Source organism: Pelobates fuscus, chromosome 10 (assembly GCF_036172605.1).
Source record: "Pelobates fuscus isolate aPelFus1 chromosome 10, aPelFus1.pri, whole genome shotgun sequence".
Taxonomy (NCBI): Eukaryota; Metazoa; Chordata; class Amphibia; order Anura; family Pelobatidae; genus Pelobates; species Pelobates fuscus.
In genome coordinates, this window is record NC_086326.1 from 65,940,720 (window position 1) to 66,084,898 (window position 144,179).

The 144,179-nt window shown below is 41.0% G+C and overlaps 3 protein-coding genes across 8 annotated transcripts in view; 2 read left to right on the forward strand and 1 right to left on the reverse strand.

Annotated features, from left to right (window-relative positions):
- Positions 1-329: 329 nt before the first annotated feature.
- On the forward strand, positions 330-33,408 carry LOC134574976 (lysosomal acid lipase/cholesteryl ester hydrolase-like). Of its 3 annotated transcripts, none has more exons than XM_063434085.1 (10): positions 330-419; positions 661-796; positions 9,956-10,070; positions 20,372-20,570; positions 20,995-21,104; positions 21,400-21,536; positions 25,027-25,173; positions 26,332-26,403; positions 28,768-28,836; positions 32,167-33,408. In XM_063434085.1, exons 2-10 carry the CDS (start codon positions 668-670, stop codon positions 32,398-32,400), a joined length of 1,212 nt encoding a protein of 403 aa, XP_063290155.1. In that variant the 5' UTR covers positions 330-419; positions 661-667; the 3' UTR covers positions 32,401-33,408. The 3 variants fall into 3 exon arrangements, with proteins under 3 accessions (XP_063290155.1, XP_063290157.1, XP_063290156.1); XM_063434087.1 differs by having other exon boundaries at positions 389-407; XM_063434086.1 differs by having other exon boundaries at positions 406-426.
- Positions 33,409-37,346: 3,938 nt separating this feature from the next.
- Positions 37,347-67,245, reverse strand: ANKRD22 (ankyrin repeat domain 22). Its single transcript, XM_063434986.1, has 7 exons — positions 67,209-67,245; positions 63,148-63,202; positions 52,932-53,123; positions 51,813-51,920; positions 48,092-48,169; positions 41,869-41,967; positions 37,347-37,636 (listed from the first exon to the last, which is right to left on the reverse strand). The coding sequence occupies exons 2-7, from the start codon at positions 63,166-63,168 to the stop codon at positions 37,559-37,561; spliced, it is 576 nt and encodes a 191-aa protein (XP_063291056.1). The 5' UTR covers positions 63,169-63,202; positions 67,209-67,245; the 3' UTR covers positions 37,347-37,558.
- A 26,483-nt stretch (positions 67,246-93,728) lies between these two features.
- Positions 93,729-144,179, forward strand: part of STAMBPL1 (STAM binding protein like 1) — a 58,186-nt gene continuing 7,735 nt past the window's right edge. Inside the window, exons 1-7 of one of the 4 annotated variants that reach the window (XM_063434093.1) lie at positions 93,729-94,241; positions 96,623-96,663; positions 136,833-136,915; positions 139,888-140,105; positions 140,187-140,262; positions 140,853-140,948; positions 141,343-141,709. In XM_063434093.1, the coding sequence (XP_063290163.1) occupies positions 136,868-136,915; positions 139,888-140,105; positions 140,187-140,262; positions 140,853-140,948; positions 141,343-141,709 (805 nt within the window). In that variant the 5' untranslated portion in view covers positions 93,729-94,241; positions 96,623-96,663; positions 136,833-136,867. Of the gene's footprint in view, positions 94,242-94,368; positions 94,436-96,622; positions 96,664-119,370; positions 119,429-136,832; positions 136,916-139,887; positions 140,106-140,186; positions 140,263-140,852; positions 140,949-141,342; positions 141,710-144,179 lie in introns of those variants that run through there. The other 3 variants (XM_063434094.1, XM_063434096.1, XM_063434095.1) reach the window with 3 other exon arrangements.

The following is a 144,179-nucleotide window of genomic DNA, read 5'->3' on the forward strand; positions in this document are numbered from 1 at the left end:
AGCCATGTACATCTCATTGTTGTGATCATTGAACAGTCTGTGGAGGAGAAAAACCACGTGACAAGAGCATCGTTAGCTTTCTCTGTCAAAGTTGATCACATGACCTGCTGCGCACTCCTGATTGGTTCTTGGCTGTGGTTGAACTCACGCTGCTCCATTAGGTAAAGCGTGCACGTCATGGCGTATCCTGCGCAAGGAAGATTCAGATTGGTTGAAGGACACGCCGCTGTCAGAGATGCCAGTCCTTCCCTTTTGAGTGAGGTATGCGTGGTGTGACAGCTGGCCGTGGGCGCTGATTGGCCAGTCATTTCCTGGAATGTGACAGTGGGCGTGTCTCAACCAACCTTAGTTTACTCTCACTGTGGGTGATGGGCAATTCTGGATTCTGTCACTGAAACTAACAGCAAGTGTGTATCCAGGTAACTGGTAACTATGGGAGCTGATTATCAGAACCTTATTATTATTATTATAATACACATACTGTCTGCAGGCAGTTAGTGTTATCTCCTATAGGTTCAGTATTATGTTTTACTGCCATGTTTACCCTGTCAGTTCTGCATTTGATTGTTTATATTTCCATGCAGAGAATGTTTCATATTGTAATTATTTAGTATTTTGTGTATTAACCATTTTCCTTCTTTCTTTATTATTTCCTGCTAGTTCCAGGATGTGGCTGCTGGTTGCTGTACTTTGTGTGACACAGGGGGTCCTTGCCCACTCAGAGAATGTGGAAAGGTCAATTAGAAGCGCAGCAAGCTTTAATTATAAAGCAGATCCTGAGTCATCAATGAATATTGTAAGTTAATATTTATGTTAAGGTCTACATTACTTTTATTTTTAAGTAGATTGGATAGATTTAAAAAAAAAAATAAGATTACAAATACATATGTATTTCTTTCTCCAACACGTTGGACACTAAGATGAAAAGATTAATGCTGTGTTATAATTATACAACACAATAATAATGGTACAGTTTAAATCATGTAAAGCCTTTTAAATATACGCTAATGCATTACAGTACGTTATATTACAGCCCCAACTTTATTTATTTATTTTTTTAAATCATCATCCATATGCGATGGTGTGTAAGTAGTATTGTTTATTAGTACATATATCTTATGTTACTTAAACATGTTCTCTATTGTATTAAGGAACAGAATGACAATCTGCATTTTGCATTTTAAAATTGCATTTTACTATTGCCGGTTATATGACTTTAAAATACAAAATTACCAACACCTGTTGTTTTTATCATGCCTTGAGGACTGCTCGAAGGTTGTGTAAATGATGTGTCAATGGCTAAAATAGACAGAATGCATAGCAGTACATTCTGGTTATCTGGTTTAAGTTTTTATTTCATTATTTTGCTGATTTTTGAAAACTAAATTTATCATCATCTATCCCTTTCTGCTATACATGTGTAAGAAAAAGTGTTGGTTTTAACTACTGAAGAAAGTTAATATTTTGACTTGGTAGCGCCGCTGTACTATAGCTGCGCAATATTTTTTTTATAGTCAGATGTTTCATAGAAGGAAAAGTTTTAATCTTACCATCCGAGCCGTGTGAAACCGAAAAGGACCTTGCACTGATCATACACCCACATCTCATCAGACTAGATAACTGCATTAACTCTGGGTATTCCATGCAATGTTGTATGTCCGCACCCGTACGGCCAACTCATGCTTGCAGGACTTCTCGCGGGCGGCTCCCTTCCTATGGAATAGCCTGCCTACCTCCATCAGACTCTCACCTAGTCTTGCATCTTTTAAGAAGTGCCTTAAAACCCATCTCTTTAGGAAAGCTTATGGCCTCTAAGACTAACCCTTACCTCACATCACATACCTGTCTCTCGCTCTCTCCTAAAGGGCAACCCACCTTATTTGACTGCAAATTCCTGTCCTAATGTGTTTTACACCCCACCACCTATAGAATGTAAGCTCGATTGAGCAGGGTCCTCTTCAACCTATTGTTCCCGTAAGTTCTTTGTAATTGTCCTATTCATAGTTAAATCCCCCTCTCATAATATTGTAAAGCGCTACGGAATCTGTTGGCACTATATAAATGGCAATATTAATAATAATTATTATTTAATAAAAGGCAGATGTGGAGCAATGCAATTATCTCTCTGAGAAAACTCCTATATTTATTTACAATCAGTAAAAAGGAACTTGTCATGTTTTCCACTATTGATACTACCAGTGTGTATATATATATATATATATATAACAAGTCTCCATCTGTATACAGCACTGAGTGACTGTCATGTGGTCTGCAATCTTTACTTTGAATGTCCTGCAGGGGTAAAATGGCCCATGTGAAAAATATCTGATATCACCGTGCTAAATTAGCGATCTCGAAAATGATGCTTGCATTGTGCATTTTGTAACTGAACATTGATAGTATCTATTCTTTGCAATGTTTCCATTATTCACTACCCTTGCAATGTAGTCAATTTCCTTTTTGCAACAAAGTTCAGCTGGCTGAACATAATCAGCAGCTCTTCCTATGTACGTATTTTGCCAAAGGGTCGCTTAAGGCATCACTGGGCCCAAAAGACCATCTTGACATACTTACTCTATAGCTGGTGCCCTAACTTAAAACTTTTCTGTGTTAGCATATTGTAATGTTACAATAGTACATTTTAATTTAACTTTGCTGCTTCCTTACATGGAGACCTGCCAGGTAATGCGGAAGCTAGCTTCAAGCAATGTTTTGTCTGAGACCAGCGCTGATCCCGAGTGAGTAATGAGTAACTACAGGCAGGAAATATTAATATGGTCTTACTGTGTTTCTCCCCTCCTCGCATTAAACCAGCCTATCCTGAGCACTATTCCTTATAAATATATTGGTGAATCAAAATTGAAGAATCCCTATAAGTCACCAGTGTTCTATTGCTTTCTAGTAGTGGTGAGAACAATCTAACGTTAGATGTCTTCCAGGTATTTTGGTGGTTTATGAATTTTGATTTAGCCAATATTTGTTTGTTATTTTAAAGGAACACTCCAAGATCCGTAACCACTACAGTGAACTGTAGTGGTTATATTGTCACAAGTACCCTGGCAAACCCAACGTAAGTAGTCAGATCATTTTAGCATAATTTGACTTTTTACTGGGTGTCCACTGGGCATGTGTTTCTACCTCCACTTTAGACTTCTCTAGCTAGAAGCTCATTATCTCAGCTAAGACTAGAAGTGCAGGGCTTAGCGTATTGCCTGACAGCTATCAGCTGATACTCTCAGCCAATGAACTAGCCCTGCACTGCAGGGCCTAACTCAGAAAAGCTAATGTGAGCTCCTAAGGAAGAGTGTCTGACTCTTCTAGAGGCTTACAGGCGGCATGGAGCAGCATATGCTAAACCCCAGGTAAGAAGTCAAACTGTTCAAAAACGGTTTAACAACTTACACTGATGGGGCACAGGGCACTCCTTCCACCATAACCACTACAGCATGCTGTAAGTTATGTTATTTGGAGTGTTCCTTTAATTTGCTCACCTTTTCTCATTTATTTTCTATATTATAGTGATACACAAAACACAATTATTTTTTTTATTTGCCTTATAGTTGAATAGTATCCCTGGGCTTTTAGCACGTGCAGCAGTGAATTGTCATATATTGTGAACTATTTACCGTTAATATAAAGTTTAGTTTTCTAGTTTAGGAATATTTTCAAGCTTCTAGTAAAATCTTTATTTTTCTTCTTCTTCAAGACACACTACTTTAAGGACCATTTTTAGTTCAGAAATTACTTTTGGTAATAAATGACCTTAGCCTGCACTTTGATGCCTAGAGAGTAAATACTTTAGTCATCTTTGCCTCTGTTTTCGTAGCTATATCAAATGTAAGTTCACTATATGCCTCAGTGGTGTACTGTTTGTTAGTGAAGTTAGTTTTAAAGCTTGAAATGAAAGGAATGTGGTTTACTTGTGGGAAACATGTGATGCTGTCTTGTGACTGGAACTATTGTTTTTTAAACTTATTTAATAAGGAAGTTCATCTAAAATGTCTAAAGTACAATTCAACCTTTTCATTACATCCCTAATTATGTTTTAGTTAGTGTCTCACATGCCTCTGACTTGAAAAAGCGGAAGAGAATTGTACACAAACACAAATTATTTTAAATTCTGGGTTCTTAGTTCCCGTTGTACAAAAGCAGATTTTGAAGAAATCTGTAGAGCTTCACTTTCCCACAGTGATGCTTTACCACATTATCTAGAAGCTGTGTTAACCTCTTTGTGACAGGATTTTTCTTTTATATAATGTCTGTCCTGACCAGTCATCTGTCATGAAGGGATTTAAAATGTACATTAACAGTAAAACACTTAAGATTGAAGCAGCTCTGTCACTTTGCTCCACTGTGTCCCCCTGAGTAGCCTAGTTTTTTTTCCCCCCTGAAATGAGGTTGTTTGTTTTATATTGTTATGCATAAGGAAAAGTAGGAACAAGACTTCTAGAAGAAAAAGCTTAGCCTTAGCTAAATACCCAAAACGATTCTGGTCTTTACCCTTGGAGCTAAGAGATGGTGGGCAAGATTGTGGTGGGAAAAATTAAAAGCATACCTACATAACTCTATGCTCTATATTAATATTTTGTCGTCATTGATTACAGGCCCAACTATGCAATAACCACATTGTCTAGAACAAGTATCCTGGATTTTTGTTGGCAAAAATAAATGAATCAAATCTATTGGCGTGGTTAGGGCAAATGATAAGTGTGATAGAAAAAAAACTTGTGCCTGTCATAAATATATCTATAGTTTCCATCTCCAACTTTACTTATGACTAGAGGCTGAGCAATTAATCATGTCAAAAGATTTGTGTGAGAAAAAAAACAAAACACGGCCATTATCAGGATTTCTGATGTCAGCCATTTCCTTTGCATGGGGGTCATCTTCTGGATGTCCTAAAATACAGACCTGCTTATTGTTCTGTGTTCTAGAATGGTCATTGAATAACCGCATTAGTATGTGGAGTTGAACCTTTTTTAGCTAGTGGCTGTATCCCACATATGTGTATATGGTTTCAGGTTTTGAGCAGAAAACAATGTCATTCGGTCAGTGGTTAATTAGGACCACAATTAGGAATGCAAAGCTGCGCCTGTCACTTTGGTTAGCTCTGGAGTTAATAGAAGCAGAAAGGAGTTTCTACCCCTTTCTATAAAAGTGCAGATTTCTATTGAGCCATTCTAAAACGGTTTGACTCCTAACAATGTGTGATCGTGCCCCCTGACACCATAACCACTACAGCACGCTGTAGTGTTTATGGTGCTTTCGGTGTTATTTTAACAATGTAAACTATATGAAGTAGATGCTTCCTTATGCATCCCATAAACCCATAAAATTGACATATCCTTCAGTGGAGTGATTAGATAAGACTCCCAGTTACTAAAAGGCGTACTTCCACATTAGCAATCCATTTTAACCTTTTGTTTTTGCTCAAAAAGGCAATGGTTAAAACCTATGTGTAATTGTAGCTCGGCATAATTAAAAAAAAATAAAATAAAAATAAATAAATATCTAACATTATCTTGATTGTTATATAATCAAACAGGTATTATATTATTATATCAGAATGGATACTATCGGCATGCACTTTTGTTTATAATTAAGGGGGAAAATGCTTTATATAAATTAGAAAGCGGCATTGTTGGAATTGATGGGTGTACCCTACAGATCTCATGATGAGAAAGAGGGTACTTTTCATATATAGTTAGTACCATGCTTCCCAACTATTCCCATTCCTCCTACGGTAAAAAAATAACTTCTCCTACTGTGGAACCAGTTCATGTGCCCAGGAGCTAAAATCTTGCAGAGGCCTGTTAATTATGTAACTCATATGTGTTGCCACACTGTGTGTGTGTGTGTGTGTGTGTGTACACCTATCTCGTACAAGAAAGACCTACTTTTTCCTTTACAATACCGTGAGAACATTCGACAAGATTTCATTTGGCGGTGCTATTCAATAAGCTTCCAATTTTAGCAAAGGAAGGTCTCGATTTAGCAAGATTTCAAAATAATTCAAAAACTTTTCAAAAAGATTTATCAAAAAACAAAAAAAAGTACAGACTTTAATGGTGATTTCTCTAGAGAAATTATTTGTAAAGGTTTTTTTTTTGTTTTTTTAACAGATTGTGATCAGTTTGAAAGCACATTAAATCAATGTCTACATTTGATTTGCTGAACTGAGGTTTAATTAGTGTTTGTGAGTTTTCCAAAGCAGCTATTTTTGTCTAAGTTTTGCAAGTTGGATTTGATTCGCTAAAATTCAAACCTTAGTTAATAACCCTGAAGGGATTTCACTGCATGCAGACTTATTATCACCACATCAGTTGTAGCAACACTTTCATAATATATTCTCTATTATATAGAGATCTGAAGACTACGCAGACTATTGGACTAAACTTGGCTTGAAATTTGAGGCTGCTACATATGTTTAGTGATCGTTCTTGGATATTGTGGCATCCATAATACTTATGTGGTATTAAGAGGCCTAGTGTTATGTTACGACCACAACTTGAACATTTGACACAAGATACATTCATGTGGTTTATGCCTTGTTAAAGTTGTCCTTTCTACATGTTGTAGCAGGAGTTATGATTTTAAAAATTCAATTTTTTTTTTTTTTTTTTTTTTAAATCTGGATGATAATTGATTGTGTCCACTTTTTCTTCATCTTTCCGTTCTTGACCCATCCGCTTCTTAGTTTGATACCAACTACGAACTATATGGGAGGGCTTGTCTGTAAAGAATGGTTGTCAAATACTTTTCATTCAACTTGGAGAATTCGTCCTCCTCTGACGTATTCATTAACAAAGTCCTGCAGAGCAAAGGATATTAATGCTAATTGCTTCACTCTCTGCAAACTGTAGGACTACTTTGTGTTGTTGAGATACTGAGCCCTACAATAATATCAAACGTAAAGTAATTTTTTAATTTTATTTTTTATATAGCATGCATTTCACATTTTAAACTTGCACTCTAACCTCCATAACCACTACAGTTCATTGTAGTTCTCATGAGTTAAAGGGACACTATAGTCACCAGAACCGCTGCGGCGTGGGAGAAAAGGTGAGTTCAAGCACCTTTTCACTGCTGTGACAGGTGGGCCGGGGACCTAAACTACCACAAGAGCACTATAGTGTCAGGAATACTTGTTTATATTCCTGACACTATAGTGTTCCTTTCATCATGTGTACCATCCCACTTTTTTTTTTTCTCTTCAAGTCATTTTGGAGCAGTCTGATTAAAACTGGGGCTCACCCTGGCACCCTATAAATAATGTGCTGAGTACACTATTGCAGTATCCAACCTGGCATTATCAGGCTGAGAGTACTCGGGGCAAAGGTGGATTCTACGTTGTATTAGAACAGTGTACCTAAGTGGCCATTGACTTGTAGATTTATACTTGATCTTAGTTAATACTTTCCTGGATTAAGTAAGGTATCATTACGTAATTGAAAGTCCATAAACTTTATTTCGTTGTGTCATCCAAAAAGCTCTGATTTTTAGATTCAAAGGTCAAAACGTCATCACATGGTCACCTGTAACTAGTTAACTTAGAGAAAGGGTTGTTATGAGAGCTGATTTGTGTTATGTGGCTTGTGTACTTTGAGCCACCTGTCATAGAATGATCTCATTTTGATTCTGGGGAAAATTAATATGAAGTTTAATCTTTTTTTTTTTTTTTTTTTTTAGCCATGTCATAAGGTCTCATGTATTTCCACTCCTTTATAAAAATGTAGTCATCCAGTAGCTTTCTGTTGGTTTCGTTCTGATTCTTCCACAATCATAACCTTGCCCCCCAATTGCTTTTCAGAAGTAAACACCCATATACGAGGGATCTTTTTCTTATTACACAACAGGATGAGATAGCTGAAATGGTTATAAACTATATTAGTCATGTGTACATTGCTATCTTTTCATCTGTTAGTGGTCCTTGAACAGCAATGCCTTTGAAAGTTTATGGGACTTACGTAATTTCTCAAGTGTTGTTGGGCCTTGAGGACTTGTTTGTGAACGGCTTTATAAGACACTCCAGTGCTAGGGACAGATAAGAAATTCACATAAATAGCAAACAGAGGAAGCACAAAATCCTATGCATTTCCCTTGGATGTTTAGTCATAGTTTTTTTTTTTTTTATAGTAAATGTTATATGGTTTATTCATTAAATGAGGAACTGCTTTTTTTTTTTCAAAAGATTAACTGGAAAACAACCTTAAACTTATTTTTTTATGTTATGTTTTATTTCCACATTTTGACATTGCATACATGACCTAACATTACAATATTACAAATATAAGCATTTGATTAGTATGCTTACATATACAACACATTTAAAAGCATAAATATACAAACATAAATACATATATGCATCCCTGAGAGATAGAGGTCACAACACTATATTTTCCACAACATATATCCTGTTTCTTAGAACAATGTATGCGCGTTTAGGGGGTCTAGCTTTTTTTTATCCAGTATAACCACATTTTAACCATCTTAGACCTCCAGTTCTCTGTTCTTGCACATCCCAACTCCATTTTGCATTGCCATATAATTTGTTCTTATAGTCCGTCACATCGTAGCAGGTTAGATGTTCTCCATTTCCTAGCGATCAATAGTTTAGCTGCTGTACGGATGTGGAGGACTATAGGAAGAATATCTGTGTATTAAGATTAAAATGTAGCAACGCTAATTCTGGAGTTCTATCTATATCTGTGTCACATAGAATTTTTATAAATTAAAAAAAACAAACTCTTTCCAAAAGGGAATTATAAGTTGGCAACTCCACCACATATGAAAAAAAGTTCCTAGACTCGATCCACATCTCCAACAATTTGTATCTGGATTTGGACAATTCCTTAATTTAGCTACTGTACTTGGTACCCAATACCATCTGTTATGGACTTTATATTGTACCTCTCTCAAGTTCAAAGAGTGTGTATATTTTATAGGTTAATACGGAAGAGGCCATCCAATCTTGATATTGAAATTCTATACCCAAGTCTCGCTCCCATTTTGTTTTTGCATTACAGTTCGTTTTTGCACTCGCTTTTGATAGTATTTGCACACACATTATGTAATGATTCTAGATCTTCCACTGCCTCTGAATTACTACTTGAGAGACACTTGGATAAAATACCACTTATTCTTAATTAATTAAACAGTTCACTCCTGGGTAGAGTTTTTTTTTTTTTCTTCCAATTACTAAAGTGGAAAATGATTTAACTTTGTTTATGTGATATCCTTTATTTTATGTGCCACTGTTGTACCAATTACATAAATTGATATTATCCATATTTCCTTCAAGGATTTTTAGTGATCGAGAACCTAGCAGTTTATTTGTTAAATTTAAGTTTTCTCTTTATAGATTTGCATTCATCCAATATATATCTTAATGATTTTATTTCTGAATGACTATATTGTTGATCTCTATGCAATCCTAATGTCCAGAATAGAGATGGTAAATTCCTAATTGCGGATAGATCTTGTTCTATTAAGAACCATTTCCCCTTTTCTGAGCAGCTTTTCTGTGTGATCATGGTATGCACGTGTCTACTTGCTGTATAATATTTAAAATATATCTGGCATTCCCATGCCGCCTTGTTTAGTATTTGAAGCTGTTAGCCTCCACTTTATCCGATGTTTCTTCCCTGACTATATAGATTTTAAAAAGAGGCAATGTATTATTTTAAACCAATTTTCCGAGCATTTTAAGGGATTAATCTAAAGAAATAATTCCAGCTTGGTAATATCTATGCGCGTACTAGATTTATCCTTCCCCACTACGAAAAGTTTAACTTTTTCCATCTGATAATTTTTTTTTATTAGATTGTTGTAATAGATGAAGAAAATTATTATCTACTAGAGAATTTAAAGAAGTAATGTTGATTCCTAAATATCATTATGAGGTCTATGATAACTTAAGCAGATTGACTGATAATCTATATGTTACTCTTTTTAGAGTGAAATAATAACATATTGGGGGTATCCAAATGAAGAGTATGAAGTTCTTACTGCAGACAACTATATCCTGACTATCAACAGAATACCATGTGGGATCAAATGTGCATCTACAGGTATGGCTCATCGAAAAATTTAGGATTTTTTTTAATTTTCTTTACAAAACAACTACCCAACTTATTTTTCCTTTAGTACTCTTTCTCTGTAACAACGTTTTTGTTGAAATGGCTGATTAGTTTTCAGGGAAAATGGTGCAAATCTTTCTTGTAACGTAAAATTTAACCTGGGTAAAGCTGGAGGCTTCTGTTGGAATAAAACAAACAATTACAACTCAAAGGGCAAGAGCGTATTTAATCCGATTGCAGAATTAACAATCTTTTCATCCCAGACAGGTGCCACCATCTAACATAGCTATACAGTAATTTTTATACTCCGAAAATGCTGACCGTTTTTTCACTAAAGTGTGAATTTGGTCTTGGAATTTAAAATCAAATGGCCAAATTTATCAAACATAGCTGATATGGTGAAATTTTCCAATTTAATATAGTAGGCTAAAATTTAAGTTTTAAGAAAAACGTGTCAGTCAACATTGTTGCTGCTGTTGATCCTGGGGCTAACTTGCATGACATGAGCAAATAACATTTAGTAAGAGGGGAGGGTTGGAATTTTTGTGCTGCTGAAAGTATAGAAATATCTAGGCACTTTTAAGGTACGTTTGCTAGGGCAGCATCCTAGCACCATTACCGATACAATACACTGACCGTTCCTATAAGGAGGGCATGTTAAATCCCTGTTTTTATAAAGTTAAATTTCAAATACACAATGAATAAGGCAGCAAAGCTTAAAGGGATACTCCAGGCACCAAAACAACTTTAATTTAAGTTGCTATGGTGCCAAGAGGCCCCTTGAGGCACTCTCACCTTAACCCCTGAGTTGCCTCCATCTGACGCTCTCAGCCAATCAGTGACTTCCCATTTACTAAACTGGCTTGGAAAGAAACGTACCTTTCTCAAACTTTTCATTGTATCGAAATACGGTATTGCATAAGGGAAGAGATACTACATTCATAGTAATATAGGTGCAAAAGCAAAACATGGATTTCCAAACTTTCTATTTACCCTTTGAATTGTAAATCCTGCTTTAGTTATAATGTCCACACTTAACCCCTTAAGGACCAAACTTCTGGAATAAAATGGAATCATGACGTGTCAGACATGTCATGTGTCCTTAAGGGGTTAAAAAAACATTAGGTCTGTTATCCTACCAGTTATTTTACTTTTATTTATATTTTATATTCCTTGAAATGCTTGATGTCTGTATAAACAAAGATACGTAGACCCGAGATATTTTCAGGTATGACATGGTCATGGTGATTGGAGTAACCCTGGGAGTAAGGACCAGAATTAGAGTTATGTCAGTTCAAACATAATGTACCTCTTTCACATGCACCCACACTTACTATATATCATTTTGTGAAGATATATAGGGCTTTCATTTGACATCAAATATGTATTTATATGATCCATAATTTAATATAAATAAAAGAGAAAAACAATGTTCCCATGTACAATTCTTCCCAGGTTTCCCCCATGTACACGTATACTGAGATTTTTTGGTTAGAGTTACAGAGCCAGATGTGAGTCTTAAGTCTTCATAAATGGAGATTTTTAGTATGATTCCAATGACCATTTAGGTGCAAAAGCAAACTCGAATATCCAAAAATATGGCCTGTGCTCAAACTCCCACTACTCCTGGACTTTTTTGCATATTTGTATTTGCTTTTGTATAACACAGCCGTGTTACAGTGTTGCCACCCATCCCATGTTTTCACGGATAAGGGTTAATTAGTCTGCAGGAGTTTAAAAAAAAAAAAAAAATTCCCTCTCTGTCAAACCTAACAGGTTTGCCTTGATATGGCAGGCAAGCTTACATTGAAATGGCCATTGGAGTGATACTAAAAATCTCCAGTTATTTAAATGTGCATGGAGATTTTGGATAGTGCACAAGTAAATCTTTTCTTTGTTTTTTATTGTACGCAATAGTCATTGCTGCCACACAGGTGTAGAGGGAGTTTGAGTGCAGAACTTATTTTTGTATAGTTTTAGTGTTCATACCTGTGTATTTGAGAAATTGATTTTCTGGGACTATATTGCATTTGAGGCAGTATGCAGCCCATTTGCAAAAAAATAGACAATCCAGGGTACAAAACCTGGCCAAATGTAGTGTTCATGATTTTATTTTTGGCATGTTTAACACACACACTGCACTTTCACTGCTTATTGCATCATCCTTATTTTTTTCATTATGATAAAACACCCATATTTCTATTCAGTAATGTCCAACTAGTGCAACAATATCCCCAAAGATCAGGTTTCACCCGGAGGCAATTTGTCTAGGTTCTACGTGGTTGTTCCACCATAATCTTATAAGGTCCATGGAGTGTGTTTTTTTTTTTTTTTTTGATCCGGTTTATTGGAGTCAAAGTTCAGTCCCCACGAGACAGGACTTTCAGGTTAGAACATATACGATCTACAGGGAAGGACATATAAGAAGTGCACTTTCATTTGGTTTTATTGGACACAGTGAATGCCCTCTGGGTCTGCTCGACCGTGCCCAACCAGCCCCTTCCTCCCCCGCCTCAACCCATGCCAACTCCTAATATAGACTTGTCTTGAATTTTCGTCTCGCTGCAGAAATATTGGTCCTCAACCTTGCCTGTCCCTTTGCTCACTGTCATTGAAAGCTGCAAACCTGCTCCCACTGCCTCCCCCGCCTCTTCCTCATCTTTTCCCCTCTCTCTCACGTCCCTCCTGCTTTTAGACTCTGTCTCTTTTCGATTTTGGTAATTCTTGACCTTCCATGTTCTGCTTAATTGACAGGCAGCCTGGCAGGCATTCATGCCAGGCTGAGCTAGCAGTAATTTAGGTGGACCAACCATCATTCTGGGTGAGTCTCCCACCTTGTGTGTCAGTAAAGCAATTTGTGTCACTGCCCACGCCACCTTTGATTTCTCCCAGTTCAAAAGACTCCAATGTTGGGACCTATGTAAATAGTTCCTTGGATATGCTGTTTATGACCCTTCCCTCATCCCATTTTGCCACCAAAATCACCATGGGAGGGATATATTGTTGAATATTGTTGGCAGCAATAATAAGCAGAGGTGGGCTAAACTAGTTTTCCCTGTGTATCAGGGCCTCCCCAATGTTGGACAGGTTAATGGGGACGTTCACTTAGCAGAATGGCAGAAGAGGGCTGTGTTGTTGCCAGATAGCAAGAACCGAGCACTCATAGACTCTTAGTAGTGATTATTTTTACGTGTATCATATTTGTTTACTGAAGAAGGTAACAAAGTTGACATGACACAGTTTGCAGAGGAACATCACAGATATGAAGTCGAGTACATTGAACATACAGCTTATATGGTCAGGCAGTATATCAAGCTGATAAATACTGGTCGCAACCACAGAAAATTGGATAAAAAGGAAAAGCAGAGCGGCAGAGAAACATCTGAAGTCACCCAGTAAAATTATCACACATCACCATGTATAGAGATCAATCAGAGAACTAGTTACCCCCATACATCTGAAAAACGTTAAAGGTTACACGTGAGCTTATAAGACATTTCGTCATATTTCAGGGTTACCTGGAGTCTATATAGGACAGCCTGAGTAGATTTTTAGGCTGGATGTGAAAGCAGCTGTTACAATATGCAGATTCAGAACCTTTCCTGGGCTTTGTATATTGTTGTAGCAGAGCTCTAATGCCTAGCATAGGTATCTCCACTGCTTAGTCCTTGTAGCTGAAATAAGCAGTAAAATATCCCAAGACACTTTCCCCCCCAGTAACTGGACGACACACAGTCAACTGATTTTAATTTGGCCACACACGGCTTTTATGTACTGAAACCTACATGGGGTCTCTCACACAAAAATACAGGGCTTTTCCTCCTACGTTCCTCTGTGCCTGAGAGAAAAATCTATAACTCTATTATCTCTCAGGTACAGAAAAATCTACAATAATTTAAAACACCCCAAAAATGCATTTTAATATTTCAGAACCCCACAAAAGTCACATCACCGAATAGCTTGGATCTGAGCGCACACTTTGACGAAATATCACTCAGATCCCTTCGGTGGTTCGGGAACGCCATTCGAATAAAGTTTTGACTGGTTGGCCACAAGGTGATGCCCCAAAACAGTTCCAGAGAAAACAAGGCAACGACCGGTCATCTTTCGGGGGTTCTCACATGAACACCTACGAATGCTCCCCCTGGCTGTTAGTATACAAATGGACAGCCGAACAAAGGGAATAAAAGGGCCCTTCCGCTACAATTGCCATCAAACATTTTGGAAATAAAAACAATTGGCTTTTAAAGGGAGAAAATTATTGGTAATCTCTCTTACCTTTGATTGAATTGATTAAGTTGTTGAGAATTTCCAGATTACGTGGAGCACCGTGCTGGGGGCCATTAGCATCCACATCTCCAGCAATTCAGAGTTACCAATGGTTAGATGCGGGATATAGTGCATAGAGCTTTCCTTCAAACCTTTACCAATTCAAGCAGTTTCTCCCTGTTCCTGTGATAATCAAGGGGTGAAAAAACATTCTACTAAAAAAAATCAAAAAAATCATACATATAAAAATTATTAGTGGGTACAAATTTGAGTATATTCGTGATTGAATACTTTTGTTTTTCTTTTCACTCCAGACATGTATCTTAACATTGTGCTGATATTAAACAATATCTGCCCTAAGAATTAAACCAGAGCTGAACCATATGACGGAACACAAAGTTAGGAAACAGCTGTCTTTTTTTACAAGCATATCTTGGCTCATGTTCCTAAACACAGTAGCCTTTCCGAGCGAGTCTGTAGCAGACATTTATTTTTGTTGAAATTCTCCTTTCCGCATGGTATGACACAATTTTCTTCAATACATACGCTCTGCTCTTTGTTGTAATTAAGTGTGAAATGTTCTGTATAGGTTTGATGGAGTGACACCATCTGCTTCAAGAAACTGAAAGCTCGAGACCCACACAGATGTTTGGGTTGGGCTGTAATAATACGACACCAGAACTTCAGCTGTGCCGTTTCCTTACTCCCTTGGCCCATCGTTGTCTACTGGAAAAACATCTCCAGTCACCTTGCCAAGTTCTAACATGAGGTTTCCTTGCGGCTGGGACAATGTGTACATGTCCGTGTGAGACTGAATGTTTTCTTGGAACCAACAGAATAAAGGAGAAGCATTTTCTTTTGGAAATGTGAGGATCTGAAATCTGATACACGCCTCATTCAGGAATGATGACAGAACATTACTTGAACGCATAATGTTGGTTGCCAAATTCTTCTTGATGGAATTGTGTAGCCCTGCTAATCCTCTTCTTTTGGAAACTACACTGTTTTAAAACAAAAGCCAATCTGGCACTATGAAAGCAGTGACTGCTCAAACTCCTGTGTTTTTAACGCATTGTTAATTTCTAAGATTTTGTTTTCATTGTTAATATGATTAATTGCCTTATTCTTTGAGTTCTCTCCAGACATGCATTACATATTATAATGCACATGTTGGCCTTATGTAGATCGTAAATAGGGATTGGTGTAATAAAACTCGGCTTTTAATTCTTACTGAGATAAATTAAGTGTTTGGAAGGACAGATTTTTTTATTATTTATGTTTCTCTCCAGATTGGTGAGCTCAAGCCATCTTTTATTTTTAGTTAGGAAAGTGAGTGTAATAAGGTGCAGTAAAGCAGTCTCAAAAACCATGATCGCTTCTTACCCGGTAGAGGAAAAGTTATCTCTTACAGCACAGGCTGGTAAGATATTTGAGCCAATTTGATTTCTTTCTTTTTTTTTTTTTTAATTCTTTTTTTTTTGGTGCAGTTTCAGCGAGTACATAGAAAAGTAGTCATGCCACAACATTAGATGCACAATAAAACATTCACAATACAGTCGACTTATGTGTTGGGCCGAGTCGAGTTATGCACATTTTGTGTTGGTGTGGGCTATGTGGTTGTAGCGAGGATCCGGACATGCCAGTGGTGTGTGTTTCTATGTGGCTGTTGTTGTCCCGAGGGGACTATACGACTATGTTAGAACACTGGCACAGGTTATGGCCTTGGTAATCATTTAGTTCCTTGTGTGGTTTGACGTGTGTCCTGGTGGGTAACAGGTAGGATCTAAGCCTTTATGTCTTGTCTAAGTGTGAGTGCGGGATGAGATGGAGTTCAGTTTATGTGATGTACTGTGGGGGCTCCTTAGAGGGCTGTGCCCTGTAACCCTGGGCATTCGGGGGGGGGGGATGAAGCACACTAGTTGAACCTAGGCCGTCGTTTCATCGTCACAGGGCCGTATGGTCGGTGTCACCCAGTGAGGGTGGGTCAGCGGACCAGGTTATGTGTGGTTTAGGTCGTCTTCAAAAGAGATATCAAAACAGGGTGCGATATACATTGAATATAGATAGCATAAAAGCATAATAACAGTAAATGAAAATAAGAGTAATAGTCTGGTGTGACCAATGCAGGTTTCAGGTTGCCGGTCCCGGCAGAGTTGTGGCTGGTGCCCTGGTGTTAGTGGACAGTCCCAGAGTAGTCAATAGAGCCGGTCCTTCTCCTACATTGGAGATCTTGTAATGTAGGTCATCTTTAGTCACCCATAGTGTCCTGGGAGTAGCCCATTTGTACTTGAGGCCCGCTGCTTGCAGGGTGGTCGTGATGGGTTGCATGCTTTTGCGCCAAAGGAGAGTGTCTCTACTCAAGTCCTGAAAGAAGGTAATTCTGTGTGTTTCAAAGTCTTTCATTGTTTTCTCTTTGATGGCCATCATCAGGGCTATCTTGTCTGTCAGGGATTGACATCGTAGGATGATGTCGCGCGGGGCTGCTTTCGGTGCCTGCTGCGGTTTTGCAATGCGATATACTCCGTCAAACATGAAGTGTTTCGCTTGTCTGTTGGGGAGGAGTGCAGCTACCAGGCGTCTGATAAGTGGGGCAGTTCGTCCAGTAATACCACCTCTGATACCCCCCTGATTTTAATGTTCTTTCTCCTGCCCCTATCATCCAGTATAGCCAATTGCTTGATGGTGTTTGCTTGTGTGGATTGTATTTGGGAGACTGTGTCTTTAAGGGTAATGATGTCTTGGCGTATTTCTCTCACCTCTTGTTCTGCGGCCTGGGTTCTTGCCGTTACTGCCTGTACCTCTGCCGCCAGCCCTTTTAAGTCAGCTTGCCACATGTGCTGAAGGTTCTTTTGGAGACCGGCCAGCATGTCCTGGATGTCTCGTTTCGATGCCGGTGCCGTGTCATCCTGGGTGTGCATACTTGCGCTTCCCGCGCCTGCCTTAATCACACTGTGAGTGGAGTCTTCGTCCTCTGACCCCTCGGGCGATGTCGCCTCCATGTCTTGGGTCCGTGCAGGCGGAGGGGATTGCAGCATGCTGCATATGTCCCTTTGTGGCTTGGGGGTGCTCGGGATCGCATTGTGGGTTTTCCGCCCCATTTCTTCCGTGGTGTGGAAGTCGGCGTCGTAGAGTAGTGAGTTCCCGCCGAGCCACGAAGTCAGCTCCCTGGTTAGGTGGCGTTCACTCGTGCGGTAGGCCCCGGATCCCTTGGTTCGGCGTTTGGTGCCCGATTTTTTTAAAAAAAGGCATCTGCGAGATCCGCCGGGAGTCCTGAGAGTGACCCTGCGGTTCTTTTCAGTCGATGGGCTGTTGGTGCCGTGTTTGGGCCGGTTTTGCACGCTGGCTTGTCGGAGCTGTGGTAAATGGCGACCCAATTTGATTTCTTTTAAAGCACTAAATGCAAACTGCCTTCTGGCCCTGTTTACGGTCTTTCGATGAGCACACGCACCTGTAGGTCTCTTTAGAAGAAGATGCCAGAACATGTATGAGTGCTGCTCTTGCATTATGTATTGACTCTGGTGCATGAACCTGCATTGCTGTTGAGGTAAATGTGTTTTATACTTGGCTCCACTCTATTTGAATAGTGTTAATTGGGGTGTCGGAAAACAATCGGGTCCCATTTAAGAAAAAGAGTGAACTTTATGAGTTGGACCATTTTGACAAGTGCATATTCTGTCAGGAAGAGAGTGGCTGTAGGATGCATATTAATTCAGAAGGAATTATAGTTGTCTAAGTGGCAGGTCCAACTTATGTAATATATAAGAGCAGTGATTTGGAAACCGAATCATTTAGTGAGTTTAGGGCCAGCAGTTGTAAGCCTCACTTAGGTAATGTCAAGTCTAGTTCAACTTTAAATAGTGCAAGTTTAGTAAGAATTTTGGTGTGCACTGAGTTACTTGCACATAGACTATGTTGGTACTCCATTCTCATCGCCACTTTGCTAAAACCTGGACTCCTATCACTATAGTGCACTAATCCCTAATTATATTAGCCATCCCCCACCCCTCCCTGTGAGCAATACAAATTGTCACAAATAAAACAAGTTTTACTTTTCCAGTGCCGAGACTTCCTTGGTGCTCTTCATAGAGGAGCCGTGGGACATGAGATGCATGTGTGCATCCAATGAAATGCATTTTTGTGAACTGCATTTGGTCACATGACGACTGAGTTTCTCTAATTTGTTGCAATGGAAGCTCCTCTAGTGGTTTCTGGAAGACAGCCACTAGAGGTGTATTTGACACTGCAATGTAACCATTACAGTGTCTACAAAACTGCAATGTTTCACATTGAAGGATTAAAACTTCAGGGCCGCTACCCCTAGACCTCGTCATTGAGAGGAAGTGGTCTGGGTGCATTTAGTGGCCTTTTAATAGTGACGAATGGATAGAGCTGATAGCTAGAATTTAGGAGCTAGGATAGTGCCTATAAAGAAGCTCAAACGTGTCTGACTGCTGGAGTGGGGGGACAAAATAGGCTCAAGACAAAGCCGGAGACAATTTGTGAACACATTTTGATTTAGGTTGATCCTGGTGTTTACGTTTTTACCTTATTTCCCTTTTTCTGCTCTCACAGAATTGCTGATTGTAATCAGAAAGACTATGCTACTATTACTGCTATGCCTACATTTTGGCATAAATTTGATATAGTAGTATGGATGAACCTGATCCCTGGAGCAATATTATACATTTGTCAGTGGTTTACGAATATCTGAAAGTCCTTTGGAAGGCAAGGAATCATATTTGATTTTTTTTTTTTAATAATCTTTTGAGAAAGGAACACTGTGAATTCACTTTTAAACTTAATACAATTTGTTCCTATGTGGGCTGTGAATGCTGAATTTTATTCTATAAGCATTTGGGTGCCATTACATAACATAAGCGCCCCCTGGTGTTAAAACTAGTTCATTACATGTGGATTTTTTTTTTATATATTTTATTTATTTAACAGTTCTTATATAGAGCTGTCATCTTGAGCTATTTATGCGAAAAGAACATTGGTAATTATACAAATAGAGGGTTATATAATTAGACACATTGATACAAAAGGATAATCTGTCACGTGGGCTTCAACCTCCCACAAAGCTTTATTTTACTTACCGGTAATCTACACAAGAGTAGAATTTTAACATTTTCAAAATAAGAATATATTTAATTCAGAACACTGACGTCAGATGTAATATATGTTACGGTAGTAAGATATAGACCAGATAATATCTCAGGCACTGTTAAGAAGAAAGATTACAGAGGCATCAACACAGTAAATTATGTAAATATTTGAATTGAGGGCTTGGTGAGTGGGTTGTGGAAGAAATGGTCCAGGCACGTCAATGTTCTAAAGACACTTTTATATTGGAACAAGGTGGACACCACAACGTTTCGACCCACACACGGATCTTTGTCGAGTTACCTCACACCACAAGTTACACACAAGTTATAGGCAGTAAAACGTATGCAATAATACAATCAAACAATTAGTGAATCATTTAATTGAATAATACATGATTAAGAATATTCAGTACTTACTATGTCCTGATCTAATTCATATGCGAATAGTCCATGTAGTTGAATGGCAGTGGTAAAACAATAAAAAGTTATAGAAAATAATAAAACTTACAGAATATGAAATAATAGTAATAGGCAAAGAATTGCCAAATAATAGAGCGTGATGACGTCACATGTCGGACAGCCAGAGGACGTGACTGGGACGTCCCCCTTGTTGTGGGACATTGCCAGTAGCCAGAATGTGATTTTCAGCGTTCTATCTTCATTTACTAGACCGGAGAATGGGCACCGCTACCAGTATACCACACTTCTTTACCTCTTCGTGTTCATATACTGACCTTAGCATGCCAAATGAGAAACCAGTCATGTGTAAACATCTAGAACAATATATTGAGAATTATGATAATAAAAAGAGAAAGTGACCTAATTATATGTCTGTGTTGATTGTGACTGCAGCTAACGTAACTTTATTGGTGACAATGTATAGTGTATTTCCAGTGTTAACTATTTGCTTTGTTTTAGGTCCTAAGCCTGTGGTGTATTTGCAGCATGGCTTGCTTGCTGATGGTAGCAATTGGGTTACCAATCTTGCAAACAATAGCCTGGGATTCATCCTGGCCGATGCTGGCTATGATGTTTGGATGGGAAACAGTCGCGGGAACACTTGGTCTAGGAAACACAAGACTCTGTCTCCCGCGAAGGACGAATTTTGGGCTTTTAGGTAATCCAGTATCTTTGAAATGTTATGCATTGGTAGGAAGGATTAACAAACTGATTAGTGGTTAATGGTCTCTCAACATTAACATTAGTCCTTTAGTCAAAGAGCAATCCTTGCTACATAACTACTACTTATTGAGAAGGAAAAGGTCCGGGCACTCTAAAGCTCAATGAGACACATTTATTTGGAACAAAATTAACCCAAAAAGTTTCGACTCTACAATGGTCGAAACCCTATGATTATAGTCTGTCTTTGTACTACAAAAATAATTAATCTCAAACACACGTTTCCTAGATTAATATTAACCCCTTAAGGACCCCTTAAGTACAGTCTGAAATACCACAAGGATCAGATACAATAATATAATTGTTTCTTGCTTTTTTTCTCTTTTTTGATGGTACTAACAATTTGTTTTGCCCTTTTTAAGTTACGATGAAATGGCCAAGCAAGATCTCCCAGCAGTAATCAACTTTATTCTAAAGAAAACAGGCCAAGAACAAATCTACTATGTTGGGCATTCGCAAGGAACTACAATAGGTATGTAAGCAGTTCATCAATGTTGTTTTATGTTTTATTTTGTTTGTGTTTGTAGTTTTCAGTGGTTCTTAATAAGGACTAGAAAATTTCAAAATGACTTAATTTAAAAAAAAAAAATCTATGCTAGATAGCTAGCAACTTCTGTGATATTGCAGGAAGCTTGTGTGTTAATCTGATGTAAATTTACACCGTGCTGGTAAATACTGTTAAATTCTGTGAAAATATAACTGTAATGTTAAAATATATCTTATTGCTGTATATGTTATAGTCTTTTTTTTTTATTTTTATTTTTTAGCTTTTATAGCTTTCTCGAGCATGCCTGAACTAGCCAAAAAAATAAAAATGTTTTTTGGTTTGGCACCTGTGGCTACCATCAAGTTTTCCAACAGTCCCCTTGCGAAGATAGGTTATTTCCCAGAATTCATTGTCAAGGTAAGTTGTGGTGTTTTTGTTTATGGCTTTTTTCCCCCCCTCAATATGTGGAATATTGGAATTAACTAAACATTAATTTACATTATCACCAAAAACTCTATCTATCTGCAATATACATGACTGTGATGGACCTTCTGTTGCATTGTTAGGGCTGTGGCCCTGGGTAGAACGTGGGTGCACCCACTCCTAATATGCTTCGTCTATAGCAAAATCTGTTCACCACTTCTCTTCCTGCATCAAACCTATATTTTTTGAATCTCTACACCCTTTTTGTATCTCTTCACGCCTTTTCCTGTGCCTGGATTTTATCTTTAAAAGTGAATTCACATAAATGTAATAAAAAATATACCAACAGATGAAATAGCATTCCAACTTCATTGTATGTGATAATATGTAATTTTACAAAAACCCTATCTCTCTGGCAACATGTTGTCTTTCAAAAACTATAGCAACCAAGCAGCAGGGGCTCTCTCCAACTGGCATCAAAACACCTCTCACTGCAGTTTAATGACTGTGACTTGTGGCTCTCCTGGTTGAGAATTATGGGAAATGTAGTTCTCACACATTGTGGTGCAAATGGCAAAGGTTATTAGACAGAAGCCATGAGTATACTTGGTAAAGCTCGGCAGGGCTGCCATCAGAACACTTAGAGCCACTCTAAATCTGCAGACATACATTTTCACACACTACCAATACATACAGACAGGGACAGATTAAGAGCCCAGTGGGCCTGGTGCTGACAATTATGATGGGGCCTAATTACATAATCTTATCGACCAAAAACACTAAAACAGTCATACCTCTCAAGCGTCATGTATCTGATGGAGTTGGTGTTGGAGGGAAACTCAAAGGATGCAGCTTTAAGAATGCACATACTCTATGCTAATCTCTTTATCTAATTTATGCTTTCATCTTTCAAGTAAACCCATACCCCCTAACAGCAGTGTCCAGTGAAGCAGGAAGTCAATGGGCGGGGTAAAAGGGTGGGTCACTGACGCGAATCATGTGACCAGAACTGCCAAAAGGGGTGAACATGCCCAAAAAGGGGGCATGGCTGTCCAAAGATTTGGAAGGCCAGCCTGGCATCAGTGTCCCTATCTATCACAGTGTCAGTGTCCCCATGTCGCCCAGTCCTCTAGTCTCCCAGTGTCTGTGTTCCCATTTCTCTCAGTGTGTCCTGTGTCACTAGGATACTAGGGGACACTGAGAGACATGGGGACACTGAGAGATCCGGAGACACTTGGGGACACTGGGAGACATAGTGGCACTGAGACACTTGGGGAGACATGGGGGCACTTGTGGATACAGACATGGGAACACTGGGAGACATGGAGATACTGGGAGGCATGGGGACACAGACATTTGGGGACACTGGGAGAAATGGGGTCAGACACTAGGGACACAGAGACATGGGGACACAGACACTGGGAGACATGGGGACACAGACATTTGGGGAAACTAAGACACTAGGGACACTGAGAGACATGGGAACACAGACACTGGGAGACTAGGGGACACTGTCATAGGGAGACACATTGGGACACTGAGACACTAGGGACACTGGCTGGGCGGCATGGGGACACAGGGAGACATGGGGGCACTTGTGGACATAGACATTTGGGGACACTGTGAGACATGGGGATATTAGGGACACAGACATGGGGACACAGACACTGGGAGACATGGGGACACTGAGACACTAGGGACACTGGCTGGGAGACATAGGGACACTGGAAGACATGGGGACACTAAGAGACAATGGGACGTAGACACTGGGAGACTAGGGGACACTGGGAGGCATGGGGACACTGAAACACTAGGGACACTGGCTGGGAGACATGGGGACACTGGGAGACATGGAGACACTGTGTATCTAGTGTCTCCGTGTCCCAATGTGTCTCCCTATGACTCACAGCGTCCCTATGTGTCTCAGCGTTCCCATGTCTCACAGTGTCGCCATGTTTCCCAGTGTCCTATGTTTCCCAGTGTCCCCACATCTCCCAGTGTCCCCTAGTGTCTTAGTGTCCTCCATGTGTTCCCTCATGTTTCAGTGTCCTCATGACTCCCTGCTGCCTTTCCCCCCTTCCTTCGCATACCTGAGCTGTAGTCTGTCGCTGCTGTCTGGACTCTCTGTGCTGTATAGCTGCTCCCCCGCGGGTCAGTGAGTAGAGAGAGGCAAGGAGATGCTGTAACTTACTATCCCTGTCTCTCTCCACCGGCGCTGGTATTGCAGAGTAATCTCTATTTATACTGAGGAAAATATTTGCATTTGTATTGCGGGTATTACTGCAATACCATCACGGCCAGGCAGCCTCAAATACCGGCTGTGCCTTAAAATACCAGTCAGGTGGCAAACCTAAGAGTAGTGTGTTAAAAAAAAAAAAAAAAAAAAGCCAATTTTTTTTTTTTTTTTTTTTTTAATGGGCCTATTCCATGGGCCTGGGCCTGGAGCTGCAGCTCCATCAGCCCCTATGTTAATCCGGCCCTGCATACAGATACATACTTCCTGACTTACACTCAGATATGCATTCCCAGACACAATTTCTGATACTCACATAACAGATAAACATTGCCACACACACTCATAGATGTGCATTTACAGACACATTGGCAGATACACACTTGCACAAAGATACACATTGCACAAACAAATACACAGATACACAGGGACTTACAGACACACACACTGTCACATACATACAATAAATAGTGTTCATATATAGATCTAATACACATATATACACTGTTTCACCTGCGCGCACACACACAAATGCAACTACATATACAGACTGCCAAACAAAGATATCCATGCTGACACACTGACTGCCATACACATATAAAGACTTCCACATACACAGCTTTTAGGTTCTGTTTTAGTCACTCTCTCCTCAGGACTGCAGACTACTCTGAGTCTGCTTTCCTTATCTTACTGTGCTGCTTTTTTTTTTTTTTCACACCGGAAAGATCTGGCATTGCTTCCTCCAAGTGCTGCTGCAAGGCAGAGAAATGGGGCATGACAATACATTATAGCACTAGCGGGTCTCTGGGGCACAGCCAAGACTCGAAATGGAGTTCCAGCTGTCACCAACCTGATGGGGGGCCCTGAACCCTTTTTCATATAACTATACCAAAATATAAAGGGGGCCCAAACTGATAACCTGTTTAGGGCACTGTGGGATCTTATGTAAATGTGACAATTCCACCTGACACTAGTTAAATATACAAAAAAAGGTTTATTATAAAATTCAACTTATACACAACCTCCCAGGGTCACCTCCCATATGGTAACCAACTATAGCAGACATGTGTATATAAACACAAAGATTTTTCACACCACTTTTGAACACTATTGTGTAAATTATTTTAATTTGTTCAATTTGTCCTTTTTTTTTTTTTTTTTTTTTTTGTCCATCAGAATGGGATTTATGACATTCAAACAGATTAAAGTCTCTACTACTTAAGTTCTCATTCAAGACTATTTTATTTTCAGGATCTGTTTGGCAAGAAGGAATTTCTTCCACAAACATATTTGATCCGATGGCTTGCCACCCACTTTTGTACGCATGAAGTAACTGAAGAGTTGTGTGGCAATATTTTTTTCGTTCTTTGCGGCTTTAACGAGAAGAACCTTAATATGGTATGTGTGACCTGTTTTCTGTGATCATTGTCTGTTTATTATAACCTGTCACTAGAAATGAACTTGCATTCAAACAGACCTGTCACTTAAAAAATAAAAATTATGAAATGTGGAATTTCACTTCTGGTAGCTTATAAAATATCTATACAATTTATAGAAAAACCTGTAAACATTTAATGTTATAATTACCTGCCCAACATTATCTCTTAATGTTTACACCTGTGTCATCACTCCATGCACGGTGTACATGCCACATGCTAGGTATTGTGGGTAGCTTTACTTAGCTTTGTGGGAGTGGACTGGTGCTTGCACAACCAAGGAATAAGCTTTATTTGTAGTTTTATACCAATATGTTACAGCATCTATGTATGAGCTCAAATCTTAATCAAGAGTTTAACCAGTATGATGTTAGATGCTTTGTGTCACCTTATCATTTTGCATAATCGTTACATTTAAAACAGAAAATGATTTCTCGTTATCCGAAAGTAGTATCATAATAAAATACTTTTTATTAGAATATTTACAGTTTTAATTAACTTTTATAATGTATTAAATGTGAACAAAAACAGAGCCTCCCTCAAAAAACTCTCCCATGATTCATGTCTGCAACAAGCAAAAGCTCACTGGCTTATTAGCACCAGTTGATAGTCAGTATAGCACACACTTGTGGGGAATTGTTGCTAAAATAATGAAGAAAGCAAATTGTTCATCCCTGGCTATTGTAGCTCTCAAGACTTCTTAGTTCTTTTTATAGCAAACATGGCTCTGGAACTTGGTGAAATAGATTATTATTATGATATTTATAGAGCGCCGTCAAATTCCGCAGCGCTTTACATAGATGGTTCCATATTGGCATTAGCACCTTTAGGGTCCTTTTGTATTATTAATCATTTAAAGTCCACATTCTATGCCATTCAATAAATTAATACACACTTTTTAGTTAATACAGAGCCCTGGCCATAAATGCAATGGATATATAAAGTACTCGATAGGCAGCAGATATATGTAGTAAATCTTATCTGTAGGTTCAGTATAAGAGTCTGGCTATTCATTTCTGTTACGTAGTGAAATGTATTTTGTGAATTATTGCAACTGATGTTTTGTTTAAGATGTTTTTTTAATATATTGTTGTTAATTGTTTTCTACATTATCTTGTAGACTCGAGTAAATGTATATTCTTCACATTGCCCTGCTGGGACATCTGTGCAGAACATGATCCATTGGGGTCAGGTAATGAGTTTTCTTGATTGTTGGATAAGTGCAAAATATATGAAACACATAATATACATATTATTTTCCGTCCCACATATATTTGTCCCTCAGAGTTATTTATATTCTTCTGAATATTAATATTCATAGATATGAATATATACAACTATCTAATATCTAACAAGAATGCTGTGACCTTTTGTTAGTATTGCACAGCAAATCCACTGTATCCTGTTGTTTACAAGACATCACATTAACAATTCCATTAAAAATATTTTCCATTTTAAAGTTCACAGGATTCAACAATGCTAGGGGGAAAATATGAAACACTTTGAGCTAGGTAGATCTTCATCGTGTGGGTATCAATTTCTCTAGAATGAAGTGGAGATGGAAATTCTTCATTAGAAGAGCATGATGCATCGTATACATTTTTATATGGGTGTGGGATCAACTATAGTTATCCTTATGATACCAGTATCTGAAAATTCAAGCATGCAGTAAATGTTATAATATATTGAACATGCTCAATCTGTTTAAAAGAAACAGGTTACTGAATAATTATTGTATCGATCAGCACAATTTTATGCTGCAAAATTTTAAAATGAAGGTTTTTCCTACGAGGATTAACTTGCCTAAGATGGATTTTAAATGGCCATTGATTCCTGGTTCATTGAGTGTGTGGGTGATCAGATTCAACATGTTGGTACGGAGTAGGCGGTCATCTTTCTGTAGGTGCAATGTTTTTGTTCCCAGAGCAACTAAGATTGGAAAGACTAAATATAAACCCTGAAGCACATTCTTTTATGCAGTTCATGAAAAAGAAGGGAAAAAAACCAAATGTAGCCATTTCCAATTATGCTACAAAAAGGGGGAAAATGTTCTTGACTCCCTTATGGCAATCATATTTTCCTTGGATTAACAACCTATTTACAAACATCAATTATATCCTTAAATATTCTGCTCATGCAAAAAAAAAACAATCAAGCTTTTTTTTTTTTTTTAATTATCTATAGACTCTGATAAAAACAACCTCTTTAGGTAGAGAATTCCACATTTGTATTGTTCTTACAGTAAAGAACCCTTTCCTTTGCGGTTAGCGAAAACGCCTTTCTTCCAGTTCCAATGGGTGACCTCTAGTCTCTCGTATAGTCTTGTTAATTAACCGGTTAGCACATAGTGGTTTGTACTGACCCTGTATATTTGTATAGTGCTATCATATCCCCTCTGAGGTGCCTTTTTACTAAAGAAACCAATTCCAATTTTTCTAGCCTTTCCTCATAATTAATGCTTTCCACCCCCCTTACCAGTTTTGTAGCTCACTACACTTTACTCTAGTTCTGCAATATCCTTCTTTAAAAGGGGTGCCCAAAACTGCACTGCATATTCAAGGTGGGGTCTTAACCATAGATTTGTAAAGCTGCTAAATTATATTTGGATTACATGGAAGCACCTTACTAGCTTATGCAACAGTAGACAGGCATTGCATAATGACTGTTGTCTAGTTTGTGATTTATAATTGTTCCCGAATCCTTTTCATTTATTGTTATCCCTAACACAACCCCATATAATGTATAAGTGACTTGTGGTTTCCTTATTCCAAAATGCAGGACTTTACATTTATCAGTATTGTATCTCATTTGCAACTTGCCTGCACAGTCCCCCAATTTATCCAAATCCCTCTTTAGAGACGTTATGTCATGTTTTCTTACCTAGTTTTGTGTCATCTGCAAATAATGACAAATGACTTTCAATGCCCTTGGTAGGATATTTATCTTAATTATCTTCATTTCCTTCCTCGTGGAAATGTTATATATCTGTCCGTATATTTTCTATTACATGTGTCTGCTGAGATTCATTTAAGACATTACAGGCACTTAGACCATTTTATCTCAGTAAAGTGGTCTGGGTCCCATGTCCCCCGTTTTAACCCTGCAAGTGAAAACTTTGATGTTCTGCAGAACGGCAATGTTTTCATTGCAGGGTTTAAATGCCTCTAGTGACTGCGCATGCACACTAGCCTCTCAGTGCTACCCTGGGAGATCATCAATCTCTGTGAGCTTCCCTGCGGAGACCAGCATTGTGAGGGAGAAAAGGTAAACAACAATTTTTACTCCCTACAGCCAACAGGACGCTGTGTCATTAGGAATACACATTTATATTCCTAACTCTATACTGTTCCTTTAAACGTAGACTAGTGCACAGAATATTTTGGTATACGTATTTCACTTAGATATTCCATAAGGAATAATGCTCTAAAGTATATTCTCTCCAATATCTTTATTAATCACTCTGTAGTTGCAGGATTTCATTTGTTAGATATATTTCATGTTTTAATGCCTTGCTAGCAATTTCTTTTTACATTCTCGTTTGTTCTTTATTGTTTAGGCTGTCAAATCTGGAGAATTGAAGGGTTTTGATTGGGGCTACAGGGGAAATATGGCTCACTATAACCAGGTAACAAAATGCTTATTTCTTCTTTACGTCCCTCAGGGGTATTTGACAGAAAGATGTATAACTGGTCCTTGGTATGATAGGCCACAGCCATAGAAAAAGTCATATTTTACTTAACACCTAATTGGTAGACTGCATTAAGGTAACCAGGAAACATCTTGAAAACAGAATAACAGACATGCGGAAGGTGAGAGATTAGCTAATGTTCTGTGCAGGCAGCTGACTGTAAAACCAGTTAAATAACCCGAGGGCAACATTATGAACAATTACAGAATGTACGAAATCTTTAAATATGGATTCCATCATAGAACATCAATGCTTTAACAAGTAGAAGATTGAAGTGCATTATTTTTTTTTATAACCGTTTATGAGAAGGGATTAACCACACCGAACATGGTGCATGTCAAAGGATAGTGTATGGGCTAAATAGTGGACCAGGAAACTAATAACCTATGATAGAATAATGAGCATACCAGGTTTAGATCCACCCGAGCATGTAACAAATCTATACAGGACCTGCCCTCATGAGCAGTATGGAAGACTGTTAATGTTCGCAACCAGAGACACACCATTTTTCTATTGGGATTACTTTTTTCTAGAATTCACAATTCCTGGTTAAGAGAATAACCCTGTCAGGGTGGCGGTCCAGAGCCTGGAACCCAGACACAGTGTCCAGGTGGCGGGGCGTGGACCAGGACCCATTATGCCAGATGTTAAGAGGGAGTCTTCAGCGTGGAGGTGGATTAGCAGGGTCTGGTGCAGGGTAACCGCACGCCCCCTGGTGTTGAGCACCAGCGTTTGTGCAGCCACATACCAAGACCCTGAATCAGCTTTAGCGGATACCAGGAACTAGGAGCATGGAAATTAGCAGACCTCCCAAGGGCTAAATAGGGAGGCTCTGCAGCAAGATTGTATCCAGTACTAGAAACAAGGCAAGACTAGAGATAGACACCAAACATGAAAACAAGACAGAACTAATAGAACCCAGAACCAGAGAAGGATAGTAAGCTAAACCCAGAACATATACACAAGACATGAGGAAAACATGAACATACCATGGGTATACAAACTAAAACAAGACAGGATAACATAGGCAAAACAAGAGGAGATATAACCAAGCATTACATATGAAAATCATGGGGATTTAGTCACACTATATGATCATACATTGCATAAGCCTGCCAACAACGCCAATGTACCCCATATCTGGCAGGTCCTACACTGCCTAATGTATGCTAAAATAACCACAGATTCAGAACACATATATAGCACTTACCTGCAAGAAAGGACAGAAGCAGTGAGCAGCTGCCTGCAGGAACACTGAAACATAATGAAAGATGGAAACAAACGGGTGTGGCAACATAAAACAAATATTTAAATGAATCCAAGAGACTGGGAAATCCAGGGACGAACTATAGGAATGAACCCAGAAATCCCATAAATCCCCATAAAGAAAACCAGACATAGACTAGAAAACCAAGAAATACTAAACAAGAATAGTAAAAGGAGTACTGGATACTAGAAGCCAAAGCCAGACATCAGAACAGAGCAGAGCAGATCATGACAAACCCTGAGTACCATAAGCTGAAAGTAATAGATATAAATAAAAAAAACAAGTGCCTTATCGTTCCCATTTGTATTGCCACGGTGTTCTATTTTATTTGTTTGACTTGAAAGATAATGACCTGATTTAGAAAGAATGTGTATATCTACAAGTTTGAAATAGTTTGTACATTTGGTAAAACTCTCCTGCTACAATTGCCTTATATGGTAATTGTGTATGGAACAAATTCCTGCACAGCTGTCTTTCCAATAGAATCAGATACACTGGTCAGCCACAACAGTAAAATCACTGACAGGTAAAGTAATGATATTGTTATAATGGCACCTGTCATGGGCTGGGATATGTTAGGCAGCAAGTGAACAGTCCGTTCTTGAGTTTCATGTGTTGGAAGCACGAAAAATTGGCAAGCGAAAAGATGAGTGATTTTGACAAATATGATGAGTAGATGACTGGATCAGAGCATCTCCAAAACACAGTGGTTAATGCCTTCACGAAGTGTTGCAAGGAAGGCCTGGCGTCAGGGTCATGGGCGCCCAAGTCTCATTATTACAAGTGGGGAGCGAAGGTCCGATTACACAGAAATGCTACTGTAGCTCAAATTGCTGAAAAACGTAACGCTGCCCATGATAGAAAGGTGTCAGAACACTATGGGCATCACAGTTTGATGTGTAAACGCAAACCGCTAAAAGTGCCCATGATGACCTCTATCCACCGCCGAAAGCGCCTCTAATGGGCACATGAGCATCAGAACTGGACCATCGAGCAATGGAAGAAGGTTGCCAGGTCTGATAAATCACATTTTCTTTTAGATCAGGTGGATGACCTGTTGAAGAGATGGGAGCAGGATGCACTCTGGGAAAAAGGCAGGCTCGTGGAGGCAGTGTTATGCTCTGGGCAATGTTCTTGTAGGAAATCTTTGGTCCTGGCATTCATGTGGATGTTACTTTGACAAACATCACCTACCTAGATATTGTTGCAAACCACATACACCCCTTCATGGCAATGGTGTTCCATGATGGCAGTGGACTCTTCCAGAAGTATAATGCACCATGCCACACTGTAAAATTGATCAGGAATGGTTTGAGGAACATAAGGAGGCCTACAAATTTCCCAGACCTCAATACAAATGAGCATGTACGATGTGCTAGAAAAACAAATATGATCCATAGATACCCCACCTTGCATCTGGCAGGACTTAAAGGATCTGCTGCTAATGTCTTGACACATCAGAGCTGTTTTGGCAGCACGAGGGGGACCTACACAATATTAGGCAGGTAGTTTTAAAGGTTGTAACTGATCAATGTAGGTTTATTAGACATACACATATAAAACTAGAGACTTGCATAACTAGTCTTAGCACTTTAAGCACCATAACCACTCCAGCTTGTTGTAGTCATTCTGGCGCAAGGCTCTGGGTGCTGCCATTTTGTTTTGTTCTTATTTTAACATTGTTGTTTCCACTTACCCTTTTCTCTTATTTCCTTTTTTTATCATAGCAGTTTAATAGATTTCTATAAAATGCTTGGAACCATTTTAATGTTCGAATTGCCCGTATAGTCTTTTTATAGAGTATGTCTGATGTGCATATGAAATATGTCGTCATGGGCCTACGTCAGCTGATTTCCATCACATGTTTTCTTTAGGTTCTGTATTAAAATCACCTTATTGTGTGCGTCCATATTTGTGCCCTGAAAAATAACTTGTGTGAAGAGAATGATTGTAATGGAAACCTAAGCACCATAATATTCTGACCGTGCTTTTTCTTTCAGAGCACTCCCCCTATGTACAATGTGAGAAATATGAAGGTCCCAACTGCCCTGTGGACTGGAGGCAATGACTGGCTAGCAGACCGCAAGGATATTGCCATGTTGCTTACACAAGTCAGTAATTTGGTTTATCACAAGGAGATTCCAGAATGGGAACATCTAGATTTCATCTGGGGACTAGATGCACCTTATCGCATGTACAACGAAATCATCGATTTGATGAAAAAATATCCGTGAATATTTCTACAGTCAGGTGCTAGAACACTCCTCTAGTATCGGCATTTGAAACTGGAAATCTTAACCAATGACGGTCTTCCAACTATTGCAGACTTAACTCAGGTGCTTTTGCTAAATGTTGATTTTAAAGGTATGGCTACAGAATGAATGAGTATGTCCAGGGCCAATCAGAAAGTAATGTTTGACCCTATGTTGCTAGAGGATCACATTGTCAAGCCATACTTATACCAAGTGCGCTGCTGCTACATATATTATAGGTGACCAATAGTAATCTGCAGTAACCGAGCAAAAGGCATATATCAAAATTTTTCACTCAGGACTCCATGCCCTACGTTACTGTACTTTTAACGGTGTACTATAATGCAAACAGTATTTAATTTTCAAGGAGCCGAATATCACTGAACCAAAATGCCATTACTCCTTTCTGACGCTACGGAGCCAGAACCACTATTGCATCACTCTAGCTAAGAGTATTTTGTGTCTTGATAAAACATATTTTGAGATTTTTCTTCCCATGAATATAATTTTGATTTGATGTAGGAATATTTTGTTTTGTATTAACTTTGCAATTGATGTGATGCTTGCAACGGACTATCAGTCATCTCATTGATAGTCTAAGATCCAATTATTTTCTAGTAGTCGGCAGGACAGGTGATCTGCCAAATGATACTGATAAACTACTGGATCAACTGATAATCCATCTGAAAGCATGAATCATCTGCAAGATTAGGTACTGCTCGTATTCCAAACCAAATCTTCTATTTCTTCCTCAAAGCATAGCTGCTGCAAGTGAAAGAATGGTTTGCGCAGTGTGAATGTTCTCAGGCAGTTCAGGTGTTCAAGTCGAAATATAAAAAGCTATTTCTGCCGTTTTTATTATTTTTTTTAATTTAGATCATTACTGGACCCCTATTTGCCTTATAGAAGGAATTGTGATATGGTTGTTTGAGACTGGATTATATGGAGCCACATAAAGAATAGCATACACTGGCCTGGCCAGAGACCATCAGAAATTAGTCATTAGAAATAGGAAATGTACTTCTGTCTTTTTTTTTTTTAAGCACTGGAAGGTAAAGTAAATCAATATCTTGGATTGTAAAAAAATAATAAATGGATATCACATGAAATTCTGTCATTTAAAGGAGCACTATAGGGTCAGGAACAGACATGTATTCCTGACCCTATAGGGTTAAAACCACCATCTAGCCACCCCGGTCCCCTCATGCCTCCATAAATATAGCAAAATCTTACTTGTATTCAAGTCTGCAGCTGCTTATTTAGTCCCAGTTTCCTTTAAACCTGCCCAGCGCCTGCTGACATAATCAGAAGTGGTAGCCTGATCCAATCACAATGCTTCCCCATAGGATTGGCTGTGACTGACAAATAGGCCGAGGCAGCACAATTCAAACACAGCCCTGGCCAATCAGCATCTCCTCATAAAGATGAATTGAATCAATGACTTTCTATGAGGAAAGTTCAGTGTCTGCATGCAGAGGGAGGAGATACCGAATGTTTGGATGCATTTTAGGCAGCCATGACCCAGGAAGGATCTCTAACAGACATCTGAGGAGAGGCCAGTGAAGTTATCACTAGGCTGTAATGTAAACACTGCATTTTCTATGAAAAGACAGTGTTTACAGCAAAAAGCCTGAAGGTAATGATTCTACTCACCAGAACAAATTAAATAAGCTGTAGGTGCATGACATGTGTGACATGTCATGATTCCCTTTTATTCCAGAAGTTTGGTCCTTAAGGGGTTAATGTGCTTTGCACTGGCTACATTTGTTTGTAAAAATACAGAATGCAAAATATGTAAAATATATTCCCACTTTTTTTTAAAAATAGTTTTTATACCATGCATTGTGGTAATGTATGCGTTGGAACAATTGCACGTGTATAGCTGTAGTGTACATCTGTGTGAAAAGGGGGCGAATCTATAGGATGCGTATGAGACCTTCAGTTTTGGTTAAATCACTTAAACAGTTTTCCCAAGAAACTGGGCTTGACAGAAAGCTTAACTCCATAATCACTACACCTCGTGCCTAGACCTTTAAAGCAGTACTCAAAACAGATTAATATAGTTTATCTACGTAAGCTATGCAACATGTATCTGTCATTCCTGCTCTTAGGTCTGACAGTTTTTGAGGAGGTGGACATTTTTGAATTCTATCATAATTCTTAAACCCATCGGTAAATGTTAATTAAAAAAAAAAAAAAAAAAAAATTATATATATAATATAAACAGTCTGCGTGAGAGCATGTGATGCCAGCACAAAATGAGAACCTGGTAGCTGAGCGGATTTAACAGTGCATGGAAGAGAAAATCATGTGAATGATAGAAATTAGCTGATCTGCTGTTAAATAGATCACACAGAATCGGGATCTAATTATTATTATTGTTCCATAAACAGATTGAAAAGGGCACACTCCACTGCAAAAATATCACAAACCACTCTTTAATTATGCTTTTTATTTTCATTTGGCCGTATTTAAAAACCGCTTGCAGTTCTCTTGTCTGCAGCCTTTGAAAGTCATCCCCATCTAACCCGCCCAGACTTTCTGTATCTGTCCAATCACATACTTCCCAATACAGCTAAATCAGAAGTCTTTGCAAGACTCTGGGCAATTGCTGTCTCTCTACCAAACATCCTGGAAGTAATAGGACCAGTTGCCTCATTGACAGACAGGTGGATGTAACATTTCTAGAAGTGTCAAATTTCTAATCTATTTCTGAAATGATTTGTATTAAAACATTTAAATATATTGATATTTTAATGTTTGTCAAATCACCAGTTTTATAGTAGATGTCCAAAAAAAATTTAGTTTTTCATTTGATGGTATAAACCACTGTCAGACTTTAATGTATTTCTTAATTTTCTCGTTTAATTCGGTAAAATCATTTCGCCAAACAAGTGCCATTGTTTTACACACCTCCTTTGACTTGGTAACCAGTGAATGTTTACAGTAGCGCAGGAATGTTAAGAAACACTGTTCCGTTAATTTACAGTCTAATAGTAATTATTATGGCAGAAACATTGAAGTTCAAGGTGTAGTGTCTGTTAAAGCAAACAATCTTTCATGCAGGCTGTGTTTACAGTTGGCAAATATTCAAGAGTGGAGAACATCAACCATATTTGCCCTCTGTGTCATGGGAGATGCAAATGTAAGAGATGAAATGATAAAACAATTGCTAGCTTTTACTCTTAATCTTTTGGCAGTTACCTGTTATCACATTATATATTTTTATTATGTTACCCTTCAGTATGTAGAACAACTGTGTTTAAAAACAGGTTTTCCAGAAGACCTAAGTAGCTACCTTGCGGAAAACTGGCATGGTAACATAAGTTCATACGCGGAGCCCTAAAACATTCTCTACTAGTTACCTGGAATCAAAAGGTGGGGTATGCTCCAATCATTATTTCAAAGGGCATATTTGGGAAGACTATGGTGTCCGCCTTATGTTCTAAGAATAACAAAGCATGCTCATGTGAATGAGGTTATCCAAAAGCAGCCCATGCGAAATAGAACCACACTTGCCAGTTCATGAACGTGTAAAAGAACCATGGACACAACTCATGCAGGTAAATGGAATTATTCAGGTTTAATACTTTTAGACTACAAGGTTCTGCTTGTGTCTTAAAGTGAGCGATGGGAGTGGTTGACTAGGCTGCATTCCCCCCCCCCCCCCCCCCCCAGGAACCTTAAACCGCTCCCTATACAAAAGAAAAGCCAAATGTATATTACACTGTAGTAGGAGATTTAATTATTTCCTCTGATATTGTATATAATGTTGTTTATATACTCTAACACATTTTTACTGAATCGTGTATGTATATTTATATGTAAAATAAATAAAAAAAAACTATCTGAATTGCATGAGAAAGTGAATTCGTAGGTTCTGTGTTTTTGGATTAACCATTCTGTAATGCAATTTTTGCGCTTTCATCGCTATACAAATCTGTTTTGGAATACAGTTTTTAATTTAATCATTGTTCCACTTTTTAAAATATCCATGAACTTTGTTTTGATTAACCAAGCAATAAATCATTTTTTAAAATATTTATTACAAAACTGTGTGAGTGTAGTGTGTTTTACAAACGTAATTAAAAAAATGCATTTGTGTTCATTAGAGAAAACATTTGTATAGATTGCAAAACTTGGCAGGTCTCTAGGCAGGGTCAGCATTTTGAAAAATGTACTTCATAAACCTGGAATTCCAGGGAAAATGATCAAACATTTATAGCAAGGAAAACCTATTATAACAAACATCCAATACAAAACAATGCTATTTCTGTCATAGTTTGTACAGTGCATATCCCTTAAACATTCTAATAAGAATATGTGCTTCAGAAATGTTGGATTGTGTGTAATGTGTGGGGACTATTCTCAAAATGGGTTGTAGATTACTTTATACATGCAGCAAATCAGGACAGAATAGTGACTTGATCGAAAACCAAGTAGGGCCAGTGGCTTGTACGTTCTACCTTTTGATTATTAATTATGTGAGATTTGAAGTAAGTGAAGCAAACCTATGATGCACCAATATTTGCACAACAGCAGATAACCCAAAATGAAAGGCAACACACTATCAGAATTATTTGAGAATAATTCAAAGTGAATTTCACATTTTAAGATCAAAATAGCTTAACAGGAAAAATTGTCTAAATCAGTTCGGCTACTTTTGGTCTTACATTTGAAATTCACTTTAGTAAATACCCCAGTTTGTCTACTCCTTTCTTTTATCATCCATCCTTCTCACAATTTATTAGAGTAGGGCCTTCCTCTATTTCAGTTTAGGCTAGTATTTATTTATTTTTTTAAATTGCTTGCAGCCTTTCAGAAGGTTTGGCTAGCCCAAAAGGTCTGTAATAAGCAATTTTATAATTTATTATCAATGCAGAAATCCAAATATATATGCCATTAAGAACAGTGAGTACACCGGAGAAAAATATGTGCTTAAACAGTTTTTCGTGAACTAAACCATTTGCACAGTAAAACCCTCTAAAAAGAGACCATTTTCAAAGAAACACGCAATATTAAATAGACATCCAACATTAACTTCTGTCTCAAAGAGACATTACAGCATAAGTATGTACATTTTTAAATGTGACCAGTGCACAGAGAGAGATGCATAGCTACAGACCATTCAACTTCCATTTCAGGATGACTTCTTTAGGGAGCTCGTGATTTTGGTGAATTTTAACCTCGTTGCAATATCCATTGGGCTCTCTCCATCCTTTACAAAAAATAAAATAAATATTTACAAAGTATTCCAATACTTTCTTTCAATGTGTCCAGCTTTTCATGTTCACTTATAGGTTTGTTAGTACCCCTATTGTAGAGAACTGTGTAATATGCTTTTTTTCAAATTACAAAACACACACACACACCTGATAAGAATGAACCAAAGCTAACCTTTTTATTAACCCCTTAATGACCAGACGTTTTTCAATTTTCTTACCGTTAAGGACCAGGGCTCTTTTTACATTTCTGCGGTGTTTGTGTTTAGCTGTAATTTTCCTCTTACTCATTTACTATACCCACACATTATATACCTTTTCTCGCCATTAAATGGTATTTCTAAAGATATTTTCATCATATACTATAAATTTTTTTAAATAAAAATGATAGTTAGAAAAAGTGTTTATTTTAATTGACACCCAAAATCTGTTACGCATCTACAACCGCCCCCCCAAAAAAACCTGTGCTAAATAGTTTCTACATTTTGCCCTGAGTTTAGAAATACCCAAATGTTAACGTGTTCTTAGCTTTTTTTTCTTGCAAGTCATAGGGCAATAAGTACAAGTAGCACGTTGCTATTTCCAAACCATTTATTTTTTTCAAAATTAACAAAAGTTACATTGTAACACTGATATCTTTCAGGAATCCCCGAATAACCCTTCACATGTTTATATTTTTTTTTTTAAATGAAGACAACCTAAGGTATTAAACTTGGGGTATTTTGACTTTTAATGCAACCATTTTTCCACCAATCTATGCCAAATTTAACAAATATAAAATCAGTGATTTTTTTGACACACATAGCAATTTAAGAATACATTTACTGAGAACTTTAAGGGTTACTGCCAAAGACCACCACAATCTGTGTTCAGCAACATCTCCTGAGTAAAGTGATACCACCTATGCATCATAGGTTTGTTGGGTTGTTTGGGGGGTGCAATGCCAAACTTCTGACATGTGTTTTTTCAAATTTGACATATCTTATTTGCCCATTTTCTTTTTGGGGACCTTTTTTACATATCCCAATTTATTTTCTTGCCGTGAACATGCATATATTTGAAAAGTTGACACCCCAAGGTATTGTATATGGAGTGTTTTGATGCATCTGTTTTAGCCACAAAAAAAAAAAGTGTGGTGGTAAATTTTCAATTTTACACACATACACTTGTGTGTGATTTAGGGGAGCCTGTTGTTGGTTATCGCAAGAAAAACACCCCAGGTTGTTTTCTGCAAGGCCTCCTGAGTACACTCATGCCCCCATGCATAGGTTGAACTTGATCATAAAAATAGTCTGGGGCAGTAAAAGTAAAAAACAAACTCCGGAACAGTAAACGTAACCAAAAACTAAACAGCAAATTCAAAATAAAAAAATGACTAATTTAACGGACCAGTGTGTGAAATTGCTTGAAGCAGTCCCCAGTGCAGAGTCCAGGCCAATCAGGACAGTAAAAGACTGTCCTTTCTCTACTCCCTCTTGAAACCGATCCGCATCTTTTATTTGATTTTTTTAATTTTGGGGTTTTTATTTCATATTTGATTTTTATTTTAAGTCTTCACTGAGTGCCTCGACCCCTGGAGGCACACAGGCAAAGCATCGGAAGCCTACCCGATTTTAACTAAAATTGGTTAGTAGTGTAAAATAGATTTAAGGGGGAAAAAAAATAAATAACTCAGCAGGGTGTAAAGTAAACTTTTCTCTTTTTAATTTATTATTCAAGTTCGGTTTGTTTATTGTAATGCAATTGTATAGCAATATGCTGAGCAAGTTAAAGGGACAATAGGCACACAGACCACTTCTTAATTAAGCTGAAAACAACAACAATTTTTTCATTGCAGGGTTTTAATGCCTCTAGTGGCTGACACTCAGTCACTTGTGGCGCTTTTGATGGAACAGAGTAAAAAAAACTCTGCTATTTTTATCACATGGTCTCAGAGAGATGGATTGGCTCAGTGTGGTGTTTTGCTCTGCATACGCACTGGGCTCCCAATGCTTGCCTATAGGAAAGCATTGAATTGACTGAGACCATTAATCTCGGTGATCTCAGGTTAGGGTGCCAGTAGTGTCTTGGTTCTCAGCCCATTGTATGTCAAATTGCCTTACCTAAATGGTAACTCCTTATTTTGGTTCACGGTAATTATTTATGGAGGACTTTGCTTTTTTTTTTTTTTTTTTTAATGGCACCTTAGACTCCATATACGGCGGCACATTCAAGTAGCTTATAATAATCTGAATAACTGATCACTGTCACACGATTGTGATAATTATATTTAGGCTCTAAATAGCCCTGTTATTACACTAAATCTTATTTGTGTATAAATCGCCTTACCTGGAGCCTGCCAGGCACCATGCCTCACCTACACTACTAACAACATAGACTAGAGCTTTAAGCTCTGAGCCAAGCTGCTAAACTCAGTGGTGCAGCTTATTGGTTTAGAGCTCTCAACCAGTAAGCAAGAACTGCTCTGAATAGACACTTAAAGGGACACTATAGTCACCTGAACAACTTTAGCTTAATAAAGCAGTTTTGGTGTATAGAACATGCCCCTGCAGCCTCACTGCTCAATCATCTGCCATTTATGAGTTAAATCCCTTTGTTTATGAACCCTAGTCACACCTCCCTGCATGTGACTTGCACAGCCTTCCATAAACACTTCCTGTAAAGAGAGCCCTATTTAGGCTTTCTTTATTGCAAGTTCTGTTTAATTAAGATTTTCTTATCCCCTGCTATGTTAATAGCTTGCTAGACCCTGCAAGAGCCTCCTGTATGTGATTAAAGTTCAATTTAGAGATTGAGATACAATTATTTAAGGTAAATTGCATCTGTTTGAAAGTGAAACCAGTTTTTTCTTTCATGCAGGCTCTGTCAATCATAGCCAGGGGAGGTGTGGCTAGGGCTGCATAAACAGAAACAAAGTGATTTAACTCCTAAATGACAGTGAATTGAGCAGTGAAATTGCAGGGGAATGATCTATACACTAAAACTGCTTTATTTAGCTAAAGTCATTTAGGGGACTATAGTGTTCCTTTAAGGAAGAAATCAAGCCACTCTAAAACTGTGTGACTATTTACACACAGCAAGCTGTAGTGGTGGATTTTATTATTCTCTCTCAAAATAATTAGTTATACATATTGGAAATATATGCACGTGAGCTCAATCCACCACCAATCCTTTCCACTTTGACTGTGATACACAAGGTAACAAACAAATGCATAAGAGATGTAAATAATGTAAAATATAAAGTTCCTGTTGGAGCCATTAATTTTAAAACCTTTCTATAAATACATTTTTGAGAGAATGGGTAGAGGTCAGATTAAAGCATTCAAATTTAATTAGTATTTTGTTGCTATTATTCTATAGCTTCTTTGGATTCTAATTTAGTGCAGAAGTAGAACTTGCTAGCCCATTCTGTGCACCTCTTGGCTTGCCCTCTCTTTGGGAAACTGGCAATCTTATCCACTTTGGTCAGAAGCACAATTTATAATCCAACACAATACAAACATTCAAGGTGTGAAACCATCTCATGGCCATGTTTTGATATTCACAGCACTATCATGTAATGCAAGGATTCATAAATGTTCACTAGCTCTCAATTACCTACCTATTCAAGACGGGGTAAATTGTGATCAAACAAATCAAACATGACTGCACCCATACACAGTAAGTCACAATATGTACTTTACAAATTATAAGGCTATAATAACACAGTTTAGTTTTACGTTGAAAGCATGGAGAGGGTTAGTTAAGCTAGCAGAGCTATTTTCAGTGTATTTCACTTAGATAGAGCACATTGTTTATACAGCCCTAGTCACACCTCCCTACAGGTGACTCACGCAGCCTTCCTAAACACTTCCTGTAAAGAGATATCTAATGTTTAAACTGCCTTTGTTGCACATTCTGTTTAATTAAGAATTTCTTATCTCATGCACTGTTAATAACCTGTTACAGGAGCATCCAGTGTGTGATTAAATGTCAACTTACAGAGCAGGAGATAAGAGCTTCTAGAGCAAACATCTGATTGAAAAAGAAAGGTTTTTTTCCATGCAGGCTGTGTGAGCCAGGGCTGCATAAACAAAGACGGAAGTGATTTTACTCCTAAATGGCAGAGAAATGAGCAGTGAGACTTCAGAGGCATGACCTGTACACCCACACTGCTTCATCAGGCTAAAGTGGTATTGATGCTTAGTGTCACTTTAAGTACACCTCACAATCTGTATTTTATACTTGCCTTGTTCTTTATATACGGATCTGCTTGTGCGTCAAAAAGAATTGGTACAATAGTTTGACTTTTCATCTTGCATGCATAATGAAGAGCAGTGTTTCCTAGCTGAAACAAAAAAAGATATTTACGTTAATTTTTCAAATTAAGCTTTCAGTACTTTAGTGAACATACAACCCAATGTTCAGTTCCTATAGAAATGGGTTTTAGCATGTTCTAGATCAAAGTCCAAATAAAGTTATGGCTTTAATGTACAATTGAGAAGCTTTGACAACTATTAAACATATGTATCAGACAGACATATATTTGATAATAAACTAACAGGAAAACCAGCAACACTTATCATTTTGCAATTACCTAATTAATTCTTCAAGATTACACATCATCACATACATATTCTGGTGTTCCAGCTTCCTGCCTAGAAACATTTTGCTTGAATGAAGGTCCAGAGGTAGTAACTAGAAAGGGTATTCTCTAACCCTGTAAATGTCTAAAATTTACTATATATATATATATATATATATATATATATATAAACTGTATTCTCTCCCCCGCGCCCCCCCCCCCCCCCATTTTAACTATTGTAAGTAATTTTAGCAATTCCCTTGCTAAAAGGGTTACTCAATTTTTTTTTTTATTTTTTTTTTTAAACCTAATTTTGTTTTTAAACAAATATTGCTCCATTGGGCATTATTCATTAGGTCCACTATCCAATTGCTAACAAAAGTATTAAAAAAACAGTGCCGGGGGCGGGGCCGGACCGCCGAGCTGGCTGGTCGCATGCAAGACCAGCTCCTGCAACCTAACATGAAACCATACACTGACCTTAAGATTATCGTCTCGAAACAGACCGGCAACGGCGGCCCCCACCGGGCGGAGTATCCTGGACCCAGGGTGAGGCTGGCCTGATAGGCTTCAGTCCCCTGGGAGAGAAAGCCGATCTGACTCCATTGCGGCCTACCCCGGAGGCAGGCGGGGCGGACGGCCGCCGCCCTGCAGCACGCCGTCCAGCACTCAGAGTCAGACCCATGGGGACACCGGCCCCGTACCCCCCCCCTATGGACCAGGGGGGTGATCCCGGTCTACACATCCTCGAGACCCGATCGTTACAACCGATCAGCAGGGAGCCCAGCATGAGACCGCATGGGACGCAAAATGGCCGCCGCGCCTAACACACACCGGAGAAACAGGGGGCATGACAGGCACGAATGGCGAAACCGGCAATCCGGCCACAGATACCAAGCTGGCGGAGGCCAAGTGGTAAGGAGTCCTGGTCAGAGCCCTCTTGGGCTGCTCACCCACAACGGCAGCGCATAATGGTCCAGGCCGTAATCCCACACCTGCTAGCACCCCTGAAACCAAGCATGCCGCCTGCCCCAGACTTCACCAACCTGCCGGACCCATGTGGCTGCCACATAAATCAAGGACATTGTCCTGAGCTTACCAGCTCTAAGCGCTGCAGAATATGTTTGCGCTACCCTACCTCACCACTCGACCGGAATACAGACCTCGGAGCACAAGTTCAGCACAGTCCTCAATGCGACAGGGCTGCTGCCCGGCGAACTACACCGGCATAGAGCCCATCCACAACCAACGAGGGAAGATACCCTGCAGTGCTCTGGACCCAGCAGCATATCCTCCAGAGCTGGTGTGGGCTGACCGAGGCGGACTGACCCGGAGACCATCTGCGGCCCTGCAGGCCCTACAACAGAGACACTGCAAAATCTCACTGCACAGTATGTCTTACAGTATGGCCCTGGCAATGCGCAGCAGAGACTTTTCGTTCCAAGTAGCAGCAGTGGAGCAAACCATACCATATACTTACCGCAGGCAACTAGCTCGTTAACCACAGATCACATAGCAGTTATTTACCCAATGCAATCGTACTCTCATGCATATCAGCACTGTATTTAACAATGTGTGGACTCTGCTAACTGCTCTCAAATGTTATACCTACTGACCCAATCGAGTTTCTCTAAGCGTCCCACCCTAGATTTTATGCAGGGCATCTTTATGCTTAGAGAGTATAGAACATGACCACACATCTTAGGCTGCCTCTAGCATTGATTACTGCCGTCTGGCGCTCCTTACCTCAGCTTTTTGGTTTAACTTTATATGTATTCTATTTAGTTACTGCTAACTCAACTGCATAGGCTTCGTTAGGCTGTATACATTTTTGCATAGTCATAGACATATCCATGTCAGAGAAGCGCCGCCAGCCATAATACTAAATGCATGTTTCGTTACCTGTTGTACCGTTTTCTGCTGTCATACTGCATTTAAGTTTAAAGGTGTTCAAACCTAGACTCCTAATGAAAATGTGCATCGGTATAACCCATAGGCCACCACTGACCAGCTGACAGTTAGACGACAAGTCGTGGCTGGGGCTCCCTGCTCCAACACCTATGTCACGACGTGATAGGGCTGGAGTGATGTTAAAACTATGTTTTAAACATGTTTGTTCAACCGTTCCAAAACCAAACGTGAACATAAACTCGTTAACCAACATAAAAAATAAAAAATTAGGCATTGTTTAGCAGGAAATGTAATTAACGCTGTATTAACCCTTATCTGTATATCACTATTGCATTTCCCCTCTTTTTGTTCTGTACCCTATTGCACGTGCCTTAATAAAAGAAAGATTGACAAAAAAAAACAAAAAAAAAAAAAAAAAAAACAGTGCCGGGCAAACATTCCGGAGCTGTTCAGCACACCCCCATCTAATGTCATTGCAGCTGCTGCGGGGACTAATCAAATGTTTCTCATAGGGAAGCTCTGAGCTAGAGGGATGGAGGGAGCAGGGATCTTAAAAAAATAAATACATTTAAATGGAGCTTATAAGGACACAGGGGGGCTGCAGTGAAGAAAGGAAGACACAAGCTTCCCCCTTGCAGAAGTAGAGCACTGAAGTGTGCGTTGACGGCTGACGTAAATTTTGTACAGAATCAACACTTGGCAGTCTGCACCAAAGTTCTGGGCAGCCAAAGTCACATGTACCGGGGGGTGTAATTAGCCCACAGCACAAAAGTGCAAATATACCCATATATAAGACTGGCTTGAAAAAGGTAAGTTTCTTTTCAAGCAAGTTTTAAAGGATTGGCCAATAGAGTCAACGGACCGCTGCCCAATTCTGCTAGAACCTTCTGTTTTAGAGAATTTTGGAAAACGGAAGGGCAAAGAGGCAGGGAGATTCAGCGTTGGAACATAGACTTTTGGGTTAAACCATTCTCGAATGGGACCTTCTGGCACCATAACTTAATTTTGATAAAGTAGTTATTGTGCCTAAACGGTCCCTTTAACTTTGTGTTATTTCAATGAAAAACACAAAACCGTACTGCAAATTACTTGTGCACTCCCTTATTTTGGGTCACCGGATTACATAATCCATGCTGGATTGTATAGAGACTCTTCAATTTAAAGCAACATTGAATGCTTCTGTAACATCCACTTATTCACGTGTACACAAATTTTAGATTTTGCCATCTTGGTGCAGGTTTGCAACAGGCAGGGTTATTCAGTAACATGAGAATTCAAAGTGAATTTTAAATTTAAGACCAGAGAAGCCAAATGGAAAGTATAGTGGAGGTTTTCCAGTTGGTTATTTTGAACTTAAATTTACCCTGAATTCTGACTTTCGTGAATATCCCTAAATTAGATAAATACTATATGCTTCTGGTGGAGTTACTAAACATATTTTTTCATTTACCCTTTTGTGAGGTTAATGGTATGCATAAAAGACGTTGGTTGCCCTTTGGCTAATAATGTTCTAGCAGTGTGTTTGGAGAACTCCTACGCAAATAGGATGAACCAAAAATGTCAACACTAACAAGCAAGCAAATCATTTCAGCTAGGAAAACAAGCACATTATATTCTCTTGACTGGCAAAACAGAATGTCATGGTTAAAGACTAAGATACCATGTGATACGGTTTGTAAATGCACTTTCCAGATGGAATGCTTTCTGACTTCGGAGCTTTCAATGCTACTTCTTATCTGTTCCCCAAGGAAACCCATTGTGTTGCTTCTGGAACATTCTGATCAATTATCAGATCAAATACAGGCCATTTGATGCACTCAACGCACGATGAAACCGATATACACAGTTACTAATGTGTTCATTTAAGCATATGAGATCACCAGCACCAGTCAATCATTATTAGGTTGATGACGCGGTCAGCAAGGGAAATATGAGGTTAAGAGACTCATCTGTGGATTTACAGTAAGAGAGACAACAAGAAATGATCAATGGGCCTATTAACAAAACTAGATATGGACAGCATCAGAAAAAATTCATTCATTTAAAAAAAATTGGCATAAACCTAGACTCTCACAGGCAAGCGGAGTTTTCCAGAGATGTATCCCACCAATTATTGGCATATTGGTATAATGCAGTTTTAACTTATGGCATAGCGCTGGCTAAATCAACATATTATAAAAAGCGTGATATGGATTTTTGAAAAGGAAAACAAGAAGCAGTGGGGGCTAAACAGCTGGTGAATCAAACACCCTTGAGATAGCTCCAAAGTGAGAAGCTGAAGGTCATATCGCGGATCGAAATGTGTGTCGTTTATTGTCAGATTCTATTTTATCATTAGAGCTGTATAAATGTAAGGTGTTTATAAATCTCTGTCTTAAGATGTTATCCAGCTGTAATTCCCACTATTGGCAGTCAGACATTTGCTTTTCTCTGAAAGTGCTGAGGGAAGAATATATTTAAAAAAAAAAAAAAAAAAATTTCAATGTAAACACACAATGGGATCATATCCTTTTGTGACTTGAGACAGAATTTGAGGGGATACCCACTCCTCAGAGTTATTCAATACTGTCACGGACCAGTCTGGTGTGGCGCATTCCCGCGCGGTGCATCCTCTTGCCTGTAGTGCCTTTCCAGTCTCCGCACTCTAATGCAGTCTTTTTCCCGATGCTGGCTGACGCAAATCGGAGCTCTTAGATGGCTACACCTTCCCTGACCCAATTAGTGGCGTAAATGTGCACACACCACACATTCTGGGGTCACATGACGGCTAATAACCAATTACTGCCTCCTAGGGCTACAGAAGCTCATTTGGCCATTATGTTGAGCCCTGTCGTGGTTTTTCCTTAGTGGTTATCCAAAAGTGTGTTTACTATAGTTGTACCCAAGTTATCTGACCCCGGCTTGTATCTTGACCATTCTCCATTCTAATATCCTTAAACTTTGGCTTCTCTACTCGTTTATGTATTCTCTGTCTCCCTGACCAGTCTTTCTTGTACTAGTCTATATAGCGTTAAGTTCAGCTACTCTAAGGCTCGGTAATACGCTTTTGCATTCTGGTTTATTTTTGTTTACTTAAGTTCTGTGTGTTGGATCATAGTCCATGCGAGAGAAGAAAAAAAAAATCAATCAGTTACAGGTCTTTAATGTTCTCTGACAATTTGGGAACAGGTTGGTATATTTGCCACTGCAAACAAAGGAACAAAATAACTTGTGAGTCCAAAATATAAGGGGATACCATCACTGGGATAAATTAGATGCACCAATCCTTATTTTAATTGTCTCCTAAACATCTAGTTGGAGAGGGTTGCTCTTACCTTGATCTCTTCTCCTGGGTTATCATTCCTTCTGCATGTATATGTCTACTTATAATTTAATACCATAACTACATCCCATGTTTATTTGTTCTTGTATCACTATTAAATATAAATATATTTGTAAAAACACGAAAACCCCATGTCTGTTTAGTGTATTAGTACAGTCCATGGACATTACTGCCGTTCCAAAAAAAGCTGACGAAACAGTGCAAAAAGGTAAACTCTGGGCCAGTTTTAAACCAGTGTTTTTGTGGTTAAATAAAATCATGGACTTAGAAATAATAACCATGTGATTTTTTTTTATCCATCTCAATTAATAAGCAATTAACGACGTAGGATTGATATGTGATTAATATTAATGTGGAGTCCGGTTTTAGGGTAATTGGTGGGGGGAACCTTATTGTATCCTCAAGGCTCCGTGCTGTCTACCACTGGCTCCAGTGGCCCAGTATGAAATGCAAACAACTATTTAAGAGCATTTATTCTAATATGACCTTGCTAAATGAGCCATCCGTACATTTATTGTCCATCAGTGAAAGTCAGGAAAGTCTGATTATTGTGTATAAATCATATGGCAGAAATTTATGGTTTACTGTAATTTGGTGTATGATATTGGAATGGGAATCTGTAAGACATTTGTACAGAATTCTAAAAATACTTACGTAATCTTGCACATTAACATCCACTCCATACTCTATTAACAGCCGTATTAATTTCTCATTCTGCTTGGTCTTTGAAATCTGTTTTACGAAAAAAATTAAGCTTTGATCAGAACCCACATGTGGAAACTATACACAATGAAAAAAATAAAGGAATGTGTTAAGAAATACTAAGAAACAAGATATAACTCCGTCATTTAATCCAAAAGTAATCTGTGGTGAAATTAAAATTACTTTGTAAAATCAATAGCAAAATGGATACTTTTCCCACGTTGGCTAAATTTGTTTAAACTTTACAATTGGGTTTTGAAATCACTGTAATTTGCCGTTTATTAAACAATCAAATTATTCCTCTTTTTGTAAAAGAACAAACACCCAAAATAAACATTTACTCATCTTGGCAAAACCATTTCTAAACAAAAAGGAAACATTGCAAGGGGTGGAGACAAATAGTTACATTCTGATCAATGAAGACATATTTTTGCATCGCTAGTCATTGGTATATTGGGGGAAGCAAGCAGGAGATTTTAGTTTGCATGCAGGGTTCTCCAAACATTCTGTGTCTGTTTCGGTCTAAAATATACAATATATGCAGAGCTGTGAGATTGTCAGGTTTACACGGTTGAATAATATTAAAGGAAAATAAATCTGTTTTACTAACCCTATAGTGCTCTCCTCCTATTAAATTTAGCCTACCCCCACCTAAATCTAAATTAAAAAAAATAAAAAAATAAAGAAGCATATCAGACTGGTCCCACCCATACTGGCAGTCCAGATCCGAAATGCCAGCATGGGTGGGACCAGTCTGATATGCTTCAGAGATGTTCTCTCTGTAATGGCACAAGTTGAACTAAAACCTGCATGAGATCTGAGCGGGGACCAACCGAAGGGCAGGCTAATTGAGCAGTTGTCCGTTCTCGCCTCTCTTGCTACCTATTTTTCTCTCATGTATTAAATCATGTTTGATATTCTAAGACAGCGATGGCGAACCTATGGCACGCCTGAGCAAGCTCTGTGGGCTGACAGCAATGCAGAGTAGGCACCTGCCTGCCCAAAACGTCAGGCGACTACTCTGCTTTCGTATCGTTGGTAGGTGTAATGGATGGAGGGCTGCGAGAGAGCATTGACTTATGTGCTGTTCCAGCACTGCTCCCTCCGCTGATGCCACCGGGAGACAGGAAATGATGTCTATCAGGCAACGCGGAGGGAGCAGTGCTGGAACAGCAAGTAAGTCAGTGCTCCCTTGCGCCCACACAGGTGTTGTATTTTGGATTTGTGCTGACCTAGGCACAACTAAATTTGTGCACCCCACCCCCCAAATCTTAATTTGCCCCCCCAATTCGTGTCAAGGCCACTTCTTTGACTGACAGACACAGGCCCTCATTGATACATGCACCGACATACACTCAATTGCAGATACACAGTCATTGGCACACACATACAGTCATTGGCGCGCACACACACACACACACACTGTTCAATCAACACACACTTTCACTGACAGACACACACTGACACACCCACTCACTGACAGACACACACAAAATGACAGACACACACTCACAGACATACCCATCCTCACTGATTTGACACACTGACAGACACACACACTGACAGCTACACTCACTCACAGAGCGTGAGAGAGCAAGAAGAGTGGAGGACAGTGCTTCCTTGCCGCCTGGCTAGAATATTAGTAGTTTAACACCTCGGAGGAGGGGGGCCCGAAGAAAGACAGCCCCAGGACATGAGGCAAACAAGACATGTGTTTGGGAGCTTGGGGTGGCGTTTTTTGGCGCGCCCCCTGAAAGTGCCACTCTAGGCAAATGGCTTGTTTGCTTTGTGGTAAATACATCACTGGCCCACACCCCCTCACAGCAGCGGAATGGAATCTGATGCTGGGGCAGAGGAGGAGAAGATGCTGTGGGTAGAGAAGGGAAGATGCAGGGGAGGGGAGGAGGAGGAGGAGGAGGAGAATGAGAAGATGCTGAGGGGAGAAGAGGAGGAGATGCTCCTCATACAATTTCAGTCTGGCATGTAATCACATTACAAGTGGAGTATCCCCTTGTACACATCTTTTGTACAGTTTACATGCAGTTTTGGTGCAGCTGGACAGACAGAAACCTGATGAAAAATGCATATCCATTGACATACATACAAAGCTGCACCAAAACCGGATGCAAGACAGGTGTAATTCTGATGTAAACTGCGCCAAAGCAGCATGTAAGATGTTTGCAAACTGCAAGTGGATAAGTGGGAATAGGTCCTTAGTTAGATGATGCACCACCAAACACCAGTGTGTTTTCATTTACTAGAATTGAGGTTTTTCAATTAAAAAAAAAATTTGTTTGTATCATTGAACTCGGTTGGGGTGTTCTTCTTTTAAAACAAAATATGTTAATTAGTTGGACAACTGTAGGAGTTGTTTTTTCTAAACCTAAACCTCAGTATTCAGGTTTAATTTGAGGAAAAAAAGTTGGTTTGTATTGTGGTTTGGGCACTCGGGCTCAAGAATGTTCGCAATCACTGTCCTAATGCAATAACTTTTTCACAACTTCATAGCTCACCACATGTCCTTCAAAGGCAAACAGAAGTTATTCTTTAATGTTGCACCTGTTCCTGGTTTTAGACATTGATCTATGCACCACTGTAGCAAGACCCATATTTTTAGCGGTCAACTTTAAAACTTCATACCTGGGACTATTAATTATTTGGTTATTCAGAGTTCTCCTTTAGGTCTTCTTTTTAGGTGAAGAAAAAAATTGCCCTGACTAAAATGAATAGGGAAGGCCATAAAGTATGTAAAGCATCGTCAACACAAAACACACCATCTATACAAAATGTTCCTCCAAGAGTCACTACCCAATTCCTCCCCCAGATCTACTCCCTCTGACTGAAGTAGCGCAAAGATGGTAGAATGGGAACAGATGTCATAATAAATCAATGAAATAAGACCCTTCTGATACTGTCCCCATAAACATAGGCCTAAAACCAATTTAAAAACAGAATACCCAAGTGGCATCTGAAGGAGTTCCTTGGTATGAACACATGATCGGGTCCCTCTTAAAAGAAGAAAATAAATAATGAAATGTGGTCCTCAGAACCACCAAGTAACTAGGAAAGGCTACCATGTGGTCTACACCTTTCCGCTCTTTGTAAGCAGTGTGCAAAGGGTTAATTTACCAGGCGAGAGCAGTACATTTGTTAAAAAAAAAAAAAAAAGGAAAAGTTTACCACCGGTTTACGATATATATTTCAGAGCCAGGGGTGCAAAATCTACCTGGACCACATACATACACACACACACACACACACACAGTGGTTAATCCTCTTGACCAAAAGTGCCTTTTTCTGTCCCAGACCACGTGGCCAGGTATTCAAGTGTTGGAAACCTACTAGAAAAAAATACTTACTTGTTTTCACCTCACCAGCGATCATCCTACCTTAAAACAAACAAATATATAAACCTACACTACATTTATTCTTAAAGTTATTAGAAGTACATGATTTTTCCTAGTTTTAAACAAATCAGTAAATCTGTAAAATAAATATTTTTTACACTTTTAGTAAACATCACATCTTCCGACCATTGAATAAATCTTGTACATTGTAAAAAAAAAAATCCTACAACCTAGGAGTTACCATGGAATAAATTGGCATGCTAGGAAAAAAAAAAAAAAAAAAAAACATAAAAAAATAAAAAATAAACTTATCAGTGTGCACTTACCATGATAAGATATCCAACAAGCAAAACCGGCATTAAAATAATTATTAGCAGGTAGTCCAGGAATGTAAATCTTCGTCTTACAGCATAGTGCAAACATGTCCTTTCTTTCTGTAGCCATAGTAATGGGATAAAACAAACAGTAGGTCACCTTCACCTGCCATTTAACTTGAAATAAATATTCTTAAATAACTGAAATGTGGTTTACTCTTTTTGCAAATCATAAAAAGACTGTAGTTCTACAAAAGTGGATTATATAAAACCTGATTTTGATTTATAGGTCTGGTTTCCAAAAGTAATATTAATAGGAGTGTTTTTAATTTTAAACAAAACCAAACAAACAAAAAACAAAACTAACAAACAGCCTGCTGTAAAAGTGGATTCCAATCTGTGCACTTGAACAGAACGTAGTAAACTTTCCTCAATAAAGAGGACAATGGTAATCAATCTTGGACACTTTGAACTTATTTACTAAACCAGGTGATTGGCAACGGGATAGTCATTTCTGGACAATAGAGCAGAGCTAAAGAATGGATCTATTTTTAGTTTTTGCCAAGTCTCTACAATTCCTGGCGAGTACTACTCTTTCTCATCACATCAAGGTGTGCAGCCAAAAAATCTCTGTAGATGAATTGCAATAATTTTGTTCATGTTATCCACTGATCAATGTACACGACACTACGTGCCAATATCCTAAAACATTTACATCATTAATACAGTAGAATGTCACCTAGCTAGAAGGCGTGCCTAACAATGCATTCTAACCAAAATGTATACCAAGTTTAACCCCTTAAGGACCAAACTTCTGTAATAAAAGGGAATCATGACATGTCACACATGTCATGTGTCCTTAAGGGGTTAAACATTTATTTCATACTTTGCAAAGTTTTTCTTGCTTTATTTCGGTTTGTATATTTGTTTAAAGTGTTTGCTTGGTGGTTTAAAAAAAAAAACCAAAAAAAACAGCAAAGGTCAAGTGATGAATGTTCATGTCCATTTAAGCCCAAGAGTATTTGTTCTTCATGATTTGATTGAGAACTAAAGTAACATGTAAGAATGTACAAGCAGTGTATTGAATTATGAAAATCACATTGTGAGAACATTGATAGATTTTGTACTTACATTATTTGTGAGGTTTACATCTGCTTTCATGGACAGTAAATAACTTGCCACTCGAACGTGTCCTTTTCTACAGGCACAGATCAGAGGAGTATCTCCACCACAGCTATCACGTACATTTAAGACTTTGATGTCTTCATCTAGCAAGAGCTTGACTTCATCTACGTTATTCTGATATGAAGCTTGGCAGATTGGCTAAAAACAAAAAACAAACAAAAAAAGCAAACAACATTAGCATGGCACAGAACTAGAATTACATTGTACATCAAAGAGGAGCGATCCCCAAAGAGAACATGACAGAATGTAAGAGGTTCATTTCCTAAAAACAGAGTTGGGCCAAACCAAACTTAGAAATATTATCAACATATTGTGAGCAAGTTACAGTTGTATCCCTTTAATTAGGAATTCAGTGCGGTTTTAATAAGTGGTGTAATATCTGTTTATATAAATATAAATTTGCAATGGTCTTTCTCATACAAAGTAATGGAACATAATCCAGAGGATTTGTTTTAGACATTCAATTTTATTAAAGCAGATGTCACTTTCGAGGATCTTGTATATTTCATAAATTTCCAGAAACCGACAGATCCAGTGTAGGTCTGGTGGCCGCGGGGGGCAGGTGAAGTAAGCTTTATTTATCTTGAGCTGTCCCTTGCAGTTGCGGTCACCTCATGGTGCTACCCTTTTCTGCTCCTGGTGCTTCTTTTGGTAGGTGATGGATCAGCACAGAAGGATGAAGGATACAAGTCCATGGTAGCCTCCCTAGATCAATGTCTGAATTCCACAGCCATTAAATGTGAATGGACGGAAGTTGATGGTGGAGCTCTGCCTTTTGTTAAACCTTCTTTGTCTTCTATCGTCTTTGGATTGCGTTGGAATTGCAGTGATATTCCAACAAAATCTCGATCAGTATTTCAAAATGAATTTATCTGTATAAAAATACTGAAAAGTGACAGAGCCACTTCAATATTTAATATTTTATTTTTTTTAAATTGTTCAACATAAAGCACAGGTTCACCATTACCATTTGCAGGGCCCTATGTGAGAACATTTTGCAGGGTCCAGGCCCTGTTCACATATATAATCAGCTACATATACATAACTAGTCCCTTCAATCCAACAGGGCATACATAAATATTTATCCAATCACATACATGCAATAAGCCAGAAACACATACATAACTTGCTACTCCGCAACTATTTGGCAACACACTAAAATGCATGCATAGATACATGCATACAGAGATATACAAAGCCACACAAACCCCATCATAGGCCTCCCTACCATACCGATTGTGAACGTGACAGTCCCAATTTGCAGCTCCTGTCCCACCATTTTGACTTTGGGGACACTAGGGAAGTGTTCCCAACAAGCATAGCGTAAGCGCATCATTAATCCACTAGCTCATAAGCTCATTGAGCAGGGCCCTCAACCCCTCTGTTCCTGTGCATCCAACCAGTCTGGTCACATATACTTGTTTGTTAGTCCACCCATTGTACAGCGCTGCGGAATTTGTTGGCGCTTTATAATAATAATAATAATAATAATAATAATAATCACGATTGTACTAGGTTTAAGGCACTAGGACTATACTATAACAGTACTCCCTGCAGAGTACACAAACAAAATTAACAATAATACATAAACACGCGGATATGAAATAGATAAACTAGCAAGGAAAGAAAAAAATTATAATAAATGACCTCATTCGAGTGCATGTGAATTAGTATGTATGCATGTCAGTGTTTGTGTCTGACACGCATACACTAGCACAGGGATAGGCAACCTTCGGCACTCCAGATGTTGTGGACTACATCCCCCATAATGCTCTTACCCTCATACTGCTGTCAAAGCATCATGGGAGGTGTAGTCCAAAACATCTGGAGTGCCGAAGGTTGCTTATGCCTGCACTAGCAAATACAAAATTCTAATATCCTTCCCTCTACTCCTGCTTTGGAAAGAAGTGGGAAAGCTCCAGACTACTGTCCCTGGAGTCCAGAAAAAGGCTAAGACTGACCAACACATGCTTTCCTCTTACTTTCCCTGCATGCTCTGCTAGGACAGATTGTGTGTGCCAGGATATGAGGTCACATCTAATACCTGCTTGCACAGAGGTGGAAGCCCGTGTGAGTGCAGCTCCCACACCAGCAGGGTCCCTTAAAATAGGAGTCCCAGATCCAGAACAAAGGTCTCAATGCTTTCTATATGCTGAACATAGAGCAGAGTCTGCTGATTCTTGTAAGTGCTTGGCAACTTGGCATTACTTTTTGCCCTGGAAGCTGTATTTCAATCTTCTCTCTGAATTTACCACCTTAGTTGGTTCTAGTTTAGCAGAATTCCAACATAACCATACGTTACTTCTGTTTATTTAAATTTCTTGCACTATTGTACATTACAACTTAAAGAGAGATACCCAGCATTAAAATAACACCTGCCTAATATCGTATAGGTGCCCCTCATGCAGGCTAAAACAGCTCTGATTCATCAAAATATAGACTCCACAAGACTTCTGAAAGTGTCCTATGGTATGTGTCACCAAGACATTAGCAGCAGATCCTTTAAGTCTTGCAAGTTGCAAGGTGGGGCATCTATGGATGGGATTTGCTGTTCCAGCACATTCTACATATTCTCAAAATCGGATTGAGATCTGGGGAATTTGTAGGCCAAGGCAAGACCTTGATTCTTTGTCATGCTCCTTAAACCATTTCCGAACAATTTTTTGCATCAGAGAACATCATTGCCATGAAGGGGTGCAACAATACTCAAGTAGGTGGTATGTGTCAAATTAATATCCACATGAATGCCAAGACCCAAGATTTCCCAGCAGTACATTGCCCAGAGCATAATACTGATTCGCCTGCGTCCTGCTGCCATCTCTTCACAGGTAAATGACACACATCTGGCCATCCACCTGATTTAAAAGAAAACTAGATTCATCAGACCAGGCAACCTTCTTCCACTTCTCCATGGTCTAGTTCTGACGTACACATTCCTATTGAAGATGCTTTCGGTGGTGGGCAGAGGTCCCCATGAGCACTCTGGCCGGTTCGAGGGTACTCGGCCCCATATATGATGCACTGTGTGTTCTGACACCTTTTGATCGTGGCCAGCATTAATTTTGCTTAAGCAATTTGAGCTACAGTAACTCTTTCATGTGATCTGACCAAATGGCTTTTCTCACGTTCATCAATGATCCTTGGACGTCCATGACACGGAGGCCGGTTCAGCGGTTGTTCTTCCTTGCACCAACCACTGCATACTGGGAACACTCCACAAGACTTGCTATTTTGGAGATGCTTTGACTCTTATTTAGTCATCACTTTTTGGCTCTTGTCAAAGTCACTACGATCTTTTCGCTTGCCCATTCTTCTGGCTTCCAACACATGAAAAGAACTGACTATTCACTTGCTTCCCAATACTTGGCTGATCAGTGTATACTACAATGTGTTGTAATTATTAGCACCATTATTTATGTGATGTGTGTACCTAGTATTTAATTATTTGCACCATCTTTTTATGTATTTTCTCTTACATGCTCATCACAGTTTTTATAATATTGGACAGATGATATGTATTTTAGAGCAGACCCCTACTTTGGTGTATTTTTTTATCTTTGTCAACTGTTCTGAGGAGGTGCAGTTTTTGCTGCTCATGTTTTTACAGCACGTAGAGTGCCTTTATTTTTTCCTCATAGGTTTGAGTTAAATAAAAACTTGTTTTACATTTTTTATTTTCTTAGTGGGATCACCAATTTCCAAAATGTACACCAAAATTAAAGGAAAAATGTCAATTTATTATTACTGAAGACAATATTTTGCATGTATCATCACCTTTTATTTTTTTAAATATAATTTTGTAATGAATACATACAACTTTAGTAACTCTTTAGTCCAGCTATCTCATTCTTGTGCCAGCAGTTACAACCTTATTTGACTCCCTTTGGTCAGAAGTACTTATCTGCTATGACCATACACAATTTGAACTAAAACTGTCCTAGAGTAGACATTTGCAAAGCTGAACAAACCCAGATGCCTTAAAACCCATCTATAGCAAGAGTGGTCAAAATTCTGCTGATCAGATCAAAAGATCTCCCAGAATGTTGGCCCTCCCCTGCCCCTTACTATAACTGCAAGGCAGTTTGTGGTCTGCACTACTGTGAGCATTGCTGTGGAGCTCTGGTATATACTCAGCCACACCAACAATATGGAGCTCCAAAACAGAAGAACATTGGGATAGAAAAGAGGGACAGGGTGATTTGGGGCCAAATATGGACAGTCTCTCCTAAAAAGAGGCACTTGGAATGTTTGCAAAAGTAAGCAGTTGCCATTGAGAAGTAAAGTGACAGTTAAGTCTCCTTGTCTAAAAAAAAATGTGCTCCCGGTACTCTACATTATTATTTTATGAGAAGCTACAACTGGTATTACCACATTTTCCTAAACAGAGAATAGGCGTACTGACCAAACAGCAGCACACCTAGATCAAAACAGTCATGTTGGTGATTAGTCACATCTGACTAATCTTCCCAGTGACAAGATAATGGAGTGGATTCTTCTTGCACACACAGAGGAACCAGGGACACTCATTAAATATTTATCAACAATTCCTTTAACCATTTCAGGAACAGCCATGTTAAAAGTGTTTGAATTTTAAGTCACTAATGCAGTCCCCCTCATGCCTTTCAACAAAAGACAAAACAGAAAGCAAATTACATTTTTAGTTTTTGCACAAAGCAATAGCCAACTAAAATTTACTTGGGTTGTGCTATTGTTTTATTTATTAATCACAAACGTTTATTTTGCTTTATTTTGTGGAACTGTTGCGTAGCGGATTATATGGCCGAATGGTGTAACCTAATCCCCATGTTTGTTTGCCAAGATAGTAGATGTTAAGTAAAACACTGTTCCTCAAATCTTTAAACATATGTTGTGTCTTTACAACATCACCACTGCATGTTCTGCATGTTCCCTCTCTACTCCCCCCAGCCCCCCCCCCCCCCCCCCCCACTTTTTATTTTTTTTTACATTTTGTTTGCCAGGCTGGAATTGCCAGAGGACATACTGCCATATTGCACTTTGGAAGTAATGCCCAAGCACGTATACACTCCTGTGGCATTTTATAACCAGATGCCTGAGCACACGTAAGTGACCTCAGAACATAGACAAATTCGTGTTGCCCAGGGCCCGAGGCAGGATGCCAGGTTGGGGTGTAGCGGTACTTACCCTTTCCAGGGGCCGGCCGAGGTCCTCTGTTCGAGCCGCGCGCGGTCCTGCTGCTGCACGAGCCGCGCGCAGCTCATCCGAAGGCAGGAACAGGAAGGCGGGCAGTGACCGCGAGAAGCAGTCACTTGTCCCGCCTGACTCTAAGAGCGCGCCACGGGTCTCGGGCGCGCTCTTAAAGGGACAGTGGGAGCCTAAATTGGAAAAGGCCTCCCATTGGTCCCTGTCATGCCACACTCCCCATACACTTACCTTTTGGGGGCGTGGAGATGACAGGGACCAATCAAAATAGTTGTTTAGTTATTTATACTCACCTTTTTCCCCTTGGTTCCTTGCCCTATTGTGGTTTCTGTTTCAGTTCCCTTTAGCGCTTGTTGTATTCAGTTGTGTTCCTTCGTACTTGACCTTGGCTTTGTTTTCTGACTACGTTATTTCTTTATCCTTATCTGTTCTGTTTGCCGGCTTGCGGTTTACGGTGTACCAGACCCCGGCTAGTCCTAGTTTATGCTGTCTCTTTGTGCCCTTGACCTCGGATCGTTCCTGACTCTGTACTTCTCCTATATACGTTGAGTCCGGCCACTCTAAGGTCCGGTAGACGTATCTCCCCTCTGTGTTGTCTTCTGTTTAGCTGAATCCTGCGTGTTGGGGTATATTTTCGTTACATGGGACCCCTCCTAGAGTCCGGGGCTCTGTTCTATTAGTGTTGTGTGTAAGATTGCGTGTACGAGAGTGTGTGTACTGGCTGAGTTTTGTGTGAGGAGGCAGAGAACCCCTTTGTGTGCTGGTTGAGTGTTATGTCTGCAGTGGCTTGTGTGTGGAGGAGTTGTGTGTATATGTTGTGTGTGTGTGTGTGTTTGCCCCTCTCCTGCTTATCTTTTCATGATGGTCCAGTGGATGCACACTGAAAAAAGGATCCCAGATGAGGGAGTGTTGTAATCTGCACCGGTATTAGGTGCAGGTCACTTTAAGAGCTTCCACAGGGTCTCATCATTCAGTCAATGTCGATGGAGGACAGTGAAGGAGCTCTTAAAGTGATCTGCACCCAAGAGGTGCAGAACACAAAGCTTCCTTGAGCAAAAGAGGAGGCTCAGGCCTAAGCAGGGACATTTTTTTTTTTTAATCTGCCCGTCGACTCACAGAGGACCCCCTTACATCTAGAGCGCCTATGCCGCCTTATGTGTAATCTGGCTTTTCCCCAGGAGTGCTGTAGCAGTAAGGGTGTTTTATATTTATCTGCACTCCTTTCCTAACCCCAATACCATTCATTTGGTCGAGGGAATGAGGAACTGTCACTATTGCAGAAGTGGCTGTTATGTTTTGAACATACAACCAAGCAGCAACGACAGTCTTCATTTTAATGTATAGTATTTTATATAGAATAGGGTCTTTCTACACCTCTGTAACTTTGGTGATCCAGAGATCATAGCAATAAATAAAATACTAGAACGAGAATGTATGGATGTTCCTGGAGGTCACTATTTGCAAGTAACCGAAGGAGGATAGGAGACCGTAGTGGCAACGGAGTTATTGGAAAGAACCTGTGTCTCATAGTTATGCACAGATCTCTAAAAAAGGCTCAATGATGGGGGGCGGGGCCGGACCGCCGAGCTGGCTGGTCGCACGCAAAACCAGCTCCTGCAACCTAAAATGGAACTACACACTAACCTTAAGATTATCGTCTTAAAACAGACCGCCAACGGCGGCCCCCACCGGGCGGAGTATCCTGGAACCAGGGTGAGGCTGGCCTGATAGGCTTCAGTCCCCTGGGAGAGAAAGCCGATCTGACTCCATTGCGGCCTACCCCGGAGGCAAGCGGGGCGGACGGCCGCCGCCCTGCAACACACCGTCCAGCACTCAGAGTCAGACCCACGGGGACACCGGCCCCGTACCTCCCCCCCCTATGGACCAGGGGGTGATCCCGGTCTACACATCCTCGAGACCCGACCGCTACAGCCGATCGGCAGGGAGCCCAGCCTGAGACCGCATGGGACACAACAAAATGGCCGCCGCGCCTAATACACACCGGAGAAACAGGGGGCATGACAGGCACAACTGGCGAAACCTGCAATCCAGCCACAGACACCAAGATGGCGGAGGCCAAGCGGTAAGGAGTCCCGGTCAGTGCCCTCTTAAGCTGCTCACCCACAACGGCAGCTCATAATAGGCACAGGTCCAGGCCGTAATCCCACACCTGCTAGTACCCCTGCAACCTAGCATGCCGCCTACCCCTCGAAGAGTCAACACCCTCAGAGGCCGACTACGAGCACCCTGCAGAGCACATCAACCCCCACTCTGCGCCACATCTCCTTATGGACACTCCGAGACCCAGGCCCAGAGAATCGGACGGAGCACAACGCCCCACGCAGTACCGGCTAACCAGCCCACAGCCGCCACAACACGAGCAGACCACCAGACAACAATGGGAACAAGCAGACTCCATGGAAGGCAGACCTTTCCAGCCACAAAGGGACTTTTTAAGCATGACCTAAATAGTCTTCACTCTCGCTAGCGTAAATATGGCGAAATATTACCTGACTTAATGTGCTAAAGGCATCCATGTATAGTTATAAGAGGCAAGGGGTTGATATAGTATCTCTCAGGCCTTACCTACGGCGTCCAAGTGTAGTTAAGGGGCGTAAGGGGTGATGTGGTAACGTTCATATCTAAGCATGTACCTAACTAATCTAAGCAAATTACCTGCATGTAACCGATACTCACTACTTGATATTATGCAACGCCTAGCAATTACTAAGTGTTATAAGACTCATCTACTAAAACAAAAATGTGCCAGTTAATCGTATGCCACTAATATGTTCACGACTTTACGAATAATTTGCTTGTCAGAGCTGCTGTGGCCATGCAAGCAATGCTGTATGTAACCTTCTATGCACAAAAAAAAAAAAAAAAAAAAAAAAGGCTCAATAATGTTGTGCAGGTCAACTCCAGCAACATCCATCTGTCAAACCCATACATTGCTTGCTCCCTGTGACTAGCACCATGCACACCATTCAGACATCTATCAATCTTTTCAGGAAAGAACAGGCCATTCACTTGTACTAGCCCTCAGGACAAACTATGCTAGCCTCTCTCTGCAGGTGACCCTCCCACCAAGACAACAGGACAGCTTAACATCACAGTTCAGGGACAGAAGGTCAGATCATAAGAAATGTCTGGTATGTTCTGTAGCAGGGGTGCACAAAAGGTAGATCCCCGGATGTTGTACAACTACAACTCCCATGCTGCCTAGAATGACTAAGCATCATGGAAGTTGTAGTTTTAGAACATCTGGGGATCTACCTTTTGGGCATCCTTGTTCTATAGCTACTCACATTCGGTTTACAAAAAAAACTCTTAACCCCGTAAGGGCAATGACGGAAATGTTGTGTCATGCTGGCCTTTTATTTCTGAGGGGTTACTTACGTCTGTGTCCTAAGGGGTCAATTATGGTGTTTTGTTTTTAAAGGGACACTATAGTCACCTGAACAACTTTAGCTTAATGAAGCAGTTTTGGTGTATAGAACATGCCCCTGCAGCCTCACTGCTCAATCATCTGCCATTTATGAGTGAAATCCCTTTGTTTATGAACGCTAGTCACACCTCCCTGCATGTGACTTGCACAGCCTTCCATAAACACTACCTGTAAAGAGAGCCCTATTTAGGCTTTCTTTATTGCAAGTTGTTTAATTAAGATTTTCCTATCCCCTACTATGTTAATAGCTTGCTAGACCCTGCAAGAGCCTCCTGTATGTGATTAAAGTTCAATTTAGAGATTGAGATACAATAATTTAAGGCAAATTACATCTGTTTGAAAGTGAAACCAGTTTTATTTTTCATGCAGGCTCTGTCAATCATAGCCAGAGGAGGTGTGGCTAGGGCTGCATAAACAGAAACAAAGTGATTTAACTCCTAAATGACAGTGAATTGAGCAGTGAAATTGCAGGGGAATGATCTATACACTAAAACTTCTTTATTTAGCTAAAGTAATTTAGGGGACTATAGTGTTCCTTTAATTTAATGACAGGGCACATTCACAAAACTCAAACTTGTGATATCATCAACTTGTTTATTATCAGAAACAGTAAACCACAATGTAGTGCACTGCAAAATCTAGGCTATAATAAATAAGCTGCACTATTATTATTGAATGTTATCTATGGTTTTCCCACTTGACTAGTTTGGCCTGAAGTTTGCAATTCAATCTCCTTTCACACAATTCAGGTTCGCTGAATAAACCAACCGTACTGTTGTAGGTGTAATGCAGCAGTGTGAGAACTGAATATTTCTTTGCATTGTAAAAAAGAGCTAAAAAGTAAACACACGGGGACTAAACAAAACCAAACATTCAATTACATGCACATTTCCATGTAATACTGCAAATAAGACATCATATTTAACCATTTAGCCCTTTAATAATTATAGTATACAGGTTTACTTCCAATAAGTATTTTATCAAATTTCATATGTCTTGACTATATACTAGGCATATTTTGCCATTAGACCACCATTTCCATCATTAAAATCAATATATGCTCATCAATACACACATGTATGCATTACTATACCCTAATACTATAAATCAGTGTAGACATTTCGAATCGATGTTCAAAAGGGAGATACCCAACTGTTGCGCAACTACAATTCCCATGATGCTTTGCCTGACTAGCCTAATTTCCATACCCAAAAGATTAACTTATCCAGACACTTTTTTTTTTGTTTTGTTTTTTTACACATTAACCTTTGACATTGTTTCAGACCTCTTTGCTCTACTTGGTTAAAAAAAAAATAACAGAAGTTAAATTACAAGTTCAGAAACGTACTTTTTACATTTTTTGCAATTTTAATGCAACTACAATCTACTAGTTACCTTTATCCCCCAGCACATCCATGTTCTTACATACAAGGTGACACCTTTGTCTAGAGAGGTAGAACTGATAAAATCTGGTATTTTGTTACTTGCCGCTAGACTTGTTTCTGGCTCATAAATAATTAATGTTTAACATACCTCAGAGTAAAGGATCCCCATGTCCTCAGTGGACAGATTGTGTCTTCACCGTTTGCTGCTTAGAAATAAGAGATGGTAGAAAAAAAAAATTAAACAAAAAATGAAGAAAGATTCCTTTACACAAAAGGCAACACACAAGTGGAAGTGTGAAACATTCTGAAGTGCAAGAATTACAGTTAAAGACGCCCAACCCATACGTGTCAGGTTTCCCAATACAATGCTGGGCTGGTACGTGTTGAAACACAGGCCTTCCCATTCATTCCTTCTTCACATGTAACCACTTAGAACATGCAGAGAAGTAAAACACAGGGAGAATCTTGTAATGTCCCAACGTGAATCATATCCTGAATGTAGAAAGATTAAATTAATATGTTGTATTGCAGATGAGTTTGTCTGCTTGTACCAACACATACACCAGTATGTTTTACCCAGTGCCAAAATGGGCACCCGCAAACACCATTAATGTTGAGGTATAAGAAGCTTGCCTAAACAAAATTAAAACAAAAATCAAAATGGGATCGTGGAAACCATTTTTATAAGCCTTGGCGTAATAACCATACATGCAGCAAATGTATGACATTCGAAAGGAGCAGAGTGCAGTCAGCACGTTAGTTCATTTTATCTAGTTTATGGTTCTCAATGAGAAAGTCTGAAAGTCTCTTGTGTGGCAGGCTGTGGTGTTGCTAGGGTCAAAAGACACCCTGGGCTTGAGCCCAAAAACTATTTGGTGATCCCTTTGTAAATGCCCCACCCCAATTCCACCACTTAACATGCCTCTTGGTATACACACTGTTGCTTACACAGTTACATACACACACACACACACACACAGGCAAACAGACACAAACAAAATCCTACGGTAATAATAACAGAATCTATAAAACTGAACTCCCTAGTAAGAAAATAATAAACAGGACGTTTAGGTAATATACAGTATTATATATGGGCATAGGTAGCGAATCACAGCGCTACACAGCTATAAAATCAGAGAGCAACGTGCATTTTGTATGTATCACAGATTTCCACTGTAATAAACCTCACAATTGCAGGTGACTGTCCTCTGCTACACCAATTATGGTGATACCAGAAACTGTTTTGTTAATGTGTTTCAAAGGTGTGATTGTGTGTGTGTTAAAGGGGCCGTTTGTCTCTCTACAGCCCCTACAGCACAAACATACTACACCACAGAGCGTGTGTTTATAAGGGATTTAGTGTGTATGTAGAGAATGCAGTGTGCTATTGCTGGTAATTCAGTCTGTGTGTGCGTAAGGAATATATTGTGTGCCCTGGTGATGCAGTCAGGTTGTTAATACAGTGTTGCATTTTGATCTGATATTCCTTTAAATGATCGCTCGCATATATATATATATATATATATATATATATATATATATATATATATAACAAGCCACTTGCTTATGAGCTTAATATAAGTTTGGGCTAGTTTTGAATAATAATGGGCGTCTTATGTGCGGTTTTGGATGGACATCATTTGTGTTTCTACAGGTTTATTGAGAGTAGTTCTGCGTTTCTGTAGTGTGAATTTTTGTGCGGAACAGATTCCAACATTGTGTTTATAGGGAACATTGTGTGTGTATGGGATGCAGAGTGTATGAGTGTGTGCGCTGGGATTTGGCTTCCTATGTACAGCATGCTCTGTGTGCGCTGCATCCCATCAAGACGCTTGTACTTGTTGTCATGGCTACCCTACCCAACTTACAAGGGAGCTGCTGGTCTGTCTCCTCTGCTCCCTCGCGCGCTGTCTACGGAAGCCGGAATATGACGTCATATTCCGGCTCCCGGCATTAATAGACAGCCCGCGAGGGAGCAGAGGAGACAGGCCAGCAGCTCCCTCGCCGCGTGTATCAGGCACCACAGCCGCCCGCCACGCTTTAGCCCCACTGGACCCCAGGGACAAGTCCACGCCAGCTCTCCAGGTAGGGAGGCTGGGTGGACATTTGTTAAGCATTTTGTAAAAATGTATGTTTGTGAGTGTATATGTGTGTATATATATATATATATATATATATATATATATATATATCTTTGTTTGTGAGTGTGTGTCTGTGAGTGTGTGTCTGTGAGTGTGAGCTTATGTATGTGTGGCTGTTCGTGTGTGCCTGGAAATGTGTGTGGGTTTATCTGAGTTTCTGGAAGTGTGTGTGTGTGTGTGTGTGTATGTGTCTGTCTGTGAGTGTGTGTTTGTCTGTGAGTGTATTTGTGTGTGAGCCTGTCAGAGTGTGTGCGCGCATGAATGTCATCAGTATGTGTGTGCGTGCATGCGTCTATGCATACTAGTGTATTTTTCGGGGGGGGGGGGGGGGGGGGGGGTATCTTGGGTGAGTTCCCACACTTTTTACCCCAGGACTTGACCCAGGATTGGGGGCATATCTACAAAAAGTGATTTTTGTTTAGTTTTTTGGTATTTTTAATTTGGAAAGTTCGTTTAACTGAAAACCCAAAGCTGCCATTCTAGTAAAATTAATTTGCCCTAGTGATATTACAGATAGGAGATGCTCAGGCTGTTATGTGAACAGCACAAGTGCAATTGGATGGAATTGCTTTCTTCACTTGGGTTAATTAATAAGTAGACTTGTTCAAGTTATCGCCTCCTGGGGTCTCTTTTACATTCACATTCCGAGGACAAAAGTAGATTAATTGGGGCTTCACCATTTACATTTTTTTTTTTTTAAACATTTACACCTTAAAAAAAACAAAAAAAAACAAAAACCCCTCAAACTAGCCATCTACTGGTTTTCCAACCGAGAATGAATGTACGCTACTTGGATACTCCACCTAGCTGAGAAGGCTTGGGCATATCATTTAATGTCATATCATAAAATGTTGGGAACTGCCTAAAATTTGTGTTATAACCTTTTTATTCATGTGATGGGTTTCTAAAAGTGTATATTAAACATTTAGCAATTAACATCGTAATCTAGTTCAGTCTTGGCACAGGCAGGGCATACGATTGAACCGACGATGATTATACGGGTTTACTTACTAAAGTGGGAATTGAAACAGACTTTAAAAATTCAATCAAGATCAATATAGCTAAACTGGAAAAATTATTTAAGTTCAGCTACACTGGCCTTAAATTCACTGTGAATTCTCACTTTATTAAAATAAACCCTTATGTTTCCTCTGGGCTATTGGTCATTTTTACTTCCATGAAGATATTTGATACAAGTTGGTGGAGTGAAAGTGGGGGCTCTATGCTGACGGACTGGTACAAATGCTGGAGTGTGGAACAACGATTGGCAGGGATCCAAGATGGAGGTGCTCAGTTCCAAGATTGAGTAGACACAGCGGTATTGATTTTTTAATACTACTTTTCTGCCCTCACAAAGCACATATTGGTTAAAGGACCACTCTAGTGCCAGGAAAACCTACTCGTTTTCCTGGCACTAGAGTGCCCTGAGGGTGCCCCCACCCTCAGGGTCCCCCTCCCGCCCGGCTCTGGAAAGGGGAAAGGGGTTAAATCTTACCTTTTTCCAGCGCTGGGCGGAGAGATCTCCTCCTGCTCTCCTCCTCCGATCCGCCTCTTCTCCTCCCCGTCGGCTGAATGCGCACGCGCGGCAAGAGCTGCGCGCGCATTCAGCCGGTCACATAGGAAAGCATTCATAATGCTTTCCTATGGACGCTGGCGTGCTCTCACTGTGAAAATCACAGTGAGAAGCACGCAAGCGCCTCTAGCGGCTGTCAATGAGACAGCCACTAGAGGACATAGGGGGAAGGCTTAACCCATTCATAAACATAGCAGTTTCTCTGAAACTGCTAGGTTTATGAAAAAATGGGTTAACCCTAGAAGGACCTGGCACCCAGACCACCTCATTAAGCTGAAGTGTTCTGGGTGCCTAGAGTGGTCCTTTAAATATGCTGGAATATTAACATATTATTAGAACGTGTTAGAAGCCCTGGGAAGGGACAGTTCCCTTTAAGCAAAGAAAATAAATTAGACTGGTGGTTTGAGAGGAGCTGCGATGACTAATGAAATGTTGGATTCTAATTTATACATTACATTAGAGATTTAAGATTTCTTTATGTTGAATAATACGTACCGTCAGCTGGGATGTTTGTGCACAAAGCCTCTAGTTTCTACATGAAGTGTTAAAATGGCTACAGCTGCCACATAGCAGGGGTGTAAAGCAGGCAGTCAGGGGAGGAGGCTGGCTCACTTGCAGACTGCAGCTCTGAGTCTGTATTTTATTTTATTATTGTTGTTTTTTGGAGGGAGAGTACATTTCAGTAGTACAGTTCACTGCATTGTAAACCAAAAAAAAAAAAGTGAATACATTTAATGATCTGAAATTGTGATTTAAGAGGAACTAAAAAAAAAAGATCTTAAAAGAAAGCATACCTCCGAACATTTGAAATGGACACATTTTAGGTGGTGACTTTAGAAATTGCTTAAAGGCCATTCCAAACATTATGACCACTTAACTGATTTGAAGTGGTTGTGGTTCCTGGAGTCTGCAGGTGCAGCGTTTTGTTTGGAAACACTGCTCATACAGAGATTAATCCATCTGCTGGTGACATTGGGGCATTGTTATGTATGTTAGGTTTACATGCAAGCATCATCAGCCAGCCCGGAACAAGAGTTCAAGTCTTCGAATGTTAATTCTGTACAAAATTGGAATCTGACCCCAGCACGCACTGACAGTCATCAAACAACACAGAGCAGCATGGGTCCCCTCTCCGTGTCGCCCCGTCCTTAACTCAGTTGCCTTCCCTCATTTCCCTCCATTCCAGTGGAGGAAGATCGGCTAAGGGAGATCCTGGCCTTGGTGAAAGAATAAAAGGTTTTTTTTTTTTTTTGTTTTTTTTTTAAAACCAGTGTTTACTTCATGTGGCTCTGTCACCTTAAATTTGCCCCTCTCAATATCTGAACCATTTATTTTAAAACAGAACACAAAGTAGGGACTACATCCGTTTGGCAATCCTGACAGATGGTGGAGCTTAAGGCTCCAAAACAGCTTTAGCTTAATGAAGCAGTTTTGGTGTATAGATTGTGCTCCTGTAGTTTCATCGCTCAATTCTCTGCTATTTAGGAGTTAAATCACTTTTTTTATGCAGACCTAGCCACTAGGGCGAGGTCTGCCTACAGTGTCGCCACTTTTTCACCATTTGCAGGCACTTAGAGCTTGCAAAGCAGAAAACAGAGGTTGTGAGAAATCTGCAGTACCACAAAAATATTAAAAAAATTACAATTTGTCAACGAACGCGGCCAAAAGTAGATAATTGCAGTTTGCTACCAAAAACATACAGAAGAGATAAATATGGTGGTTCAATGCAAAAGGTGCACGAGCGGCACACAAAGTTTTACAGCATATAGCAGTAGGCATAGAAACAAGCAGATGTTTCAGGCCCACAGCCCTTTATCAAATGTTCCCACAAGAACATACAAAAAAATAAATAAAAATAATTTAACCCATAAATAAAGTCTCAACATGCGCCACCTGACAAAACTCCCAAAAACACAAATACCTTGTCCACCAGCAGATCAATTGGCTCCTCCCACATAAGGGGATGTTTAATGCGCTTAGAGCTGTAGTAGGTAATGTAGTGTGTGTTTGTAATTTGTGAGTTTAGAAAATTGCGCGCGCGTGTGTGTGTCTATTTATTAGGGTGCAGTGTAAAAGAACACTCCTAGAACCATAAGCACTATAACACGCTGTAATCGTTAATACCGAATACACTAATTGAAGGATTAGGTTCCACTTGATAACCAGAAGAAACGTACCACTTTAAGGTAAATCATTCAAGACAAGCTCTAGATAATGCCTCCATTAAAGGGACACTATAGTCACCTGAAGAACTTCAGCTTAATGAAGCAGTTTTGGTGTAAAGAACATGCCCCTGCAGCCTCACTGCTCAATCCTCTGCCATTTAGGAGTTAAATCCCTTTGTTTATGAACCCTAGTCACACCTCCCTGCATGTGACTTGCACAGCCTTCCATAAACACTTCCTGTATAGAGAGCCCTATTTAGGCTTTTATTGCAAGTTCTGTTTAATTGAGATGTTCTTATCCCCTGCTATGTTAATAGCTTGCTAGACCCTACAAGAGCCTCCTGTATGTGATTAAAGTTCAATTTAGAGATTGAGATACAATTATTTAAGGTAAATTACATCTGTTTGAAAGTGAAACCAGTTTTTTTTTCATGCAGGCTCTGTCAATCATAGCCAGGGGAGGTGTGGCTAGGGCTGCATAAACAGAAACAACGTGATTTAACTCCTAAATGGCAGTGAATTGAGCAGTGAAATTGCAGGGGAATGATCTATACACTAAAACTGCTTTATTTAGCTAAAGTAATTTAGGTGACTATAGTGTTCCTTTAAATACTTACATCAATGTATTAACACCTGATTTAAAATCAGAGCAACCAAACCACCTCACTAGACCTGGGACATGAAGAACATAGCAAAACGGGTGGAACATATAAAAACAAGCACAAGAAAAAAAAATATATTTTTTTTAATGTATTTTTTTTAAATGGAAGAAAACAGACATGGACTAGAAAGAACAAAAACAAAGTTGGATGCAATATTGTGGCAACATCTGATATCTTGAATTTCCATATAGAAACAATCAGTAGGAACCCCCTTTTCTGCCAAAGCAATTAAAAGGAAACACTCCAAACACCACCACCAGCTGTGGTTGTTATGGTGCCAATGATACCGGAGAAACTGACGGAAGCCAGGCACAGAGAGATGGACACAGGTTTCTTCAGGAAGGAAGAGATTCTTTATTCGGTTCACCGATCGGGACTCAGGAGGGACTAATGTCACCAAAATACAAGTTCTGAGCCCCGGACAATAGTGTAGGCTCCTTATATAAGCATGTAACTCCACCCATAAGTAGCTCCACCCACACATTCTCTTAACCAATCAATCGAAGAAGAAGTAACTTCCGGTTTGACCGCATGGCTTGCCCAGCACAATGGAGGAGGGGAATACTACATCCGGTATTCTCGCACATGCTCCGTACACTACTGATTGTATCTTTGCCACGTGCAACCAACCGACCTATACACCAGTATATGCACGTACACATGCCACGTGGTAATCTCGGCCTACTAAATTTATTTTTACCGAGATTCCACCACATTCCCCCCTTTGATGCCTCTGATATTTTCACAATTACGGAGGCATCACTTAACCTTAGTTTGCATATACCTCAGGTTGCCATGAACCAGACCAGACTCTGCGACTAATGACGCGAGTCCCTCAACATTCTTCTTCCTGCACTAGTTCTCCCTGATTTAGAGCCTCATATCTATATATGGCCATTATCTGTGCAGCAGCCTTTCTCTCTGCTATATTTTCTATAATGCCCTGCACAGACCTAACTACCAAAGGAACAAGACATGGTAGGAGAAGACACAGCATTAAGATAAGCATGACTCCACCTACCAATGCCTTAAGTCCTCCAAACTGCTCATACCAATTACCAAACCAACTACTTGGATTATACCCTTTCCATACCTGAGTAGGCACATGCGCTAGTTTAACCATATGGCTAGTAAGCTCAGCTATTGCTTGCCCTTCATCATCTATTTGAAGACAGCAATTGCTTAGGTTAAACTTCCCACATACACCTCCCTCTACTGCCAATAGGTAATCCAAAGCTAATCTATTTTGGTAAACGGCTGTCCTCATCCTAGTATTATGCTTCGCTAGGAGATTGAGCGCTTGTGATGTCTCATTGGTAATTATCTCAACCACTGCCTGTAACCTTATAATACGGTTGAGCATATATATTGGGGTTCTATATCCGAAAGTACCATCCTCTGCCCAAGTGGCTGGCCCATAATAATCTATAATACGCTGGGGAGGCCATTCATTATCTTCCCAGGTACCTATCTCTAGGGGTCCCCTTTTCTTCCTATGATTCACATCATACACTTTAACACCTAAAGTCTCACCTGTTTCAATAGGCAACAAGAAGAAGGATGGTTTGAGCATACCTAACACACATGCCCCTTCCCAGTCCTGTGGTAACTCCTGTGGTAACTCCGAATAGGCCTTCTTACCACAGATCCAGTAGATCAAACCATACGTCCTTTAAATTGGCATAACTTGCAAAAGGGTTAGGTGGTTCTGAGACATTTGAAGCCAACCACCAGGTTGTATTCTTTGTAATATCATCATAAGCTTTTTGCCCTAGACAAGTTAGTTCTCCTACAGATGTGTTAAACATTATTCCTTTCCTTGCTATGCAAATATAACCTATGATGGAGGTCTTTAATCGCCACTCAGATTTACCTCTAACACTCATTTGATAATCGGCTTGTGAAGATATGAAGATATTATTTGTTCAATTGTCTCAGAACCGGACATTACCTCCTTTGCTTCCCAGGGCCAGGGCCGCCATCAGGGGGTGACAACCATGACGGTTGTCACGGGCCCGGCGGCCCTGGGGGGCCCGGACTGCTCTGGCAGTCCTGGGCCCCACTTTCCCTCCCTGCACACATAGATAGCGAATATCGCTATCTATGTGTGCAGCCGCGGGCCCCCCAGCTCCCTGTTACCGCAGAGGGGGCCCAGGCAGCACACAGCCTCTTCTCTTCGCTCTCCTCTAATAACTCTCGCGAGACCCGGTTGCCATGGCAACGCTCCGCGGGTCTCGCGAGAGTTATTAGAGGAGAGCGAAGAGAAGAGGCTGTGTGCTGCCTGGGCCCCCTCTGCGGTATCAGGGAACCCGGGGGGCCCCACCATGCCACCGGACCACCAGCGATGGAATCTCCCCCCTCCCTAGACACAGGTAAGCAGGGAGGGGGGAGAAACAATTTAATTAAATGTAATTTTTTTTTTATTATGTTAAAATGCCCCCCCTCCCCCTCACCCCAGATTGCACATTTACACACATACACTGACACAACACACTACATACACTGACACAACACACTACATACACTGACACAACACACACACACACTACATACACTGACACAACACACACACACACTACATACACTGGCACAACACACACACACACTGCATACACTGACACAACACATACACACTATATACACTAACACAACACACACTATATACACTAACACAACACACACACTACATACACTAACACAACACACACACACTACATACACTGACACAACACACACACTGCATACCCTGGCACAACACACACACTATATACACTAACACAACACACACACACACACACACTACATACACTAACACAACACACACACTACATACACTGATACAACACACACATTACATACACTGACACAACACACACACTGCATACACTAACACAACACACACTCTGCATACACCAACACAACACACACCCAGCATACACTAACACAACACACACTCTGCATACACCAACACAACACACACTACCACCACACACACACTGCATACACTAACACAACACACACACTCTGCATACACTGACAACGCACACTCTGCATACACTGACACAACACACACTCTGCATACACTGACACAACACACACTCTGCATACACTGACACAACACACACTCTGCATACACTGACACAACACACACTCTGCATACACTGACACAACACACACTCTGCATACACTGACACAACACACACTGCATACACTAATACAACACACACACTGCATACACTAACACAACACACACACACACACTGCATACACTAATACAACACACACACTGCATACACTAACACACACACTGCATACACTAATACACTAATACAATACACACACTGCATTCACTAATACAACATGCACTCTGCATACACTACACACTAACCCACTCACTGCATCCACTATACTGACACACACTCTACATTCGCTACATATGCACACTCTGCATTCACTACACTAGCACACACTCTGCATCCGCTACACACTAACGCACTCTCTGCATTCACTACACATTAACACTCTGCATTCACTACACTAACACACACTCTGCATCCGCTACACACTAACACACTCTCTGCATTCACTACACATTAACACACTCTCTGCGTTCACTACACTAACACACTTTCTGCATTCACTACACTAACACACTTTCTGCATTCACTACACTAACACACTCTCTGCATTCACTACAAATTTACACACACACTACATTCATTACACTGACACACTCAGCATTCACTACACCCTAACACACACTCTGCATTTATTACACACTAACACACACTCTGCATTCACTAAACTATGCACACACTCTGCATTCACTATACTAACATACACTCTGCATCAACTGTACACACAGCATCCACTACACAAACATCTTGTATTCACAGTACACACACTACATCCACCACAAATTAAAACACTCTGCATTCACTATACACAGACACTGCGTCTAATACACACACTACATCCACTACAGACACTGCATCCACTAAACACATTTCATCTAGTACATACAAACACTGCATCCACTACACAAACACACACTACATCACTGTACACACACTACATCCACTACTCAAACACTCTCTGCATTCAGTACACATTAACACACTGCATCCGCTACAAACTAACACACACTCTGCATCCGCTACACACTAACACACTCTCTGCATTCACTACACATTAACACACACTCTGCATTCACTACACATTAACACACACTCTGCATTCACTACACATTAACACACACTCTGCATTCACTACACATTTTCACACACTCTGCATTCACTGCACCAACACACACACACTACATTCATTACATTGACACACTCTGCATTCACTACACACTAACACACACTCTGCATTCATTACACACTAACACACACTCTGCATTCATTACACACTAACACACACTCTGGATTCACTATACTGACACACACTCTGCATTAACTGTACACACAGCATCCACTACACAAACAGCCTGTATTCACAGTACACACACTACATCCATCACAAATTGAAACACTCTGCATTCACTATACACAGACACTGTGTCTAATACACACACTGCATCCACTACAGACACTGCATCCACTAAACACATTTCATATAGTACATACAAACACTACATCCACTACACAAACACACACTACATCACTGTACACACACTACATGCACTACTGAAACACACTTTGCGTTCACTATACACACTGCATCCGCTACACAAACACACACTCTGCATTCACTGCACAAACAGTATCTAATACACACAAACACTACATCCATTACACACATTCTAATTCACTTCCACTATACACACCACATTCAGTCCTGCATCATTGTCAGCGGACTAGGTAGGGCGTGGGCGGGCCCGGGAGGGAGGGGGCGGGGGGGCCCAGACCTTGTGCTTTGTCAGGGGCCCCACAATTTCTGATGGCAGCCCTGCCCAGGGCCATTGGTCTCCCATGTTAGTACCTCCACACACATAGCAGTTGGTCACATTAAGACTACCAGCAATACTTTCAGCTAAATCTATAAACAGGTTTTTAGCATTATGGGGGATCTTATTGTCTACACTCATCTCTTCATAAAAAGAATGGAAAACCTGATGAGTTTGGGATGCTACGGTATCGGTCTCTATCCCTATAAACAATATTGTCCCAGGATCCAAACCCGTCCCATATATCTGGAACCCAAACAAGTTACCGAACCTATCTAAAAATTGTTCAGGATTATTAATAAGTATATGGACTGGGTTACACTCCATAGACTTACAATACGGTTTGGTAGGCAACTTAGTAACAATCATATCCTTATCTACTGTCTGTCCCCAAGTTGCCCACCCCACACAAGACCAATATGGGCAATAATTATAATCCCTATCTGGGCATTTTGGACTTACGTACTTATTTTTACTACTGGGACAAATATACTTATCGTTAGACCCATACTTTCTCTCCCATTTAAGATCCCCGCATACATTCCACGGCTTTCTACCACTTGATATCGCTTTACATGCATCAAATAGCAGAACACCCGAAGAATGTACGGTTTCTAATACGGTTTTATTTATTAGGGTCCCCTGTGGATCTCCATTCCGGAGGGTCAACCAAATTGTACAGGGTTGATACTCTGGATTGAAGCACTTTGGTTCTCCTACTCCTAAATGGCATACACTATATTCTATACCTAAGTATCTACACCTAGACACATATCCTTTACACTCATATTGTGAATGCCAAATTAGGATCTGGGAAATATGATTACCTTGTCAGGATCGGGACAGGGATCCAACACGCAGAATACAAACAGGAGCTAGGTACGTATACCGGACCTTAGAATGGCCGGACTAACGTAAGGAGAAGGCAAAGAATGTTTAGAGACAAGCCGAGGTCGAGGGAACGAGAGAACAGGTAAGCGAGAGCCGAGCCGAGGTCAAAGGACACAAGAGTTAAGCAGGAACGAAAATACAAGCCGAGTCAGAACCAAAAACACAAACAGTAATAAGAGCACGGAGTGACCAGACAAGCTAGAACCACGACAGGGCAATAAACCATTACACACATCCCTATTTTATACCTTGGCTCTTTAATTGATGACTCCGCCCCTGCCGAGCCCTGATTCGTTGTTCCGAACTTGATTGACAGGTCGGGACGTGATTGCCGTCATGACGTCGGCTCCTGAGCGCCGCGTCATAAAAGGAAGTGGGGCCATCGCGGCCGGCGTGTAAACGGCTATGAGAGCGGTGAGGATTGAATGAATCAGCCCCCCTGAGAGGACGGTCGTTTGGAAGTCTAACCTCCTCCGAGGTAGAGACTTCAGGTACCCTGACATACCTGTTATAGTAGTCTTAATGCAAACCTCACAGCTAGGTGTGTCGGTACCTCTACCTCCCTGAATATTTAAAATCACAAAAATACACATTATCAAAAGCACTTCTTTCGACATCTTTATCCTCAGTCTTCGTCCGTGCGATGGCACCTCAGCTTCCAGGGTGTAAGGGCTGCAAGGAATGGAGTTCTGCAGGTCCTCTCTTCCCTTCACAGGGGTCCCTTCAAGACACCCTGGCTATGTCACGTGGGTGAGTGGTCAGGCTTTATTATGGCCGTCAAAACACTCACTTACTGATCTCTTTAAACACACTTGTAATCCCAATATCTCCTCGTCACTCCGACTGAGTCGTGCGTTTTAACCGGATCTTGCAGGGATTCTCTGGATCTGGTGTAGCTTGCCAAGAATCTACTGCTGCTGGTTTAACCCTGGAGTGATGAATCCACGGAGTCACTTCAGCCACCTTTATTGCTGTAGGGGTAGACAAAAGAACAACATAAGGACCCCTCCACTTAGGCCCCAACGGTACACTGTTCCACTCTTTTATCCATACTTGATCTCCTGGATGATAACTATGAACAGGGGGATAAATATTCACAGGTAATCTATCTTGTACCCATTTCTGTACCTCCCCCATAGTTTTACCCAACTCTACAACCTGCTGCCGGGTAATTCCTTCTCCCAACTGACTCAAATCCCCCCTTAAGTTACCAAGTACGGGAGGTGGACGCCCATACATGATCTCAAAAGGAGAGAGACCCATCCTTCTGGTAGGTGTACTACGAATACGCAACAGAGCTATAGGCAAAAGAACATTCCTCTTAAGCGGAGTCTCTTGACACATCTTTGCCAACTGGTTCTTAATAGTTCTATTCATTCTTTCTACTTTCCCAGAGCTCTGAGGTCTATATGCCGTATGAAGCTTCCACTTAATACCAAGCATATGAGTCGGTTGTTGTAGGCACTGGTGACCAAAGGCTGGACCATTATCCGATCCTATAGAGCATGGTAGTCCATATCGGGGTAATATTTCTCGCAACAGGAATCGTACAACTTCTCCTGCTTTCTCTGTACGAGTAGGACATGCTTATACCCAGCCTGAATAGGTACACACAACTACTAGTAGGTAGCGATGTCCACCGGATTTAGGCATTACTGTATAGTCTATTTGAAGATCGGACATAGTGAGTCCCCCCATATACTGGACTCCCAGTGGTTTCACTGGTCCTTGCCTTGCATTATTCTTGGCACATATCACACATCTTCGTACAATGGCTTGAGTCAAGTTGGACAATCTTGGTATGTAGAAATGTTTTCTGAGAGATTCTTCCATACTATCTCTTCCAGAATGTGTCCCGTTGTGATAGTTCTGGACAATTTCTACAGCTAGTGATGCTGGAATGACTATTCTTCCATCTTCTAACTGATACCATTTGTTCTCCAGGTATTTCCCAGCTTCTGTCTTTAACCACTCTTCTTCTTGAGCTGTATAAACTGGAGTCCATTGAGACAGTGGAGTCGGTATAAGAGCAGCTATATGTTCCACATATTCCTGTCTTCCTAATTCAGCGGCACGCTTAGCTGCATTATCTGCCATCCGATTTCCTTTGGTTACATCACCATCTCCTTTCAGATGCGCCCGACAATGTATAATACCAACTTCTTTCGGTTCCCACACGGCTTCCAGTAGTTGTAATATTTCAGCTGCGTACTTAATTTCTTTATCCTCTGAATTCAATAGTCCTCTTTCTTTATACAAAGCTCCGTGGGCATGAGTGGTTAAAAACGCATACTTGCGACGAGTCTCCTCTCTGACTTATTTCTTCAGGTCAACCTTACCACAGATGTTATAATAGCCCCTATCCGCTTCAAAGATACTCCTCGGCTGTACACGGCCATTATGATGACTGGCGTATCTTGTCCATACACTACACAGTCACTATCTGGCTCACACAGAATTGATAAACCTACCCTTTTGCAACCGATTATAGGATACAGATGTTTGCATATTTACTACATGTACCGTAACGAAGCTAACAATGTTGCTACTGTACTACCTTCTACTTGTTAATATTGTTTTGGTGTTCATCACTTTATATTTATATGGCTGCTCCCACTGTTGCGAGACCTGCGTGTCTCCTATTATACTATCTTATCGCATTGTTATACATATCCGATGACACGAATAAAAGCCGTTTAAATTAAAAACGCATACTTGGAGTCCGTGTAGATGTTCACTCTTAAACCTTCAGCCAATTGTAACGCTCGTGTTAGTGCAATTAGTTCTGCCTTCTGTGCCGATGTTCCTTTTGACAATGGTCGAGCTTCTATCACCTTGTCTATGGTTGTTACTGCATATCCTGCATAGCGAATCCCTTCTTTCACATAACTACTGCCGTCCGTATAATACTGGACATCAGGGTTCTGGATGGGAAAGTCACGAAGATCTGGTCTACTTGAGAATACTTCATCCATCACCTCCAGGCAATCATGTTAACTCCCAGTAGGTTGTGGCAAAAGGGTAGCTGGATTTAAGGTATTAACAGTCTCTAGATGCACTCTTGGGTTTTCACACAACATTGCTTGATACTTGGTCATACGGCTGTTACTAAACCAATGATTGCCTTTATAGTCTAGCAACGTCTGTACTGCGTGCGGGACTCGCACATAAAGTTCTTGACCCAGAGTGAGTTTATCAGCTTCGGCTACCAGCAGGGCAGCGGCAGCTACGGCTCTTAGACAAGGTGGAAGACCACTGGCCACTGCATCCAGTTGCTTAGACATGTAGGCAACAGGTCTTTGCCATGATCCCAAGTACTGTGTCAATACTCCCACAGCCATTCTTCTTTGCTCGTGTACATATAAGTAGAATGGACGTGTACGATCAGGTAGACCTAATGCTGGGGCACTCATCAAAGCCTTCTTCACATCTTCAAATGCCTTTTGCTGTTCAGGGGTCCATAGGAAGGGATCGTGTTCTGTACCTTTTATAGCTGCATAAAGAGGTTTCGCCAATATCGCATAACTGGGAATCCATATCCTATAGAAGCCTGCTGCCCCCAAGAATTCCCGTACTTGTCTTCTATTCTTGGGTATTGGTATTTGGCATACAGCTTCTTTTCTCTCTGGCCCCATTATTCTTTGACCTTCAGAGATATGGAATCCCAGATACTTGACAGTTGGCTGACACAACTGAGCTTTCTTCCTGGACACCTTGTATCCTGCCTTCCAGAGAATGTGTAGTAGATCATGTGTTGCTTGCTGACATATTTCTCTTGTAACTGCCGCTATCAACAAATCATCTACATATTGTAATAGTACACACTCTCCTGGGATGGACTTGAAATCCAGTAAGTCTTGGCTTAAAGCTGATCCAAATAGGGTAGGTGAATTTTTAAACCCTTGGGGCAGTCTTGTCCAAGTCATCTGGCGTTTCGAGCCAGTTACGGCATTTTCCCATTGGAATGCGAAGATACACTGGCTTTCCGCAGCAATTCGAAGGCAAAAGAAGGCATCTTTGAGATCTAAGACAGTGAAATAGGTAGCCCCGCCCGGAATTAAAGCAAGCAGGTTATATGGATTGGGCACAACTGGATGTATACTTACGACCGCATCAATGACTGCTCTCAAGTCCTGCACAGGGCGATACTCATCTGTACCGGGCTTTTGAACAGGCAGCAATGGGGTGTTCCAGGGGGAAGTACAGAATTTTAGGATACCATACCGTATGAACTTATCCAGATAAGATTGTATGTTCTTCTTGGCCTTTTGTGGGATATGATATTGCCTTAAGCTCACTGGATAGACCCCAAGTTTCAGTTCGATTCGAATTGGTGGGATATTGCGAGCAAGTCCTGGTGGGTTGTTCTCTGCCCAAACTCCTGGTATATTGAACAAGGATTCATCACTCTTAGGGTTTTGGCTAGTCAACGCTGTATAAAGTCGCCACTCTTCTTCCTTTGGTACAGATATTGTCATTATACCTGAAGGTCCATTGAATTTTAAAGATGTTGTTCCATTAGGTAGAAACGTTATCTGCGCTTGTAGTTTTGACAACAAATCACGTCCTAGCAGTTGGACTGGACATTCAGGCATATAAAGGAATTGATGTTTTACTACGTGGCCTCCCAATGTACAGAGTCGACTTTTAAGAACCGGTTTAGCAGCACTCCTTCCAGTTGCTCCTATTACAGTGATGGTTCTTCCAGATGGAGGAGCAACTAGGTCAGTCACCACCGAATGTTCAGCACCAGTATCGATCATGAACGCACTCCTTTTTCCCCCTATTGATACATCGACCATAGGCTCCGCTCGGCCAAGGGGGATGGAGCCCGGTCGGTATCAATAGTCCTCCATGACCGTGTCAGCCAATCCTACAAAGTCCCTATCTTCTCTATCGCGGGATCTCTGCGCTGCTGGATAATACCTGTCTTCTCTAACATTTCCTCTATTGCTACCATTATTCCCTCCAGGACCTCCTCTACCGCTCGCTCTGCCTCTATAATTACCATATCCTGCCCTAGGTCTGTCTCTCTCATACTGTTCCCTTTGTGGACACTCACTTCTCCAATGCCCTTCTTCCCTACAGTACACTGATTCCTACTCAGGGGTTCCCTATTCCACTTACCATCGCCTTTATCCGTTCCCCTATATACTTCCTTTTCCCTTCTAACTACGCCTGCGATCGCTACCGCTAGCATATCTGCCTTTCTACGCATCTTGCGCTCTTCCTCCTTCTTTGTCTCTGTTTCCCTTTCATGTACACTTTATTCGCTACCTCCATTAGTTGGGTTATGGACATCCCTACGAACCCTTCTAACTTTTGTAGCTTGCGCTTTATATCTCCGTAGGCTTGGCTGACAAAGGCAGAGTTAACCATTTGGGAATTCTCAGGGGCCTCCGGATTAAAGGGGGTATACAAGCGGTATGCCTCCAATAATCGGTCATAAAAGACACTGGGCGATTCATCACATTTCTGTAATACCTCAGCTGTCTTAGACATGTTAATCGCCTTCTTTCCTCCAGCTTTCATGCCAGCAATAATAGCGTCCCTATAAGCTTTTAAATGGACCATGTCTGCGCCATTGACATTCCAATTTGGATCGGTGTTTGGATAATGGGCTGTGGCCCATGCTGCTGGGTTGGCCTGATTTTGTGTACGGGCCTCTTCTTCCATCGCTTTAATTGCCACTTGATTTATCCTAGTCCTTTCCTCGTTATTAAACAATGTCATTAATAATTGCTGGCAATCAGCCCAAGTGGGATTATGTGTCTGGACTATTGAAGTAAACCGATCCGTCATGGCTTGAGGCTTTTCGGTGTAAGAGGAGTTATGGGTTTTCCAATTAAAGAGATCGGTGGTTGTGAAAGGGACATAGACGTAGACTGGATCAGCATATTGTATCTGGCCGTCATCGTTAATGTGTGTCGGGCCAGGAGTCAATCGAAGAGGCATTTGATAATGTCGGGGTTGGAGGGTACCGGTCAGTTGTCGGGTTAGTATGGGGCTTCGTAGAGATGGGTTCCGGTCGAGGGGTAGTAAGGCAAGGGGATGGGGAAGCTTTACTAAGGGGAAGGTTGGTGAGTAAAATATTCCGGGCTGGGCTAGGGGGAGCCTGACCGGAAGCTAGATATGGCGCCAAATCTGGGTATGTGGAGTTAACGGAAGCAGAGGGTTTGAAACAAGAGGGCTGGGCTCTGAGCTAGAGGAGGAAGTAGGTGGGGACAACGGGAGGAGCGTTTCCAGCAGCACCTCCTCTTCCGGTGGAGGAGGAGTAAGGGGGCGGCATAGGGATCTCAGACTCAGGGGGCGTGTCCAAAATGGGCGTAATTACGGCCTTAGTGGACAAGCGAGTCCTGGCCACCATGAGGCGACATTGTTCCTTGTGGCATACTCGGATCCATTTTGGCGAGTCTTTTACAGCCTGCCTCCAACAATCAATATATGAAACTGGCCATAAAGTTCAGGCCTACCTGATACAGCCACGTGTACACGCTGTACCAGATTAGGATCCAAACTGCCGCGTGGCGGCCATGCGGCAACCAAAGTAGGCCATTCCCTACTACACAACGTAATCAAGCGTGCTGGAGACATCTTTACCCCAAAATCACATACTGTATATCCCTTTTTAAAATTCTTTATCATACATCCTAAGGGATCCAAAATCGTCGAATCTGACGCGCCCATACTTAACAATGGAGCGTCGTTTCCAACAGAAACTATACAAACACTCAACCAACGGTCACACCCGTTCCCTCGGCAACAGCACCACGTGGTACAGTTACTAAGTGAAACGCACACAACAAAACACTCTGGGAATTCCCGTACACACACAGCTGTTACACCAGTCACTAAGTAACTAATACTGTGCCCTTTGGCGAACCTATACGGTCACCCACGCTATAATTCCCTATATTTGAATTACCCGTCTATAACATACCCCAGTAACATCGTCTTTACAAACAGTAGTTACAGTACGGTTAGCATAGGTTAAAGTACAATTTAAAGTCACAGTACAATTAGTAGTGGTTATGGTGTTAAAACATGCAACATAGACGACAATTATTAGTACTTATTTACAGTATCAGTAATTATACATGGTTATGGTACCGTGCGCTATAATACAGTTACACACTATTCACATTCTCGCTAGACGGCAGAGCTCACGGTATCTAGCAAGATATACACGCTACTACAACAATCTTTAGCACATTTACAATTCCCAACTAATCTATTGGCCAGTACCTTGATGGACTACCTAAAACTATCTACATCCGTTTTGGTTAGCCACACTGCCCAAGCACCACATATAGCGAACTAGAGGGCGGAATTTACAACAGTACCCTCTTAGTCTATCTACTCTATCAAAAGTCTAGTGGGTTCCAAATTTACACGCCTTCCCACTTAGCCAAGATAGGTTGAGAGCTAGCGAACCGAATTTAGTCTCCCGGTCCCTCCGACCTAGCGAACGTAATATACACCCTAGAACGCTAGTCTAGACAAGACACCGGTGTCCGGCTAGGGCTATTTACACCAGAACTTAAACGGGCTGACTACAGGGCGTTTAATTGAGCGGTGCGCCTTCGCTCCTTCCCTCCACTGGAGGGGGCAGATTCCAAATAACCCCTTATGGGCCTACCGCACAATCGGTATCCAATACCCCTAGTGGGTCCGCCGTCTAAAACAGCGGTCGTCTTACCTCCTCGTTCCTGAACCTGAGTTCACACTCATCGACGGGGACACCCCAGCACTTACTATATAGAGGCAAATGATCTCCTGGACAACAGACCAGTGGCGCCGAGACGAAGGGAGGTCCACGCAGAAGTTCAAGGGTGCAGCCGTAGAGAACGTGGGCAAAGATAGACCGTCTCACGCCTCTGCTTCTCAGCTACCGTTGAACGATGAGCTTCCCGGCCAATGCACCAAATGATACCGGAGAAACTGACGGAAGCCAAGCACAGAGAGATGGACACAGGTTTCTTCAGGAAGGAAGAGATTCTTTATTCGGTTCACCGATCGGGACTCAGGAGGGACTAATGTCACCAAAATACAACACGTTCTGAGCCCCGGACAATAGTTTAGGCTCCTTATATAAGCATGTAACTCCACCCATAAGTAGCTCCACCCACACATTCTCTTAACCAATCAATCGAATAAGAACTAACTTCCAGTTTGACCGCATGGCTTGCCCAGCACAATGGAGGAGGGGAATAATACATCCGGTATTCTCGCACATGCTCCGTACACTACTGATTGTATCTTTGCCACGTGCAACCAACCGACCGATACACCAGTATATGCACGTACACATGCCACGTGGTAATCTCGGCCTACTAAATTTATTTTTACTGAGATTCCACCACACCATGACTAGTAAAATAACCAGAATAGTTTGACTTCCTACCTGGGGTCTACCAGGCACTGCCTCCCGACTCGACTACTAATGCCGGAAAGCCTTTAGTTCCTAAGCAGGAACTGCAGTTAGATCCTCTGAGCTAAATACTCTGCAACTGTACTGCCTACAGTGGGGCTGCCAGTGCTATGACGAGTCAACGTGGCATGAATGCCCTTTTTTCAGATGTTCTGCCCCAACTGGGTGTCACCAGAGATGCAGCTGTGCCCGCACCCAAGGTTAAAATAATTGCCACATGAAGAAAAAAAAATAACAGCAAATAAAATGAAATTAATACTGAATTTAAAAAAATTACTAAAAACAAACAAGTATAATAGAGAGCTATGCAGACTTCCTCGTGCCTTGTGTAGTTCAGCCATTTTAAAGAGAATTTGTGGTCCCTGGTCAATTCTAGCCAATACTTGGTTTAATGAGTAAGATGGATTAAGACTTCCTTAATGCCATGTTAACATCAACAACTGCCCTGGCCATGAATAGTGATCTGGTGATGCCATCAAGGCTGTGATGAACAAAAGGATGACTGCCAATGTGGAACATGGACAAGAAGAACATTGCTTTAAAGCTTGATTAAACTTTTTGGAATTTGAGTTTCAATTCACCATAATTTAATGTTTACTGCATAAATAATTAAAACAATTAACAGATATTAATTCAAAACTGAATAGCAACATTTGGGACATTGGAAAACAGCTGGTGTTTATGAAAGTGAATTAAAATTTTTCTGTGAGTAAACCCCGCCGGAATGTGAGAATTTTTCTATCCATCTATTTTTGCCTAAAATGTGCTACTCAGTCTCACATTTACTACAAACTACAGTTTAGTGAAGAAACTCTTATAAGTTAATGGCTGAAACGTTGTCAAATTAATCACTGTTATTCAGTGAAGAGTGAATTCTCAGATTTCACTAAGGAATTAAAATTATACATGTAAAATAAACAAACACTCTCTGGGTTCCGGTTCGGTTATTTTGTTTTTAAATGTGCAATTCCCCGGTGATTTCCCAATAATTATTAGCAGTTTTAGAGAAAACCTTGAAAATAAAAACTTTTTTTGTGCAGCTGTGGTTTTACAGATCTTTTTTATAAAGATAGAACTGTATATTTTATAGACATTAATATAAATGAATTTATAAAAGGGATTTTTTAAAGAAGCAGCCTCACCCCTTGAAAACATTTGATGACTAAATTAGCAAGGACTGGTTTTTCCGGTCTATATGCTGGTTTCAAACAATAATAGATGTGCCAGCTACTCAGCACTACAAGATTAATAGTGTACACTCAGGGGAGTTAAAACAAAATTAGTCTTCTGTAGGATCCACTGATCAGAAAAATGCTTAGAGGCAAGAGACAAATTATTATTTATATTCAATGGGTAAAATCCTAATAACATTCTCAAAATACTTTTTGAAAGGCGGGGTTTGTTTAAGGCAGATTGCCAGTAGGTTACATCTTTCATTCTTAAAAAAAAATAAAAAAAATTCAGCCATGGTTAAAGGGAAACTATAGTGCCAGGAAAACAAACTTTTTTTCCTGGCACTATAACTTCCCCCTTTGTCAAGCCCCCCTCCCCCGGTGCAGAAGGGTGTTAATAACCCCTTTTGACACACACCTGGGTCCAGGGCTGCTCAGCGCTGGCTCGGCTCTGCCCACATTCCTTCCCTGCCATCAGCCATGGGGAGGGGAGCAGACCTAATGCGCATTCAATGCTTTTCCTATAAGGATTCAGGTGACGCTGGAAGTCCTCATGCATAGCGCGAGAACGTCCCGCGTCATTTAGGCGACCAAAAGTGCCATCGAGCCCGGAAGTCCCTCTAGTGACTGTCTGGTAGTATGTAGTACACTACATTCCCTGGTGGTTCGGTGGCACAGGATAGATGGCCAGTGAAGAGGGGCCCAGGACTAACTTTGATCCACTTCAATCAGCAGCAGGTCCTCTGTTCTCGCGATCCGCGACAATGCAACCCATGGCAACGCTTTCGCGGATCACGAGAACAGAGGACCTGCTGCTTGGAGACTCCTGTAAGTGGCCTCTTTAAATAAGACACGGGCAGCAAAATGCCACCCCCTGAAAGTGCACCCCCGCACCCCCCTAGTGAGTAGCACCCGGTGCAGACCGCCCACTCCGCCCCCCCTTAGTACGCCACTGGGCCGGTGACCTAAAAATAGTTAAAAACACTATAGTAGTGTTTGGAATACATCTATAGTGTTCCTTTAACCTGGGTGAGAGTGCAAGGCCACAAAGGATTGCAAATTATTGTCCCTCATCACAGCTGCCCCCACTGCGACTATGGTAATTATGTTACTGATTTACAGGATGGTAACACCTTAAATAGCAGCTGCAAGGGTTTGTATGAACAGCATTTTTAGTGTGTGTGTTTAAGAACTCTGAACAAAGGTTCATTAGAAGTGCATTGCAGATATGGAGTAGATGTTCCTGTGGGATATTCTCTATTACTCCTGAGGGGGGCACTGTTGTACATTTATTTAGTGTAAATTAGACCAATTTAAAGTGCAGTAAGTGTCCTCCTGTGTGAACTTGGTGTGTTGTGAGCAGTTGGAACCCGATTGCAGAGAACAGAACATACATAAATTGACATTTGGGGTGGAACAAAACTAAGTTTCAGGCTGGTAATTAGAACACAGAATTATCATGAAAACTGCACATTTTTTTTGAGAAGTAAAATAATATGCAATATAACAGTAGAGTAGTGTCATACGTGTAATATAGATAGGTCAAGCTTGGGTAGTTAGAAATAAACATAATCTGAGTGCTATAAAATCAAGCAAAACACAGGAATCCACTGTAGAGATGAAGGCCAAACCTGTGGGGTTGCCACAGTGTTCCAGAAGGCCAATAGTGTCCATTTAATTAAGTGCTCTCTCTGGTTGGCCGCCATTTGTAAAGGACACGTGTGCTGGAAAACGGTGGCCATCTTGTCTCCCAAAGGCAGGCAGCGGTACTTGGTCGTTGAGTGTTTGGAACGCCAAGCCAGAAACTGACTCGTGAACACCGGTAACTTTGTATCCCGCCCGCTTCTGTTCCAGACAAGACAGAAAAGGTACTGTTCAGTAAAGGTACCCACGAACAAGATGAACAATCGCTACCTACGGGCTGGAGGAACTGTTCGGTATTTTGTTCGTTTAGGAACTCCTGAAAGTAAAACGACCGCTACCACTTTTCTTATGGAACTAATTTGGGCAGACGCCACCTGTGCAGTCGGTCAAAAACAAACCCCATAACCTTTACCCCGGTGGTGATTCGGCTGTATTCGAGGGATCTGAGCACTATTTGGACACTTTGGGAGCTTAGATCTGAGGATATAGGGTTCCTATTAATATTGTGTTAGTTTGGGGGGGTGTTTTATTCACTGTACCCCTAGTGCAGGGTAGGCAACCTTTTAGCAGCACTGTGCCGAAATAAGCGTGCTGGACCTATTTTTTTTTTTTTTTTTTTAAATTGAGGTGTGCACGTTGCCATATTCTGCTTGTGTTTTTTTATACTGCAGTTGCTTTGTATTGTATTTGTGTGTATATGAGCTATTATATTGTATATGTTCAGGAGTAGTTTGTGGTATCGTGTATGATACCTCGAGTGCAGGTACTGCAACAGCAGCTGTGGGCTGCTCTACTACAGTGTGGATTCCCATTTACAAGTGATCTGAGGTCACTTCCTCTACGTGCTGCAATACATACATTTAAGATTGTCCCTCACAACCGTTTCGTATTAGCAGATATCTGAAGTTTCACTGAGACTCCTGATAGGCCAGATCCTGTTTGGCTCTAGCAGCCTTGAATGCCGTGCTAAAGACACCTCAAGTGCCGTGCATGGCACACGTGCCATAGGTTTCCTACACCTGCTCTAGTGCCTGAGAGATAGTTTAAGCAAAGAAAACTCACTTATCTCCCAGACACAGAGAGCAATGTTTCTGACCCCATGCAGGGGGTCTGTGTATACAAGTGGGCCATCATAATTAATCATTCCTGTTGTACCCTTCATCAAGTACATGAAGTTCGTTACACCCGCCTTGTGAGAAGACCGCTGGGCTCTTGGGAGAGAGTCCCCTGTGGATGGGTGACCGTAGCTTGGGGTAATGTAGCTTAGGCCTGTACAGGAATGCTATTTAAACTCCTGGGGGCAATCACCTCCATCTTGAGGGGCTATGGAAATAAAAGTTGCGGTAACCCAGGCCTTAGCCCTTCTACTCTGTACCGCATGCTTTGCCTCTCTGGGACTCGAATGCTGAGCAGCTCCAGGCCTCACCGGCAGCTGCCAAATAGGGAGAATGGCTCGCTGAGCAGGTTTGCTTGGAGGGCTTGAAGACAGTGCGGGCAGGTAAGGTGCTCCTGCGATTTAGAGGTATACTGACCTGGTGTCTGTACTTCCTACTGCCTTGCCTCTATGCTGGCCAAAAATCTCGCAAAGAGGAGGTCCAGCTTAGCCAGAGTAGCTTCAACCTGGGTCTCTGGCTGTGATTGCCACCATCTTGGGAGCCACGTGGCACCTCCGAACACAGCAATGGTGTGGTTGGGGAGTTGCATTATGTAGACTTCAGGGACCGGGATAACCACCGCCAGTCCAGGGCCTTGATTCAATGTCTGGAGAGGAGCCGCCTCTCTTAAGCCAATCATGATGGAAAGTCGCAAAAGGTAATCAATGCAGACCAAGAAGGTGCCAAGTTTGAGATTAGTCGATTTGTCACGGTCTCCAATATGTGGTGAATATATAATTTTGCGGTGTTATTTGCAGATTGACTGGATTCATTTGCTCAGGAACTCGCTCAGCACACCTCTGCTTGCCAGTCAGACTCCTCCCCCCCCCCCCTCTCCCAAAGTTTTTAAAATTTACATCCCTTATCATTCAGATTATTGAGGACGTAGTAAAACATAATAGATAATACAGATTGGAAAAGTGCAATTTTATATAGCTCGGTCGTAAATTTTTTTTTTTTTTTTTTAAATCACAGGATAGTAAGAAACTTAACCCTTCACCTAAGGGAATAAAATAAAGAAAATATACAACATTAAATATGCAGTAGCTGTGTATTTTTACTATGCTTCACAAAAGATGGCGCTTCCTTTTGTCAAACACTCAGATTTAACTAGATAGATAAGGGGGGAAATGCTTTTTCTATGGAGGATTCAGTGGTATTGCCGGGTCCTCCATAGACATCAGTGTTGCAATCTTGCGCATGTGCGAGAGTACAGCACTCAAGTTTTTCGGCCCCCCCCCCCCCCCCCCCCGCGGAAAGTAAACAGAGCAGTCACCATCTGGGGTCTTCACAAAATATGTTTTTTTAAATGTGTTTTATTACTTTTGTTTAATGCCCTCATATACAAAAGTCATGTATTGTCAGTTAACACGCGTTTCAAAAAATAGCTTGTTTCTGGTATTTAGATTTTATATAAAAATAAATTACTTCCCCCATTTTCCTTACTAACAAGAACTAAAACTCTGCATGTGCTCTTTCAATATCTTAAAGGAAATGTATGTTACATAATATGTAGTCGTATCTGCATTTAAAGGGACACTATAGTCAGTGTCACCAAAACAACTACAGCTTAATGCAGTTGTTCTGGTGCCTATAGCATGTCTTTGCAGGCTTTTTAACATAAACATGACCTTTTCAGAGAGTGGAAGGAGCCAGCCGTGAGGAGACCCGTGCAGTGCTGGGAAAAAAAACAAAAGTGAGTAAAATCACCTTTTACTTTACGGATAGGGGGCTGAGGGGCTAACCTGTGCTTCCACAGCTATAGTGACGGGAATACGTGTGTGTTCCTTTAAGCAATAAAAATAATTGCAGCGCTAATACACATAATTTCATAACTACTTACACTAATGTATTTTTAGTTTTATAGTACTGCAATTAACCTTTACTATATAATCTATTCATTCTTATATTGACAGCCTAACAGAAACCTTATTCATATCAAAGTGCCAGTTGATTTTGCTAGTTCACAAGAGGTTCATGGTGTACATTTTATTTTCTGTGATCAACTTATTCTCAACTTTCTATTTTGTTAAAAAGGCGACTATGCGCTATTGAAACTGTATAATTTAGATGCATATGATGCAAAGCAGTGTGGGCTTACTCTCAGCTCTGAGTCCAAATTTGATATGCAACTCTTTTTAAAAATCCCCCCTGCCTTAATCCTATGTTCAATCATGCGGCCTGGAATGAGAGTTCCGAGTTGCCTGTATTAAAGGCTAAACAAATACAAAAGATACACCACATTCACCACAAATGAAAACATGCATGCATTTGTTTGGTTCATTGTGGGTAGGTCTAAAAACCATCTTGCAAAAGCTTTGCAAGCTCTCCTTTTTCTAACCTCTCCAAGACTTTCTGTGGTTGTCCAATTATAGACTTTCCAATGATTAAACTCAACTTGACCAAAACTGAAATTCTAGTCTTTCCTCCCTCAAGTGTTGCTACTCCTGTGTCTGTCTGTCTCGAAGTCAACGGTGCTACCATCAGCTCCACCACGCAGGCTCGCTGCCTAGGTGTTCGCTTTGACTCCAACCTCTCCTTCATGTCTCATGTTCAGTCTATCGCCAAATCCTGTCGTTTCCATCTCAAAAACATTGCGTGCATCCGACCCTACTTGACGCCAGATGCGACTAAGGAGCTGGTCCATTCCATTGTCCTTTCTCGCCATTGAAATCCGCTTCTGAGTGGTCTTACGTGCTCCCAACTTGCGCCGTTACAGTCCATAATGAATGCGGCGGCGAGGCTCATCTTCCTGTCTGCCCATGCCTCACCTTTCTGTCAGTCCCTACATTGGCTTCCTGTAAGATATAGGGCTCAATTTAAAATTATGGTTCTTGCTTTCAAATCTCTACATAATGCTGCTCCCAACTATCTATCCTCACTAATACACAAGTATGTCCCGTCTAGGCCCTTACGATCTGCTGAAGACTTAAGTCCATCTTCTGTCCGTACTCCAAACTCTGACGCTCGCCTTCAAGACTTCTCCAGGGCTGCACCATTCCTGTGGAACTTACTTCCCTCCTCCGCTAGATGCTCACCCAGTCTCCACTCCTTAAAAAAAAAAATCGTTAAAACCCCCCCTTCTTCATAAAAGCGTATCAATTAAACTGTTAATAGCTCCTGACTGATTCCTCTTCTGCAACTGTCATTAGACTAATACTATCCTTACCTTTTTGTGTCATTTTACCCCACTCCCTCTAGCATGTAAGCTCATTGAACAGGGCCCTCAACCCCTCTGTTCCTGTGTGTCCAACCTGTCTGGTTACAACTACATGTCTGTTCGTCCACCCATTGTAAAGCGCTACGGAATTTGCTGGCGCTATATAAATAAATAATAACTATTCTTTGCAAGGCAGGTGCTCTGGGCAACTGCCTGCCTCTTGGAGTTTAACTCCATTGAGCAAGACAACCAGGAAGCAAAAAGGACCAATTGCCTGAAAGGCAGGGGGTGTAACAAGGTTCATTTATAAAAGTTCCAATATGTATTTAAATCTGCACTTCTTGTCAAAGAGGACAAATTCTTCACAGGTGAAGCCCCTCAGCAAGCTAAAATGTTTTAAGGGTCTGGAGTCTCTTTAATTTTGCTTTAGTTTGAGGAACACAACTTGAACTGAGATCTGTATAGCAGCACACAGTCCAGTAAGCCGAGCTATGGGTAAACTGATAGCAACTGATAGATAGATATTGCCCATTTAAACCCATAGTTTCAATTTAATCAATGGGGTAGTGTGACGTAGTGGTTGGCTTAACACGATATGGCCATATGGTGCATCATTTGTTTGCTAGATGATTTTAAGTAGCCTTGTAAAATTAAAACTGAATAGAATATTTCCACAGATAACATTAGCCCACGGACTACATAAGCTGCCAGTGGGAAAGTTAACCCCTTAAGGACCAAACTTCTGGAATAAAAGGGAATCATGACATGTCACACATGTCATGTGTCCTTAAGGGGTTAATAAGTCCACAAACTTAAACACTGGTGAGCGACATTTGATAATAGGGGACAGAGGTCTTTTATAATTATTTTCTTGCTGTAACATGTGCAACTATTGTACGTTTCTATAGTTTGAGCCTCCTAACGTAACATATTGAAGCAAATTTGGGATATGATAAACATTTTATCCTATGCCTTTATTGGATTCTGACCAAAAATAAATAAATAATAAAATCCTATTATAAACAGTTTTATCAGGTTGTCTGAAGAACCATCAATGGGTTTTACCCACTAAACTCAGAATTGTAGAGAATTGATCAGGAAATTGCGAATTCGATGGCAAAACACACACATATCTAACTCAGCAGGACTTTCTTCATGTAATCAAAAAAATAAATAAAACCCAGCAACACACACACACATTATTATTAGTCAAACTCTGCAGTGCTATATAGGGATAATAATTCACATAAACTAATTATATCAGAAGTCTTTAGTTACAGGGACACTCCAGGCTCAAATTAAACCGTTTAATACAATATGCATTAAAAGAACATGCAAAACCAATCCAACATAATAAAAAGATAGACGTTAAAGTTCCTTCAATTTCTGCAAATCCCTAAACTTTACCAAAATCATCTTTGGACTCAGACGTCTCCAGAAATTAACCTGGTTAGCTAGGACCCTGAATTGTTGGGCATATTTCACTAGTCACTGCAAGGGTTGAAGGTACGGGAGGAGCTGAATCAAATACAAGTCTCAGAGGTCTGCTCAGAGAAGGGTTTTTGGGTAGTTCAGTTATCAACCTCTACTTAAAGGGGAACTCACAGCACCAAATTCCCTGGCACTCCCTCACAGTAAGTTGCTTACCTGGACCCTCTTCACTTACTGTGCCTGTATGTCATTAGTGTTTTGTTCGAATTAAATGTTTGTGTTGTTTCCTGTGGTACAGTGCTGCAGAATGTTGGCGCTATATAAATAATTGAAATTGGGTCTGCCAGGGTGCCATTACCAACTCCTCTTAAAAGGATACTATAAGTGCCAGGAGTACACAGCTGTATTCCTGGCACTGTTGCTCCCGCTTCCCGGTAAATAAAGGGTTAAAAAAAATTTATATATATATATATATATATATATATATATATATATATATATATATATATATATATATAAACACACAACCAAAAAAAACACTTTACTTTTCTATGGAACTGCAATGTTTAATATTGCTGCACGAAATGCAAACGGGACAGTGCACCCAAACCACTTCAATTAGCTAAAGTGGTCTGGGTGCCTACAGTGCCCCTTCAAGCCAGAAGCTCCTGCAAGGATGGTCTGTTAACTAAGACAAGCCCTGCAAAGTATTGGCATTATTTACTGAGCAGCAAGTAATGTTTCAAAAACAGAATTTTACCTTTGACACATAGTATGGACTTGAAGAAGAAGAGAAAAAAAAAAAAAGACTTTAAATGGTGAAATACAAAACAGTGACCACAACAGTTTGAGAAATTCTTCCAGATCAGCTATTTTTGCCTCATTTCAGTACTTAATTCACCATTTAGTAAATAAACAGCAGAGCTCTGCTATTTCATCCTACATGCTGCAATTACCTTTCCAATTTACCACAATTCACTGTTTATTGAATAAGGATCTGCATTGGTCCTATAACGTCAGAATGATCTTTTCAGACAACTCGCATTACCTCCAATAATAGCCCCCCAGGGCTCTCTGGGATCAGCACATGACCCTTTTCTCTACAGTTCTAAAACGAGAGAGACGCCTGATCGGCGCTTACCACTTCCTACACCCACAGGAAGACAATATGGATTGATTTTAATAGAGGGCAGGCTGGCTAGTTTATAATAAAAAAAAAATTCAAATCATTGCAGAGGAAACCGTGAGAGTGAATTACAACACACACACACACACACACAGCTAATTAGTAATGCCATGTGAGGTCACTAATGGGCAGCTTATAGACTGTTTCAGGCGTTCTGCTTCCTGGAGGGGAGGGATCCACATCCTTGGATTGCAGACATCATTCTCCCAAGGTTGTCTGATCCTTAGACCTGTGTGTTCTATACACACCCAGCTCTCAATCTGCTATTCTATAGAACCTTCATGTTGCTGGATAGTGTGTGGAACTCTCCAGCTGCTACATATGTCTTTTTCTCTATCAACGCAATCCTCTTGTATTTAAAGGACCAGTAACCTGCACACCATCATCCTTCAGCCCAACAGATTTTTTGTTGTTCTTTCTATTTTAGGTAAACTACCCAATACATAAATATTGTATATTATTTAAAAATAGTACCCAGGGAAGAGGAGGGGTTGGTAACCCCCAGCTGTTGCAGTCATTTGCTATTGGGCTTTTTTTTTTTTTTGTCCTGGTTTTTCTTTCTCGAACAGTAAACAAAAAGCAGGAGCTGCAGTTGTTTCCAGCAAAGCCCCGTTCGTATCAGAGTCACTGATGAGAAGCCAAAGGATCTGGGAGCCGAGCCTGCACCAGATACTGCGCTGCCCAGTAAGTGCTCACTTTGTGGCGATCAGACCGCTTTGATTTGGAGTTTTGCTTTAATTGCATATTCGCTGCATTATTGTAGTATCGTTAATGTGGATTGAAGGACGCGCAGCAATGTATGGACAGCGGGCTCAGCAATTCTTAGAGGAAGCCCAGCCTACTCTGTGCCATGCATTATTAACCCACTGGGTGCCAGGGTTTGTAAACAATGCATTGCAATAATCTATTTGGTACTTGAGCTGTATGGCCTTATATAGTAGCTGATGTAACATCTCACCGACTCATTGGTTGTAATGTAGAGAGTGTGTGTGTGTGTGTGTGTGTGTGTGTGTGTGTGTGTGTGTCTCTGTTTGAAACCTAAAACACCCACTAAATAACCTTGAATTTCCATTAAGGTTATTCATTGAACTGAGAAATTATCAGGAAGTTCAAATCTGCTATTTTTCCATTCTATAATTTGATCTAAAAATTTCAACTCCCAGTTAGAAAAATAACTTGGGTTTGTTTTCTTAACCTTGTGATTTGCTGGTGGTGGTGTCTGTGTGTGGATTGATAAACTCCTAGCTATGTGTTTTAAACTATAACATGGTTTGTTTCTAAGTTAATGTAAACAGAACGCTCTTTTTTTGGATTCATTCCAAATGACTGTTTGTCAGTTGCATACATGGCAGGTCATGAAGTCACATAACATATTATTGAATAGCTCCACCTCAGATGACATTTCCAGCAACACTGCTGTATCAAAAGTGCCCCAAAACCGGTTTATGAGATCCTCTTTAGCCATTTAAATAGGAACTGCCACTAAAGAAATGTATGCGCAAACTGGAAACTTATTCATTTATTTTTGCTGTAGTGGTTATGGTGCCAGAAGTATCACAGTGATGTGCCAGAATAACCTGTCCAAAAATCTCCGCTTAGAGGTGGAGATGCTTGTCTCATCATTGGCTGAGTTTGCTCGGATGACAATCAGTCTATGAATTAAATGCTTCAAATAGTGTTTACTTGGATGAGAGAATGAGGACAATTAATTTTTAAAATAAGCGTGCACAAATTAATAAGTAACCCCGTATGGGATATGCCTGCTATGATCTTTCCAGTAATGGCTACTAGTGTTAATGATCTTCGTTGATGGCTTTCGCTTCCTTGTGACTTTAAGCATAGTAAGGGTGTGGGGGGTTAATAAGGAAAATAAAGAATAGTAAATTAGTGTCTTAAGGGTTATTACTAGGTTATCGTTTTTGTCTTAACAACTTCCTCAATCTCTTGTGAAATGCTCTCCTTCAAGTTCAGACTTGAGGGTAGCGGGCCTATTGTTTAGAAGATAATGATAGTTATTTTAGGTTGAAGGAGGTAGACCTCTCTATTCTGCTTTACGATGATCCCCCATGAAGGCTCTGTGACATTAGTTTATGGCGATCAAGGAAAACATGGAAGGGATTTGACTTCATCCCCTCTTGAACCTGGTACACATGTTTGCTAAACAAATTTGATTTAAATTGACTAATTTCTTTCATGTCAGTATATTCTCATGAATGGCAATCATCAAAGTGATTGATTTATGCTAAACAGTTGACAGGAGACATTGCAGGTTGAGGATTTATTTAAATTTTCTCCAAACACATTCATATTTAGGAAACGACAACTCTCCTAATCATTTTTTATTTTTTTATTTTTTTTTAATATGCGTTTATCTCTGGTCCAGATGTTGTACTGCTTGTACCATGTTGTGTGTCTTTACGTGTTGCCATTGGATAGAAACTGTTTTCCAATTGCCATTTCTACCATAAATTTTAGGTTTGCGAGACCCATGACACACAATTATAAAGTGAAATGAGAGTGGTTTACATAGATGCTTCTTCAATTCTTCTTCAAAGTGTTTGTTTATTCTTTTTTTTCTTTCTTGAGGATGTAATTTTGTTATGAAGCAGTTATCTTGTGGTGTTGGAGAGCTGTACCAGTTTGCTACTGCTGTTTTTCATTACTGTATTTTGTCTTTGTGTTGCATATGCTGTCCAACTTATGCTACTGGATACAATATCCCGTATTTACTCGAATCGAATGCGCACCTCAATTTTATTTATTTTTTTTGAAACCTGGAAGCTGAAAAATGTTTTTACTGGGGAATGTCATGCGCATTTATACAAGAAGATACTACTATACAACATTGTGCTACAATGAAAATTTTTATTGCCATATACCATAGTAACCTTGATGGTATCTCAATTTTAGTGTTCTATGTCAAGTCCTATTCATTCTTAATCCCTTTTTCAGGAAAGAAATTAGCTGAAATGCAATTTGCCGTAAATTTTCTAATTTTGCCCTTCATCTAATACACATTAAAATTTTGGAAACTTTATTTTCAAAAAAGGTGCCCATTAGATTAGAGTAAAAACAGTACTGAGTCACTGCTTTGATTCTCAACAAGGTAAGCTCTTCCAGCAGCAAACACCAGTACCCCATGGATAAGGCTCCACTCCAGATCTCCCTGTTATAGTAAGGGGAGGGAGACTGTGAACCCCCCACTTTCCCAAAAGGAAATCAAATTAAAGGTGTGAGTTAAAATTTTTGTGTATCAGTCTATGTGTCATTGTATGTATATAAATGTGTGTTTTGTCTTTGTATAAGAATGTGTGTGTTTTATATGCTTGTGAATGTAAGCGTGCAATTTTCCTAACAAAAGGGGTTTGAGGGTTTATAGAGCGATACACAAAAACATTTTTTTTACAATTGTTTTGGGGGGAGGGGCCAAAATGTTGTTCACCCCAGCTTGCCATGTAACCTGGGTATGCCTCTAGGAACATGGAGGATCTGCAGCCATCAAAAGTGCGGATCCGAAGGTCTTTGATCACCCTCTCTGTCCCTAGAAGGGATACAGCACTCTGACCAGCGGGCTGGGGCACTCAAGCTTAAGGTAGCATCAGCCATGTGGTTTGCACCCCTATAATGTTGCCAGCGAATGTATATTTTTATTCATTTATTGTCACTCAATGCATGCAAATAATACATGAATTTACAGTTCTTTATTGGGTGCATACATGGATGTATGTGCAATATGAGTAGGCCGGCCTGGCCCTTGATTTGATCATGCAGGGAGCTAGGTGTTGACTCAGGGTGTATAATGTAAAACTTTTTTTTTTTTTTTTTTTATAGATCATTTGCAATATTTGAAATAGTATATGGTTGGGGGAGGTGTGTTCTGTTGTTACCGTCAACAAACAGTGACCTCGTTTAATCAGTAGGAAGATATTATCGCATCTGAAAGTGGAACAAGCTTGTTACACTAGAAATAATGTACTCTTACACATTCCTGTGGGGGGAGGGAATATATATCTCTCCAGGCATTATGATGCTAGGACCTGCCAAGAATGGGGTTCATTGAAATTGTGGCAGGCATATGCAATGTATGATAATATAATGTAACTAAACCCCTATTATTTTTTTGCCTAGGTGAGGTGGTTTTTAAATAAAAACTTTTACATTCTGTAAAACTTAAAAAAACTGCTGTTTAGTGAATAAGTGAGAGCGCTAGACCCGTTTAAAACAGAAGGTATAAGTAACCCCTCCTATCCCTCCCACTCTGTATTTTTGTTCCTGTCCTATCCCAGTCATTTTAGGACTAGAGAATTTTTCTTTTTGGCTTACCTGAGGGTTGTTACCTTCCGCCTCAAGGGAGTTCAGCCTCTCTTCCTTGGGAAGTCTTCAGTACACGGTCCTGCGTTACGGTGACCACATTTAGAAAATTACATTCAGAGACACTTCCTTGCCCCTCCCGGACCACCTCTTCACAGCGGCGTAGCGTGGGTTTCAGCATCCATTCCCCTCCATATTTCATGTCCATTTTCCCCCTGGGAAACATGCAGAGCATATGGAGTTACTTGCTGTGACCTGAGGCGTAGAAAGGTTACGCCATCACCCTATTTCCTGCTGTGACCAAGTGGTAGCAGGCTGGGCAGGCACATAGAGAGCATATATATTGATATAACCCCTTTCATTTGAACTGTAAGCTTTTCCTGCTAATTTTAATTTCAGTCAAACTTATTCCTAGGCAGGCCCGTCGCTACCGGACAGGCAAACCAAGCAACTGCTTGGGGCCCCGAGCTGGCCCGGGGCCCCAAGCAGAGCCGGCAGGGCCGCCATCAGGGCATGACAACCGCAACGGTTGTCTTTTAATATAGCCGCTAGATTTACTTATTCCTAGGCCTCTGTGTCTTTTAATATAGCCGCTGGATTTACTTATTCCTAGGCCTCTGTGTCTTTTAAAGGACCACTCTAGGCACCCAGACCACTTCAGCTTAATGAAGTGGTATGGGTGCCAGGTCCAGCTAGGGTTAACTAATTTTTTTATAAACATGGCAGTTTCAGAGAAACTGCTATGTTTATCAATTAGTTAAGCCTTCCCCTTTTTCCTCTAGTGGCTGTCTCATTGACAGCCGCTAGAGGCGCTTGCGTGATTCTCACTGTGAAAATCACAGTGAGAGCACGCAAGCGTCCATAGGAAAGCATTATGAATGCTTTCCTATGTGACCGGCTGAATGCGCGCGCAGCTCTTGCCGCGCGTGCGCATTCAGCCGACGGGGAGGAACGGAGGCGGAGAGGAGGAGGAGAGCTCTCCGCCCAGCGCTGGAAAAAGGTAAGTTTTACCCCTTTTCCCCTTTCCAGAGCCGGGCGGGAGGGGGTCCCTGAGGGTGGGGGCACCCTCAGGGCACTCTAGTGCCAGGAAAACGAGTATGCTTTCCTGGCACTAGAGTGGTCCTTTAATATAGCCGATGGATTTATTTATTCTTAGGCCTCTGTGGATTTATTTATTCTTAGGCCTCCGTGTCTTTTAATATAGTTGCTGGATTCACCTATTCCTATTTATGTGTGTATATCTATATCCTTTTGGCACCTTTTTACACTTTGTCTCCTATCCCATTCTCTCACTACTTCCCAGAGGCTGTGGTGAGACTCTTAGAAAGAAATCTAAATCTCCGCAATGTGGAGCTATTCAATATGAACTCCTCTTTGATGGGTTTTCTGTGTTTATCTATGTAAAAAAATAGTCAAAATCTTTACCTTCCAAGTATAATTCTGGATTGCACCATATGAGAATATTTTCAATGTATTCACTTTTTTTCCTGCAACCGGATGAAATAACTCCTTTTTTTTTTATACGGTGAAGGGAGGTTTATCATGGAATTCTAGGCCTGCTCACTAATTCTACATAATGTGACGTGATTTTTTTTGTTAATCATTTTATTTTATAACGGATTTATAACGGATTCATGCAGTTGGCACGCTGGCTGATTATTCGGAACATAAATGAACATAAATAAGCGATAGCTCATTTAAAGGGAAACTGTAGTGCATTTTCCTGGCACTACAGTTCCCTATAGTGCCCCATCTCCCTACCCCCACTCCATGGTGCAGAAAGGGTTAAACCCCCTTCTGTCAATTACCTGAGTCCAGGCCAATGTCCGTTGGTGCTGATTCGGGCTCCTCTTACTGCTGACCTAATGTGCATGTGCGGCAATAACCACGCTCGCATTAGTATTTACTCCTTAGGAAACCATGTATAATGCTTTCCTATTGGGTTTTACATGACGCTGGATATCTTCTTGCATAGTGTGAGGACGTCCAGCATCAGGAGGCCAAAAGTCACCTAACGACCCAGAAGTCCCTCTAGTGGCTGCCTGGTAGACCACCACTAGAGGCGGAGTTAATCCAGAAAGGTAATTTATTACAGTTTATTAAAAACTGCAATAAATAACTTTGCAGGATTAAGGGACCTGGGATGGTGCACCCAGAACACTTAAAGTGAAGTGATCTGGGTACCTAGTGTCCCCTTTAAATCTTCATGTGGCATTTTATTTTTTTATTTTATTTTTTACACTAGTCTAGTCATTAATTGTGCAATAACTAGTCCAGACACACACATACACACTTAATTGTGCTTTTACAATATTGCATTGTGTTGCAGAAATGAATCAATGTTATGCTGAATCTATAAATAACTTGCTGATAATACTTTTGGTAATTTTGACACACCATTTGCTAGAATTGTCCATTCTTTACTGTTCGAATGTGTGCAAGTTGGACCTCCTAGGATTTTCTATTTTAATAAGGGGAAGCCAACTGCATAAAACCCTGATGTGGACTGTTTCTGTTCTGGAATAAAATCTGTGATCACGTGGATTTACTTCTTTAAAACTATATGAAACCATTAAACGCACGTGTGTTTTTAATTCTGAATGACTGTCAGATGCAGAATGGTGCACAGAGGAGGAATTTAAATGTAAACCAATATAGAAAGGTTTTCAGCAGATTTAACTTTTCTTTGGGTACTGTCGGCACACTGCACCATCGGACAATTCAAAGAACCTTTTCATCTTGTAGATACAAGTAAACTCCCTGCTTTTGACAGCTGACATCACACACAATGTAGCTTCTGAAAATAATAATCTTTTGATGTTATTGTTTGAAACTGATTTCATTAGTGACTGTGCTGCTATAAAATGGAACGGTCCCTTCTGTAAAGGTTACACTACTAAATCCATTAAATAAGACCCGTACAATCTCCTATGACTTGAATAGGTCATATCAATTTTTAGCAATTAAAGGGACACTATAGTCACAAGAACAACTACAATTTATTTTAGTTGTTCTAGTGTCTATAGTATGTCCCTGCAGCCTTTTTGATGTAAACACTGCATTTTGAGAGATTAAAGGGGAAACTCCAGTGCCAGGAAAACGATACGTTTTCCTGGCACTGGAGGGTCCCTCTCCCTCCCACCCACCAATCCCCAGTTACTGAAGGGGTGAAAATCCCTTCAGTGACTTACCTGAGGCAGCGGCGATGTCCCTCGCCGCTGTCTCCTCCTCCGCAACGCTCCTCCCTGTGCTTCCGTCGGCCGGTGGGCGAGACTGATCCCGCCCACCAGCCGAGGAGACCTAATGCGCATTAGCGCTCCCCATAGGAAAGCATTGAAAACTAATTTCAATGCTTTTTCTGTGGGGATTTGAGCGACGCTGGAGGTCCTCACACAGCGTGAGGACGTCCAGCGACGCTCTAGCACAGATAATCTGTAAGGAAGTTCCCTCTAGTGGCTGTCTAGTAGATAGCCACTAGAGGTGGAGTTAACCCTGCAAGGTAATTATTGCAGTTTATAAAAAACTGCAATAATTATACTTGCAGGGTTAGGAGTAGTGGGAGTTGGCACCCAGACCACTCCAATGAGCAGAAGTGGTCTGGGTGCTTGGAGTGTCCCTTTAAGCCGTGTCTACATTACAGCCTAGGAACACTCCTCAGATGGCTACTAGAGGTGCTTCCTGAGGCAGTGTTACAGTGTGCAGCTCTAACGTTCAGCGTCTCCATACTCTGCATGGAGTCGCTGAACTTTCCCCGTAGGAATGCATTGATTCAATGATCATTCTAATCATTCAAGGCACACACTGCAAAGGAAAAGGAGAAATGGAAACATTGTTTCATATGTCTTCCTCCCTACATTCCGACTACCGAGTTCAAAGGACAGCACTTATAACAATGATTGACAGGGAGCTAAGAAGGAGGCGAGGCACTCAATACAAAGTGTGAATTTCTACGTTTTATTTTATTTTTACAATATAAATCTATTGTGAGTGTTTTTGTTTTTTTATGTGGCATAAGCAAACATAAAATAGAAAATCCTGGTATGTTGCATTTACTCTTTATGGTAACCGGTAAAGAATCCTCAGCCTTTTCACACTTTATATGAAATAAGCCATACCTGGTAACCTCTATGCCACTGAGTGAATGCACCCCAGGCTGACCATCAATCCTGCAGCCAGCCCACTGTGGGCGGGCCATGCAGAGAGTACTGTCCTAGTGCCTGTAGTGTAAGTGCATCTAATGTTGTGCTTGCACTTTGCATGTTGTGGACAGTTCACAAGTGTCCCCAAAAGAGGGACACCAGGCATTTAAGTCTTGGATGGCAGGACAGGACCTGAAAATCGGGACGGTTTGGAGGCATGATAACCTAGTGATATATTTTTAGGCAGACATACTGTGGTGGAATCTCGGTAAAAATAAATTTAGTAGGCCGAGATTACCACGTGGTATGTGTACTTGCATATACTGGTGTATCGGTCGGTTGGTTGCACGTGGCAAAGATACAATCAGTAGTGTACGGAGCATGTGCAAGGATACAGGATATAGTATTCCCCTACTCCATTGTGCTGGGCAAGCCATGCGGTCAAACCGGAAGTTAGTTCTTGTTCGATTGATTGGGTAAGAGTATGTGTGGGTGGAGCTTATTATGGGAGGAGTTACATGCCTATATAAGAGACCTACACTATTGTTCGGGGCTCAGATCTTGTTGTATTTTGGTGACATTAGTCCCTCTGAGTCCCGGTCGGTGAATCGAATAAAGAACCTCTTCCTTCCTGAAGAAACCTGTGTCCATCTCTCTGTGCTTGGCTTCCGTCAGTTTCTCCGGTATCAATACATGTACCACTCTTTGAATACAAAGTATAAGTGTTATGAACTGCAGTGCGACACATAAGGATTTAGTCACTAAATTTGAACTAAAAACTGATTTGCAAAATCTAGGCCAAAATGAGTTGGAAAATCTTTATCTGCTATAGCCACAATTTGCCTACTTTAACCTTCCTTTTCCAGTTCAGTTTTCAATTCACTTGTGAATATGCTGTAGAGTCAGGTTATTGTAATTTACATAACAAGCTGTTTTTGTTAACTGTGTGTATGTGTATATGTACCGAAGAGATAAGAAAAAAAATAAAAATACAGCCTTCACATGTGCTTAGAGCAAAACAATGTCACTTGGACCGAAAGAGGTCAAGGAGTCTTATTTTGTCACAATTTTTTCATTCTTTTAAGATGTGCAGTAAACACGAAGTCCAAGCCATGTTTGCAGAGAAAACAGGAAAAAAATGTGTTTGTTTTGGCTATTTTTGCCTTAAATTTCATACTCCTTTTAGTGAAGGACCCTGCAGGTTTCCAAGAGCATACCAGGTAAGGTCAGTGTATCCTATCACCTCTTGCTTGTTTGTAAGGACTGAAAATTGCTAATTAGTGACGAAGATCCTAATCTTTATCTGAAATTGCAATGTTTTCCATTGTAGGGCTGAGGAGACGGGGACGTACACTGCGCCAAAACCACTTCAATGAATGAAGTGGTCTGTGTACTTTTTGTGTCCCTTTAATTGTTAAACTTGAACAGATGGATGTACAATTTTTGGGTTCTGTTGAGAACCTACTGGGGTTAAGGGGCATCTAGTTGGTATAAATGGCTTCATGGCATGCTTGCAGTGTTACTGATGTTAGTCTTTGCTGCAGTTGAAATTACACAGATTGGTAGCTATTTAAAACCAAGGTTTACCATCCTTTTGTGGTTCTAGTAGCCATAAGCATGTTCTATGTATTTTGATCCGGCTTGTTCCAGCTATTTTACCAGTATAATTTATTTCTAGAGCTCTTACCATGGCTAGTGCTATATAATAATTTTCTTATTCTTTAGAGACATATGCACTCTAAGGAACTGTAATACTGACATCTGTTCTCTTTCTGACATTTTGTTATTTGTTAGGATTTGATTTGACTTGCAAGTTAGCTCATATCTCTTCCCTACACTATGCTGGTGTATCTGACTCCTTTAAAAAAAAAAAAAGTATTTTCGAACTCTGTAGTGCCCTAGTCACTGTTTTAAATGACTAGGCCCCCACTGCAAGTGTTAAATAGATGTGTTTTACTTGTTCTCCCTGGCAGTGCCAGTCTGCAGCGGTCCACTCAACCTCTTTGGCTTGGGTGATCGAGATTGATGATCTCAGCCAATCCAATGCTTTCCTACAGAGAATTATAATTTTAACATGCATGTTGAATGGGTGAAAATAATCAGGATTTAAGCTTCTTGGGGGTTTTAATAGACCATGTCATCCACAAAACATGTTTGGTTTATTAGGAGTGGAGGTGGGGTGTATTGGGAGTGGAGTCGGTGGTGGGGTTCTATTGTGTTTTCAAGTTTAGCTAGTGATCACCTTGACATCAAGCCAATCCTATAGCAAACCTCCTACTAACATGTGCCAGTTCTGTAGCCATATCAAATCTGGCAGGAAGAGTAACTGCTTGATTAAAGTGGATCAGGTGTAAAGAGAAACTATGGGGGTAAAATGACCCCCTGGATTTTAATGCTGGCTTTTTGTTTTTGCCAGTGAACTAGAAACTAAAACCGTCTTGGTTTATAAAAATGAGAACCCTTACAAAAAAAATACACAAAACATTAAAGGACCACTATAGTGCCAGGAAAACATACTAGTTTTCCTGGCATTATAGTGCCCTGAGGGTGTCCCCACCCTCAGGGACCCCCCTCACGCCGGGCTGGATGGAGAGGAAGGGGTTAAAACTTATCTTTATTCCAGCGCCGGGCAGGGAGCTCTCCTCCTCCTCTCCGCCTCCGATCCTCCCTTTCGGCTGAATGCGCATGCGCGGCAAGAGCTGCGCGCGCATTCAGCCTGTCGCATAGGAAAGCATTTACAATGCTTTCCTATGGACGCTTGCGTGCTCTCACTGTGATTTTCACAGTGAGAATCACGCAAGCGCCTCTAGCGGCTGTCAGTGAGACAGCCACTAGAGGATTTGGGGGCTGGATTAACCCTATTATAAATTATATAAAAAAAAAAGCAAAAAAAAAAAGCGTTAATCCTAGAGGGACCTGGCACCCAAACCACTTCATTAAGCTGAAGTGGTCTGGGTGCCTAGAGTGGTCCTTTAAGTTAAAAAATATTTTTTATTTTTTGGTATACTTTTTTTTTTCTTAGTAAAATAGAGACTGGTACGGCTCTTAACCCCTTAAGGACCGAGGACGGTTCAGGACCGTCATCGGCATTTTTGCATTGCCGACCGAGGACGGTCCTGAACCGTCCTAACGGTCCAATGTACTTACCCGATCGCCTTCGTTCCCCCGGCGGCGATCGGCGGTGCTCCCGGTGTGGGGAGACTGCCTGCAGCCCAGACAGTCTCCCCATGGCGGTTTAGGACCCCTGTGGCCATGTGATCGCCCAACAGGGCGACCACATGGTCACAATAGGTGTCCTAGTCTCTGCCTGCAGGGGGACTGTCTGTGCTGACAGGCAGTCTCCCTGCTTAGTGTAAAATCATAAAAAAAATAAAGTTTAAAGTTAATAAATAAAAATAATAATTATATATATATATATATATATATATATATATATATATATATAATATGATATATAGACGTATATTATATATATAATATACGTCTAAATATCATATATATAATGTCATACTAAGTGTATTTTTATATTAATATGTACATATATTAATATAAAAATACACTTATAATTAAATTACACACGTGTATATATATAATTATATATATTGTGTATATATATATATTATTATAAACTACAAATAATAAGTAATTTAAATTAAACTAAAAAAATTAAAAATAATAATAAAAATTTTAAAAAAATTATATCTATACGAAATTTTATTCTAACTGTATTTTGATATTAATATATATATATTTATATCAAAATACACTTAGAATGAAATTGTATATATATATATCTATGTATATATAAATAAATAAAAAGAATACGAACTATTCATATGTCCATATACAAAATTACATAAATAATTATATAAATATACACGTAGACTTCAAATATATAAATATGCATATATATTGAAATTCCAAAAAAATTGCAAAAAGCATGTAAACACTGGGTATTTTTAAACTCAGGACAAAATTTGGAATCTATTTAGCAGTTTTTTTCATTCGCTTTTGTAGATGAGTAAAAGATTTTTTACATAAAAGTCAAAAAACATGTATTTTTTTCAATTTTTCATCATATTTTTTCATTTTTTAAAAATTAAATTACATGAGATTATATAAATAATGGTATGTAAAGAAAGCCCCTTTTGTCCTGAAAAAAACAATATATAATTTGTATGGGAACAGTAAATGAGAGAGCGGAAAATTACAGCTAAACACAACCACCACAAAAGTGTCAAAAAGATGCCTGGTCGCAAATGTACAACATCGCAAAAAAAGTCCGGTCCTTAAGGGGTTAATCATGTGAGTGTTATTCTATGTTATATCTATTTTCGATGAATTGTGTATATACTTTGGAGACAATTGATCACACGCCTGAAATAGGTGGGGTGTATGTTAACTTTTTTAGACTTTTACTATACTATGTATGTACTTTAAAATACCTCTGGTTGTGTTTGTTTTAATTTAATTACTTTTTTTTAAAAACTTTTTTTTTTTATCCTTACATCCTGGTTTAATTTGAGGCTTCCCAGACTTAAAGGGAAATTAATGGAATTAAAACGTCATCTTACCTCAAGGGTTTAAACCATAGGCGAACATTCCTCCCAGGGGGTTACATTTTCAAATTTGGGAAGTTCTGATTGCCACCAAGCAGGGGTGCCGGCGATTGTCTGAGAGCGGTCAACTGATGCTCTTAATCAGTCAGTGACTCCTCATTCACAAAACTAGCTTGCAAAAGTTAGATTTCTTTGCAAGTCAATTTTGTGATTGGGGAGTCACTGATTGATTGGCTGAGAGTGGTCAGCTGACGCTCTCAGCCTATCAGCGGCGCCCCTGCCTGGTGGTGCGCTTCCTGAATCTAAAAATTAAAAAGCCTGGAAGTTGCCTGTGAGGAGTGGACATCGCCGCTGGAGGCAACTTAGGGGTTAGACCGTTTTGTGGTTTAACCCCTTGAGTTGAGTGCCTCCAGGGACATCCTGGCACTATAACAACCTCATTTAGATGATGTTTTTTGATTCCTGGAGTGTCCCTTTAACTTGTGGCAGAAATAACAGTCCAGGTCATATAGATAATTTACTAAGCAGTTTCAGCAAAAAGCTGTGCTGTTTACACAAGGCTGAATTCTGTATCTCTCTGCAGACAATAAATGTTAACACTAATAATCCTTTTATTTTACTATTCTAGAACAGGTGAAAGCTGGGAATCATCTGCCTGTGTTTGTTCACTAAACAATACCACTTTCTATTTGAACACGGTATCCACTTGAAATTACCATAGAAAGCTATTTTTACTTTATCCACCCACATACCAGTCATCTACAAAATGAATCTATTTTTTTTTTTTTAATGCATTTAGTTTTCTTGTCAAATCTGTTCTATACATTTTTCATGCAATTGGCATGTGATTTTTATAGGATGTTGATTTTATACTTTATATGTGCACATTTGTAAGATTATTTGTGGGTCCATCGCCAATATTGAATTGAATTGAACGATTACTTAATTAAAAATGTAATTTCTTAGAAAAAAAATAAATATTGAGGGGATAGGGAAGCAGCAGGGGTCAACTCTGGGAGGGAGGCAGCTTCCCCTTGCTGTCTCTGCCTGCAAGGGGGAAGCTTAATACGTCTATTGTCAGTGTGCAGTGCTCACTGGCGATAGGCACGTTTTATGCACAAAATTGAATTTCGGAAGTAAAAAAACAGTAACTAATCCTTGGCACACAATGGCTGATTTCTCTGTATGTGCAGCCTTTCAAGTTTGGAAGTGGTCATGGTGATTGGAGTAACCACTTTACGCATGTTCAATAATCTCTCATCTAATCACTAGTAATATTTTCAAAGGATTGATTACTTAGGCAGCCAGAAGTTGCGAAGGGCAGAACTTATAACCGTGATTGAAAAGGAGCCAATTTCAATGCACTCTAGGATTGAGAGTTGTGGTTTTTACATTTTTAACCCCTTAACGGACGTTTGTCGGTACTAGGTACGTCTGACAAACAGTCGTTAAGGAGCTAGTACGTCCGCAGGAAATAAGAGTTCTTGGTCTCCCTCTCCCCCTCCCCTAGTTTTCTTCTAAACAAACTTCAGCTGGGCCTGCTTCACCAAGCAGGAGTGACCTCCTTTGTGATGCCAACACTCTCGCTTCATTGACAACATGCACGGGTCCAAACAATGTGATGTTGGTCACTCTGATCCTATACTTCCTAGCCAGCGGCGGCTAGGATGCTACCATAGCAACCACAGGTCATGCACCATGATTATGGGCAAGTGAGAGACCGGACAATTAAATTGGGGAAAAAAAATAAGGATTTTTTTTTTCTTCTCTCCTAATCTGTATGTGCCTGGTGACAGGTAGCCTTTAAAGATTAAAATACCTGCTAACCCAGATGACGTGAAGGCATCCCACAACCCCTACTTAGTCTGTATCTGTTCAGAAGGGATTATTGAATGCTATCTCTTGATAGCTCGAGTAAACCTGCACCATCACTTTATACTGCATCTTGGATATGAAGAAAGTGCTCTTGTAAGTAATTGATTTTTAAATATGTATTATTTTGAAAACCCTTTATTTATTTATTTTATTTGTGGCCAATTATACGTGCAAAGCATTTCCCACTGAAATGTGAACTTTTCAGTGTGTCAATGACCAATGCACTTTAATTCTAAACACATAATATAGGGAGGAGCTACCCATCGTTGTGCTACCATGGCATATGACCAGGAAAAGAAAATTACGGTAAGTATTTTCCCTTTTCCTGGCCATATCCATGGCAGCACAACGATGGTAATACCCAAGCAATAACCAAGGGGGGAAGAAGAAATAAAGAAACCACAGACTCCAAAATATCATATGCAAAGTGTATTGGTACCACAAACCAAGTGGCAAACACCAAAACTTCAGGAATCAAGGGTTTCATACAGAAAGGACACTTTTAGCAAATTGGTCCGAATGACCGGCTCTGACATCCACTTGGTAATGTCTGATGTAAGTATTGGCAGAGGACCAAGTGGCATCTCTACAAATCGGTTCAGGAGAGACCTTGGCAGAGGAGGAAAGGGATCTTGTGGAATGAGCTTTGAGTCCATGCGGGACTGGAGCTTTCGAGGCCTGATAAGCTTGGATGACCTCCTATAGACTGTAAGCTCATTTGAGCAGGGTCCTCTTCAACCTATTATTCCTGTCAGTTTTCTTGTAATTGTCTTATTTATTGTTACATCCCCCCCCTCTCAAAATATTGTAAAGCGCTACGGAATCTGTTGGCGCTATATAAATGGCAATAATAATAATAATAATAATAATGGCTGAAACAGTCCATCTGCTAATGGTAGATTTAGGAGCCTGACTGCCCTTTCTACATCTGTTCTAAAGGACAAAGAGATGAAGCTGGGAGAACAATTTCCTCGTTAATATGAAAGGCGGTGGTGACAAAGGACGACCATGTCCTTATGGAAGACTGTGAAAGGCTCCTTGATTGACAGAGCATGAAGTTCCGAGACCCTTCTGCTTGAGGCCAAACACACCAGTAAGGCAGTTTTAATGGAGAGGAAATGGAAAGGCACTGACTTTAGAGCTTGGAGAACCAGAGGCAAGTCACAAGGTGGAGCGAACGGCTTAATCGGAGGTCTGATTTTTAGTACAGCTTTAAGAAACCTGGCCACGTCCTACTCAAAGGCCTATTTGTGGTTAGTTAAAGCAGACAAGGCAGATGCGTGAACCTTTAAGGTGTTGTAGCTCAGACCCTTCTCGAGGCCGGACTGAAGAAAGTCTAAGAAATTCCCTGTGGAAGGACACTGGAATGAGACATCCCTCGAGGAAGCCCAGGATTCTATAGTATGCGTTAGAAGTGGAACATTTCCTAGCCCTGAGCAGGGTGTCTACCACCGCATGAGAGAAGCCCTTATTCAACAGCCTTTCCCTTTCAACCTCCATGCCATCAGGTTGAGGGAGGACGGGTCTGGGTGGAGAACAGGATCTTGACACAGAAGGTCGGGGGCACTCACAAGACTCCAAAGTGGCTCTACACAAAGGCTCTGCAAGAGAGGAAACCAAGGTCTGCGTGACCAAAACGGGGCTATGAGGTATGAGGGAGACGCGAACTATCCTCATTCTCCTTAGAGAAATCAGGGGGAAAGGGAAAAATGCATACCCCTCTCGAAATCGCCAGTTGCTAGAAAGGGCGTCCCTGGCCATGGCTAGAGGATCAATGTCCTACGTGAAGAAACATTCCACCTTCCTGTTCTTTCGTGTCGCAAACAAGTCCATTTGATCTGCTGAGAAAATCCGCGATCTGATTCTGTTTCCCCGGGAGATGAATTGCTGTGAGGCCTGCCAGGTGTCATTGAGACCATGACATTAACTGATGTATAAACCCAAGCATCCTGCGGCTCCTGGTGCCACCCTGATGGTTTATGTAGGCTACCACCGCAGCATTGTCTGACCGAATCTTCACCCAACGGTGACGAATCAGCGGAGAGAAATATTTCAGGGCTTCGAGTACAGCAAAGAGTCCCAGGAGATTTGAAGGCAAGTTGCCCGCAGGTAACTTCCATTTCCTCCTGCGCGAAGTCGCGTTGACAATGGGCTCCCCAACCCCAAAGGCTGGCATCCGTCGTTATTACTATCCACAGAACGTCTCCCAGAGGGAAGCCCTTGGCTAAGGAGACACTGTTTAGCCACCAAACCAGGGAATTGTGAACTGGCAACGGAATCTTGATGGGCTGGAGTAGACTTTATTTTTTATTTTTTTTATTCTTTATTTATTAAGGTCAAACACCATATTTAACATAAACGATAATATATGCAAGCCAAAATGGACAGAATCATACACCAACATATATAGGAAGCCTATAAAATCCTTTGTCAGCCTCGTAGATAACGATTGCACGTTGGCCATGAAAGTCCATACAAAATTATGGCGTCCCACCCAATTTTAAGATTTACGTAAAACTAAGAAACATGAATGACTGTAGCACAGAGTTATTCTAACAAAAAATGTAAATGCACGGAGTTGTATAACTCACGTACCACTTGGTTACATCACCCATCCCCAGCCCTGCAGACGAGTTCGCCTATTAGGATGGTTTTACGAATCTCTAGGCGCTCGCAACTCACTACAATTAGGGTGAGGATGTTGCTGTTAAATTAGTAAAGAAGAATGAGAAGCCAGTCAGAGTGAAAAGAGACGATACGAAGAGAAAGTAGGAGTGACAGAGGAAAGCAGAAACGGAAAAGAGTAAAAGGACGGGACCAGGGGGGGAGGAGGGAGGGTAAATGGGAGGGGATGCTGCAGGGATGTACCCACCAATATGATATTTATTGTACGTGATCGAAGTTTTGCATAATTGCTTATGGCAACGAGTATTATGGCACCTACGAGGCCGGCTGTGTCCTGTAGGCCTCCCAGCGGGAGCCTTAAAGTCCCACTAAAGGAGATTAAATCGAGTAAGTTAGTCGGTTCCAGAAAATTGGCAGAGACAGGGGTATGGGGGTATGAGTCCATCCCCCCCCCCCCCCCTGTCTCCTAATCGCCCACTCCGCTATCGATCCATGGTGCCCAGACCTTGTCAAACTTCGCATTTGTGCCCCTGACCCTCGCCGTTAGCTTATCCATAAGGAATGAGTCTTTTAATCTTTTGTATCACAATATGAAGTGGGGGGGTTACATTTTGTAGCCACACTTGAGCTAGGGCCCTCCTAGCTGCCAAATTCACCTTATGTACCAACTTCTGTTCAGCTCTGGACCAGTCCTCCAGAGGCCTGGCCAGAAGGAACACCCATGGGTCCAGCTTTACCTCTCTACGGAAGATATCCCTCAGTGACTCCGCCACCTGTTTCCAGAATTTTTGAGCCTCTGGACATTCCCACCACATGTGTAAATAGGTTCCTTTGTGTCCACATCCTCTCCAGCACAAATCTGTAGACATTTTATGCATTCTACAAAGTTTCACCGGGGTGGCGTACCACCTGAACATGGTCTTATAAGCTTGTTCCTGCACAGAGACACAGATAGATGAAGTCGCCGCAGCCTCCCAGATCTCCTGCCAATCCACCCCCTCTAGTTCCTCACCAAGATCAGCTTCCCTTTGGGATATGTAAGTGAGCTCCCCCCATTCTGACGTGGACGTACTTAAATGTGCATAGATAGCTGTAATGAGACCTTTTGGGAATTGTTCTTTAAGGCACATGTTTTCGAAGAAAGTAGGTGGTGTCAACGCGCTAGTTTTAACCGCCGGAGTCTGGGCATAATCCCTTAGCTGAAGGTACCTAAAGAAATCAGAAGGGCGTAGATTAGCCCTGGTTTTTAAATCCTCAAATTGAAGAAGCGAGCCGCCTTCATATAGATGACATAAACGTTGGACACCCGTGCTTTCAATACCCTTAAAATCTCTTGCATCCAATCCCGGGGGGAAAGCCGTGTTTCTCAAATAGGGAGCTAACGGGGACAGTTGTGGGGACAACCCATACTTAATTGACGTGGCATCCCAAATGTTCAAGGAGTTTGCTATAGCTGGGCAATCAATGTGTGTTGGCGGTCTATGGTCCCGAGGGATCCACATGAAGAACTGGGGGATGTCAGGCCCCATGAGAGATGACTCTAAGTCTACCCACCTCCTCTCTTCCGGAGGAGAGTGCCAAAACGCTATTTGTGTTAGCTGGGCCGCCAGATAATAAAAATCTAGGCCTCCCCTCGGCTTTGCTCTGTATAGAATGTTGCGTGAAACTGTTTCCTGTTCTGCCAAATAAATTTTCCCATAGCCTGCTGGAGCGCGCCCAGGTCAGACTTAGTCAGCCTAACCGGGAGAGCCTGAAACAGGAACAAAATCCTGGGGAGAACGTTCATTTTTACCGAGTGTTTCTACCGATCCAAGAGATTGGCTTATCTTGCCATTTTTCCATATCTGAAATTAAAGTGCGGATCAAGGGAACGTAATTTTGCTGGTAAAGTTGGGTAGGATTCGCCGTCAGTCGAACACCCAGGTACTTTATATGGTCTCTTGCAATACATATTTTATGAGTCGTCCCTACGTGGGCTATATCTGATTCACACATACATATGGGGAGCGCGCTCGATTTGGGTAGGTTCGCCCTATATCTGGCCAGCTCACTATAAGCTTCTAACACAGTTGCCAGTGCTTCCATCAACTTAATCGGGTCCGTCAGGGTCAGCAATACGTCGTCAGCAAATCCTGATTCAACATATCGCTGTCCCCTGATCGAGATCCCCTGAATCTCCGGGGTGTGTCGCACCTTTTGCAAAAGGGGTTCCAACGATCAGGCGAAAAGCAGAGGCGACAAAGGACAACCCTGCCTGGTTCCATTCCCCAAGCTAAAGGGTATCGTTTTTGATCCTGCAATCCGGACCCGTGCCTGGACATCTGTGTACATCGCCTTAATCGCGTTACAAAAGTATCCGGGAGGCCAAAGTGTCTAAGAACCTCGAATAGATAGGGCCACTTAACTCTATCAAAGGCCTTTTCCGCATCGAGTGACAAGATCAATGTCGGGATCCCCTTAGCTGCCTGCCTCCATATGAGGTTGATGTTATGTCTAGTATTCTCGAACAATTGTCTGCCAGGTATAAATCCCACCTGGTCTGGATGTATTAAACGCGCTAATAGAGGGTTCAGTCGGCTTGCTAGAATCTTTGCCAAAATTTTAGTCACGATTTATTAACGAAATCGGACGAAAGTTTTCCGGAACCGAATCGTCTTTGCCCGGTTTCGGCAAAAGAACCACATCGGCTAGTGACATATCTCTGTCCGGCTTGCCCCCCTCCATGAGATCATTGAACAAAGTTTCCAAATGTGGTGTAGCTCTTCGCGGAGGACTTTATAATAGCTACCCTCAAAGCCGTCTGGGCCCGGAGCTTTATTGCCTTTCAATGTCGATATCACAGCGTCAATCTCGTCAGCCGTAATTCGTGTCCCGAGGGCAGCAGCATCTTCGCCCCTCAATGTCGGCAGAGACAGATGGAATAGAAAAGTCCTTGTGTTATCAGTTTCGCGCTGTTGGTCACTGTCGCCTCCCCTGGAATGATTGTATAATTTGGAGTAGTAATCCGTAAAAACCTTTGCTATTTCGGTAGGATCCGTACAATACTTACCCGCAACATCTTTAATTCTCGTAATGTGCGAATGTCCCTGTCTTGAAGAAGTGAAACACCTGAAGAGCATGCCTTTTTACTTTGTCTCCCGGTCACTTTGTGACTTGGAAGGAACTTGAAGGAGGGTGTTTGCAAAATTCTAGAAGATATCCCCTTCTGATGATGTCCAGAACCCAGATGTCGCTTACGGATCCCTCCCATGCCACACAGAATTGGAGCAAGCAAGCACCAACCTTGCCTGACAGGGAGATGAGCCCGTCACAGATTCCTGGGGTTCTTGGAGGGTGCGGAACCTCGGCACTTGCCACCTCTAGCACCATGTTGACTGCTCCTCCAGGATTGATTTATCCCATATTCCTTACCTGGTCTGTAGGATCTGCTATCACGAAACTGGTAATAGTCCCTTTTCGCACGAAAGGAACCTCTGGGCCTGTTGTCTTGAGGCAGAAAGGTATTTTTACCTTCGGCTGCTTGTTTAATACAATCATCCAGATTCTTGTCAAATAACAACATGTCGCCATGAAAAGGAAGTGAGCACAAGCTGCCTTTGGAGGAAGCATCAGCAGACCATGATCTGAGCCATAGCGCTCTCCTGGCTGAAACTGAGAGAGCCATATTTCTGGCTATGGACCTCACCAGATCCACTGCAGCCTCAGATGAGAAGTCAACAGCCAATTTCAAATCTTTTAGGCTGTCCAGTATTCTCCATCCTAACCTTAAGCGCCCTGGATACTGACATAGGGGCCACCGCTGGGTGCAGGCCAGTACCTGAAGCCACATATGCTTTGGAAAGACTAAGGTCCATCTTTCTGTAGATATGGTCTTTGAATGAACTCGCATCATCAACAGGTAAAGTGGTACGTTTGGCCAATCTAACCTTGACCGCATCTACCTTTGGAGTGGAATCCCATGTTTCAGCGTCCTCAAAAGGATACAGTCTGGAGAATTTACCTTTTACAGACTATTATTTCCTTTTTTGTCCAATATGGACCATTCCTCCTTGATTAGGTCTTTTATAGTCTCATGGACTAGAAAAGTCGCCCTCTTCCTCCTGAGGTCAGAGAAGTGGCGACTGGATGTGGAAGGCTCATCCTTAGAAGATTCCTTCAAACGGAGAGTCGTGTGGACCCTGGATATCAAATGGTCAATTTCAGCAGGTTCCAGGAAATCTGGAGCTGGAAGCACCTCATCCTCAGAAGAAGAAGAACCCAGATCTCTCAGGGATTCCATAGTCCTACACTCCACATCAGAGACATCTGGAGAACACTCCAAAGGTTCCAAACACCTTGGTCGCTTGCGGGACTTCCCAGCTTCCTGAATGCCCAGAGCGACTGCTTGTGAAATATACTGCATATTGTCAGATTGGATGGAGGACTGCCTTTGAGATGGGCCTGCAGCCACAGATAGGCAAGAAAAACAGAGACGTTTCCCTTCCAGGGCTTTGTTATCAAAGAATTCACATTGTGTCCTTTTGGGCGACTTCCCTTTGGACGACACTGAAGCTCTAGTCCCCTTAGAACTGCGGAAATAGGGACAGAACAGTGTATCCGATAAATACCAGATAAAACAAACCAGAAAAAACATGGCTTACCTATAAGACTTGGGTTGTGACCTTTTTGTGAGGTGGGGAAGAATCAGAATCAGAGGAATTTGAGACTTCCATATCCATCTGCAGAACCAAATTCAAGCAGGAAATAGGAGGAAGCAATGCAGCATTCGCCAGAACGATTCCCACGAGTGTGTGAACCAGGGGGCTGTTAAATAGGCGTCTGACGTCACAAACAGAGCACCTGTGAGAATCCGACAAACAAGCCATTCATGTGAACAAACGAACGTTTGCCAGAATTCATGCGAATGGTAAAAATTTCAGGCAACCGGCTAAAATTTCAGACGAATGGCTAAAAGCACGAACGGACACAAAACCAATACGCAAACCATAAACGAACGCCAGGTTAAAAACTAAAGAAACCACAGGGACTTATACCTTCAGAAGGATGGCAGAAAAGGCAGAGGGAAGTCGGAAACAGGCAGAAGTCCAGACTAGCAAGGCACACGTCCAGGTCCATATTCACCTGCCCACTGCTACCCCTAGGATCACTGCAGCATTAGGGAACCGGGCATCTCAGCTTGCTACCCCTTTGGTTACAGCAAGTACCAGACCCCTGGTCACTAAAGGGATACTCTCCAGGGGGTCACCTTTGCGAAGGGCCGTGTAACTGAAGACTTCCCAAGGGAGAGAGGCTGAACTCCCAAGAGGCCAGGGGAACAAATCCCCAGGTAAGCCATAAAAGAAAAATAATGGTTCCAAGGAAAAAAACACACGTCCTATAGGGATAGGACAGGAAAAAAAAGACTGAGGGAGGAGGGGATAGAAGGAGGTACTTATACATTTATTTTAATTAGTTTCTGTCTAATTAGGGATAGGGAGGAGCTACCCATCGTTGTGCTGCCATGGATATGGCCAGGAAATATATATTATTTTTTTTTCATTTTTTATTCATTCAGTAATCTTTTTTCCTACTTTTAAAGATAAAATCTTTATGAAATATTTATAATGACTTTGTTGGAACCAAGCCAAAAAATTTACTGGGACTACTTTGTCTCAGTATTTTTCCTACGCCTGACACTTCTAGACACTGGGTGGAGCTACCGCCATCTAGAAGTGTCAGTCTCCAGCCGTCTTTGCAAATGATTTAATGTAGCGAACACTTTGCCCTCTTGCCAGATTTAGTGGAGTGTTTCATTCAAATACATTCACACAAATACAATTGAACATCCTTGGATGAAAGTTCTGAAAGCTTGTTTCAACCGCAAATCCTTTAAAGGAAAACGTTTGTGTTAGGAATACAAAGATGTGTTTGTGCTAACCCTTCCATAGTACTTTTAGCTAATAAACATCCATGTTTGACAGTGTTGATAATGATAACAGAGTTTACATTTCACGTTTGTCTCTTTGCACCTACAACACTGATCTGTAATAGTTTTTGAAAATGTTACTTACAGTGGCACGGTCACCCTCCCGCTCCCCACTGAAAAACATTACTTTATAATGATCAAATCTTTTATCAAATTCTCATTTTAACTGTGTTTGGCTTTTCACTGAAATTTCCAACCCAGTCCAGAGATATACTGCGACAAAGTAGGGTCTCTGTAGATTTCCTATGCCTGACACTTTAAGACACTGGACAGAGCTAGCGCACTAGGAGTGTCAATCCCCCAGCCGTTATCCGTGCATGGAATTTGCTCTGTCGATGGAGGATCCCACGGTCTTGCAGGATCCTCGATAGATCTCAATGCTGTGCCAGGAGCTGAATAAGATGGCTCAGGTAAGTAGAACTTTCTTTTTCCTGTCCCTAAAACCCGGACCCCAGCGGCAATGTCACCGTCTGGGGACTTTGCAGAATTCGCAGAGACCCCTAACTGTGGCAGTGCCGCTTTAGCATAAAGGCAAAACCGATAAAATTAGTACTCTAGGAACAGCCAGATGCTTAGAAAAACTTCATAGCTTGACCTTCGGTAAATCAGAGTTTCAAAATAGTTTTTGCTCACTTGTGCCATTATAGAGTGAGCCGATACCATTTGCATATATACAAAATACATCCTTGATAAAGTGCAGTAGTATAAATAGTGTTGTGAATAAAGTGCTGCCAAATAGACTTGCCTCTCTCAATTCCACGTGCCAAACATATATCAAAGAAAGTGTTCTGTGTTTCGGGAGATCTTAGGGACACACCACCCAGATTATCCAAGAGACAAGTGGCCCCTCTGGGACAAATCAATTTAAGCACAATTTATTGTGTGCAATTTACTTGTGAGTGTCTGTCTGTCTGTTTTTCTTTTTTTTTTTCTTTTTTTTTGTTGAATATTACAGTAGTCATGTTTTGTATTGTTTTTTTTCCTCTTCCTTCCTTCTACCCCCCTTTCGCCCCCTCCTCCTCCCCCCTGCCTCTCCCTATATATGTGTTATCCCAGTGTTTTTTTTCCTTAAGGTAAATGCATTATGTTTGCACACTTAATCTTTAGTGTGTTGGCACTTGTCAGCAATTTGCACTTTATTTACATTTTGCGCTAGAGACACTACATATCTGATTGATCCCACCCACATCGACAGTCCATATCCCTAATGTCGGCATGGTTTTGATTTTGTTGCACTACATTTTACTTTTGGACTACCTTTTTAACTTGGAGAGCACCTGACTGAGACCCTGTGCTCCCTGCCTAGAGGGTATTGGCTTTGCCTCACTGACGAGGCCGAAAGATGGCCAAAGCTATCACCCAGGGCCGCTGTATCTTTAATGCTAGATGAAACTTGACAGCATTTCGCATCTGGACTGCCCATTCTGCAGATCATTCTGATATGCAAATTGTACAGGTTCTTTTTGTAATGGCACACATGGGCAACACCCCCCCCCCCCGCCTCCCCCTCCCCAACATTTTTGAGATATGAGCAGGGAAAAAAAATCGAAAGGCAATCTTTTGAGGTTTCTCTAGGCCGCTTTTGCCCATTCTTATATTTTTGTCTACATTGTACTCGAAGTGTTTCTTTAAATATGACTACTCAGTAAAGTTTTTTTGTTTTTTTTTAGATTATTAGCATTCTAGCCTGGGGAGGTATACATTCCCAAAAGGGACTGTGACTAAATTATTCATTCTGACAGATGGTTGACACAGCTAATGTAAGGCAGAGGAAATTCTGACTTTTAAGAATTGAATCTTTTTTTTTTTTTTTTCTCTTCCTGTTTTTGGTTTTATTTTTATATCTTGCAATGTACCCAGTGCCCGATGAAGCATGAACTTTTGTAGTGTTCTTTTGTGCAGCAGAAGGGGCCCTAGAGGACTCTTTATTAACCAAGTAATGCACCAATCTGGAATTTTGATTTACCGAGTATACAAGGTAACTAATTGTCATCATAATCCCCCTCTCCCCCACCCTCCCTTTTATTTACTGTAAGTATCTTTCTTCATTGAAATTCAGAATCTCTGCTGCAACTGCAACTCCCCATTCTCAGGTCATCTCCCACTCCTGCTATTCATGCAACCTTCTATCTCTTTCCGACTATCACTTCTCTTTTATTGTTCTGTGGCATTTTTCTGCATTAACCCCTTAAGGACCAAACTTCTGGGATAAAAGGGAATCATGACATGTTACACACGTCGTGTCCTTAAAGGGTTAAATTATGGTATTATACTTTTATATAGGAATTGGATGCGAAAGCACAGTTTTAATCTGGAAACTGCATGCATTCGGGCAAAAGAATTCCGACTGCATTTAGATTTAGCAAACCTGAATCTTGCCGAGGCAGTCATAATTTGGTAATTTTCTCTGTATTTTTTCCATCAGTACAAAATTTGCTGTTAATAACCCCTTATGTTACGCAGTTAAAATAATCCTATTCCTATTGACCCACATCGCTTCTCCCCTTTCTTTTCTTGTGCCTGTCAGGCCGCTAGTTCTGTGTAACAAACGCACAGCTGTCCACAACCTGTTGTGTTTCTAAAACCTATTAACAACTCCTGACATCTTCCCCTGACACTGCATTCATTGCTGCTCTCACGCTGTGGCCTCCACTTTAACCATACCCTTAGGCCAGGTGAGAAATAAGGTGGCGGTGTTGGGATCTTGCTCACCCCCCTTTGTCCCCCGCACCTATCAGTACCTACTTCTGCTCCCATCTCTCTCCTTCTCCTCTTTTGAACTTTACGGCATTTGCCTGTTCTCCTCGTCTCTCTCTGACTGGCAGTCATCGATCACCCTCTTGGACCAAACTCCCTGTTCCTTAACCACTCCGCCTCCTGGACATCTCACTTTATCTCTCTAAATATTCCGTCACTAATTTTTGGGAACTTGAGCATCCCCAATGATGACCCATCTGCCCATGCTGCCTCTAAATGTCTTTCACTCACAAGCTTCTTCAGTCTCTTTCAATTGAGACCTAGAATTTCCTACCTCTGCTCTATACCTGACTGCACCTGTAGCCTCTTTCCCATTTCAGATTTCCACATTCTTTCCTATTATCTCAATGTATCTGCTTAACCAACTTATCCTCCATCTCCACCTCCTAGACCTGCAAGCTCACGGGCTGTATAGCCAAGTACTCTGTATAAAAGCACTTCAGTGGCTAGATCTTTCCTCCAAGGGCAGGGCCCTCTACCTTTTGCATTGGTCTGTGTAAATTGCACTGCATTTTCCCCCCCTAATGTACAGCTCTGCATAACAGCTCGGTGCTTTATAAATGCCCGTTATAATAATCTCAACCCCCACATCCATAGAAATTTGCATGGAATAGGACTCTTAGCTGTATTTGTTTTGTCAAGTATTGATGCATTTTGCCTTTTTACGTGTATCATTTACACCAATGTACAGCGCTGTGGAATGCACTTTGAAAGCACTTCATATTGTTATACTTTTATTTATAGTATAAATATATTTTAAAGCTGTGCAGTAGAAACACCGATCTCGTATACCTTTAAACTATTATAAATTCCCTCTTGTATGAGTTGTGTAATTTTTTTTTTTTTTAAAGGTAACCTTTTAAAAGACACGTCAGGTATGACCTAACGTTTGTACGCATTTTTATTGGTATTAATATCTCTTCAAATATTGAGCACATGTAATAAAAAAATGTCAAACTCATTTAGCAGTTTCCAGTCCTAGATTTCCCATAGGCATCTTAAACACCAAGTAACACCTCTTTTGTCTAAGAGGGAATTATTTTTTCCCTTACAATGCAGATCCCTCCCCTACGCGTTTTCTATAAAAGACCTAGAAAGGAGTACGACATCTAATTGCCTACAACATCTGGCATGTAAATTCACTGCAGCAAGTTATGATCGTTGCTGTGTAGGTGGCAATGTTGAATAGCCCAAAAGGGCAACTAAGAATCTTTTTAATATTTTATCCCCACGTAAATGCAGATTGACACTTTGGTAACAATCGGTCAGGATCACGGTATGGTGGGTTAGCCTCTTACTAATGTCAGATAACCAAGAGGCAGAATGAAACATAACTAATTGTAACCTGGTGAAACTAAATCCACAAAGCATTGGTTTAATGTCCCAAAGCATTCCATATTAAAACCGTATCCATCAAAAGCTGAATTTTCTCTTTTATAGTATTGCTTCAGAATACATAAGGTTATTTACAGCAAATCATTTTTGTAAAGTTTTAAACTGGTTATGGCACCTAGAGTGTCCCTTTACAAATGTGGTGTGATAATCTGATGAGCACCGTCTGCAAGCCCAATCTTCAAGGAAGTCGACCTCCTAAATAGGCAAAAGGGTCGCTAACATAACATTGGTGTCTGTCTAGTATTCTGTTTTAGTAGTGTGATTTTGTGTGTATTGGGGTGATGTGTGGGTTTCTAGCAGGGTGTTTAATGTCTTTGCTTGTGTATATGTCTTGAGTGTGTGTGGAATGCATGTCTCTGAGTGCTTACCTCTCTGTCTGGGAGCATGTTACTGCATGTATGGGAGGATTTGTCTGGGTATTGGGGTATCTCTCTGAGTGCTTCTTAGCTGCTAGCCCCTGTCTGTCTGATACCGGAGAAACTGACGGAAGCGAAGCACAGAGAGATGGACACAGGTTTCTTCAGGAAGGAAGAGATTCTTTATTGGATCACCGATCGGGACTCAGAGGGACTAGCGTCACCAAAATACCACAAGTTCTGAGCCCCGGACAATAGTGCAGGCTCCTTATATAGGCACATAACTCCTCCCATATTAAGCTCCACCCGCACATTCTCTTGACCAATCAATACAAATAAGAATTAACTTCCTGCTTGACCGCATGGCCTGTCCAGCATAATGGAGGAGGGGAATTCTACATCCTGTATTCTTGCACATGCTCCGTACACTACTGATCGTATCTTGCCTCGTGCAACCAACTGATCGATACGTCAGCATATGCACGTACACATGCCACGTGGTAATCTCGGCCTACTAAATTTATTTTTACCGAGATTCCACCACATTCCCCCCTTTGATGCCTCTTGATATTTCACAATTACTTGAGGCATCACTTAACCTTAGTTTGCATACACCGCAAGTTACCTTGAACCAGACCAGACTTATCTTATGATGTGAATCTTCAACACTCATCTTCCTGCATTGGTTCTCCTTGATCTAAAGCCTTATATTTATAAATTGCCATTATCTGTGCATCAGCCTTCCTTTCTGCTATATTTTCTATCAGGCTTTGCACAGACCTGACTACTAAGGGTATAAGACACGGCAGGAGTAGACACAACATTAAAATCAGTAGGACTCCACCTACCACTGCCTTAAGCCCTCCAAACCACTCATACCAGCTACCAAACCAACTACTTGGATTATACCCTTTCCATACCTGAGTAGGCACATGCGCTAGTTTAACCATATGGCTAGTAAGCTCAGCTATTGCTTGCCCTTCGTCATCTATTTGAAGACAGCAATTGCTCAGGTTAAACTTCCCACATACACCTCCCTCTACTGCCAATAGGTAATCCAAGGCTAATCTATTTTGGTAGACTGCTGTCCTCATCCTGGTATTATGCTTCGCTAGAAGATTGAGCGCTTGTGATGTTTCGTTAGTAATAATCTCAACCACCGCCTGTAATCTTATAATACGGTTGAGCATATAAATAGGGGTTCTATAACCAAAGGTACCATCTTCTGCCCACGTGGCTGGCCCATAATAATCTATAATACGCTGGGGAGGCCATTCATCATCTTCCCAGGCGCCTATCTCTATGGGTCCCCTTTTCTTCCTATGATTCACATCATACACTTTAACACCTAAAGTCTCACCTGTTTCAATCGGTAACAAGAAGGATGGTTTGAGCATACCCAACACACATGCCCCTTCCCAGTCCTGTGGCAACTCCGAATAGGCTTTCTTACCACAGATCCAGTACAAATTTGCTGGGGCTCTCCAGGTAGATGTGATGGATAAATCAAACCACACATCCTTTAAATTGGCGTACCTAGCAAACGGGTTAGATGGTTCCGAGACATTTGAAGCCGACCACCAAGTTGTATTCTTTGTATCATCATCATAAGCTTTTTGCCCTAGACAAGTTAATTCTCCTACAGAAGTATTATACATTATTCCTTTCCTTGCTATGCAAACATAACCTATGATGGAGGTCTTTAATCTCCACTCAGATTTACCTCTAACACTCATATGATAATCGGCTTGTGTAGATATTAGTTGGTCAACTGCCTCAGAACCGGACATTACCTCCTTTGCTTCCCAAGGCCATTGGTCTCCCATGTTAGTACCTCCACACACATAGCAGTTGGTAACATTAAGACTACCGGCAATACTTTCAGCTAAGTCAATGAACAGGTTTTTAGCATTATGGGGGATCTTATTATCTATGCTCATCTCTTCATAAAAGGAATGGTATACTTGATGAGTTTGGGAGGATACCGTATCAGTCTCTATCCCTATAAACAATACTGTCCCAGGATCTAAACCCGTCCCGTATATTTGAAACCCAAATAAATTGCCATACTTGTCTAAGAACTTATCGGGGTTATTTATAAGTATATGGACTGGGTTGCATTCCATAGACTTACAATATGGGCTGGTAGGCAACTTAGTCACTATCATGTCTTTTGTCTACCGTCTGTCCCCAAGTCGCCCACCCCACACAAGACCAATATGGGCAAAAGTTATAGTCTTTATTTGGGCATCTAGGACTCACATATTTATTTTTACTACTGGGACAAATATATTTATCATTAGACCCATACGTCCTCTCCCATCTAAGATCCCCACATACATTCCACGGCTTTCTACCACTTGATATCGCTTTACACGCATCAAATAGCAGAACACCCGAAGAATGTACGGATTCTAACACTGTCTTATTAATTAGGGTCCCCTGAGGATCTCCATTCCTGAGAGTCAACCAAATTGTACGGGGTTGATACTCTGGACTGAAGCACTTAGGTTCTCCTATTCCTAAATGGCACACACTATAGTCTATATTTAAGTATCTACATCTCGATACATCTCCTTTACACTCGTATTGTGAATGCCAAATTAGGGTCTGGGAAATATGGTTACCTGTTCTTGTAGTCTTAATGCATACCTCACAGCTAGGAGTGTTGGTACCTCTACCTTCCTGAATATAAAAATACACATAAATAAACACTATCATCAACACATCTTTCGCCGTCATCCTCAGTCTTCATCCGTGCGAAGGCACCTCAGCTTCCAGGATGTAAGGGCTGCAGGGAATGGAGTTCTGCTCGTCTTCACAGGAGTCCCTTCGAGACTTTCCCTGACTTATACACTATGCGTCGGTGGGCGGACAGGCTTTATTATGGCCTTCTCACTCACGCACCAAATCCCAAAAATAATAAAATTTGTAATCCACAATAGTTCCTCGTTACTCCGACTGAGTCGTGCGTTTTAACCGGATCTTGCAGGGATTCTCTGGATCTGCTGTAGCTTGCCAAGAATCGACTGCTGCTGGTTTAACCCTGGAGTGATGTATCCACGGAGTCACTTCGGCTACTTTTATCGCTGTAGGGGTAGACAAAAGAACAACATAAGGACCTCTCCACTTGGGCCCTAACGGTACATTATTCCACTCTTTAATCCACACTTGATCTCCTGGATGATAACTATGAACTGGGGGATAAATATTCACAGGTAATCTATCTTGTACCCATTTCTGTACCTCCTCCATAGTCTTACCCAACTCTACAACCTGCTGCCGGGTAATTCCTTCTCCCAACTGACTCAAATCCCCCCTTAAGTTACAAAGTACGGGAGGTGGTCGCCCATACATGATTTCAAAAGGAGAGAGGCCCATCCTTCTGGTAGGGGTACTGCGGATTCGCAATAGAGCTATGGGTAAGAGAACGTTCCACTTAAGTTGGGTTTCCTGACACATTTTAGCCAACTGATTCTTAATAGTTCTATTCATTCTCTCTACCTTACCAGAACTCTGGGGTCTATATGCTGTATGAAGCCTCCACTTTATACCAAGCATATGAGTCAGTTGTTGTAGGCACTGATGAACAAAAGCTGGACCATTGTCCGATCCTATAGAACAGGGTAGTCCATATCGGGGTATTATTTCTCGTAGCAGGAATCTCACAACTTCTCCTGCTTTCTCTGTACGAGTAGGACATGCTTCTACCCAGCCTGAATAGGTGCACACAATTACCAGCAGGTAACGATGTCCACCCGATTTAGGCATCACTGTAAAGTCAATTTGTAAATCGGACATGGGGAGTCCCCCCATAAACTGGACTCCTGGTGGCTTTACTGGTCCTTGTCTTGCATTATTTTTAGCACACGTTACACATCTTCGTACAATGGCCTGAGTCAAGTTGGACAATCTTGGTATGTAGAAATGTTTTCTGAGAGATTCTTCTGTGCTGTCTCTCCCAGAATGTGTCCCGTTGTGATAATTTTGGACAATTTCTACCGCTAGTGATGCTGGTATGACTATTCTTCCATCTTCTAGCTGATACCACTTGTTCTCCAAATACTTTCCTGGTTCAGTCTTTAACCACTCTTCTTCTTGAGCTGTATAAACTGGAGTCCATTGGGACAGTGGAGTTGGTATAAGAGCAGCTATATGCCCCACATATTCCTGTCTTCCTGATTCAGCAGCACGCTTAGCTGCACTATCTGCCATCCGATTTCCCTTGGTTACATCACCATCTCCTCTTAGATGCGCTCGACAATGTATGATACCGACTTCTTTCGGCTCCCACACTGCTTCCAATAGTTGTAGGATTTCAGCTGCGTACTTGATTTCTTTGCCTTCTGAATTCAGTAGTCCTCTTTCTTTATACAAAGCTCCGTGGGCATGAGTGGTTAAAAACGCATATTTGGAGTCCGTGTAGATGTTCACTCTTAAACCTTCAGCCAATTGTAACGCTCGTGTCAGTGCTATCAATTCTGCCTTTTGTGCTGATGTTCCTTTCGCCAGTGGCCGAGCTTCTATCACCTTGTCTATTGTTGTCACTGCATATCCTGCATAGCGGATCCCTTCTTTCACATAACTACTGCCGTCGGTGTAATATTGAACATCGGGGTTCTGGATGGGAAAATCACGAAGATCTGGTCTACTTGAGAATACTTCATCCATTACTTCCAAACAATCATGTTGACTTTCAGTAGGTTGTGGCAAAAGGGTAGCTGGATTTAAGGTGTTTACAGTCTCTAAATGCACTCTTGGGTTTTCACACAACATTGCTTGATACTTGGTCATACGGCTGTTACTAAACCAATGATTTCCTTTGTAATCCAACAACGTCTGTACTGCATGTGGGACTCGTACATAAAGTTCTTGACCCAGAGTGAGTTTATCGGCTTCAGCTACTAGCAGGGCGGCTGCAGCTACGGCTCTTAGACAAGGTGGAAGTCCGCTGGCCACTGCATCCAATTGCTTAGACATGTAGGCAACAGGTCTTTGCCATGATCCCAAGTACTGTGTCAATACTCCCACAGCCATTCTTCTTTGCTCATGTACATACAGGTAGAATGGTCGTGTGTGATCAGGTAGACCTAATGCTGGGGCACTCATCAAAGCCTTCTTCACATCTTCAAATGCCGTTTGCTGTTCTTGGGTCCATAAGAAGGGGTCGTGCTCTGTACCTTTGATAGCTGCGTACAGAGGTTTTGCCAGTATCGCGTAGCTGGGAATCCATATCCTACAGAAGCCTGCTGCCCCCAAGAATTCTCGCACTTGTCTTCTATTCTTGGGTATCGGTATTTGGCACACAGCTTCTTTTCTCTCTGGCCCCATAATTCTTTGACCTTCAGAGATATGGAATCCCAGATATTTGACAGTTGGCAAACACAACTGAGCCTTCTTTCTAGACACCTTGTATCCTGCCTTCCAGAGAATGTGTAGTAGATCGTGCGTTGCTTGCTGACAGATTTCTTTTGTAACTGCTGCTATCAACAAGTCATCTACATACTGTAACAATACACACTCTCCTGGGATGGACTCGAAATCCAATAGATCTTGACTTAGAGCTGAACCAAATAGGGTAGGTGAATTTTTAAACCCTTGGGGCAGTCTTGTCCAAGTCATTTGGCGTTTTGAGCCCGTTACAGCGTTCTCCCATTGGAAAGCGAAAATACATTGACTTTCTGCGGCAATTCGGAGGCAAAAGAAGGCATCTTTGAGGTCTAAGACTGTAAAGTAAGTAGCCCCGCCCGGAATTAAAGCAAGCAGGTTATATGGATTGGGTACAACTGGATGTATACTAACAACCGCATCATTGACTGCTCTCAAGTCCTGCACAGGTCGATACTCATCTGTACCGGGCTTTTGAACAGGCAGCAATGGGGTGTTCCAGGGGGAAGTACAGAATTTTAGGATACCATACCGTATGAACTTATCCAGATAAGATTGGATGTTCTTCTTAGCCTTCTGCGGGATGTGGTATTGTCTTAGGCTTACTGGATAAACCCCAAGTTTTAGTTCAATTTTAATAGGTGGAATATTGCGGGCCAGTCCTGGTGGGTTGTTCTCTGCCCAAACTCCTGGTATGTTGAATAAGGACTCATCACTCCTAGGGTTTTGGCTAGTCAACGCTGTATAAAGTCGCCACTCTTCTTCCTTTGGTACAGATAATGTCATAATACCTGAAGGTCCATTAAACTTTAAGGATGTTGTTCCATTTGGTAGGAACGTAATCTGTGCTTGTAATTTTGATAGCATATCACGTCCCAGCAATTGGACTGGACATTCAGGCATATAAAGGAATTGATGTTTTACTACGTGGCCTCCCAATGTACAGAGTCGACTTTTAAGAACCGGTTTTTCAGCACTTCTTCCAGTTGCTCCTATTACAGTAATAGTCCTTCCAGATGGAGGAGCAACTAGATTAGTCACCACTGAATGTTCAGCACCAGTGTCGATCATGAACGCACTCCTTTTTCCCCCTATTGATACATCGACCATAGGCTCCGCTCGACCAAGGGGGATGGAGCCCGGTCGGCATCAATAGTCCTCCATGACCGTGTCAGCCAATCCTACAAAGTCCCTGCCTTCTCTATCGCGGGACCTTTGCGCTGCTGGGAAATACCTATCTTCCCTAACACTTCCTCTGTTCCCATTGCTCCCTCTATAACCATTACTCCCTCCGGGGCCTCCTCTACCTCTCGCTCTGCCTCTAAAGTTTCCATAACCTGCCCTGGGTAGGTCTCTCTCGTACTGCTCTCTTTGCGGACATTCGTTCCTCCAATGCCCTTCTTCCTTGCAATACGCGCACTGATTCCTACTCAAAGGCTCCCTATTCCATCTACTATCGCCTCTATCTGGGCCCCGTCTATCTACGCCTGCGATCGCTACCGCTAGCATGTCTGCCTTTCTACGCATTTTGCGCTCTTCCTCTTTCTTACTTTCTGTTTCCCTATTCATGTATACCTTATTCGCTACCTCCATTAGTTGGGTGATGGACATACCTGCAAACCCTTCTAACTTCTGTAGCTTACGCTTAATATCTCCGTAAGCTTGGCTGACAAAGGCGGAGTTCACCATTCGGGAATTATCTGCGTCTTCCGGATTAAAGGGGGTATACAAGCGGTATGCCTCCAATAATCGGTCATAAAAGACACTGGGCGCTTCATCACTTTTCTGAATCACCTCAACTGTCTTCGACATATTAATGGCTCTCTTTCCTCCGGCTTTCATGCCAGCAATTATAGCGTCTCTATAGGCTCTGAGTTGAACCATATCAGCACCATTTACATTCCAATCGGGATCGGTGTTGGGATAATGTGTTGCGGCCCATGCTGCCGGATTGGCTTGATTCAAAGCACGGGCTCTATCCTCTAGCGCTTTAATGGCCGCTTGATTAATTCTTGTCCTTTCCTCATTGTTGAACAAAGTCATTAATAACTGCTGGCAATCAGCCCATGTCGGGTTATGTGTCTGTACTATTGAGGTGAACAGATCAGTCATAGCTTGTGGTTTCTCAGTATACGAGGAATTGTGGGTCTTCCAATTTAAGAGATCGGTTGTCGTGAACGGGACATATACAAAGACTGGGTCAGCATGTGCCATTTGGCCTGCGGCATCGATATAGGCTGACCCGGGATTCAGACGAAGAGGCATCTGATAGTGTTTTAATTGTTGGGCACCGGTCAGTTGTCGGGTCTGTATGGGGCTACGTGGAGGGGCGTCAGTCATAGGTTCCAGTCGGGGAGAAATAGGGTATGGGGATGTGGGAGCTTGGTTTTGGGAAAAGGTTGTAAATAAAACACTTCGAGTCGAGCTAGATGAAGCTTGACCGGAAGTCTGAAGTGGCGCCAAATCAGGATATTCTGATTCCGGAAGGGGAGATTTAGTACGAGGGGGGGTGGATTCTGTACTGGAGGAGGAAGCGGAAGTGGATGAGGGCAATGAGGGAAGGGTTGCAGGACTTCCTGCATTTGCGTCACTTCCTCTTAACGGAAAGTAAGGGGGCGGCAAAGGGATCTCGGACTCAGGGGGCGTGTCCAAAATGGGCCTAACACAAGTCCTAGCTACCATGAGGCGACATTGCTCCTCGTGGCATGTCTGAAGCCATTTTGGCGAGTCATTTACGGCCTGTCTCCAACAATCAATATAAGGAAACTGGCCGTAAAGTTCAGGCCTACCCGATACAGCCACGTGTAAGCGCTGTACCAGAGTTGGATCCAAACTGCCACGTGGCGGCCATGCCGCAACCAAAGTAGGCCACTCCCTAGTACACAAAGTGACCAAACGTACAGGAGACATTTTAACCCCAAAATCACAGGTTTTAAATCCCTTTTTAAAATTCTTCACCATACAACCTAAGGGATCCGGAATCGTTGACTGCGACGCGCCCATACTTATCAATGGAACGTCGTTGACAACGAATACTATGCACGCGTACTATTCAACAGTCACACCCGTTTCCTCTGGCAACAGCACCACGTGGTACAGTTACCAAGTGAAACGTACACAATAACACAATAAACACTCAGGGAATTCCCGTACACACACAGCTGTTACACCAGTCACTAGATAACCAATATTATGTCCTTTGGCGAAACTATACAGTCACCCACGCTATAATTCTCTATATACGAATTACCCGTCTATAACACACCCCAGTAACATCGTCTTTTACAAATAGCGGTTACAGTACGGTTAGCATAGGTCAAAGCACAAGTTAAGGTCACAATACAATTATTAGTGGTTATGGTGTTAAACATGCAATGGACGACAATGATTAGTACTTATATACAGTGTCAGTAAATATACAGGGTTATGGTACCGTGCACTATAATACAGCAACACACTATTAACACTCTCGCTAGACGGCTGAGCTCGCGCTATCTAACAAGATATACACTTTACTAAACAATCTTTATCACATTTACAATTCCCAACTAAACTATTGGCCAGTACCTTGATGGACTACCTAAAACTATATACACCCGTTTTGGTTAGCCACACTGCCCAAGCACCACATATAGCGAGCTAGAGGACCGAATTTACACAGGCGCCTCTTAGTCGATTACTATCAAAAATCTAGTGGGTTCCAAATTTACACGCCTTCCCACTTAGCCAAGATAGGTTGAGAGCTAGCGAACCGAATTTACACAGGCGCCGCTTAGTCTCCCGGTCCCTCCGACCTAGCGAACGTAATATACACCCTAGAACGCTAGTTTAGACAAGACACCGGTGTCCGGCTAGGGCTATTTACACAGGACCCCGCCTGACTAACCAAATCAAACGGTCTGACTAAAGAGCGTTCGATTGAGCGGTGCGCCTTCGCTCCTTCCCTCCGACAGAGGGGGCAGATTCCATACACAAATAACCCCTTATGGGCCTACCGCACAATCGGTATACCCCTAGTGGGTCTGCCGTCTAAAACAGCAGTTGTCTTACCTCCTCGTTCCTGAACCTGAGTTCACACTCATCGACGGGGACACCCCAGCACTTCTCATGTAGAGGCCGATGATCTCCTGGACAACAGACCAGTGGCGCCGAGACGAAGGGAGGTCCACGCAGAAGTTCAGGGGTGCAGCCGTAGAGAACGTGGGCAAAGATAGACCGTCTCAAGCCTCTGCCTCTCAGCTACCGTTGAACGATGAGCTTCCCGGCCAATGCACCAAATGATACCGGAGAAACTGACGGAAGCGAAGCACAGAGAGATGGACACAGGTTTCTTCAGGAAGGAAGAGATTCTTTATTGGATCACCGATCGGGACTCAGAGGGACTAGCGTCACCAAAATACCACAAGTTCTGAGCCCCGGACAATAGTGCAGGCTCCTTATATAGGCACATAACTCCTCCCATATTAAGCTCCACCCGCACATTCTCTTGACCAATCAATACAAATAAGAATTAACTTCCTGCTTGACCGCATGGCCTGTCCAGCATAATGGAGGAGGGGAATTCTACATCCTGTATTCTTGCACATGCTCCGTACACTACTGATCGTATCTTGCCTCGTGCAACCAACTGATCGATACGTCAGCATATGCACGTACACATGCCACGTGGTAATCTCGGCCTACTAAATTTATTTTTACCGAGATTCCACCACATGTCGGGGAGGATCTGTGATCATAATTTTTTTTTTTTTTTTTGAGCTTTGTAATCCACACATAGACAAAGTACATTACTATGAGTTGCTGTGGAGCTGTGCTGTGGAGCTCTGTGATACACACTTGCACACTGTAAATGCCAGTATAAAAGAACAAAACCAGGAAATATGTTGCACTCACATTGTGGTTTATATCAGCGCTTGACAAATTTGCTTTAAATCTAGGAGCCAGCTAAAAACTGACCGAGAGACACTGACTAACTGACACACATTCTCTCACACCGTCTCAAAGTATTTATTATTTGATACTCTCAAATAGATACACACACACACACACACACACACACTAATTTAAAAAAAAAAATACACATTTTTAGCCACCCTCCTGCTTCCTACGTTTTGGACTCAGAAAGATGGCTTCCCTGAGGTCTAGTGGAGCTGGTTGCGGCTAATGGGAGTAGGCTGCGACTGTTCCAGACTGCAGCTTCCCTCCTCTTGTCTCTCCAGCCCATGTTTATCTCTGTGTGCCAGGCGGAAGTGAAGGGAATTGTAATAACTTGCTCCAGGCTCTAAGACCGTGCAAGGGAATGGCTGGGCAGCCGGCTCTGTGTAATGGAACGGTCTAGAGGCCAGTTCTGAGGATTGCGGGTGGGCTGGCTCTGAGGGGGAGGGGGGGGGGAGCGGACGGAATGCAGGTAGTCTTTACCTGCTGCTCTGCCAGCTTGCAAATGCCCTGCAGGGTTGTGATAGGAGGAGGGAGCGGGCCGACCAATCCCAGGGGCCAGGACAAAATTCATAGTCGCCATGGAGACCTGGCTACTGGGTTTTGTCAAGCCCTGATTTATATGAATTTTTATCTTAGTGGGTGAAATGGGACATTTATTATTTTGACCCAGGCATGTAAGTGGATATAAAAGGCCTCATGAGGTTGACTCTGTTAACTTTACTTAATTGTTTGATAAAATAAACTACAATCCTTATTTGGAAATCTGGTCTGTTTAAGCTTACTACTTGCATTTGTTGATTGTATTGTGGTATTACTTGGTCTGTCTCCTAGGTTGCTACCAATAAAGACCCTGCTTAAATACTGTTATTTTATTTATTTATTTAATTGAAATTATTTTGAGTATCAGTTAAAGTTGAATTCATAAGGGACACTGTCTAGCATTAAATATATAGCTTCTAAAGGCAAGTTTTTGGCAAAATGTTAAGCGTTGTGGTTTCAGAGAAAAAGCAATGTTTGCATTGCCGCGGAGAACTAGAAGGTTGTAAGCAACAACCACTTCATTAAAGGACCACTATAGTGCAAGGAAAACAAACTCGTTTTGTCCCACTCTCGCCGGGCTGAAGGGGGAGAAAGGGGTTAAACTCTTACCTTTCTCCCCGGCGCTGGGGACTCTCCTCCCTCTTCGACATCCTCCACTGCATGTGCGGCAAGAGCGCATTCAATCAGTCTATAGGAAAGCATTTCTCAATGCTTTCCTATGGACGGCAGCGTCTTCTCCCTGTGAAAATCACAGTGAGAAGCGCGGAAGCGCCTCTAGCGGCTGTCATTGAGACAGCCACTAGAGGCTGGTTTAACCCTAGTGTAAACATAGCAGTTTCTCTGAAACTGCTATGTTTACAGCAGAAAGGGTTAACCCTAGATTGACCTGGCACCCAGACCACTTCATGGAGCTGAAGTGGTCTGGGTGCCTATAATGGTCCTTTAACCCCTTAAGGACACCTGACATGTCATGATTCCTTTTATTCCAGGAGTTTGGTCCTTAAGGGGTTAAGGACCAAACTTCTGGAATAAAAGGGAATCATGACATGTCACACATGTCATGTGTCCTTAAGGGGTTAAGATGATTTTAACCCCTTAAGGACCAAACTTCTTGAATAAAAGGGAATCATGACATGTCACACATGTCATGTGTCCTTAAGGGGTTAAGATGATTTTAAGAGGTTTTGATGCATTGTGTACCTTTTTTAACAAGAGTACTCTGTAATCAAGTTATCTATGAAACTAGCTGTATGTTGTTTGTTTGTGTTTTGTTTTTTTATTTTTTTATTTTATTTATTTCCAAATGGAGTTGAAATACAAATGCTTGTACTGTATTAGTCTCTTAAGCATCATACAAAATGCTGGTTTGTACCCCATGTACATGTTTCCTGTTAAAGGAGGACACATTGGCTGTTAATCTATAAACATATCACAGTTGGGAGCACTTGATATGCTACTTGGATAACCTATTGATTTTATTTTCACTGAAACGCAAGCTGTCATGTTTCAGAGTATCATGCGAGTATGTAATGGAGAGAATAGTAGCACTTCATTATTCATTGTATTTTAGAAAGTATAGACCGCTACTGTGAACACACTTATGGATTTTATAGGGTAACTTCCTTTTAGAGATATATATATAAAAAATAAAAAAAAAGACTTTATAATTTTTAAAATATAGCGATTGGTTGTATTCCGATGTATGCAATATTTATTTGACCTTTTTATTTTTATATATATTTTTTTAATTTGTATCCGCACAGTTTTCAGACTGATGCTGGCTGGCATGGCATGCAAATTTCAAATATCCCATCATCCCCTGGGCTAAGCCAATGACTGACTGCGCGTGCTAAAAACCATGGAAATCTTTGATCCATATGCTTGTATAGCATCTCAGAAACCTAGAGGCATCAATTGCTTTGAAGAGCAGTTGAAGTAATTGCTTCCTTCCTCCTCCTACTCTGCTTATGAAACACTGCAGTAAGATTTTCAGTAATGCATTAAAGAGAAACTGTTATTAATACGAGCCAGCTGCTCGTTAAAGGTGGTGAAAATTGATCCATCTTTCATGTAATGTTCAAAAAGACACTTTCACTGCATTGTATTACAAAATGGCTTTGATTTCATGGCGTACAATGACACTGTGTGGCAGAAGGTTAAAAAAAAAAAAAAAAACACCAACAGGGTTTTAAACCAGTCGCTAAGTAGAGTTTGGCTGCTTCCATTGTGAATAATGAGAGCCATTATCAGCTGCTTAGTGACTCCCTGTCAATGCTTGTGATCCTTTCCAGTTAATAAACCGCTGTTTCTCTTTCTAAAATTAGTGAGAGGCACAGTAATGAGAAAATCCAGTGAGATTTTCATAGGCCCAAACTGAGCAAAACTATGCAAATGTCCTCTGTACCACAAATCTTGCTTTTTGTTCAAGCAACTGCATTTTGAATACAGAATATGAGTAGCTGTTGTGCATCTTCTTTATGTATTTGTTTTGTTATACGGATGTAAGATCAAGTACCTTTTGCCATCTCGATTAAAGGCTAACTTTTAAAGCTCGTCCCTTCAAATAGAATTATAGGTGTTCTATGAATCATAGGACATTTTCTTCACTGCATTGTGGTTTTGGGGGCATAAAATATTAGTTATTCTGACATTAAAGGGACACTATAGTCACCTGAACAACTTTAGCTTAATGAAGCAGTTTTGGTGTATAGAGCATGCCCCTGCAGCTTCACTGCTCAATCCTCTGCCATTTATGAGTTAAATCCCTTTGTTTATGAACCCTAGTCACACCTCCTTGCATGTGACTTGCACAGCCTTCCATAAACACTTCCTGTAAAGAGAGCCCTATTTAGGCTTTCTTTATTGCAAGTTCTGTTTAATTAAGATTTTCTTATCCCCTGCTATGTTAATACCTTGCTAGACCCTGCAAGAGCCTCCTGTATGTGATTAAAGTTCAATTTAGTGATTGAGATACAATTATTTAAGGTAAATTACATCTGTTTGAAAGTGAAACCAGTTTTTTTTTTTTTCATGCAGGCTGTGTTAATCATAGCCAGGGGAGGTGTGGCTAGGGCTGCATAAACAAACAGTGATTTAACTCCTAAATGACAGTGAATTGAGCAGTGAAATTGCAGGGGAATGATCTATACACTAAAACTGCTTTATTTAGCTAAAGTAATTTAGGTGACTATAGTGTTCCTTTAAGTCTACGGGTACTGGGCCACTAGTCATGCCAACGTGTAGCTTGCTTGTGAATGCAAAGTTAAATAACCCTTTTAGTGTCACAACAGCAAGTAGTGTGATATACTGCTTTTGTCTGTGGTCATTGTTAAAGGAACACTATAGGGTAAGAAAAACAAACTTGTATTCCTATAGTGTTTAAAACCACCGTTTTGTTGGCTTGACCCCCTTAACCAGTAAGAAAAGTATTGGGTTGGCTGAGACCATTATGGGTGCGGGGACCAAAGGCCGGCCTGGCCAATCCACATATCCTCAAATAGATGCATGAAATTTCTATGGGGAATGTTCAGCTGGAGACACTGAATGTCAGTACTGCACGCTGTGCGGCACTGACACAGGAAGCACCTCTAGTGGCCATCTGAGGAGTGGCCACTTGAGGTGTCCTTGGGCTTTAATGTAAATACTGCCTTTTCTTTGAAAACACTGTTTAGTGCAAAAGGGCTGCAGGGACTCTCCTTAATCTGTAGTTGTTCTGGTGACTATAGTGTCCTTTTAACAGTAAAAAAAAAAAGTGTCCTTATTCCATTTGTCTTAATTTGACTTTTTTGAATTTGTACTGTTTACATAACTGTTTTTTGCGTACTTTACCCACTAAACTATTGTAATACATTTAAGGGGACACTCCGGACCCCTAAAGCATTTTAGCTTGCTGAAAGGCTCTATATGTGAAGAGTGAGTCCTCCCTCTTTTAATTTTTTTTTATTTAATTTTTTTAATTTTTTTATTTTTTGTGTGCAAATTGTGCAGATTACAACAGATTTTGACACGTTTATAAATTAACCTGGTTTAAAAAAAAAAAAAAAAAGACTTTCTAGCAGACAACCGGCCATGTTACTTCCTGGTTTGGTTAGCTCAGTAGATCTAAACTCAAGAGGCAGCATTTGCAGAGATTATCTGTCTTGCAAAGATTAAGATACATTGGAATGTCTGTGATTGGGCAGCCATAGAAAGTGTGGGAGGGGTTTGAAAGGGAGGACTTGCAAAGGCTGCAGACAAGAGAAATGCAGGCTTTGCTAGAGGTTTTCAGATATATCCCTAATAAAAAACAAAACCACAACATAATTTTAAAGCATGTGTGTTGTCATTTGAGGTATATCTACTAAACAGTGAGTTTTATTTATTTTGTATTTGTGCATTGGAGTGTCCCTTTTAATGTATAATAGTTATTCCCTTTTTTTTCTGTACAGATGGGAGGTTTGTGAAGATAGCTCTATCCCATCCTATGGAAACTCAAGGCAGCATGGAGCAACCATTCAACATATCATCTCTGGTATTTAGATCATGTTAAGATATTAAATAGTAAATATCATCTGGGGTTCTGTATTATCTGTGAGCAGTTGGCATTGACACCAGTTGAATATTCCAAGTGACCGTTAATTGGATGGTTTATTAACCTTTTGCTTCCTTGGGCACACATCAACTATATAATATAAATCGATATATGTATATAAGTAATCTAATTTAATTGCCCTTTTCTTAATTTTGCTATTTCACTTGTTTATGAGATAATTCCCTTATTTGTTATCCATATGTGGAATTGGAGTATTTAAGGGAGCTAACTTCTAAACACGTGTGTGTGTATATATTATATATATATACACACACACACACACCCCTATATACAAACACGCAGTCCCAGACCAACACACTCCTACAATCACAGACCTATACAGTCACATACATACACACACAATCAATCACATATGTACACACACAATCACAGATATACCATCACAGACCTATACGCCCATACAGTTTTCATACACACATTATCACAGACATATCAACATCCCCCCGCCTACACACACACACACACACACACACACACACACACATACACACACATTTAGTGCTTAAGAGGCCCACCCAGCCTCCCTACCTTGCTCTGGGAAGGCTGGAATGAATCCTCTGTCCCTAGTGGCTAGCGGTTGCTGCTGGGACCTCGGTGCTCTTCCTGCACAGGTTCCTCGTGCGCCCAGCCTCGGTGATGGAGCTGTCCAGGAAGAGCATGGTATGTAAACGGCTCCATGCCTTCCTCGCCGCCCGTCAGCGCGGACAGCAACTGGGCCACACTGCTAGTAGTCCCAGGCCTCATGCGGCCCGCAGGTTTGATACACCTGGTTTAATCCATAGCAAATGTATGAAATATCTAATTGGTGCATTGTACTCTGAAGAGATACAGGGGGAGAATGTGAAAAAAGTTTTGATATATGTTTGTGTCAGCTGCTTCAATTTCTCAGCCACAATGAATAGAGCTGGAATAGGACTTGGTAGACTGTGAATTGCTTTGGTGGCCAAAAAAATTGCACATACTGTTAATCTCTTCAGCACATCATTCTATTTTGTGAATATTGCTCCCAACAAACGAAGGTGTATTAAAATAATAATAAAGAGAAGAAAAAGCGAGTCAAAAAAAGATTAAAATTGCCATATAAAAGCATTTTAATATATTACAAGTGATTTATTTAGAATAGCAGGTCATCAGAACAAGGGCTCCCTTTCAGAGTATGTGTGTGTGTTTTATTTTGTTGTTGAAAATGTGTGTTTTGGGAGATTCACTGGTATTTTGTAGGTGCTCTATGTCTGCCTTTTTGTTTTTGAAGGTTGTTCACACATGAATAAGTAAATGGCACCCCTCTAGTGGCTAGAAAATGTGAACATGCAGGATAAATAGACACATGTTACTAACCTCATTTATTCTGACAAGATAAAAAGGAATATACTTCTGACTAGTGTGTGTTCTGTTCTAACAAAGCACAAAGAGACTGTACTACAACAAATATATATTCTAAACTGAAGATAATTCTATCAACTTAATAAAATGTTTTCATTAAAACTGAAGATAATTCTATTAACTGAATAAAAAAATATTACTTAACTTTTATACTGACTGCCTGCAAAATGACGCAGCACCTCTGTAAAATCAATTTAACAAAAATCAACTTTGCTGCTAAAAAGACTTAACAGATAAACTAGATTTCTTTTCTTCTAGGCTAACAAGCTAGTCTACCCCTAGGGCAGAAGCCCTCAGGCCCACTAAGCCAAAATACCTGGTTGCTGTAGGCAGTAAGCAAGCGGGGAAGGCAGGCACTGGCAGTGCCAGCCAGGCACCGTGTGGCACACTGACAGCAGCACAGCTCTTAAAAAGCACTAAAATAAAAAAAAAATTCTCAGCAATAGACTCAAATTCAACAAGTGAGAACTGGAAGGCACACCAAGACTCACAGAAAATCTCTAAGACAAGCAATGAGGCTAACACAGCTCAGAAGCACAGTGTGTCAACAACAAAACTCAGTCAAAGAAGGGGGGAGAAAGTTCCACTGCCTGCTTTTATACAGCTGTTTAGTTATTTTTTAAATCCACGATAAAGCACTCACCATTGGATAAGCTCCTACAGCATCATGTCAAAGGAGTGAGCTGATTAGATAAATGAAAATCAGCTCACTCCCATACCCCTCCTCTTTGATTCATACAAGGCATCCGAATGAACTAATACACGAATTGAGGCAAATTAGTTCATTAGTTCATTTGTTTTTCTACCATCCCCATGTAAAGCAATGCAATGCTTTGAAAAATCACGAATGGTTTGCTGCGTTCGGTAGTTTGAATTCGGTAGTCTGCTCTCGTTCGGTAGTTTGCATTGCAATAAATTACACAGAGGTGCTAAAATGTAAATTCACCCAGAGTATGTAATTCAAAAAGCCGAATGAACGAACAAACGAAAGATTTTCGGTAAACGGCTATTCGTTTGTTCGTTCTTTAGTTTGTATAGCCTTTCGTTATTCGGTATTCGAAAGAATGCCCGAAAATGCATATTTTCGTACGAAAATCCATTTGTACGAATACGAATGCCCAAGTCTACTTCTAATCAAATACCCTGAACCACACACATAGATGAAAGTAACCAGTAAATTACTGCATTTTCTCAGCGTAGCAATCCTCCTCCAACACTGCTTGAAATATATGAACCAGTGAAACAGGAAAGATTTTTTTATATGAAGACAATGGAACATTTCATATAAAAGACTTCAAGGATTGTCCAACTATAGCCACCGTTTTATCTACCCAAGTTGTATAGGGTTTGAAAATGAGATTTAACAAACATGCATTTAGCTATCAGATAAAGGTTCATCTTTAATTTTCCTTTTTTTACATTTATTTATAAAAAAAAATTAGGAAGGCTCTATCAGGAAGATATGCTGTGTAAAGTTCTTGAATTGTAATTTAATTTTTTATTTATAGAAACGTCTAACAGCCATGCCGGACCACACGGATGTGTCACTAAGCCCGGAGGAGCGTGTTCGTGCATTAAGCAAACTGGGTTGCAATATTACTATCAACGAGGACATTACTCCACGGCGTTACTTCAGGTCTGGAGTGGAGATGGAGCGCATGGCCTCTGTGTATTTGGAAGAAGGAAACCTGGAAAATGCGTTTGTCCTCTATAATAAATTTATCACGTAAGGAACCATTCCGTTTTCCATCCAGGTTTTGTGCATTGTTTATGCATTTACAGATGATTTTCAAACAACTTTTTGCAGGTTGTTTGTTGAAAAACTGCCCGGCCATCGAGACTACCAGAAATACGAAATCCCTGAGAAACAGGATATTTTGAAGGTAATTTATGTTGAATGATAACCATTCCTAAGCCTGCTAAACCTCTTCTCTGAGGAATAGTAATAATAACGCGTTTTCAAAGTTCTGGGCCTTGATGACTACAGTGCAGGCTTATTGGTCTTCACCAGAAATTGTTTAGAATCGAAACATGCTGGAATTGAGTGTCATTTATTTATTATTTTATTTGTGTTTCATCAAAAAGAGAACTTGTTAAAATTTGCAAACCTAAAATAATAAAAGCTAGAAAAATATTTTCAAAGTTACTTTACATCTGTACTTGCACAGAAAAGTCTCCTTTCTAACGTAGAATTGGTTCCACCAATTGGGAACCTTTAACATCTGAAATTATTTTAGTGAATAACTCTTTGAATGTAACAAATAATAATCTGCGGGCAGCATCTAAAGTACAGACTTCTGCTGATTTGGTAGTGACTCTATGTACAGTTCTGCTTAATTATCATTGTTGAATTAGTATGCAGACAACATAATCTATAAAAATAGGTCCATATGTGTCACATTCTGTAAAGTTATGTTAACATAATTCAAACAAATTTCACACAATTTTTTTTTTTTTTTTTTCTTTTATAAAGAAATTAAAGGAAATTGCTTTCCCAAGAACCGATGACTTGAAAAAGGATATTTTAAAGAAATATCATTTGGAATACCAAGAATATATCCATGGGATTGTAAGTTCTGCTAAGCCTCTACATACAATGTAGTGCAGTACATGCCAAACTATAACTTTTCATCTCTTTATCCGAGACCTTTGATTAAGTACCCACTAATTTTTTCAAAGTTCATAGCTCGATTGATTTACTCACATACTGCTAGACCTGTAATCACAGTGGTGACAATCATTCACTTGAATGAATTTGTGTTTATGTTGTATGGACATTCAGTAATGTTTCCTTTTAAGTGAATGAGAGTCCAGGAACTGTCTGCAATAGCCCAGCCATATCACAAATATTATCTTTGTTCCTGGAGTGAAATATCAAAGATAAGAAATATGCTGCAAATTATTATTTTTATTATAAATTGCATTTAAGGTCTGGTTTGGACCTCACACAATTTTCTTTTCAGAACAAAAGAAAAGCAGAATGTATGAAAAAAATGGAACAGCAGCAGCTCATAGAAGCTGAAAGGAAACGTGTGGCACAGTTACGCCAGCAGCAGATACAAAATGAGCAATTTAGCTTCTTTGAGGATCAGCTTCGGAAACAAGACTTGGCGCGAGATCAGCTGAAAAGCAAAGACTCCAAGGTGTCTGAGCAGATTGATGGAGGCATGTCATCTTGTATCTCTTCTCCCAAAAGCAATTCTTTATGCAATGCGTTGACGGGACAATCTGGAAAAAAAGCTGGGAGAAATGATGCAGCCATGTATGCTGGGCAGTCTCCTCCGGTGAACAGGGCCTTAAGGCCGGCAGCTACATTAAGTGCTGTACAGAGTAAGTACTTGCTAAGTATTGCCAAATGTCTTATATGAGCATCTCTTTGGAAAATCTCTGTGGCTGTAACCCAACTCTTCCTCCTTAAAATGTAGATTTTCTCTGGCCTTGCATGTTTGGATAGGAGCACACTCTACCAGTCCACACCTCTTTTAATTGAATTCTTCATAGAGAAATATAAACTGGCCAGTCTTGTGTGTCATGTCCTTTGCTGCATTCAAAAATTATACCTGAATGGGCAGCCTAATAAACTGGTAGAAGTCTGCTAGTATTTGGCATGAATTAAAGTGCTGCTAGCGCTCATTGTAACAGTTTTATCAGTGTTTAGGAAGAGTTTATCCGCTATCCACATTTCTACCTCTGTGAATTGGTTTTGGAGCACAGCCTCAAGCTGCGGTAGATTAGTGTCGTCTACATACATGTGAACAGTTGAAGATTTGCAGATGTTAGGCGGAATGTGAATAGCAGGGGGCCAAGCATGGAGCCTTGGGGAACACCACACGTGACTGGAAGAGGGAGGAAAGCGCTATCAGAAATGGCCACATATTGCTATTGGTCTGAAACATACAATCAAAACCAGGTTAATGGACGATCACCAATGCCTGAGTTTTTAAGTTTTTGCAAAAGAATGCCATGATCTACTGTGTCAAAGGCCTTGGCAAAATCAAGGAAAATAGCTCCAGTTAAGTCTCCTTGTTCCGTGCCAATTTGGGTGTCATTGCAAAGAGGGCAGTCGAATTTGAGTGATTGGACGAAATCCTGATTGATCAGGGGTCAGATAACTTGATTGTTGATAATATTCACATAGCTGCATATGGACGCATTTTTCCAAGATTGTTGACAATACAGGGAGCAATGATATCGGGCAATAGTTGGATACCAAAGTATTGTCACCACTTTCATGGATAGGTACAACTTTTGCAGTCTTCCAAAGTTGTGATATGTATCCTGACACCAGGGATTCATTGATAAGGGTAGTGACAGGTTTAGCAATTGCTGGCACACAGAGCTTCAGCAACATTGCTGGGATTTGATCTGGTCCACGCTGGTTTTTCATTTTTAAATTATGAAGATGTTTATTAACGACACTAACAGGCACAGGTCTAAAATTGAATTTCTCTTTATGAGGATTTTGAAGATTTGTCAGGGCCTGATCATTATTTGCGGTCTGAAAATTAGTGTCATTTGTTATCTTAGCAACTAGGGTGGTAGCACATCCAACAAAATAATTTAAAGGCATTTGCTATACCTAGGGGGTGTTGCAGTGTTTGGTTGTCCATTTTGACAGTGGAGGGTTGGCAGTGGATTGTGGGGTTTGTATGCTATATTTGACTTTCCAGAAGTTTATTGGGTTTGATAGGTTGTTGTTCAAATTTTAACTGAAATATTTGGCCTTTGCCATTTTTGTTTGTGTTGTGCATGCATTTCGCCATTGTCTGTAAGTACAGTGATCATTCATGGAGCCAGTACGCTTGAACTTTGCCTACAGTGAATCTCTGAACTGGTACACTTGAATGAGGTCAGCTGTAACCCAGAGCAGGTGTGTTCCTTTTAGTCGCACTTTACGCAGAGGGGCATACAAATTCCAAACACGCAAGAGCTCAGACTGAAAAAATGCAATTGCAGAGTCTAGATCTGGTATTAGACATAATCTGTGCCATGGTATGTTCTTGAGATCCCTTTAAAAGCATTCAAGATTAAGAATTTTGAAAGACCTGGTGATTATAATCTTGGGAGGGGATTTAGTGTCCTTTATTTTGCGTATGCAGTATACTAGACAGTCGTCACTGAAACTGTTAGGGAGAACCCCCGCCTCCTAGATTCTGTCAGGACAACCGGAGAGAATCCAATCGAGCAAGGTATGTTCTGGCTTTTAATATTAATTCGAGTTAGGGAGGAAATTAGCTGCAAAGTCTTAAACAGCGTACATGATACGATATTTTTTGGATTCGGTCAATCAATATTAAAATCTCCAAAAACAAACCGTTCACTTTTTTGGTTTTGAGCTACAGTTTCACTTAGTAGTTGGGCTATGTCAGAAAGAGAGTGCACTGGAGAGCTAGGTGGAACTGATAGTTTTACTGAAAGGTATCTCAGTTGTGCCAGAAAGGAAATCAAAGGCAGAAGGGGAGTTAGTTTTTTTTTTTTTTTTTTTTTAAAGGAGTAAATTGTATGGACTTGTTAACATAAATAATAATGCCTCCTCCTCTCCTTGCTCTGTCGTTTCTAAAACATGAATAACCCTGTATGTATGTGTTATTGATTTTAAATATTTAACGGCAAATAAAACGTGTGTTTACAATTATTTATCAAACTAGCAATAAAAATCTAGCTTCCTGCTGTTCTGTCTGTTGTATGCAGTGTTTGCTAAAGTAAAGCGTAGACTCCTTTATTTATGGCCCTTTCTTTCTGAAGGCTTTGAAAGGTTATGTAAAAAGCTCATTGGCTTCCAAAGCTTAGGTCTTGCAAC

Coding starts and splice junctions, on each gene's coding strand:
- LOC134574976 (XM_063434085.1), top strand. CDS start 668: ATGTGGCTGCTGGTTGCTGTACTTTGTGTGACACAGGGGGTCCTTGCC. Junction 25,174..26,331: donor ACGAGAAGAACCTTAATATG/GTATGTGTGACC, acceptor ATTATCTTGTAG/ACTCGAGTAAATGTATATTC. Junction 28,837..32,166: donor ATATGGCTCACTATAACCAG/GTAACAAAATGC, acceptor TTTTTCTTTCAG/AGCACTCCCCCTATGTACAA.
- ANKRD22 (XM_063434986.1), bottom strand. CDS start 63,168: ATGGGGATCCTTTACTCTGAG. Junction 53,124..63,147: donor TGGGGATCCTTTACTCTGAG/GTATGTTAAACA, acceptor TTTTGTTTTTAG/CCAATCTGCCAAGCTTCATA. Junction 41,968..48,091: donor ATGTTAATGTGCAAGATTAC/GTAAGTATTTTT, acceptor TTTTTGTTTCAG/CTAGGAAACACTGCTCTTCA.